This window comes from Gigantopelta aegis, chromosome 6 (genome assembly GCF_016097555.1).
Source record: "Gigantopelta aegis isolate Gae_Host chromosome 6, Gae_host_genome, whole genome shotgun sequence".
Taxonomy (NCBI): domain Eukaryota; kingdom Metazoa; phylum Mollusca; class Gastropoda; order Neomphalida; family Peltospiridae; genus Gigantopelta; species Gigantopelta aegis.
This window is the reverse complement of record NC_054704.1, coordinates 46,922,069-47,066,247: the sequence shown is the minus strand read 5'-3', so window position 1 is coordinate 47,066,247 and position 144,179 is coordinate 46,922,069. Positions and strand designations below refer to the sequence as shown.

General features: G+C 37.5%; 3 protein-coding genes and 1 non-coding gene across 4 annotated transcripts in view; all 4 read right to left on the bottom strand.

The window, feature by feature from the left end:
* Positions 1 to 25,811, bottom strand: part of LOC121375781 (tetraspanin-18-like) — a 129,629-nt gene extending 103,818 nt beyond the window's left edge. The window contains exon 1 of the mRNA XM_041503413.1: positions 25,349 to 25,811. Within this exon, the coding sequence (XP_041359347.1) occupies positions 25,349 to 25,408 (60 nt within the window). The 5' untranslated portion in view covers positions 25,409 to 25,811. The remainder of the gene's footprint in view (positions 1 to 25,348) is intronic.
* A 44,335-nt stretch (positions 25,812 to 70,146) lies between these two features.
* Positions 70,147 to 96,304, bottom strand: LOC121375241 (CD151 antigen-like). Its single transcript, XM_041502568.1, has 8 exons — positions 96,192 to 96,304; positions 90,759 to 90,833; positions 89,863 to 90,063; positions 82,487 to 82,561; positions 76,395 to 76,605; positions 73,509 to 73,654; positions 72,975 to 73,058; positions 70,147 to 72,204 (listed from the first exon to the last, which is right to left on the bottom strand). The coding sequence occupies exons 2-8, from the start codon at positions 90,810 to 90,812 to the stop codon at positions 72,139 to 72,141; spliced, it is 837 nt and encodes a 278-aa protein (XP_041358502.1). The 5' UTR covers positions 90,813 to 90,833; positions 96,192 to 96,304; the 3' UTR covers positions 70,147 to 72,138.
* On the bottom strand, positions 92,145 to 92,218 carry Trnar-ucu. The gene has a single exon. It is a non-coding gene; the product is annotated as a tRNA-Arg (tRNA).
* A 6,498-nt stretch (positions 96,305 to 102,802) lies between the features above and the next one.
* LOC121374970 (tudor domain-containing 6-like) lies at positions 102,803 to 142,230 on the bottom strand. Its single transcript, XM_041502136.1, has 13 exons — positions 142,205 to 142,230; positions 136,902 to 136,956; positions 134,350 to 134,651; positions 127,302 to 132,680; positions 124,811 to 126,059; positions 120,738 to 121,010; positions 117,836 to 118,838; positions 117,236 to 117,404; positions 116,494 to 116,712; positions 115,140 to 115,205; positions 112,468 to 112,581; positions 108,904 to 109,550; positions 102,803 to 108,194 (listed from the first exon to the last, which is right to left on the bottom strand). Exons 2-13 carry the CDS (start codon positions 136,916 to 136,918, stop codon positions 107,814 to 107,816), a joined length of 9,819 nt encoding a protein of 3,272 aa, XP_041358070.1. The 5' UTR covers positions 136,919 to 136,956; positions 142,205 to 142,230; the 3' UTR covers positions 102,803 to 107,813.
* Between the last annotated feature and the right edge of the window lie 1,949 nt (positions 142,231 to 144,179).

The window sequence follows — 144,179 nt, the reverse complement described above, 5'->3', positions numbered from 1 at the left end:
CTCTCTCGCTCTCTGTCTAATAATGTTTTTATCCGCGATGTTTATTTCTATCAAGAAGATGGATCTAATATTTAATTATGACCCGTACTTGAATTTTAAATTTGTAAAAGCAGCTACATAATTTTACAATTACAGACTAAAATGCTGCATCCATTAAAAGCAACAACACAAAAAAAAGCCCATTATTAATATTCCTTGTAACCATGACAATCAATGGGAATTGATATTGCAAAATGTGCTGATAAGACTAATATTCTCTTCCAATATTATATTTCTTGCCACCACAAAAGCAACTCCTTATGACATTTCAAACCAAGAGTCAATAATTTTACAATGTCAAGTGCAAAAAAAAAAAAAAAAAAAAAAAAAAAAAAAAAAAAAAAAAAAAATCAAACTGATGTGTGAGATCCCACAAGGCGAACTAGGACGCTTGAAATGAACTAGTTTCGATAGCACCATGCATGTGCACGTATACTAGTATATTATTTTATACATCATTGTAAATATAAATGTTTTCGCTAAAGTACAATATCGGGTATTACTTTATTGTCGAATTTTAACTTCCAATAGCCCACATGGTCTATTGGGGAGGGGGGATATGTAGAGGGTAAGCATGTGGTAATATTTGTATGAAGTGTTTATGTTTATAGCTCAACGATATCAACATTATAACCAGGTCGGAATATTTTATAGTTTAATAGCCTATGTGGAATGTTAAGCCTACATTGCTGAAAGTATGATTTCCAACAAAACCAAAGGTACATTCCTCCCCCCCCCCCCCCCCCCCGAATCCGCGCCTGGTTCTACTTGATGGGTATTTGTATAAAGCACTAATACCGGGTGTAGTAGCTAGTGGGAATTTCGCTACTAGCTCAGACATTTCGTAGAGTTCTTGCATTTCGCCCTGAAGGTATCTGGTTCGAATACAGTCAGTAGAAGATGAGTCATCTTTTATTTCAATGGGCTCTTCAGTTCAAGACGTAACTGACACTCACCGATGACCCCCCCAATTCAACTTCTAATTGACGTGCAAACATTGTCGTATAAGACGTATTGCAGAAATGGCCAATTCCGCCAAAAGAACAAAGAAGACACATTGACACAGTATAAACACAAGTCGTGTGGTCCTCTTGGCAATCAACGATGGACTAAGAAAGCTCGCTAAAGATAATAAAAACATTTTGACCTTGTTATCGCTAATCAATATCCGAATTCGACTTGAACGGTGCGCCCCCGTCGGAGGAAAACAAAAAGTTGAGAAGATTGCAGACGAGACGCATGCTCGCCAAAAGGAATTAAAAGTAAACATTGGGGGTAAAATGGTGGACCCGCGGCTAACGGAATCGATGACCAGTGTTGATTAAGAGCGACGTTCTCAGAAATCTATGCCCAAATGTAAACTGTGGTCCATTTCTCCAAGAGAAAAGACCAATCAGGAAAAACTGTGTATCCACGCATTTTATCAAAAGAGCTATAAAGTTAAGAGTCGCCCCAAAACTAAAAATTTTCACCAGACGAAACTCCTTGAAAATAGTCAAAATACGGACGTACCAAAAATAGCAATGATCAATCACGGTTGTCGCATTTTCAAGCTTACAGTCACTCGTTCATTTTTGTTCGATATTGCAGCATAGCTCTAGGTGACAATAGTAACTATTATGACACTCAAAATACTGTATTACGTAGTCGGGGAACGTTTCATGCTTTGTGATTTTTTACAAATCTCGTATGCCTCTGGTCATTGCCACATTTGTCATTGTGAAAAGAGAAGAAAAAAACCCTATTTATTTTATATAATTGACCAATTGCGCCAATTGATTGATTGATATTTAACTGTTATAACGTAAGCCATTAAAAAGCCGTTAGAAGTGCATTAATATGTTATTAGACTCTTTGGTAATTGAGAACTCTTTTGATCGATTGTAGATGCAGGTTGTTTTTATCAATATTTGGGTCACTGATTCCTGGCCCGTTTCTGTTTTGCGTTAGTCAAAATGTTACAGTGCCATAACGATGATCTAATGTTAGCGATTACTGGTTTAGTGCACCAGAGCTAGTTAACAATACAAATAAAAGTTATACCATGTTGTGGACCACGTGGATGGATATCATCTATTTTTCTACAAAATCCATTAAACATCTGATTACTGATCTCGTGCACCAGCGATAGATAACAATACAAATATAAGTTATACCACGTAGTGGACCAAGTGGATACCATCTATTAAAAAAAAAAAATCCATTTAACATATTTTACTTCATCTAGGATCCGAAATATGAAATCATAAGGAATAAGTTGTGTTTTATGATAAAAGTTTGTTTGTTTGTTTTGTTTAACGACACCACTAGATCACATTGATTTAGTCATCATCGGCTATTGGATGTGAAACATGATAATTTAGACATAGTCTTAGAGATGAAAACGCTACATTTTTCCATTAGTAGCAAGGTTTGCCCCGGGTTGGGCCCCTGGCCTCTCAGAGGTCGAACTCCGGGGCAGACATGCTCGAAACCTCTGTGCATGATCAAAAGTTACGCACGCAAGTAGTAAGGGATTTTTTATATGCACCATCCCACAGAAAGAATAGCACATACCACGGCCTTTGATATACCAGTCGTGGTGCACTTGCTAGAACGAGAAATCACCAATGGGCCCACCGACGGAGATCGATCCCAAACCGACCGCGCATCAAGCGAGCGCTTTACCACTGGGCTACGCCCCGCCCTTTTTTATGATAAAAAGTCCACCAGCTCGCCCAATCACATTCATTACCTCTGTTTCGGTGTTGCATGTTCACATTTTTGTCAACCATACAATATCTGTTCGATAAACCCATCTCATTAACCAAAAAAAGAGAATTCCGCCCCTTATGTACTTATAAACTTTACTTACAATTTATAATAAATATATGATATATGATAAATTTTTGACATTATAATTATACAGATCAGTAGTAGGATGACATTGTCATAGTCTGGTATTACTTTCAGCATCATTCACAACAATGATAAAACTAAAGAATTGCTATTCAGATTAAACAAAATAGCTGGCCAAATTTATCGAACTCTTTCTTTTCTGGACTCCACAATATATTTGATCGTGTAATCAATCAGGATAAAACAAAGTTAAAGATCGCGAAACAAATTATTTCGACATGAAACATTACCATGCCCGAGAGCCGATTCTGTAGCCATTGTTTCGAATCTGGAGGTCTGTCAGTGGCTGACGTAATCGCTGTAAAGTGTCAGGTTTTTAGATTATTTTCCGTAATTTTCGCCCGTCTGAGCCGAGGCATCGTTGTATTTAGTTCTATTTAATTGCAGACGTCGTGATCGTCACTGCAAACTGACAATCCTGAAATATGGCCTCTAAGACCAAGGAGTGGTTGACCTAAATAATGTCATCATTTATCAAAAGTAGACAGACAGCCACCAATTAAAAAAAAAAATGCAGTCGCAATACTTCAAAAACTGAGATTATTACAACATCATGAAGTTGCCGAAATGGTCCAAACGATAGAACCATTGATATTAATGTATTTCGACATATTATATTTATAAGCATAGTCAAAATATAACTTAGATGGATTAGACGAGATAGAACCGAGTTTTATATGTACCTGATAGAAATACGTTTTCCTACGTTTATAAAAGGACCAAGTATCTTTATTTCATATGGGTGATAATGTGTGTGATGACAAAAACAAAACCAATCTACCTTTTCCCCACTGAAGTCATTTTTGGAATACCCCCACCTACCTCTTCCCCACTGGTATCATTTCTAGAATATCCCCACCAGCCTCTTCCCCACTGGTATCATTTCTAGAATACCCCCACCAGCCTCTTCCCCACTGGTATCATTTCTAGAATACCCCCACCAGCCTCTTCCCCACTGGTATCATTTCTAGAATATCCCACCTGCCTCTTCCCCACTGGTATCATTTCTAGAATACCCCCACCAGCCTCTTCCCCACTGGTATCAATTCTAGAATACTCCCACCAGCCTCTTCCCCACTGGTATCATTTCTAGAATACCCCCACCAGCCTCTTCCCCACTGGTATCATTTCTAGAATACCCCACCTACCTCTTCCCCACTGGTATCATTTCTAGAATACCCCCACCATCCTCTTCCCCACTGGTATCATTTCTGGAATACCCCCACCATCCTTTTCCCCACTGGTATCATTTCTGGAATACCCCACCTACCTCTTCCCCACTGGTATCATTTCTGGAATACTCCACCTACCTCTTCCCCACTGGTATCATTTTTGGAATACCCCACCTACCTCTTCCCCACTGGTATCATTTTTGGAATACCCCCACCTACCTCTTCCCCACTGGTATCATTTCTAGAATATCCCCACCAGCCTCTTCCCCACTGGTATCATTTCTAGAATACCCCCACCAGCCTCTTCCCCACTGGTATCATTTCTAGAATACCCCCACCAGCCTCTTCCCCACTGGTATCATTTCTAGAATATCCCACCTGCCTCTTCCCCACTGGTATCATTTCTAGAATACCCCCACCAGCCTCTTCCCCACTGGTATCAATTCTAGAATACTACACCAGCCTCTTCCCCACTGGTACATTTCTAGAATACCCCACCAGCCTCTTCCCCACTGGTATCATTTCTAGAATACCCCACCTACCTCTTCCCCACTGGTATCATTTCTAGAATACCCCCACCATCCTCTTCCCCACTGGTATCATTTCTGGAATACCCCCACCATCCTTTTCCCCACTGGTATCATTTCTGGAATACCCCACCTACCTCTTCCCCACTGGTATCATTTCTGGAATACTCCACCTACCTCTTCCCCACTGGTATCATTTTTGGAATACCCCACCTACCTCTTCCCCACTGGTATCATTTCTGGAATACCCCATCTGCCTCTTCTTCACTGACGTCAGAAACACTCCAACTAGCTCTTCCACTGACGTCAGAAACACCTCCCCCCCCCCCCCCCCCCCCCCCCCCCCCCCCCCCACACTAGGCTCTCTCCCCCCACCCCCCCCCCCCCCCCCCCCCCCCCCCCCCCCCCCCCCACCCCCCCCCCCTCCCCGACATATTTCTGGAACACTCCACCTACCTCTTCCCCACTGGTATTATTTATGTAATACCCCCACCTGTCTCTTCACCACAGGTATCATTTCTGGAATACCTATCTACCTTTTCCCCTCTGACGTCATGTCCGGAACACCCCAAATACCCCTTCCCCGATGACATCATTTCTGGAATAATCATAACAATTAATCTGTTTTCATCATCATATTATTTAATTACATGAACCGTTTTCCCTCCATGAAAGACTTCAGCAAACAAACAGGAACACCAAGAAGCATCTTGAACAAGTGCTTCTCACTTATTAATGACATACCGTCTAAACAAACCCCACAGTGTAATCTAATTGAACGTTTATCTTTAGCAAAATAAAGTCGCGAAAAATGACCCTTCCAATGGAAGCGTTCACAATGGAAGATGGCCAAGCTGCGTAATGGAAGGAAAATACTTGAGAGCGATAGAAATACTCGAGCAATAGATTACTTGTTATTGGTTCAAAATCTTTCTCCAGTTTTCTCTTTGACAAGCAGGGCCGGGCAGGAGTCCGCTCGATGGTAAAAGGATCAGCTGAAGGCAAATATTTCCCCTTGCAAATGGAACGATTCAAATCGATGAATCCGCGAAACGAAATCTTCAAAAGAAAAGATGAGTTGACCCACGGGAGTCGATGTTAAGTTGATATTCGGTAGAACTTAATCCCGAAATAAAGTTCGTGAATATTCGAATTAAACCCAGAGCAAGATAGTTCCCCGAGTATCAATACGGATATATTGTATAATCAGATTCGTCGACGAATATTGACTCTGTCCATTGCGATAAAATGGCTTGTCAGAAGCCCGAGCGAATAATCCTTTAATGATTCCACAGCTGTTACAAGACTCTAATGTCTTCGACTTCTTTATTAAGCTTTCGGACCACAAAGGCGCCAGAGGACCAAAGGAACGAAAACAATATTGAACTGTAGAACATTCTGGGAAAATCTTATAAAAGTTGGAAACTCGATAGTGTTAAAAGTTCCTGAACTGGGTGCTGTCTTTTGTACTCTGTTAGGGGAACGTAAGTCAAGTTGTTCAAGTAATGTTCGCCTGTTATGTGGGTTCTGTTAAACAGTTATTTAGTATACTGATGTAATAGGGTGTGGACCCAACGAGGCATTGTATATAAAGAGGGTGAACTTTGTTTCCATGGTACATTTATATAAAACAAACAAGGTGTCACATTAAAAATATTTTGAAGTATGTTTTATTAGCCAGCGTCGTTTTCACAGTTTAGGTCAGTTTCATTTTTATTACCCATGTTATCGTTTCCATCGGTACTCTTAAGTTTCATAATAACTGTAAACTAATGCTAGGTTAGATTATCAACTGTCACGACGAAGTTGGCCAACTCGATGGTTGCGTTGTAATTTTCCTAAATCCCAACTTACGATGGGTGTGCTTAGATTAACAACTACTCGTAGGAGTTGTATGCGATGAGAATCATACTGTACGAGCGCTCAGACTAGCAACTGCAGTTGAGAGAGCGACGAGGTGGCCAACGTCGTCGTGACAGTTTGTAGTCAGAAACCTAGCTTAAGATAAAAGTATAGAAATACACAATCCGGTTAAAATAAGATCTTACTGCTAAGACATGAAATAATATCGCTGGGTGAGTGCAAGAATGTTGTATATACAAAATTCCCATTTTGAGAAAACTAGCATTGAAAAATAATATCGCTGGGTCAGTGCAAAAATGTAATATCTACAAAATGTTGATAAATAAGGTCTTAATTTTCACAATGTAATGGACCCTATATGTTCCAGAGCAAAAATGTTGTATGTTCATATAACAGGTCTGGTTGCTTAATTTGAAGTCAGCTAAACTGTTGTAAATGTATTGTAGTTGACTCGGAGCGAAAGTGTTGTAAGTGTTATATCAGTGTATGCTGCTTCAGATTTTGGAGGAAACTATCAAAAGAAGAATACAAAAAGTCATGGCTTCCGCGTTTATTTTATTATTTTTTAATGCTCGTTTTCTCAAAATGGGAATTTTGTATATACAACATTCTTGCACTCACCCAGCGATATAATGTCGCGTCCATCTGACTTTTTGTCTCCAACAGTTACTCCAAATATGCTATAGCTATTTTAGCGCTGTCAGTTTTATGCCAAATATCCATTCGACTCTACATTGTGCAGAGATGTGGTCTTGTCGCAGATAACGGTTTTATTGTTCAGATTTATGTCACTGGTGTTTTCATTGGTCGAATGAACGGTCATGTGCTTATACGATGACATTGGCTTTTATTAGATCTACTTAAGGATACCTAAAGATACCTACAGTACTAGTACTTCCATGGCTTTTAACTATACCTAACTTCTGGAATGATGTAGCAGAGTTTACTCATAGACTTGTTGGTGCAACTTGAACTATGACCTGGAAATCACTGATGTTATATACTTCGAGATCATAATTAAGTTCGAATTACATCGACAAAGCTGTTAGCAGTAAAACGACTTTTATATATTTAAAACTGATTTGGTGTAAAGTAATCTACACATCCTTCCATCATTTGTATCAAAAAGTGCTAAAACTGATTTGCTGTGATTTGATTTATACAGCTTTCTATCGGTTATATCAGAAATTGGTAGAGCCGCTACAGAAAGCCCGCCTGAGGTGCTTTATCATATGTTCGATTCTCTCCATCTTGTGTTATGTCTCGTTCCAGCCAGTATATAATTAAAAAACCATGATATAAGTCTGTTTAAACACATCAAAACATCTTCCTACTAACTGAAAAAAAGATAACCTATGTGGCAGCAGTCGGTTTCTTTTATAATACTCTTAGACGGAAAATCGTAATTACTGCATTTTCAACACGTAAGTCCTAATCTTCGTATCTCAAACGCTCTTCTTTACCCGTCACTTTCCCAATGTGGTTTCCACGTGTACATACCGAGCGTACTGGGGCAGCAAGGGTAAGGTACGAGCTGTATTAGCAGGTTAATAGCCAGCACGCCGCCAAACAGTTCACTGGTGTATTACACTGTGGTGGTGTAACCAGACAAGGCAGTGTCGAGCTAGGCACATGTACAGGTAGTGGATATATACAGTATTTATCTGGGTAGACTGCAGGGAAAGCATAGTTGTGCAAGTGAGTGCTGGTGGCGTAAAATTGTATTGGCAGATATGCAAAGAGGTTTTAATTACTCTTTACTAGTCCGTCTGCCCTAAGTTTTCCCCTATATTAGCTCTACAACCATTTCTGGTGCTCGTGGTTCTGCTGCTGCTGCTACTACTACTACTACTACTACTACTATTACTATTACTAGTGCCACTACTACCACCACCACAACTACTTAATATTACCACTACTACTACTACTACTATTACTATTACTACTGCCACTACTACTACCACTACTACTATTACTACTACCACCACCACCACTACTACTACTATTACCACCACCACTACTACTACTACTACCACCACCACTACTACCACTACTATTACTACCACTACTACTACTACTACTACTACCACCACCACTACTACCACTACCACCACTACCACTATTACTGATACTACTACTACCACTACTACTGCTACTACTATCCCCCACTTTTCTTTTCACAATTTCATTTTTTTTTTCTTTCAAAACTATTACTATTACGTTTCGTAAATATGTTGACCGACCCCCTTTTCAGAAACCCGTGCCTCTAACTCGCAGAAGAACCCGTGCGCCTTTAGTCCTTAGCATTTCATTCGCTTTCTCCCCACCCCTTTCCAAATTCATGGACTCGCCACTGCAAAATACTGTTAGAAGTATACAATCAATACATGTGTATATTATGCACGCTATACTGAATCAGGTGTTACAGTATGTTGCACCTAATAGTCCACCTATTAGAATGTGCAGTTCGGTCAGCGTGTGCGAAATGAAACGCCGCGAAGTGCCGCGACGTTCCAACTTGCACAGATGTTCTTGTCACAAAAGAATTCATTTCCGGTAATCGTTAGATTTACGAAATGCAGTAAAAGTGTTCAAGAAACTTTACAACCCATGTCACTTTCATTAAATCGATATCGGGTAAAATAGAGAGCTTATGGTTACGGCAGCTGTAGTTTAGTGATAAAACAGATGTCGTTTCCAGTATTTACATTTTATAGATTCCACGTAAATGAGTCCAGGTATTGACACATCTAACAAACAGCCGCCCAGGCTATTATGAAGCTATTTAGTTCAACATTATTTATGGTTATATGACCATCTTGCACTGAACTGTTTTACCTGAAACACGAACAGATTTGTCTTTTACAAACTGTTGTTAACAAAACAAAACCCTAAACTGTTTAGGTAAGCAGGTAAATAATGTAATAATTAAAGCAGGAAGAGACGTGTGGATAGGTGGTTGAATAGGTTTGATAGGAATGAAGAAACGTTCGTATTTATAATATAACATAATATATAATATATATTATATAATATTTATAATATAATTATAACGCTACATTATATGTAAATTGTATATTTAACAAATACACTATAAAACAATTAATTAAAAAATATTTAAATTGTTAATATTTGTTTAAGTATTTGAATGACAATAATTTTTTTTTACTCTGCGTTTATTGCATATGTTTTCATATACAGATACAACGGGTAAACATAATAGAAATGGAAACCGGTTTCTTATTTTATTTTCACGACTGTGCCTCCAGTACAAATACGTTAGACATCTAAAACACTATACCTGGTCATTAAATAATTATTCAATAATATTCTGTACAGAAATGACACGATGGTCGAAATGTCAAATCGATCATGAGTTTATGTGTACAAAAGACACGAAGTCATCCAGAGTTACCTTTCTTCTTTCTTGTACAAAAGAAGACATCTTATGATCTTATGGAGAGAAAAAAAAAAACATAAATATTACGTTGCTGATCTCGTTAACCAAACATGACCTGTTGTTTTAATCCATACTCTTTTATTAGCTAGATCAGTAGAACATTGTACATAATAACCCTAATTTCAACCCTAATTATAATAAAAGTTCTAAATTAGCGTTATTGACAGAGAACAAAAAATGCACAGCGAGCCTAAAATAATGATGTCAATAAAGAAGAAAAAAATGGATGAAAATACATGTCATCAGTTCTATCGCAATAATCGATACACGCTATTGATCGATGGTAGCAACGTTGACATCGACAAATAAAACACCGGCGTTTGGTAAATATAATTTTGCTGCATGCAAACAAAGTGACCTAAGACGGGGTGATTGCGGACGTGACCAACGTGTTTGAACGTTATTACAGCGTGTGTTTTGTGTTTCCATACTTCAGTTTTTATATATTGGACAGGTTAATACATACATTACAAGCTTATTCATTGACAGAGCGTTTGCATATGACTTCGATAAGCGAGTGTGGAGAACTGAAAGTAAAGTGTGACGCGTCATAGGTGCGAAACAGAACTGGATAATCCGTCCCAGATGTTTAAATATTAAACATAGTTTATAGAGACTGCAGCTTTATATTAAGGACGATTGCACGGAACATCATATTTATACAGGCTCGTAGAAATGTATCTGAATGGATAGGACCTGTTTAGCGGGTGAGGAAGAATGCTTTTTCGTGAACATTTTTAGCATTGGATAGCTACTTTGTAGCATATGGAGAACAAAAGAACAAAGCTTTGGATAACAATTTCAGCTGTTTTAGAGACTATGTATATAGTACTGGAACAAAAAAAGGTAAAACGTGTGGTTCTCAAGTGAGGGTAGGGTCAGAGGATTCCCCAACACACACCCCGATTCCAATGGACCTCTTGCATTAATGATGGCAACAACAACCATGATAAGTGTGATGATGATGATAAACTTAATATTGCATGATGCTAGCGACGGATGTCAATTAAGTCACTTTGTTGTTGATGACGATGATGATGATGATGATGACGATATTTTTGTTGTTGATGACGATGTTTATGATGATGATGATGATGACAATGTTATTGATGATGATGTTTATGACGATGATGATGATGACAATATTGTTGTTGATGACGACGTTTATGGTGATGATGACAATGTTATTGATGATGATGTTTATAACGGTGATGATGATGTTTAGGGTGTTGATGATAATGACAATGTTATTGATGATGATGTATATGACGGTGATGATGATGATGATGATGACAATATTGTTGTTGATGATGTTTATGGTGATGATGATGACAATGTTATTGATGATATTTATGACGGTGATGATGATGATGATGATGATGATTACGATGATGACCACGGTGGCGACAGTGTCTTGTGAAAACAAAGCCAAACACCCTCGATGGTATAAATACATCTAGAACCGCCTTAAAACAGGACAACTTGCTTGTCCCATTCGAAATAATGTTACTACATGGACCTTCCACTAACAGCATATCCAATCACCATTGTGGCGACAACCTGAACATGTGGTACTGATATACAAGCAATCAACATAGGTGTGTGGTTTTCAGTGCTTGTCTGCCGCAAAGGGCACGCTGTACACACCCGTTAAGATCATTACCACGTTTGTGTTGGAACTGCTTCCTCACAACCTTTACTACATGATGTGTATAAGGTGTATTGTTATGTGTTCGTTTTTCTCAGACAGGACAGCAGTTATTATTATTATAGGATCATTAAAGACAGATAAACAGATAGATACACACACACACACACACACACACACACACACACACAGAGAGAGAGAGAGAGAGAGAGAGAGAGAGGGGGGGGGGGGAGATGGAGCAGAGAAGAGAGACAGGGAGGCAAGCAGACAGACAGCAGAACAAATATGCGGACACATACGCAGAGAGACGAAAATATTTGGTAATTATGACATATAGTCTTAGAGATGAAACCCGCTACATTTTCCATTAGTAGCAATGGATCTTATATATACACTTTTTCACAGACAGGGCAGCACATACCACGGCATTTGATAAACCAGTCGTGGTACACTGATTTTGACGGGGGGAAATGCAATCAGAGAATATGATTCGACCATACAACGCAAACACCTGAGGCGAGCGCTCTACCGAATGAGCTAGATACAGCCTCAACAAACAAACAGAGACACACAGACCGAGCGAATATAGCGATGCAGAGAGAGACGCAAATATATTCAGAGACAGACGGAGCCACAGAGAAGAGGCAGACACACACACACACACACACACACACACACACACACAGAGAGAGAGAGAGAGAGAAAGAGATAGATACAGACAGACATATACAGACAAAAGACACACACACAGACATATAAAAACAGACACACACACACACAGAGAGAGAGAGAGAGAGAGAGAGAGAGAGAGAGAGAGAGAGAGAGAGAGAGAGAGAGAGAGAGAGAGAGAGACACACAGAGAGAGAGAGAGAGAGAGAGAGAGAGAGAGACACAGAGAGAGACACACAGAGACAGAGAGAGAAATGTAAAGAAATGGAAACAAGAGATGGCTTGTGTACTTGAAAAAAACAAAGACTGACATGCCTATTTCACATTCCATTGACAACCATAATAAGAATTGTAAAATTGTGATTAACTTATTTGACCCGGCATACAGCCGCTATTGTTCTCTTTTATCGCGTGATTTTTCTTTCTTCTTCTTCTGTTTTTGTAAATCAATTCTGTGTATACGCGCGAATGCGTCTATTGCGACACCACCTCTCACATTTAGCGGAGAGAAAGAAAATGCACACAATTGGAACCATGCACAAAATTTACATAAAACTAGCAGCTGAAATAAATAATTGATATTTCTATTATAACTGATCGATACAGCCTAGTATGATATTGATTGACACACCGTCTCGCTGACTCTCGCTTCCTCCCTGTTAAGACTTTTGGTAATTTTACTAATTGTATCGGCAGGAGTTGCGCGCCATGATAAAGTCACGTGACATGCAAAAACAAAGTAGCCCAGTTTGCGCTCTTTGGATGTCTTTTGTTGTTTGTAACAGAAAGCGAAACGCGATATTCAATAAATTATTCAAAGTATTAAACTCAAGGGCGCCGCTTTTTTTCTGATTGAAAAGGAAAAGAAAGGTAGAACTGTTTAACGACATTTCAGCTCGTTTTTAAAGCTATACTGCCGAGTATTTAAGACAGATCGTCAACTTCTGGGGTTTTTTTTTCTTGTGACGCATGTCTTTGATTTCCTAATAATAGTCAAATTCAAACGCAGTTTGAGTTAAATTTATGCCTCCTTCGTAAATAATTATGTACACCGTGCACAGAAAAGTTTTAAAATATTTTAATGTGTTTCCCCTAACCTGACCCTATCTAGAAAAAAAGGGCAGTCCTAAAATATCCCTTCGATGTATATGCATTATTAGAAACAAAATTTGATTTATAAAAAGGCCGAATTTACAAAGCTTGTTTATGTCTTACACACGTGTAACTACTCACATTTACAATGCTTAAACACCTGTTTATGTCTTACACGCGTGTAGCTACTCACATTTACAATTCTTAAACACCTGTTTATGTCTTACACGCGCGTAGCTACTCACATTTACAATGCTTAAACACCTGTTTATGTCTTACACGCGCGTAGCTACTCACATTTACAATGCTTAAACACCTGTTTATGTCTTACACGCGCGTAACTACTCACATTTACAATGCTTAAACACCTGTTTATGTCTTACACGCGCGTAGCTACTCACATTTACAATGCTTAAACACCTGTTTATGTCTTACACGCGTGTAACTACTCACATTTACAATGCTTAAACACCTGCGTTTAAGAAAAACAGGCTTCGTAAATTCTGCCTGATATGTTTATGAAAAGAGTACGTATACTGAGAGGAATTAAAAAAGGAACTTTTCGCATTGTAGACCACATTTCAGTAACTGTTAGCGTCATAAAGTCTGAATAAAGTACAAATATGTAATGTAATATTGAATGACAGTAATGTGATATTGAATGTCAGTAATGTGATACTGAATGCCAGTAACGTGAGCTTGAATCTCGGTATCGCTGTTAACTTCCTGACACTGTGGTAGGGTTTTGGTTGCAGTTGTCCGTTTTGTTTGGGGTTTTGTTTTTGTTTTTGTTTTTTTGTTAGTGCTGGGTGTGGTCCCTTATTTCTTTCGATCAGTATACATAACATAACATTTTAATTGGACCCGTAGGGGTGAACCTAGTTTTAATAATAATAATAATAATAATAATAATAATAATAATAATAACAACAATAATAACAATAATTAATAATAAAAAAATAAATAAAAAGTTTTTTGCTGTAAACTCGACCTACTCTATTTTTTAAAAAACCGGCCTCGGTGGCATCGTGGTAGGCCATCGGTCTACAGGCTGGTAGGTACTGGGTTCGGATCCCAGTCGAGACATGGGATTTTTAATCCAGATACCGACTCCAAACCCTGAATGAGTGCTCCGCAAGGCTCAATGGGTAGGTGTAAACCACTTGCACCAACCAGTGATCCATAACTGGTTCAACAAAGGCCATGGTTTGTGCTATCCTGCCTGTGGGAAACGCAAATAAAAGATCCCTTGCTGCCTGTCGTAAAAAGAGTAGCCTATGTGGCGACAGCGGGTTTCCTCTAAAAACAGTGTCAGAATGTTTGACGTCTAATAGCCGATGATAAGATAAAAAATCAATGTGCTCTAGTGGCGTCGTTAAATAAAACAAACTTTACACTTGCACCGACCAGTGATCCATAACTGGTTCAACAAAGGCCATGGTTTGTGCTATCCTGCCTGTGGGAAGCGCAAATAAAAGATCCCTTGCTGCTAATCGGAAAGAGTAGCCCATGTAGTGGCGACAGCGGGTTTCCTCTCAAAATCTGTGTGGTCCTTGTGTTGAGTGCGTCGTTAAATAAAACATTTTTTTCTTTCTTTCAATTAAAAAAAATTGGGCATATTCTCGCAAACATATTTTTTTAGTCTTTACAAATTTTAAAACAAGGGGACGGAACTTGTGAGCTACATATAGGCAGTTGATACCTTCCGAGAAAATTGGTGATAATATTCGCAAATCTACTTACAAACTTTGCATTTGGTTGATACCATTTTACTTGGTGCACACGTGTATGTTTTACAAATGTTAAATACGAACAGAACTACATTTTTTTAAAAACACTTCGCCCTCAGAATGAGTTGATCAATATTTCTGTAAAATACTATATTATATTTCCTTGCTTTCAATATTATTGTATGCCCACGCGTGTAATAAAAGCCGTAATATTTACACAACGATTACGAATATTCCATTAGCATATTCAATACAGTATATTAAAGTTTGTTTTGTTTAACGACACCACTATAGCACATTGATTTATTAATCATTGGCTATTGGATGTCAAACATTTGGTAAATTATAGTCTTAGAGAGGAAACCCGCTACATTTTTTCCATTAGTAGCATGGGATCTTTTATATGCATCAATCGTGGTGCACTGGCTGGAACGAAAAATAGTCCATTTGGCCACCGACGGGGATCGATCCTAGACCGACCACGCATTAAGCACTGGGTTACATCACGCCCCCAATACAGTATCTCTACACAAGACTGATTCCAAAAGATGTTATATAGTAGCGAGGTATGCAGCTATGACTTACTGTCAGATACTTTTCTACAGAGAAAAGGCGATCTTGACCGCGATATATGGTTCACACTCCGTCTGTAGGAGGACTGCCAGTTTATGTCGCGCCAGTTCAGGCGTTATAAACTTTATCAGTGACAGAACGTCTGCCGCTTCATAGACTACTTCAGTCCTTTTGATTACAGAGTTCGACAAATCCGCTAGCCCGACGCCCAGGACTAGTGCTTTTTAACACAGGGCTAGTGACGAATGAAAAAAACAGTAGCCCGATGGGCTAGTAGCTTAAAAAACAAAAAAACTACCGCTACCTCACGATGTTTTTCCTCCACTGACGTACGTTTGATAAATGTTATTCTGACATTGGTCATCGCATAATGTCAACAAATCAATAAATATATATTAATATTCAACCTGAACTAGATTTCTATAAAATGCAGTAACAAGACGTTTCTACATCGTCAATTACAACAATACAAACAATACCGACTTTTCTTTTCGTTTCATGGACAGGAAACAACCTTAATAAAACGTGTGTTTTGATTGGTTGTACAAGTCACGTGGTAGTAAAATCGCGCACATTAGCAGCAAGGGCTCTTTTAAAAGCGTTTATATGATAGGACATCGCATACAACCTGCTGAGGTCAGGTCAGGTCAGAGGGTTTTACTCGTACGTGCACATTCAGAGCAAGCTGTTGTAGCGCACGCCTGTCATGGGCGCAGGTGCCGGTCTTGGCACCTGCTAAATTTTGCTCTCCTTTTCCCTCTTGATATAGTGGGGCAAAAGGATTAAAACGGTTCTTAAACTCGAATGAATGAATGTATGAATATTTAACGACACCCCAGCACAGAAATACACATCGGCTATTGGGTGTCCAATAAAGGTAAGTTCTAAAAATCGATGTTAATTTTATATTTAATCGTATGTGAAAATATGATTTATGTATTAATCTTTTATAGTAAAAAAAAAAAAAAAAAGGTTTTCTAATGGTTTCTTGGTTTTTTAAAATTGTATTTTTTTATTTTTTTAAATATTTTTTGGCACTTTTCAGTCGCTATTTTTTATTATGGGACCAGTCACAAAGGGTAATAGAAAGTCATACACGTAAACGACAATAATTTTATATCTTCCGTTTCATCTGCATACTGTTCAAGAGCGCATTCAGGGTTCGACCTTAGCGGTAGTCTGGGGTGTTTTGGCTACCAATTTCTCACTCTGGCTACCAGATGTCTAAATCTGGTAGTCCGCCAGGTTACTAGATTTTTTGTGCACATCCAATTACTCTGCAATCAACAAGATGCTTAAACACCCAAAAAAGCAACTTAAAACAACTTTTAAATAAAAATAAATGATTTTGCTTTATTCTCTCCTTTTTTAAAAATTTATTAAAAATGATGGGCTACCAATTTTATCGAGGGCTACCAGATTTCATAACCTGGAATCCCGGTGGGTTACCACTTAAAAAAGTTAAAGTCAAGGTCTGACATTTTGATCCCATTGTGTTTGAAAGTCACACCTTTTTTGTACTCTATGCAGCATATGCATCAGATATGTTCTAAACATGCAAGCAAAGCAATATGCATGATAAATGTGTGACACACGTGTCTTGTAAATTGTGCACAGAAATTCACTTAAAACAGCACACGTGATATAAATGTGCGACAGACAAGTGTAATAAATTATATACAGAAATCCAAGCCCTATACAGAAATTCAAGCCCTCATATATCTCGCTGATATCTAAATAACATACAATGGCGGATTCAGGGAGGGGCAACTCCTCCACAAGCCCGTATGAACGATATCTAGAGTGTGTGGCACAATCCCTAGCAACCAGCCTCGGTGGTGTTGTGGTTAAGCCATCGGACATAAAGCTGGTACGTACAGGGTTCGCAGCCCGGTACCGGCTCCCACCCAGAGCGAATTTTAACGACTCAAAAGGTCAGTAGGTGTAAGACCACTACACCCTCTTTTTTCTCACTAACCACTAACAACTGACCCACTGCCCTGGACAGACAGCCCGGATAGCTTTGGTGTGTGCCCATGACAGCGTGCTTGAACCGTAACTGGATATAAACACGAAAATTAGTAAAGGAGAATCCCTAGTGGGGGTGGCACATTCTCGTGCGGGCATGCGTGCGTGTGTGTGTGTGTGTGTGTGTGTGTGTGTGTGTGTGACACAAGCCAGATGTTTTATCTTTTTTTTATATAGAGTAGGACCAGGTACGTAAATTTTCGTCCTCAAGTGGGGGATCATAGGCCCACGTCCACCCCGGGTTCCTACGGGCCTGCCCCAACCCATTTCTGTGGGTTGTCATAAATATGTACATAGTAAAAACAGTGTTGTAATTTTTACTATTTTAGCTGAAATAAAGCATTTGAAATGTACCAGAAGACGCTTAAACAGCATTACATTTTGGAAGCGGTCCCATTTCCAATGTTTTTGAATCCACCACTGACAAATGTGAAATAGAATACTTGATAAAATGTCCTACTCAAGTTAATGTACATGTATGCAAACTTGTCTAGCACATTCCCACCGCCAGTGTCTGCAATAGACGTCTAATGGTGTGTATACACAGTATGACGATTAGTAACGATCTATAGCAATTTGGTTGAGGGCTTATAATTACGATTGGTTGCAGCAATGAAGACATGTAACATTAACACTTTCGTCATATATTCCTTCTTCAAACACACATACACACAAATACACCTTCGCACGCTCGCGCACGCACACACACACACGCACACACGCACGCACACACATACATACATGCGCATATGCATAAGCATGTATGCACACAGACGCACACGCATGGATAAATTGTAATGTGGAACTGCCATGATTCTGTTCAGGTGCTTTTAACAACAAAGTTCGATATTTTTTTGTTTTAAATATCGTTATTATAAATCGTATTGCTCTATCGCCCCTTAAGGAAATTAACTGTCTAGAAAAGGTTTGCAGTTCGTTGATAGAGATACACGTTGAAGACGAATACTCCGTGGTAATGATGTCTTTCTTGGTTTATTTAAGGAGTATAACAGTGTGAAAACTACCAGAAATCAATGTTAATGACAGAAACGGTATACAGTATAGTCTCTTTCTTGAAGTATAAATAAGAAAAACAAACAAGTCCATATTGAACGAAGAAAAAAATCGCGCTACATTTCTTAATAAAAACCACCCAACTACATAGGCTGCACAAATTTTAATGTAGAAACCACATGATTATAGAGGTCGCACAGATTTCAGTGTAAAAACCACAAGATTATAGAGGTCGCACATATTTCAGTGTAAAAACCACTTGATTATAGAAGGAAGGAAGGAAATGTTTTATTTAACGATGCACTCAACACATTTTTAGTTACGGTTATATGGCGTCAGACTTGATTATAGAGGTCGCACATATTTCAGTGTAAAAACCACTTGATTATTATAGAGGTTGCACAGATTTCAGTGTAAAAACCACTTGATTATTATAGAGGTTGCACAGATTTCAGTGTAAAAACCACATGATTATTATAGAGGTTGCACAGATTTCAGTGTAAAAACCACATGATTATAGAGGTCGCATAGATTTTAATGTAAAAACCACATGATTATTATAGAGGTTGCACATATTTCAGTGTAAAAACCACTTGATTATTATAGAGGTTGCACAGATTTCAGTATAAAAACCACTTGATTATTATAGAGGTTGCACAGATTTCAGTGTAAAAACCACTTGATTATTATAGAGGTCGCATAGATTTTAATGTAAAAACCACATGATTATAGAGGTCGCATAGATTTCAGTGTAAAAACCACATGATTATAGAGGTCGTACAGATTTCAGTGTAAAAACTACTTCATTAAAGAGATGGCACAGATTTCAGTATAAAAACCACTTGATTATTATAGAGGTCGTACAGATTTCAGTGTAAAAACCACTTGATTATAGAGGTCGCACACATTTCAGTGTAAAAACCACTTGATTATTATAGAGGTCGCACAGATTTCAGTGTAAAAACCACATGATTATAGAGGTCGCAAAGTTTTCAGTGTAAAAACTACTTCATTATAGAGATGGCACAGATTCCAGCATAAAAACCACTTGATTATTATAGAGGTCGTACAGATTTCAGTGTAAAAACCACTTGATTATAGAGGTCGCACATTTCAGTGTAAAAACAACTTGATTGTAGAGGATGCACAGATTTTAGTGTAAAAACCACTTGATTATTATAGAGGCCGTACAGATTTCAGTGTAAAAACCACTTGACTATAGAGGTCGCACACATTTCAGTGTAAAAATCACTTGATTATAGAGGTCGCACACATTTCAGTGTAAAAACCACTTGATTATAGAGGTCGCATAGATTTCAGTTTAAAAACAACTTGATTATAGAGGTCGCATAGATTTCAGTTTAAAAACCACTTGATTATAGAGGTCGCATAGATTTCAGTGTAAAAACCACTTGATTATAGAGGTCGCATAGATTTCAGTGTAAAAACCACATGATTATAGAGGTCGCACAGTTTTCAGTGTAAAAACTACTTCATTATAGAGATGGCACAGATTTCAATATAAAAACCACTTCATTATTATAGAGGTCGTACATATTTCAGTGTAAAAACCACTTGATAATAGAGGTTGCACAGATTTCAGTGTAAAAACCACTTGATTATTATAGAGGTTGCACAGATTTCAGTGTAAAAACCACTTGATTATTATAGAGGTTGCACAGATTTCAGTGTAAAAACCACATGATTATAGAGGTCGCATAGATTTTAATGTAAAAACCACATGATTATTATAGAGGTTGCACAGATTTCAGTATAAAAACCACATGATTATAGAGGTCGCATAGAATTCAGTGTAAAAACCACATGATTATAGAGGTCGTACAGATTTCAGTGTAAAAACTACTTCATTAAAGAGATGGCACAGATTTCAGTATAAAAACCACTTGATTATTATAGAGGTCGTACAGATTTCAGTGTAAAAACCACTTGATTATTATAGAGGTCGCACACATTTCAGTGTAAAAACCACTTGATTATTATAGAGGTTGCACACATTTCAGTGTAAAAACCACTTGATTATTATAGAGGTCGCATAGATTTCAGTGTAAAAACCACATGATTATAGAGGTCGTACAGATTTCAGTGTAAAAACTACTTCATTAAAGAGATGGCACAGATTTCAGTATAAAAACCACTTGATTATTATAGAGGTCGTACAGATTTCAGTGTAAAAACCACTTGATTATTATAGAGGTTGCACACATTTCAGTGTAAAAACCACTTGATTATTATAGAGGTCGCATAGATTTCAGTGTAAAAACCACATGATTATTATAGAGGTTGCACAGATTTCAGTATAAAAACTACTTCATTATAGAGATGGCACAGATTTCAGTGTAAAAACCACTTCATTATTATACAGGTCGTACAGATTTCAGTGTAAAAACCACTTGATTATTATAGAGGTTGCACAGATTTCAGTGTAAAAACCACTTGATTATTATAGAGGTCGTACAGATTTCAGTGTAAAAACCACTTGATTATTATAGAGGTTGCACAGATTTCAGTGTAAAAACCACTTGATTATTATAGAGGTCGCATAGATTTCAGTGTAAAAACCACATGATTATAGAGGTCGTACAGATTTCAGTGTAAAAACTACTTCATTAAAGAGATGGCACAGATTTCAGTGTAAAAAACACTTGATTATAGAGGTCGCACACATTTCAGTGTAAAAACCACTTGATTATTATAGAGGTTGCACAGATTTCAGTGTAAAAACCACTTGATTATTATAGAGGTCGCATAGATTTCAGTGTAAAAACCATATGATTATTATAGAGGTTGCACAGATTTCAGTATAAAAACTACTTCATTATAGAGATGGCACAAATTTCAGTGTAAAAACCACTTGATTATTATAGAGGCCGTACAGATTTCAGTGTAAAAACAACTTGATTATATAGGTCGCACACATTTCAGTGTAAAAACAACTTGATTGTAGAGGATGCACAGATTTCAGTTTAAAAACAACTTGATTATAGAGGTCGCATAGATTTCAGTTTAAAAACCACTTGATTATAGAGGTCGCATAGATTTCAGTGTAAAAACCACTTGATTATAGAGGTCGCATAGATTTCAGTATAAAAACCACATTATTATAGAGGTCGCACAGTTTTCAGTGTAAAAACTTCTTCATTATAGAGATGGCACAGATTTCAATATAAAAAACACTTGATTATTATAGAGGTCGTACAGATTTCAATGTAAAAGCCACTTGATTATAGAGGTCGCACACATTTCAGTGTAAAAACCACTTGATTATAGAGGTTGCACAGATTTCAGTGTAAAAACCACTTGATTATTATAGAGGTTGCACAGATTTCAGTGTAAAAACCACTTGATTATTATAGAGGTCGCATAGATTTTAATGTAAAAACCACAAGATTATAGAGGTCGCACATATTTCAGTGTAAAAACCACTTTATTATAGAGGTCGTACAGATTTCATTGTAAAAACCATTTTATTATAGAGGTCGTACAGATTTCATTGTAAAAACCATTTTATTATAGAGGTCGTACAGATTTCATTGTAAAAACCACTTTATTATAGAGGTCGTACAGATTTCGGTGTAAAAAGCACTTGATTATAGATGGCGTACAGATTTCATTGTAAAAAAAACCACTTTGATTATGGAGGCCGCACAGATTTCGGTATACAAACCACTTGATTTTAAAGGCGACACGGATTTCAGTATTAAAACCACTTGCTTATAGAGGACACATATAGATTACATGGTAGAAACCACCTTATTGTAAACGGTTGCATTTATACAGATTTCAATTTAAAACCATCTGGTTATGGGGGACGCACGGGCAGATTTTAATATGAAAAACACTACCTTATGAAAAACCAGGCGCAGGTACAGGAATTTATGCTGGGCGGGGCTTTAGACTGTGGTGAGTGAAGTGTCCAGGGGGCTCCCCCGGAACCCCCACCCTTGCTCATGCGCCTAAAAATTCACAGATTTCTGTTTATTTTATTATTTTTAATGGTACTATTCTCCCAGAGTAATCAATTGTAAAAATGACTATTTGATAAAGCTTTAACACTATCGAGTCTGGACTGAAATTGCCATCTGTAAACAAGAAATAAGTAGCATATAAGATATGTCTTTAGTACCTTTCTATAAGTTTACTTTCCATTCTACATCACAAAACGTTTATATAAGTATTCATTGTATATTGTAATTACATTATAATGTTGCTAATATTTGGATTTTAACATTCATCTTAGATAAAATTTCGTTGTTTCTGTGTGTGTGTGTGTGTGTGTGTGAGTGAGTGTGTGTGTGTGTGTGTGTGTGTGTGTGTGTGTGTGTGTGTGCGCAAACGCGCGCAAACACGCGCGTGCGATATATATATATTTTTAAATAGTTGTGAATCATAATTTGGAAATAGGTTAATTACGCAATAAGTTATTATTATTATTATTATTATTATTATTATTATTATTATCAGCATAGTCTATAGGACTATACTGTTTATCTGTCTATACTATGTATACTGTTTATCTGTGTATTCTATTTATACTGTTTATTTTGGCTCCCACTGTCTCGGCTTATCCTTATCCATTAGCAGAATATACATTGTGATAAAATATGTTTGTTCTTCTTTATCAAGCCTAAGTTTTTGTGGGGTTTTTTTTTATCCTATTCTCTGGCCTACCTCGAACCTACAGCTTTAGCAAAGCAATGCAAAACAAAACTATTTTTTATAGTGAAGTCGTGGTCATTTAATCCTTGAGAAATTTACAGTTTTATCATCTGAATGCCAATAAAAAAAAACATTTCAGGAAAGGTAACGCGTATCTAATTCCATACACCGACAATGCCATGCGGACATCAACACTCTTCCTCCTTTATACATTTTAATGTATGTATGTAACTGATCTGTAGTATGGTCTTCATAAAACTGACGACAGGCGCCAAAAGGTATTGCCACCAAGCAGGCTATAAAAAAAGGCGAGTGCAGAATGAAGCAGGTCCCATTCGAAGAATGCGCTTTCTTTCTTAGGGTTCGTCAGACCCGTAGTGATCGGATGCCGGGAGGCAATCCGTTCGTCCACTTGACGACAACGAAAATGTAAAATTTGTTTTCCTACTCTCTATAAACAAAGTGTAAAAGCTGGCCTATTCTCCCCAACTAGAGATTCTAACCCCCCCCCCCCCACACACACACACACACACACACAAACACACACACACACTCCTCTGGTGATTGTTCTCTACCCCTTTCCCTAGAGATTCTGCCTTGACCCCCACCCTCATTCCCACCCCATCACTCACACTTAAAATATCGTTCCTCCGGACCTGTTCGTGCCCTGGACGATTTTGCAGCCACCCCGCTGTCTTGACATAACCGCCTGCCTTTCTCCAACAGGATCTTTTCCGGTACAACCTCGCGTGCAATGTGCATTTAATTATAACAACATCCATACTGGATATTTACACCCGATGATTGCACGTGCGCCCGCGCACACTCCGGCATTATACATCATGCGTTATAAATTCCACACATATCTGATTTCCTGGGTTCCCTCTTGGACCACTGTCGTAAGCAGATTCATTGTGTACAGGTATATTAATAAATCGTGAACATGTGGCTTTAACAGTTGGCCGTGTTACTCAGCTCCCAATCCGTTCACTATAGACGGACAAAGGGCTCTTTTGGAGATCTTAACAGCGAGGAATAAAATAACTTGTTTATATATTATGTACAGGTGTCATGGGAGGAATCCATTCCCGTTGTTTATTTGTGTGTGGATATTATTTACGTTGTTAGCGGCGGTGCCTCAGTGTTTCACAGTAATGTTCACACTCCATTTATCGCAGTCTATGCAACTGTATATGGCTTGGTAATAATACGGATAATGTTGTAATATATATAAATACATGTATAATGGATATTAAAAATAATGGAAGGAAAGATGACAGTGAAGGGGTGTAGGAAGGAAGGAACTGATGAAAGGAAGGAAGAAAGAAAATGAAGGGAAAGAAAACGAATTTTAATGTAATATATGAAAGAATAAATAAAACAATGGACAAGGGTAACAGAGTAAGGTAAAAACATAAAGGAAAGAAAACACGTAATAGATTAATGAAAATAAATGAATTAATTAATTAAAAACCAATTAATTAAAGAAGAAATAGATGAATTAATACATAAATATAGTAAATTAATTCATTCATAAAATAATTCACGTAAGTAACATCTCTTCATATTCTGATCTGTCTGAAAAACTGACGAAGGTGCCATACATCATTAGACTCTATCACAGTATTCAAATAGCAATGCTATGACAGAATAAAGTTACTTGGCTAGAACTAGTTTTAAATCATTAGATGGGAGGGTCACTAAAAGAGGGCACAATATTAGTCTTCTTCAGCTAGACAAAAAAGAGACACTTTTAAACTAAAACGGAACATTTTTCGTATTTTGTTATTGGTGTGCAATTGATCCTCTGCTAGGTACATCCATGAGTTGGTACATCCATCACAGTCACGCTGTGATTCTTCAATCCAAAACTGAAACAGATGATGAAATATGCATACACAAGTATAAACAGATCAATATACGAAACATCGTACATGATATACTGCCATACCGCTTACCTGACATTCCATCTCCTGTATCTCATCAATCGTGTCGGGTGGATCTTCCTTAGCACCCATGTCTAGTCATAGCGACATCACGCCAGTTGGTAGATGAACAAACTCCGGTTCCTTTCCAGATAACAACACACAAACACACGCATCGCCGGCGTTGACAAACAACACAACAGTTCGCAGGTAACTCCGAAAACGATCTATAACAGTTGAGGTAATTCCATGAAAAATGCCTGAGACTGTGCTTCAAAACATAAAAAAAAAATCAGGACACGTGTATCTATAGATATATAGCTTACTTCACAACAATGCCATCTCGGTATCTTTGGCAGTAATCCATGTAGCCGTTTCAGTAGAGAAAACTTGATAACCGGGGCAACTAGAAGGAAAGTAGTACCTATACAATAAAAAGTCTTACAACACACCGCTACGTGAATGGACTAGGAATTGACAAGCAGTCCCAGAGACAAGGTAAAGGGGCGATAACCGCAAACGAACTCCTGACAACGGATAAGCAGCCCATCTGGGAATTGTCGTGAATACAAATAATAAATCTGCTCGACACGGCGCCAGCGTGTTACAAATTCACCTTTACCGATTTCTGCATTACCGCCATTGATGACGATTACACCTGGGTATTCAGGTATTTTAATTATCGATCCGGGTGATCATTCGTTCGAAGTTGAGGGAAATGTGTCAAATTGCCAACACACGCACGTGGCTCATGTCTGTACCAAACTTGCAGGCAAAAAAAAGCACACTACAAAACCAAAACAGATCAACAAATCCAAGTGTGAATATAGGTTAAATAAAAGAACAAGGAGCCATACATATTTCAGGGTTTTTGTGGGGGGTTTCACAGGTTAACAAAATCCTAACCATAAAGTCTCAAATATGTTGTTTTTCCTTACAAGTTAAAACATTGACAACTCTTTTGTTTTACCTTACAGAAAAAAAGTGAACGAACAAGTAAAAAAAAACCTGTTGTACTTCCTTATAGGTGTAAGAAAAAACAACCTGTGAAATCACAAAGATTGTTTTTTCTAAGAGGTGAGAAAAGACTAATCACCCACAATTATGTTGCTTTACCTTACAGGTAAAAACAAGTCTCAGACATGTAACAAATCTGGGGGTTTTCTTATATATTTTCTAAAATAAAAAAAAACACACCACCTGCTGTTGTTCTTTACAGGTAAAAACGGAGACCAACTATAAAGTTACAAATCGGTGATATTTCCTCACAAGTTAAAAACAAAAACCCCAATAAGTCATAAGTCTGTACTTTTCTCTTACAGGTTAAAAAACAATAACCTTAGGTGAACAATCCACACAGGTAAAACTCTAAAACACCAGCAATCCAGCGATATCGTTGGTTTTTCTTGGAATCTCAACGTCATTGTTCTCACACGTAAGACAGACTGAGCTGTGATCTCTCGGTGTTGGCAGCTATCACAGAAAAAGTAATTATCGGCGATGAGGCCTCATCATTTGACCAAAAGCAAAAGCTGTGTTTACCAGATGGGCAGATATCAAACAGCAGAACTGAGAGCGAACACGGTTCCGACACAAGCGCTTTGCCCTGTCTCATTGATACAGTATTGGTACGGTTCCGTGTCTGTTTACAGAGGGCGGCGGCGGATTGCCGTGCAAGTCGAATTGGTAAGAGTCCAACATTTCGTCCCGGCCTCGCGAGAGCGTGCCACCATCGTCGTGCGTTAGGGTTGAGTGTAACACAGACCTGGCAATTAAGGTCTATTATCAGTCTGACGTCCCCGCTCTGTCCTGTCAGGAAAGGGTCAATGAAAACTGTTGTTTAACGTCATGGTCGGACGTTTATGGAGCAGTTCTGGAAATTATGACGTGCTGTAATGACATGAACGCCAAGAGATCTGGATGGAGGAGGTAAAGATGGTCAGTTGTCCCTCTGTCGATCAGATCAAAGCGAGGGTGACCTTAATTCTGTTGCAGATCAAAGTCGCGAAAAAATACTTTTTAAAAATAATGATATAAAACATAGTCAAATTGAATGTATTCAGTTTATTGTATACTATAACAATAAGCCTACAATAGGTTTTTGAAAAATCATCCAACCAGTGCACCACAACTAGTCAAAGGCCGTGGTGTGTGCTTTCCTGTCTGTGGGAAAGTGCATATAAAAGATCCCTTGCTGCATCAGGAAAAAATTTGCGGGTTTCCTCTGATGACTACGTGTCAGAACTACCAAATATTTGACATCCAATAGCCGATGATTAATTAATTAATGTGCTTTAGTGGTGTTGTTAAACAAAACAAACTGTTGTGAAAAATCAGGGAAACATTAAGCCACCAAAGTCAATATTGGTTACTTGAGTACTAGCATGTTCTTGCTTATCCTTCCCACTTTGGAAGTAATGCTGAGGACAAACTTTCCAGGATAAAGGGTTCAGAGACAAAATGTTTCATTAACTAGAACCAATAAAATAATATTTATTAATTTAATGGTCATCGTTGTAAACATTAAACGTCGTCATGGACACTGATGTTTCATCTTTATTTGCAACAGGGTGTGTTTGCGAACAGGCGGATGTACAGATGTTCAAAAAGACATATCGGCTATGTGCGTCTTATCCCATTCGGTGGTGAGAGCATATAAGTTCTAGTAGATCAAGTATAGGCCTAGATATATATTTTTAAAAACTAGTATCGCAGTTGCCTTCCATATCTTCACCCCTACCCCCACTTCCTTGTGATTAGGGAGTTGAACGGATGTAAGTGTAGGCAAACAAACATTATCTATATGTTTCTTGCACTATTTGATGGTGAATAAAATAAAACCAAATCCCTGATACCCAACTGACATTAAAACTAAATAATACAAGTTCTTTCCAAAATCTTCATCCCTTCATCCTCACATCCACCCACCCACCCCGTGTGGTAATTTTTTGGAGCAGCAAAAAATAAGAATCTCCAACCCATCAACTTGGATTCTCCAGTCATTCAATACAAACTCTCAAAATGAGAAAGAAAAAAATGGCTTTGGCGTGCATATTTGAAAGGCGACATTAATAGCTCTCTCGAAAAGCCCTCGACAAACACTCGAGAACTGCATTTCGCTTTGTGGTTCTCACAGGAGTGAAAACATCTGATAAACTTCTCATATATAACTGGGGATCTGCGGACTGGACAGCTGAGAAATTGTCCACGTTCTGGAAAATACCAGTAATCGGGACCGACCCTCGCCTCGCTTTATTGAAATTAGAAACACGGGAGTTTTGAGACTTTAAGATGTTCAGGTGGGAATTGTTTTATCCGCTGACATTCTGGAAGTAATAAAGTCATTCTAGTTTTGGTAAGAACTTGCAATCTGAATGGAGTTTTTGGACTACAATCGGATTTAGTCTCATTGGGAGTTTGTATTTCAAAACAATCTTTTTACATCAGATTATTCGTATTTGTCTTGATCACAAAGTTGTTTTGTTTAACGACACCACTAAAGCACATTGATTTATTAATCATCGGCTATTGGATATTAACCATGTGGTAATTTTGACATATAATCTTAGAGAGGAAACCCGCTACATTTTTCATTAGCAGCAATGGATTTTTTTATATGTACCATCCCTCAGGCAGGATAGTACATACCACGGCCTTTGATATACCAGTCGTGGTGCACTGGCTGGAACGAGAAATAGCCCCATGGGTCCACCAACGGAGATCTGTGTTGATCAAATAATTTTGGTTGATTTTCATTGGCTAGAAGGTGGCGGGTTACAGCTATGCGGTAGTGAACATATTAATCGGTTTTCCAATTCCATCAAATGCTTCACGACTAGTATATGATATATGCTATCTTATATGTCTGAGGTGCGATAGGTCAAAATATTAATCCCACATACTGACAGACTCTGTAATTTTTCTTCCGTTACAACCAATGCTCCACGACTGATATGTGAAATGCTGTGGTATATATTATCCTGTCTAAGGGAAAGCACTTATGCTAATTATGTATTCAGCATTTTTTTCTCTCAGTTTATAAATTAATACTAGTGTATTTAACCTTTTAGCGTCTGATTAAATACAGTATTAGTGTCGTGTAACGTTCTTTTTCCTTTCTATCATTAAAGAATTTAAAAAAAAACACCTGTGATGAAGATATTTATATGTAATCATTGTAATACATATAAAAGAAAAGCTATTACGAACGTGAAAGTTACTAAGGTACTCGAGTACGCAATTCCTTGCCATGAGTTAAGTCGATATATTTCAATTAACTAATATGAAATATGTTGAACACACACCTCGGTACATGTACATTGGTGTGTGTATTTCAAGTGTAATACACAGGCGCTATAAAGTGATTTATTTCCCTTGCAAATGTAATTTTTTTCCACCAGATACAGTGTACACGGCGTGTGATAGATGTCTGCGGTGCTAAAACGTCTTTAATGAAACGCACGCTAAACCCCAGGTGCAGTCAAGTAATGAGTTTATCGTTCTCGTTTAAGATGTAAACATCATTATACTGTCACGCAACCCCCCCCCCCCCCCCCCCCCCACACACACACATACACATACACCAAGGAACCACTGTACTTTTCCAAAAAGGGTTCAACGCATGCATGGTAAAGTACAGGAAAGGAATGTGTGTTTATCGATACGCCGCGTCACGGTAATTGCGACATGTTGTCTAGAGAATCGAAGAGGAAACTCGCTGTTGTTACAGTCTACAGTCGCGTGTACCGGGGATGCGGGGTTCGAAACCTTCCCCACCCCTTCTCAAGCGGATTTTATTCTTACATGTATTTGACTCGACCCCCCACCCCCCACCCCTAGCCCCCTCCCTAGAAAAACTGTTCGCCACAGCCTAGAACCCTCCTTGATAAATGTCTGTACACGTGTCTGGTTTACTCTTTTGATTTAGACGCAGACATTTTTAAATGTAAATTTGTATAGAACAGTAGCAACCACGGCTTTTGAAACATATGTTTTAAACCAGCTCGTTCATGTACCTACACATATAGATGCAAACACACGCGCGCCCTCCCCCCCCCCCCCCCCCCCCCCCCACACATACATACATACATATATACACAGTGGCGTAGGAAGATGCCAAAAAGTGGGAAGGGGGGCACACTTTTATATTTACACACTTTTACACTATTATAAAACAAATATAAAGCAAAATATCTAAAACGTGGAGGGGGGCACATGCCCCCCTTGACCCCTCCCCCGCTTCCTACACCAGTGATACATACAGTGAAATCAGTCAAAATCAAAAAGTCAAAAGAAAAATATCAAGCAAATGTCTACACAACTATGTAGAAAGAACAATACATATTTATAAATAAATGTCAAGAATGAAATCAATCCTTTGTTTTGTGTTTGTCATATCATAGTGTCTCGTCACATGAAATTAAACAGATAAACAATAAATAGTTCTGACACTAAATGGAACTGTGGGTGTTCGTAAAATGTGTATATATGTAAGAAGGCCCATTGTTCACTAGTCCAGGAATGGCAAACATTGTTTAGTTTGTAGACAGCTGCAACATCGGAATTATAAACTACGTAATATAGGCTAAATGTAATGCCAGTCTTGGTAACAGTATGTGGGGTTTTTTTTAACATTTAACGTCAGTAGCCTAGATTCTTGTTTTGTCCAGAATATAGGCTAATTTCAAACCAATGGGTTATTTACATACTACAGAGGTCAACCAACGTTTAATTATCAAAGAAATATTTCAAAAGGCATTTCAGAATGCTGTAGTATTTTTTTTTAGGAGGAACTATTTTCTAAACCGGACTATAGGGGAAATTGGGGACCGATGAGCCATCATGGACCCTGTTACATAAGTGTCTCCCATAAATATGTTGATGAGGATAACGTATTAAATTCTATATTGTAATCGAGAGCAATAATGCCTCTATAAGCATGAACAGTTTAGCTATCAACAGCTATGAAGGTTTGAGTGAAATGGCCTTAAAAATGGCTCATCTGTCCCCACTTTCCCCTATATATTAGAAAAAAAAGAAAGAAATGTTTTTTTAACGACGCACTCAGCACAGTTTATTTACGGTTATATGGCGTCAGACATATGGTTAAGGACCACACAGATATTGAAGGAGGAAACCCGCTGTCGCCACTTCATGGACTACTTTTTTCTATTGGCAGCAAGGGATCTTTTATATGCACCATCCCGTAGACAGGATAGCACATACCACGGCCTTTGATGTACAGGTCGTGGTGCACTGGCTAGAGCGAGCCCTATATATTAAGCTGCTACAACAAATAACCCAACGACAAATGGTGGTGTGTTGCCTTAGGTGTCTTTAATTAACCATATACATATACTACAGTGAAACCCTTATAAACTGGACACCCTTGAGACCAAGCAAAATGTCCGATTTTAAGAGGTATCTGGTTTAGAGAGGTTACTGAATTTTACTGATTTTTAAAAAAGGACCGTGAAAAATGTTCGGTTTCAGGGAATTCTGGTTTAGAGAGGGTCTGGTTTTGAGAGGTTTTCACTATAGTACTTGTACTTGCTTCTTTTTACTGTTTGGCTGTAGCAGTGTTTATTTCTCCAGTTAAAACCAAAATCACGGTTTGACTTAGGTAATGACTGTCTAGCGTGGCAGGCTGTTTGCTTTGGTTACGAACTGTTGAAACAAGTGTTTCTTGGTGCGTTAGGGGGAGATAAAACGACGGCTTGGAAATCGACAACGTCTTGTTCATTGCAGTTGTCAGTTCTGGCATTTTGTTGTTAGTGTCGGTTGTTTTAGACAAGTATGTTATCAGCACGTGTGCTATAAAGAACCAGCTAGCGTGCGGGGCTGATGTATGCATACCACCTGACAACAATATGGAGAGCCAGTTTTGTACTAGGAAGTCTCTGTCTGTTCCTGTTTATTTGAAAAAAATAATACTAAAAATAAAATAATTAAAAAATGCTAAGTTTCTCTTTGAGAGGCAAATAATGTGTTTGGTAACAATAATGCAGGGCATCGTTTAATAAGCAGCTATTAGGTTTTAATCAGGGCTGAGATCAGTCAGGTCGAGCAGAAAAAGAAAGAAAGAAAGACATATTTTATTTAACGACGCACTCAACACATTTTATTTACGGTTATATGGCGTGTCTGAGGACCACACAGATATTGAGAGAGGAAACCCGCTTTCCGATTAGCAGCAAGGGATCTTTTATATGCACCATCCCACAGACAGGACAGGACAGTACATACCACGGCCTTTGATATACCAGTCGTGGTGCACTGTCTGGTCGAGCAGAAAGTCAATCGCTAAACTGGATTAAAGTTTTATTATTGTTGGGTGGGTTTGTTATCATAGTTTATATATATATATTTTTTTTTTTTTTTTTTTTTTGCAAACATATTTTATTGTACAAAGAACAAAAGAATTGGGCACAAGTTTGACAACTTACGAGGCCCTCTTCTATATTCATACAATATACTTGGCGACCTATATTACATAAGCTACATGTATACATTCAGTGATAACCAGTGGAAGGAAATGTATTATATGCAAAAGAATGTGAAAGAAAGAAAGAAAGAAAGAAAGAAAGAAAGAAAAAATGATGCAAAAGATTACACAAATAGTACACCACGTGCAGTTAAACTCGCTATCACATTTGCAAATAATCTTTATGGTAATTTAAATAATACTTTATTAATCAAAACGATGAGGGTTTTTTTTAATATATATTTGAACATAAATAAATATTTCTTTATTATTAGCATCGCTTAATGTGTTTCGACCATATAACAGTAATTGTAAATCTATTGGTTGAAAAAGCTGTAAGGAATTACATAGAATCTGTCTCTGTTGTTCATATTTTTTACATTGAAAGAAAAAATTGACGTTGTAGCAGTTTAGTTCGTTAACAGAATTAACAGAGATACAGTGGATCAAGCCTATACCGACCACCCAGTATCCACAAAACATGGCATTTATGTGCAGATGATCTTTATCTAAAGGCATTTACCTGAAGTGTCCTCTATAGGAAGGTGGTCGTTTAGTGAGGTGTATTTTATTGCGGATTCGACTGTACTTGAAATATTTCTTCTATGAATGTGTAATTGGCAGAAAGATGAAATCAGCAACATGAAACTGATATGTTGTCAAAGAGCTCTAATCTCATCGAGGGACCACTTATCAAAGACCGAGGTCGTGTTCGTGAAATGTATTCCTGCAATTAACACCGAGTTATCAGCACTTCCTTAATGAAAGAAACGGCCAAAGACATACACAAACCGGCCATTTGACACGTGTTTACAGCCAATACATGTCCAAGCACACCCATCCCAGACTCCCATCGGTGGACCCATTCTCTGATTGTGTTTTTCCTGTTCCAACCAGTGCCCCACGACTGGTATATCAAAGGCCGTCTGGCTGGCCTGTTTGAAAGTGCATATAAAAACTGCTAATAAAAAAACCGTAGTGGGTTTCCTCTGAGGATTGTCAGAATTACTAAGTGTTTGACATCCAATAGCCGATGATTAAACAAAACAAACTTTAACTATAACCTATCCTGGACACACTCCCAGCTTCTCAAAACTGAACTACAACAAAACAAACTTTAACTATAACCTATCCTGGACACACTCCCAGCTTCTCAAAACTGAAATACAACAAAACAAACTTTAACTATAACCTATCCTGGACACACTCCCAGCTTCTCAAAACTGAAATACAATAAAACAAACTTTAACTATAACCTATCCTGGACACACTCCCAGCTTCTCAAAACTGAAATACAACAAAACAAACTTTAACTATAACCTATCCTGGACACACTCCCAGCTTCTCAAAACTGAAATACAACAAAACAAACTTTAACTATAACCTATCCTGGACACACTCCCAGCTTCTCGAAACTGAACTACAACAAAACCAACTTTAATTATAACCTATCCTGGACACACTCCCAGCTTCTCGAAACTGAAATACAACAAAACCAACTTTAACTATAACCTATCCTGGACACACTCCCAGTTTCTCGAAACTGAAATACAACAAAACCAACTTTAACTATAACCTATCCTGGACACACTCCCAGCTTCTCGAAACTGAAATACAACAAAACCAACTTTAACTATAACCTATCCTGGACACACTCCCAGCTTCTCAAACTGAAATACAACAAAACCAACTTTAACTATAACCTATCCTGGACACACTCCCAGCTTCTCAAAACTGAAATACAACAAAACCAACTTTAACTATAACCTATCCTGGACACACTCCCAGCTTCTCAAAACTGAAATACAACAAAACCAACTTTAACTATAACCTATCCTGGACACACTCCCAGCTTCTCAAAACTGAAATACAACAAAACCAACTTTAACTATAACCTATCCTGGACACACTCCCAGCTTCTCAAAACTGAAATACAACAAAACCAACTTTAACTATAACCTATCCTGGACACACTCCCAGCTTCTCGAAACTGAAATACAACAAAACAAACTTTAACTACAACCTATCCTGGACACACTCCCAGCTTCTCGAAACTGAAATACAACAAAACCAACTTTAACTATAACCTATCCTGGACACACTCCCAGCTTCTCGAAACTGAAATACAACAAAACCAACTTTAACTATAACCTATCCTGAACACACTCCCAGCTTCTCAAAACTGAAATACAACAAAACCAACTTTAACTATAACCTATCCTGGACATACTCCCAGCTTCTCAAAACTGAAATACAACAAAACCAACTTTAACTATAACCTAACCTGGACACACTCCTAGCTTCTCAAAACTGAAATACAACAAAACCAACTTTAACTATAACCTATCCTGGACACACTCCCAGCTTCTCAAAACTGAAATACAACAAAACCAACTTTAACTATAACCTATCCTGGACACACTCCCAGCTTCTCAAAACTGAAATACAACAAAACAAACTTTAACTATAACCTATCCTGGACACACTCCCAGCTTCTCAAAACTGAAATACAACAAAACCAACTTTAACTATAACCTATCCTGGACACACTCCCAGCTTCTCAAACTGAAATACAACAAAACCAACTTTAACTATAACCTATCCTGGACACACTCCCAGCTTCACAAAACTGAAATACAACAAAACAAACTTTAACTACAACCTATCCTGGACACACTCCCAGCTTCTCGAAACTGAAATACAACAAAACAAACTTTAACTATAACCTATCCTGGACACACTCCCAGCTTCTCAAAACTGAAATACAACGAAAACAAACTTTAACTACAACCTATCCTGGACACACTCCCAGCTTCTCAAAACTGAAATACAACGAAACAAACTTTAACTACAACCTATCCTGGACACACTCCCAGCTTCTCGAAACTGAAATACAACAAAAACAAACTTTAACTACAACCTATCCTGGACACACTCCCAGCTTCTTAAACTGAAATACAACAAAACCAACTTTAACTATAACCTATCCTGGACACACTCCCAGCTTCTCGAAACTGAAATACAACAAAACATACTTTAACTATAACCTATCCTGGACACACTCCCAGCTTCTCAAAACTGAAATACAACAAAACCAACTTTAACTATAACCTATCCTGGACACACTCCCAGCTTCTCAAAACTGAAATACAACGAAACCAACTTTAACTATAACCTATCCTGGACACACTCCCAGCTTCTCAAAACTGAAATACAACGAAACCAACTTTAACTATAACCTATCCTGGACACACTCCCAGCTTCTCAAAACTGAAATACAACAAAACAAACTTTAACTATAACCTATCCTGGACACACTCCCAGCTTCTCAAAACTGAAATACAACAAAACCAACTTTAACTACAACCTATCCTGGACACACTCCCAGCTTCTCGAAACTGAAATACAACAAAACCAACTTTAACTACAACCTATCCTGGACACACTCCCAGCTTCTCGAAACTGAAATACAACAAAACCAACTTTAACTATAACCTATCCTGGACACACTCCCAGCTTCTCAAAACTGAAATACAACAAAAACAAAGTTTAACTACAACCTATCCTGGACACACTCCCAGCTTCTCAAAACTGAAATACAACGAAACAAACTTTAACTATAACCTATCCTGGACACACTCCCAGCTTCTCAAAACTGAAATACAACAAAACCAACTTTAACTATAACCTATCCTGGACACACTCCCAGCTTCTCGAAACTGAAATACAACAAAACAAACTTTAACTATAACCTATCCTGGACACACTCCCAGCTTCTCAAAACTGAAATACAACGAAAACAAACTTTAACTACAACCTATCCTGGACACACTCCCAGCTTCTCAAAACTGAAATACAACGAAACAAACTTTAACTACAACCTATCCTGGACACACTCCCAGCTTCTCGAAACTGAAATACAACAAAAACAAACTTTAACTACAACCTATCCTGGACACACTCCCAGCTTCTTAAACTGAAATACAACAAAACCAACTTTAACTATAACCTATCCTGGACACACTCCCAGCTTCTCGAAACTGAAATACAACAAAACATACTTTAACTATAACCTATCCTGGACACACTCCCAGCTTCTCAAAACTGAAATACAACAAAACCAACTTTAACTATAACCTATCCTGGACACACTCCCAGCTTCTCAAAACTGAAATACAACGAAACCAACTTTAACTATAACCTATCCTGGACACACTCCCAGCTTCTCAAAACTGAAATACAACGAAACCAACTTTAACTATAACCTATCCTGGACACACTCCCAGCTTCTCAAAACTGAACTACAACAAAACAAACTTTAACTATAACCTATCCTGGACACACTCCCAGCTTCTCAAAACTGAAATACAACAAAACAAACTTTAACTACAACCTATCCTGGACACACTCCCAGCTTCTCGAAACTGAAATACAACAAAACCAACTTTAACTACAACCTATCCTGGACACACTCCCAGCTTCTCGAAACTGAAATACAACAAAACCAACTTTAACTATAACCTATCCTGGACACACTCCCAGCTTCTCAAAACTGAAATACAACAAAAACAAACTTTAACTACAACCTATCCTGGACACACTCCCAGCTTCTCAAAACTGAAATACAACGAAACAAACTTTAACTATAACCTATCCTGGACACACTCCCAGCTTCTCAAAACTGAAATACAACAAAACAAACTTTAACTACAACCTATCCTGGACACACTCCCAGCTTCTCGAAACTGAAATACAACAAAAACAAACTTTAACTACAACCTATCCTGGACACACTCCCAGCTTCTCAAACTGAAATACAACAAAACCAACTTTAACTATAACCTATCCTGAACACACTCCCAGCTTCTCAAAACTGAAATACAACAAAACCAACTTTAACTATAACCTATCCTGGACACACTCCCAGCTTCTCGAAACTGAAATACAACAAAACATACTTTAACTATAACCTATCCTGGACACACTCCCAGCTTCTCAAAACTGAAATACAACAAAACCAACTTTAACTATAACCTATCCTGGACACACTCCCAGCTTCTCAAAACTGAAATACAACAAAACCAACTTTAACTATAACCTATCCTGGACACACTCCCAGCTTCTCAAAACTGAAATACAACAAAACCAACTTTAACTATAACCTATCCTGGACACACTCCCAGCTTCTCAAAACTGAAATACAACAAAACCAACTTTAACTATAACCTATCCTGGACACACTCCCAGCTTCTCAAAACTGAAATACAACAAAACCAACTTTAACTATAACCTATCCTGGACACACTCCCAGCTTCTCGAAACTGAAATACAACAAAACAAACTTTAACTATAACCTATCCTGGACACACTCCCAGCTTCTCGAAACTGAAATACAACAAAACCAACTTTAACTATAACCTATCCTGGACACACTCCCAGCTTCTCGAAACTGAAATACAACAAAACCAACTTTAACTATAACCTATCCTGGACACACTCCCAGCTTCTCAAAACTGAAATACAACAAAACCAACTTTAACTATAACCTATCCTGGACATACTCCCAGCTTCTCAAAACTGAAATACAACAAAACCAACTTTAACTATAACCTATCCTGGACACACTCCTAGCTTCTCAAAACTGAAATACAACAAAACCAACTTTAACTATAACCTATCCTGGACACACTCCCAGCTTCTCAAAACTGAAATACAACAAAACCAACTTTAACTATAACCTATCCTGGACACACTCCCAGCTTCTCAAAACTGAAATACAACAAAACAAACTTTAACTATAACCTATCCTGGACACACTCCCAGCTTCTCAAAACTGAAATACAACAAAACCAACTTTAACTATAACCTATCCTTGACACACTCCCAGCTTCTCAAACTGAAATACAACAAAACCAACTTTAACTATAACCTATCCTGGACACACTCCCAGCTTCACAAAACTGAAATACAACAAAACAAACTTTAACTACAACCTATCCTGGACACACTCCCAGCTTCTCGAAACTGAAATACAACAAAACAAACTTTAACTATAACCTATCCTGGACACACTCCCAGCTTCTCAAAACTGAAATACAACGAAAACAAACTTTAACTACAACCTATCCTGGACACACTCCCAGCTTCTCAAAACTGAAATACAACGAAACAAACTTTAACTACAACCTATCCTGGACACACTCCCAGCTTCTCGAAACTGAAATACAACAAAAACAAACTTTAACTACAACCTATCCTGGACACACTCCCAGCTTCTCAAACTGAAATACAACAAAACCAACTTTAACTATAACCTATCCTGGACACACTCCCAGGTTCTCAAAACTGAAATACAACAAAACCAACTTTAACTATAACCTATCCTGGACACACTCCCAGCTTCTCAAAACTGAAATACAACGAAACCAACTTTAACTATAACCTATCCTGGACACACTCCCAGCTTCTCAAAACTGAAATACAACAAAACAAACTTTAACTATAACCTATCCTGGACACACTCCCAGCTTCTCAAAACTGAAATACAACAAAACCAACTTTAACTACAACCTATCCTGGACACACTCCCAGCTTCTCGAAACTGAAATACAACAAAACCAACTTTAACTACAACCTATCCTGGACACACTCCCAGCTTCTCGAAACTGAAATACAACAAAACCAACTTTAACTATAACCTATCCTGGACACACTCCCAGCTTCTCAAAACTGAAATACAACAAAAACAAACTTTAACTACAACCTATCCTGGACACACTCCCAGCTTCTCAAAACTGAAATACAACGAAACAAACTTTAACTATAACCTATCCTGGACACACTCCCAGCTTCTCAAAACTGAAATACAACAAAACAAACTTTAACTACAACCTATCCTGGACACACTCCCAGCTTCTCGAAACTGAAATACAACAAAAACAAACTTTAACTACAACCTATCCTGGACACACTCCCAGCTTCTCAAACTGAAATACAACAAAACCAACTTTAACTATAACCTATACTGGACACACTCCCAGCTTCTCAAAACTGAAATACAACAAAACCAACTTTAACTATAACCTATCCTGAACACACTCCCAGCTTCTCAAAACTGAAATACAACAAAACCAACTTTAACTATAACCTATCCTGGACACACTCCCAGCTTCTCAAAACTGAAATACAACAAAACCAACTTTAACTATAACCTATCCTTGACACACTCCCAGCTTCTCAAACTGAAATACAACAAAACCAACTTTAACTATAACCTATCCTGGACACACTCCCAGCTTCACAAAACTGAAATACAACAAAACAAACTTTAACTACAACCTATCCTGGACACACTCCCAGCTTCTCGAAACTGAAATACAACAAAACAAACTTTAACTATAACCTATCCTGGACACACTCCCAGCTTCTCAAAACTGAAATACAACGAAAACAAACTTTAACTACAACCTATCCTGGACACACTCCCAGCTTCTCAAAACTGAAATACAACGAAACAAACTTTAACTACAACCTATCCTGGACACACTCCCAGCTTCTCGAAACTGAAATACAACAAAAACAAACTTTAACTACAACCTATCCTGGACACACTCCCAGCTTCTCAAACTGAAATACAACAAAACCAACTTTAACTATAACCTATCCTGGACACACTCCCAGGTTCTCAAAACTGAAATACAACAAAACCAACTTTAACTATAACCTATCCTGGACACACTCCCAGCTTCTCAAAACTGAAATACAACGAAACCAACTTTAACTATAACCTATCCTGGACACACTCCCAGCTTCTCAAAACTGAAATACAACAAAACAAACTTTAACTATAACCTATCCTGGACACACTCCCAGCTTCTCAAAACTGAAATACAACAAAACCAACTTTAACTACAACCTATCCTGGACACACTCCCAGCTTCTCGAAACTGAAATACAACAAAACCAACTTTAACTACAACCTATCCTGGACACACTCCCAGCTTCTCGAAACTGAAATACAACAAAACCAACTTTAACTATAACCTATCCTGGACACACTCCCAGCTTCTCAAAACTGAAATACAACAAAAACAAACTTTAACTACAACCTATCCTGGACACACTCCCAGCTTCTCAAAACTGAAATACAACGAAACAAACTTTAACTATAACCTATCCTGGACACACTCCCAGCTTCTCAAAACTGAAATACAACAAAACAAACTTTAACTACAACCTATCCTGGACACACTCCCAGCTTCTCGAAACTGAAATACAACAAAAACAAACTTTAACTACAACCTATCCTGGACACACTCCCAGCTTCTCAAACTGAAATACAACAAAACCAACTTTAACTATAACCTATACTGGACACACTCCCAGCTTCTCAAAACTGAAATACAACAAAACCAACTTTAACTATAACCTATCCTGAACACACTCCCAGCTTCTCAAAACTGAAATACAACAAAACCAACTTTAACTATAACCTATCCTGGACACACTCCCAGCTTCTCAAAACTGAAATACAACAAAACAAACTTTAACTATAACCTATCCTGGACACACTCCCAGCTTCTCGAAACTGAAATACAACAAAAACAAACTTTAACTATAACCTATCCTGGACACACTCCCAGCTTCTCAAAACTGAAATACAACAAAACAAACTTTAACTATAACCTATCCTGGACACACTCCCAGCTTCTCAAAACTGAAATACAACAAAACCAACTTTAACTATAACCTATCCTTGACACACTCCCAGCTTCTCAAACTGAAATACAACAAAACCAACTTTAACTATAACCTATCCTGGACACACTCCCAGCTTCTCAAAACTGAAATACAACAAAACAAACTTTAACTATAACCTATCCTGGACACACTCCCAGCTTCTCAAAACTGAAATACAACAAAAGAAACTTTAACTATAACCTATCCTGGACACACTCCCAGCTTCTCAAAACTGGAATACAACAAAACAAACTTTAACTACAACCTATCCTGGACACACTCCCAGCTTCTCAAAACTGAAATACAACAAAACAAAAACGTTTGTTTTCTTTAACGACATCACTAGAGCACATTGATTTATTAATCATCGGCTATTAGATGTCAAACATTTGGTACGAGTTGAAACCCACTACATTTTTCCATTAGTAACAATGGATCTTTTATATGCACCATCCCATAGACATGACAGCACATACCAGTCGTGGTGCACTGCCTGGAACGAGAAATAGCCTAATTGGCTCACCAACGGGGGATCGATCCCAGACGGACAGGTCATTAGGTGAGCGCTTTCCCACTTGGCTACGTCTCGCCCCTTACAACGAACCACGCGCACGCACGCACGCGTACACACACACACACACACACACACACACACACACACACACACACACACACACTGGCGTACTTTAGATGAACTTTGTACCAGTATATAAAGGGGCTCTATCAATGTGGGATAATAACCGTTACCCGCCAAAAGTATTTATAGATATTTTCAACTACATATCCATAAAAAAAAAAAAAAAATAAAAAAAAAAATTAAAATTAAAATCAATTTCATTTACTAGTAGAAAGAAACTCTTCAATTGTAAAATCTATAGAGGATGATTGACAGCTTAAATATGTGACTTCACAGTTTCAAGCATATATTTTTGGACAGAATGTTCATCTGTCTACCATTTGCGGTTAATTTTTTTTTTTTAAACCTGAGGATAAATTATAAGTACCTATGGGGGGGGGGGGGAGACTAAAACCCAGCCAGAAAACGTGCCATAAATATTTATGAGTACTTTCAATTTTAACCAATGGTATTTGTGGTGAGAGAAAAAAACGACTGTTTACGACCAGTAGCAGCGCATTGCAATTTTCATATTTTTGAGTTAATTACACAAAAAGTATTTTCGAGATTGATTAATTTGTAGGTAGTTGTCTTAAACAAATGTAAAAACAGCGAAATATGGCGCTTGTGGATATGATAATGGACCTTTCAGGAAATAAAGGAGTAAAAGCTATATTAATAGGGTTTTTTATTGAGTGTGTATCCAGACACACACAGCATTGAGTGAATCTTGCGGGAATACGAGAGGCTTGTGGCGCTGTCGCATTGTTGCTTAATTACAAGGTTTTATGTGAATATGCGATATTTGTCAAAGCTACGGTGACCTTAATCCTGTTGCAGTGCCCGTGGGTGGATATATTGGCTGATCCAATCTTTAGATTAAAATTGCTACTACAGGGCTGTATCGCCATTGGCGACCGATGGGAAGCAAATTGATGATCATATACCGTGTAAAGCTACACGGACAATGGTTCTAATAATATTCTGATAATGTAAAAATTTATTTCAATTATAAAAGGAAAAAAGTTCAATAGCTAAGTCAGATTCACATCAATATTTGATTATTTGTCACACTAAGTATTTAAATCAGTAAAAACTCAGGGTAGTCCCTTTAAATAGTATGTTTGTGTGTTGTTAAAGAAACACCCTTTCTTCTTCTTCTTCTTCTTTTTAAACTTCTAGATTCACCATGAGCGTACGAGACGGGGCAGGGATGACGGGGGCAACTACCCCCCCCCCCCACCACCACCACCACCCCCACCCCAGCCCACTCCAGTGCTGGAGAAAAACCTTAAATTCGGGCAAAAACGATACAGAACCTTTTCATCATTTTTTTTTCCATCCCACAATATTAGACGTAATCCATGTCAAAAAAATTTGTAGTGATTCATTTGCAAACTAATATAGCTGTTTGGTAATAATGCTAATAGGAATAAATAATGTTATCCATATTCGGGCATTTTCGTTTTATTCAGGCAAAAATCAGCCTTCCCCTCACCCCCACCCATCCAACCCCCCCCCCCCCTCCATCCACCCCCCTACAGACTTTGGAGCCCGCACGTCTATGAGATTATTCCCTGACCAAGGCAGATCTCTAATGCTTTGAAAATCGTTTCTATACATGTAGCAACTCTACCCTCTAGTTTTTAACGAACCGCACTCTTGCACAATTAATTGTTCACATCGGTAATATCATTTTCATGGTTATAAATCTGTGCGCGTGGCTCGATCGAGGCCCGGATCGCGTGGTATTTCCCGAGTCCATTTAAACCTCCCCAAGGAAGCAGTCTTGAAATGGCATTAAGAACGAATCAATTGACATTTTCGACAATCAAGGAAACAGGAATTTCTGGCAGATTTTGAAACTGACCAGTTCTGATAAAGGTACAGCATTGTTCTATATATAAGTGCTGGGAGAAGACCAAACGTTTATATCAAATCATTGGCTGATTAAGTTAACCTATCCCTGCCTGATAGCACGTTTTTATATAGCCAGCTGTCAGTGCCACACGAACAATTAATTTCCACTTTTTATTTATTTATTTTTTGTTATAATTTTTCTCTTTTTTAATTTAAACTTGTGGAGTATCGCAGACGTGTTTGATAACTGGTGGAATGAAAAAATTAACATGTTTGCACAACGTAATTGGAATCTGAGTTTTCTCCGACGTTAGGTCTCCAGCACTACAAGTTTTCTCCGACGTTAGTTCTCCAGCACTGCAAGTTTAACCACAGCCAAGACAATGTTATTGCGTGTAAACGAACTTGTTGGTGTGTGTGTGTGTGGGGGGGGGGGGGGGGGGGGGGGTTCTCCCTAATTTATCGCTACGTAACCATAATTTAGTTACATACACGCGGGGTGTGTTGGCTATATAGTAACTGAACAATTAAATGTATGCATTTTCAGGCAATAGTTTTGGGGCCATTTAGTCAACCTACTGCCGTGCGAACGTTTCTTTAAAACTTTATTTATTTATTTAATTTTATTTATTTTTATTTTTATTTTTTTTTATTATTATTATTATTATTTTATTTTCATTTAATTTTATTTAATTTTATTTATTCATTAGTTCATTAATTCATTCAACTGTTCATTTGTTAGACTGTTTATTAATAACAGTTGCATTTGTATTTTATCACGTCATAGTTACAGGTCCCATATCCCACTATTTGTACATTAATTTGTGATTTAATTTCTAATAAATTTGTGATGATTAAACAATCACACGTACGCTTTTTGCATAAATGACTCAGGAATATCGAAATTGTGATGTCCTTGTAACGCGTTCAATACGAATAGATTCCTATCTTGTTAAAGTTAAAGTTTGTTAGGATTTTTTTTTTGTTTAATGGCACCACTGATTTATTTATCATCGGCTATTGGATGTCAAACATTTGGTAATGGTTTTAGTAGTAGTCTTAGAGAAATTTCTCTACATTTTTTTTTTTTTGTTAGCAGCAAGGGGTCTTTAAAATGATTTTTTACACAGGCAGAACAGCACATACCACGGCCTTTTCGTCATAGCAAATCCATAAAACCTGGCAAGCTGTTGGCAGAGACAAATCATGAAAACATGTCAGCAACATATGTCTGGCATAACATTAAGGAGTGTTCACCAATACTGAACGCGCACAATTCCGTCGGTCGTCCTCTGAAACTAGCCATCCTTTCATACGTGATCTGTGATATGTGTACGTGTCCGTATCCGTGTCCGTGTCCGTGAATTGAACTTCCATAAATATGTGTTAAAATATGTGAAGACACTCTTTTACTCCCTCGATTGTGTAAAATATGAAGAAGAAAAAATTTCCCGCTGTCGTTGATGTCATCAAGGTCATGCGAAGCTTCAAAATAACGCATCCGTGTCGGTGGCAAATCGCCCACATAGCGTTTCCTCGCGGACACGGACACGGAGCGGATCAATGGATGCTTATCTTCCATATGTAGTGATTTCTCACGGACACGGACGCGGACACGGAGCGGATCAATGGATGCTTTGCAACGTCTTTCCTATGTAGCGATTTCTCACGGACACGGACAAGGACACGGAGTGGATCAGTGGATGCTTGTCTTCCCTATGTAGCGATTTCTCACGGACACGGCTACGGACACGGACAAGGACATGGAGCGGATCAATGGACGCTTGTCTTTCCTATGTAGCGATTTCTCACGGACACGGACAAGGACACGGAGAGGATCAATGGATGCTTGTCTTCCTATGTAGCGATTTCTCACGGACACGGACGGGACAAGGATCACGGATCAGGTATGAATAGATGGCCAGCTTAAAGCTTTTCTAGTACTTGTTTTCTTCTAAATTAAATTATTTGGCTATAACTTTATGGGCGTAAAGTAGAAGGTATAATGTGTACACTTCAAAACAAAAGTTAATCAATAATTTGGGCAGGAAAACGGCCATTATGCAACCTTGAGATAGCGCCTTTAAATCAATTAATTGTAGTCGAACCTATCATTAAATTCTTACTGTTAATTCTGTATTTCTCACAGCAAGGAAGAAAAACTCTATTAACGTGCCCATATCCACTGAAGGTTTAAGCACGTCCATCCTGGGCACGAGTTCTGATTTGCCCCAGATCTCCTGTCCAGGACATTTGTCATATCAGGTCAGGTCAGGTGATAGGGCTGTTGTAGTGCACGCCTGTCCTGGGCGCAGGTGCCAGCCTTGGCCGGCTCCTCCGTCTAGGACAGGGATTTGTCATATGTACAGTGTGTACTTGTGTACTGTAACGACAGAGGAATAACAAACCCTGAATCTGAATGCACTGTTCTGTCACGCCGTGACTTGTAACAGTTGTTCATTGTATTGAAAATAAGCCGTGCCAAACACTTGTCGGATTGTGACGGCTTTTAGGTAGTAGACGCAGTAATCTACTCACATTTGTCCAATATGGGCGGTTCTGTCAATAACCGGTGACAGGAATAATCACTGAATGCTCACTTTCTCCAGCGGCGGATCCAGAAGGCTCAAAGGTGGGCTGAATCTGATAGACTCTCTAATTTGACCAGTTTCAATGATCTACGTGTGCTTGAATTTGTATCTGCCAGTGGGGTTTTTTTTTTTCTGGCAGATGTCTGACTTGGTGCTCAGGGCAGGTCAGATCAGATCAGGTTGGTCAGGACAGGTCAGGTCAGGTCATAAGGTTTAACGTGCACATTCAGAGCAAGCTGTTGTAGCGCACGCCTATAATGGGCACATGTGTCGACCCATGCCGGCTCCTCCGTCCAATACAGGAGCCCAGGGCAGACGTGCCAGAACCTTAAGTGGATAGGGGCATGTGATAAAGTACTTTACTACGAGAAATTATGTCTAAAAGATGAATAATTTCAGAAGGTTTGTTGTTTTTACTGGCACGTCCAGAATATATTGAACCATATATGTGACTTTCAAAATATCACTTCTGGGGAAAGCTTGCTGTATTCGAATCTTCCTCTCTTGAAAATTTCACGTCTTCAGAATTATATCACCATCCTTATCCTTCGAACATACATTTTATTAATAATGATGTAATTTTTTTCATGTTTATAGTCAAGTTCAAGCACATTGTTATGGGAACACAACTCATTTGTCTGAATAGAACAGATCTTAATGAGATAGTGTGCGAGGGAAATCGCATATGTTGATGGTCTTCAACTTTCGCAATATAAGATGCCTGAATCGATTCTTACTGAACTGTATGAATAAGGAGTTGGGTACAGGGATACTAACCCAGTACCAATCATTTTTAAACCTGAAGGCTTAGGCAGTGCCCAACTGAGACCGATCAGAATTTAGTGATGTTTTACTTGTTTTATTTCTTATTAATGAGTTGTGGGCGTTCCTTTAAGACAATTGTCGAACCTTTGGCCATAACAAGCGGGAATGAGTGGCACGAAAAATATACGAAAGTGTCCGTATACTTAAGGATAGCATGTGTTTCTTCAGCCTGAAGATGACCGTACATTACTCTGCCCTGACTTCAATCTTTTTTCTTTTGGTTTTACTTTACCGTTATATAAATAGAATCTATTTCATGTTTTTTTTGTCAAATGTGATTTATATCTCATCGAGTGCAGTTTGCAATCATATCTCACGAGTTGCGACGAGTGTGATATGACTGCAAACTTCACTCGATGAGATATAAATCATATTTGACAAAAACCATGACATTTTCTATTTATTATATAACGTTTGGCAATTTACCTTTATTTTTAAAATGCCAGCAGCAAAATAGTTCCGTCTTTCTTACAGTGAAGATATCACTTTCTACGATAACACATTTTAGAGTGAAATAGTGAAATTGTCACTCTAAAATGTGTTATCGTCACTGAGTGACTAATAGCACTTTTATTTCACTGATATTTTAAAATATTTCACTAAATGTTATATAATAAAGTGCGGTACGCACTACTGTTTTGTTAGAAACCTCAAAATCTCTTGGAGTTCTATTCTCAGTTGGGTTTTTTTTTTAGAGATTACCCAAACAGTTTCTTGATAGCTTCCATGTTGGAGTAGCGCTTAAGAATGCGTATCAGTATAACTGTTATATTTCTAGATGAAGGCGACCATACGGTGCTGATTTGGTCACTTAATGCAGGGTGAAAATTGTGCACAGTGAACGTCTGAGAACATAAAGCGTTGAAGACCAGACGGCTGTTCAAGATCACTCCAATTAATCCACTTGATTAAACTTCCGGTCATGCGTACAATGCAACTATTGGCACTCAAAAGCCAATAAGAAGACTAACGGTAGATTCATATCTGTCGTGCACGCCACACACGCGCCAAGTCAAAGTCCGTGTACATTCGGTGGAAATAACGGAATAACACTGGGCTATTTCTCGTTCCAGCCAGTGCACCACGAATGGTATATCAAAGGCCGTGGTATGTGCTATCCTGGCTGTGGGATGTGCATACAAAAAATCCTTTACTACTTATGGGAAATTGTCAGAATTACCAGCTGATGATTAATTAATTAATGTGCTCTAGTGGTGTCGAACAAGACCAAGAAGAAGAAGAAAAACAAGAAGAAGAAGAAGAAGAATGAAGAAGAAGAAACGAATCCAAAAAAACTAAACAATAACAACATTAGTTCCGGATCCGTTATTGACTTTTACCAACGCGCCACAGCATATATCCGGACAACAGATCCTAGAATATCTGTAACATAATCTGTGAGCGACTGGTGCAAACATACAGAAGATGGAGATAAAATTGATACAAAGTACCAGCGCCACACAGATGATGAGCGTGTAGTCGGAGGAGACAAATTGTCATAGACATATTAATTTGAGGTGCACTTGGCTTCTTAATGATGTATTAAAGTACTAATTTAGCGACAAATTAATTTCCTTTTTACTTTTAAACATTAATGTTATAATGTAAAACTAAGAGATATTATCTTGTTTTAAATTAAAAGAAAAACGATTATAAATTGATTCGTTAGTAACACTGAACAGTGAAAAGTTAAATGAATAGCTGAAATTTAGCCTTTATTAATTGCGTTTTATTCCCAAATTATGTGTTCTAAATTTAGTTAAAATTCAATAACACGAGTGTATATACGGAAATAAGTCCAGATAGCTGAGGTTTATGCCCAGGACAGCGTGCTTGAATCTTAATTGGATATAAGCACGAAAATAAGTTAAAATGAATGAATGAAATAAAACCATACAGACGCACAACGGAGGCCATCTAATATATTTGCTTCTGGCGTCAAATGGTGCTGGGTGTGTGGAGTTGTTTGTTTGTTGTTTTGTTGTTGCTTTTGTTTTTGTTGTTGTTGTTGTTGTTGTTGTTATAGTTTGTGTTGTATTGGTGTTGAGTTTTTGTATTTATTTGTTTCTTTATTATTATTTTGGGTTTTTTAGTGTTGTTGCGTTTTATGTTTGCGGGGGGTTCTTTCTTTCATTCTTTTTTGTCTGTGCAAAAATATTAGATTAACCCATGGTTGACTTAAGCATGCTTTGATGAGGTCAGGTCATAGGTTTTAACAGCACATAGCTGTTGTAGCACACGCCATGCTTTGATGAGGTCAGGTCATAGGAGTCAACGTGCACGTAGCTGTTGTAGCACACGCCATGCTTTGATGAGGTCAGGTCATAGGTTTCAACGTGCACGTAGCTGTTGTAGCACACGCCATGCTTTGATGAGGTCGGGTCATAGGTTTCAACGTGCACGTAGCTGTTGTAGCACACGCCATGCTTTGATGAGGTCAGGTCATAGGTTTTAACGAGCACATAGTTGTTGTAGCACACGCCATGCTTTGATAGCTGTTATAGCACACGCCATGCTTTGATGAGGTCACGTCATAGGGTTTAACGAGCACATAGCTGTTGTAGCACACGCCGTGTTTTGACGAGGTCAGGTCATAGATTTTAACGAGCACATAGTTGTTGTAGCACACGCCATGTTTTGATAGCTGTTATAGCACACGCCATGCTTTGATGAGGTCAGGTTATAGGTTTCAACGTGCACATAGCTGTTGTAGCACACGCCATGCATTGATGAGGTCGGGTCATAGGTTTCAACGTGCACATAGCTGTTGTAGCACACGCCATGCATTGATGAGGTCGGGTCATAGGTTTCAACGTGCACATAGCTGTTGTAGCACACGCCATGCTTTGAAGAGGTCGGGTCATAGGTTTCAACGAGCACATAGCTGTTGTAGCACACGCCATGCATTGATGAGGTCGGGTCGTAGGTATGAACGAGCACATAGCTGTTGTAGCACACGCCATGCTTTGAAGAGGTCGGGTCATAGGTTTCAACGAGCACATAGCTGTTGTAGCACACGCCATGCTTTGAAGAGGTCGGGTCATAGGTTTCAACGAGCACATAGCTGTTGTAGCACACGCCATGCTTTGATGAGTTCGGGTCGTAGGTATGAACGAGCACATAGCTGTTGTAGCACACGCCATGCTTTGATGAGGTCAGGTCGTAGGTTTTAACGAGCACATAGCTGTTGTAGCACACGCTATGCTTTGATGAGGTCAGGTCGTAGGTTTTAACGAGCACATAGCTGTTGTAGCACACGCCATGCTTTGATGAGGTCGGGTCGTAGGTATTAACGAGCACATAGCTGTTGTAGCACACGCCATGCTTTGATGAGGTCGGGTCGTAGGTTTCAATGTGCACATAGCTGTTGTAGGCCTAGGTCTAGGTCTTTACACAAAGATAACGAAGATGCAATGGCAACAGTCTTCACCACGGGTATGCAAACATGGAATGCATTATGAAGACTTGCATGTCGGTGTCTGTCTGCGCAGCTAAACACAACCAGCGTTTGTCTGTTTTCTTTATGTTCATTAACTCGGACGCTTATGTGAGGTACCACTTGATTAAGAACCCTTATCACTAAGATCATCCAATTCAAAGGTACTGGAACAGGTGCCAAACCATTCTGCCGCCATTTAACCGCGTGCGCCCTCTAGCGACGGAGGAACTGCACTTTCTGGAGAGGATTTTTGCTATAATAAAGTGCCTGCTGAAAGCTGGCTGGTTATAAATACCTGTTAGTGTAATTTGTGATGAAAACTGCTGCAAGCTGTGCACCTCGTGCGGAAATGTGCAGCAGGTGAAGAATTATTTTAAACTCAGATTAAATAAACTGATAGAGAAGAGGAACTGTTACCTGAAAGGTTACACCTGAAGGTGAAACAACGGGAGTTGGGTGGACGTTTTAAACGACTCATTGGTATGCTGCTGTTGTTAGCTGTTTCTGTTCAGACGTAAGATTGGGCAGGTCGGGAACAGTAGAAGCCACTGCCCGCATGTGCCAGATAAAAGTGGGTGCATTCTGGGCCGATAATATAATATTATGTCACATAAAATATTTATTCTACTGTGACATGGGCCCCGTTTTACGAAGCGATCTTAGAACTAATATCATCTTAAGTACATTAGGTAGTTACATGCATAAAGAGATATTAGTGCTAAGATCGCTTCGTAAGACAAGACCCAGGTAAACAATCTAGCACTGAGCTGTATGACGTTCCTATGCCAGTGCTCAACGACTTGTTTATTAAAATATATCTGTGGTAAAGCGCATAAAAAAGATCCCCTGCATCTGAGTTGGGTATATTATCGAGGGGTAGTGTTTATCTGTGGATCACTTTAAGTGTTTTCCTAGTATTTGGAAAACAAAACAACAAAGTATGTGATGACAATATTCTGATTACATTAAAGGGACAGATCCTAGTTTTTAAACACTAAGACATATTTTTCACCTAGACCCTAGTTTCAACCCGTAAAAATGGACATTAAGTTTGGTTAATTTACAAACGTGTAACAAATTTAGATACAACAGAGTGAAACGAGAGTCTGTGACGTTGAAACACCCTTAAACATAGACTAAAATGCAACTCCATAACCGTTACTTCTCAGATGCACGTGCGTTTTTAAAAATATGAAAACAATGCATTTTGTGGTATTAGAAACACCAGGATGACCAGAAACACTTCGGTTGTACGGAAATGGATAATCTAAATTATAAAATATATGTAATGTTTGATTTCAGTGATCACAAACGGATCTAATAGTGAGAAATATGTCTTGGTGTTTAAACACTAGGGTATGTCCCTTTAAAGTTATAAGACACAGTCCCCCTCCACAACCCTTCGTTCCTACGGGCTGAAATATCGCATGCTTGTTATCCACTGGGGAAAGAACGATTATAGCTATTGGAGCCCCCTTTCCCCCTCTTCCTAACCGCATCTCTTTTTCCACCTCCTTTTACATAGTATGCCTGTCGGCAATTGCAGACACTGACAGTGTATATGGCACCCAATCCCACATACACCCCACCATTCAATGTGGGTGCCCCCATTATAAAATCATAGCTACACCAATGGGAGTAGATACAAATGCAAGTAGACCTGTGTTAACGCTCTTGTAGAATGTTAATGAGGAATTTGTCAATACACAGCGTGTAATCAGCGGTGGCTTGTGTGACGCATAAACATGCCCAAAAGGCAGAAAACCGATTTTGTGCCAATAATGAAATTAATTGGCACGTCTTTTTCTAAATATGGAAATATCGTGATTTCGTTACGTTCGAATATGAATATAATAAGAAATTTATGGAAACTTGATAAACAAGTTTACAATATAATGATGTACATTATTTTCGTGTTTATATCCAGTTAGGATCCAAGTCCGACAACTTGGCACGCAACTCATCTGTGTGGATTGTCTGGTCACAAAGTTCTCAGGCGATATTTGTCGAGGGGTGGGATTTAGCGTAGTCGGTAGAGCTCAAGTGAGAGGTGCTTAGGGCGTAGGATCGAAATACATCGGCTGACCCGTTGGATTTTACCAGTTCCACGGCTGGGATATATCTAACGTCGTGGAATGTGCAGTCCTGTATGTTGGAAGGTGCATATACAAAAAATCCCTTGCTGCTAATGGGGAAACGTATTGGGTTTCTTCTAAGACTATATCCGAACTATCAAATAGCCGATGATTAATAAAATTTAAAAAGAAATCGTTTTGTTTAACGATACCAGAAGAACACAGTGATTTATTAATCATCTGCTATTGGATGTTAAACATTTGGTAATTTTGACATATAGTTTAGCAGCAAGGTATATTTTATATGCAACATCCCACAGACAGGATAGCACATACTACTACCTTTGATATACAAGTCATGGTGAACTGGCCCACTGATGGTTCTAACAGACCAAATCAATTCCTATTGCCGATAATGTCAACGTTTACTAATAAAATTGATATAAACTGCGAATCAAGACACCCAGGAAGTACAGCAATAAAAAGTGTGGCACCTCACATCTAATCTACCTGCAAAAAAAATGGAGGGTCACATACCATTTAAGAGATTTAATTAATGTTTTTATTAGCAACCATCATTTGTGCTGAAAATTGCAGTTTCATTATTTGGGGGTACCCCGTATTAGTTTCAACCCCTGGTATATACTACATAACAACTGTAAAACAAAGAAAAGTGTATTTATTTATTGTCAATGGTTAATAGTATTTGCACAAAAAATCAATGTCACATATTACTACCAATCGCATCCACAGCTGTTTTTACTCCGTAACTATTTGCACCTCGAACTTTGACACGGAATTCGCTTCTTTGGTACCATTCAACCTGATGGGGATCAATCCTAGACCGACTGCGCATCAGGCGATCGCTTTACCATTGGGCTACGTCCAGACCCTCTCTATGATTAATCAATAAATAAATGTGCTTTTGTGGTGTTGTTAAAGCAAGAAAAACCCCAAAAAACTTTTAACTTTGTTTTCAATGCTTTAACATCCCAGCAATGGGAATTGGTTTGATTTAATGGAGCCTGTATAATTATAATGGCAGGATCTAGAACACTTCCGTTTTCATTTGTGGCTATTCTCCCAGTAGACGTGTCAAACTGTCCGGATGGCCATGTTCAAACGGTAAATCATATCCCTAAACTATCACCCCGGGACAAATTGCGGTAATAGATTCTACCGGCCACTATCACATCAGAGGATTCGGGCGACGAGATAAATCTCAACTAGCGACAAGGAGACAGAATAAATTGATCATTTTTAATATAAAGAAATCCAGCACAAATAGCCAAAGACGTCTGGTGACCCAAATACAGAGGAAATGGACAGTTGACGACAGTCATGTGCGTGTACCTTGTAAAAAGTCATTATTATATAACAAGCATTTTTATGTTGATATTTATTGAGGTTAGGATATTGTCAATACGTTATTTTGACTCTGCCTTGTTAATGGTTTCGTCGTTCAGATTTGATGTCTGATCTAGATTTTGTAAAGAACTCCGTTTGAGAAGCAAACAATGTCGTATAATACACTTTCTCACAGATAGGATAATAGTATATCATACCCTATGATATACAAGTTGTGGAGCTCTGGTTTGAATGGGGGGGGGGTGAGTAAGAGTGGGTAATAAATGAAAAAAAAGTTTAACGACACCACTGGAGCACATTGACTTATTAATCATCGACTATTGGATGTCAAACATTTGGTAATTTTGATATATAGTCTTAGAGAGGAAACCCGCTACATTTTTTCCATTAGTAGCAAGGGATCTTTTATATGCACCATCCCACAGACAGGATAGCACATACCACGGCTTTTGATATACCAGTCGTGGTGCACTGGCTGGAACGAGAAATAGCTCAATGGGCCCACCGCCGAGGATCGATCCCAAACCGACCGCGCATCAAGCGATCGCTTTACCACTGGGCTACGTTCCGCCCGGATAATATATGAAGAACAATCAGGTCTGCTAAGACGAAATGGTTCTATGAATATATCGCGTCTTTGTCGAGACGTTCCTTCTATTTTGAATTGGGTACAGTGTCTTGGCTACGTTAACGGTGTTGTCAGTCAGACTGAAAGATGTTGTGCCACCTAATTAAATCCAATTCAAACAAATATAAAACATATTGGCGAACAAAAAAGATATAAAAGGAATTAAAACTTTTTTCTTCTTCTTTTTTTTTGTATGTTAACTGAATTGATTTTACATTCAAATGAATATTGAATTTATCATAGATGATACGAATTAAAAGAATTTAATTGTCATGAGATTTATTTTCAAAACATGCTTAAAATGTTTTAAATGCTTCAGATAACCGTACTAACATGTTTTTGTAATGTATTGGACATGTGTCAAACAAAAAGAAAGTTTAACCCTTCAACCACTAGGGTTTTTTAATGGACTATAAATTCCGTTGATATTGTCTGGTTCACAGGGTTTAGAAAATGTGACATAAAAGTTTGCTTTTGTTCAACGACACAATTAGAGCGTATTGATTAATTAATCACTGGCTATTGGATGTCAAACATTTGGTAGTTCTGGCGTGTAGTCATCAGAGGAAACCCGCTACATTTTTCCTAATGCAGCAAGGGATCTTTTATACTTTTCAACAGGCTGGAAAACACACACCACTGTCTTTGACCAGTTGTGGTGCACTGGTTTGAACGAGAAAAAAACCAATCAGTTGAATGGATCCAAACATGTGACATAAGTTACTTCAATAATATTCCTTATACATCTCTAAAACAAACAAATATTATCTGTAAAACAATGTGTTTAATTTACAAGTTATTGAAGTACTAGAAAATGTAGCTTCCTTTAGATAAATTATATCAGGCATGTCACTTTTTTCAACTTTCAGCAGGACCGCACCCTGATCAAACTCCTGGGGGAGGGGGGGGGGGGGAAGCGGGCACTACATTTTATAAACAAATGAAAGGCTATACAAATTAAACCCTGAGATGTGTATGCTATTTTCTGGAGTAAAAAAGAAAATAAAAAAGTGAGATTCTCAAGGGGGGGCCCCATGCCTTGCCCCCCCCCCCTCCCCTCCCCCCGGAGGGTACGGCCCTGTCATTATTTTGATTTACTGTGGTAATTATAAAATGGCTTTTTGAAAATATGTATGAAACTAATTTTATGAAAATCCATAATTTTTAAAATGCATTTTATTATGATTAACATACAATGTATATTATTATCAATTTCAGAGCGATAGGAAGCGGGATTTAGCTCAGTCGGTTGAATGCTGGCCTGAGGTGCTTGCGTCGCAGGATCAAATCACCTCAATGGATCCATTCAACTGATTGATTTTTTTTCTCGATCCAACCAGTGCACCACAATTGGTCAAAGACCGTGGTATGTGCTTTCCTGTCTGTGGAAAAGTGCATATAAAAGATCTCTTGCTACTAATGAAAACATATAGCGGGTTTCCTCTCTAACATTCTATGTCAGAGTTACCAAATGTTTAACATCCAATAGCCGATGATTAATTAATCAATGACATGTGCTCTAGTGGTGTCGTTAAACAAAACAACCTTGAAACTTTCAGAGAGATAGTGTTTTGGTGTGTCGCCCCCGAAGTCACACATCTTCAACAATAAGTACTGCGCTGTAACTTGCAAAAAAAAAAAAATAAAAAAAAAAAAATGTTTCAGATAGTTGCAAAAATGCTCGGAGACACTGTATCTACATTCACAGGGAGATAATATTAATAAAACCGCGAGTGGGTTGTTTTTCCTTGCATTATTTCTACATTTGCGTCTGGTAATTCCTCGGTTACTTCTCTCCGCCATCTAACAGTCCAATTTCATTTGCTTTGCAGATGGTGCTGTGATAATGATAATAATAGACTTGACGTATGTAGGGTTAATTAACGGCCAGGTTCACGGCTGCCACTGCGACAAACTGTGCAGCATCGTTAGCATAGCTCAGAACAGAGGAACCTAGCAACTACGAATACTACTGGCGTAGTCAGGATTTCATATTGGGGGCGGGCACCTGCATGGGAGGGGGGCGGGCAACCAGACCGTCCATAAGTCTCCATGAGTCATGTAATGGGCATGACAGGAAAATATAAAAGGTGGTGGAAGAAAAAAAACGAAGAGAAGTGATTGGAGGGAGCATGAACCCCATGCCTCCCCATCCCACCCCGCCGGTTATTCTAGTAATAAAAACAGATTTTGTTTTAGCTTTGATCAACTCAAACAATTTTAGAAACAATAATTGAGGAGCATAACAACCACCACAGACACAAAACACACCAAACCTAAATAAATAATGAAATAATGAAATAAATAATGAAATAAATAATGAAATAATGAAGTAGCGAAATAACGAAATGCGTAATGAATGAATGAAAAACGGGTAACGGACCTCATTGGGTAACGGATCGGACTGTCAGAACCGATAGACTGGTTATGTTAAAACCGTTTTTCATTCCTGACTGAGCGTTGCTGTTTGGTAAAAACAGTTTAACTTTCTTCATTTCTGAATCGGAATTGATCGAAACAGGCTATTTCTGGCTTTGTGTTACCAAAAGTCATGTTACAAAAAAAAAAAGATTGTGTTTTTATTGAGGCGTTTTCTGGTTATTACTGGAATCAATGGCACAATGAGTTTGATTTCCGGTTTAAGGTTGATTTAACGCTGGTTTTCCATCCCAACACTGGCTTCAACCCAGCGAGAGCACTCCGTTGGATTTAGTGGTAACATAGAAATGTATCTAGTTGACGATCCTTTGTTACTATGTCTTAATTCTTTTTCACAGCCCCCCCCCCCCCACTCCATCCCAAAACCGGAGGGGACTATAGGTTTGTCTGTCCGTCCGTCTGTCTGTCCCACATATAGTTTTCCTGATAGTGGGTTTTTTTCAATGTCTTGAGATATTGTGTATAACTTTTACATGTACTGTTACAGATCAAGTTTAACTTGTATGGCGATTTTATCCATGTTTCCAGACTTTTTTTGTGGGTATATTGACATAACATTTTATGTATAGCTGTATCATGTACTGTTACAGATCAAGTTTAACCCATTTTTTTTACAGTTATGGCCCTTGAATTTAGGAGATACAAAAATGTGTCTCTCAGAATGCTTGTTTAAGTTAGGTACAGCCCTAGTTGTACAAACTATTGAACAGGAGGTATACATTTATGTCTCAAGGCACAACTCCAAATCCAGGCCATGTTGAATCTCGTCATCTGGCATCGACTTTTCATAGGTATGAGATGCAGGATTGTACATTACCAGTGAACCGAACAAGGAATGCGTCGAGTTAATCAACAAAAGGATTGCAATTATTATTATTATTATCTTGCTGGCTTTTGTCTGACCTTTGTCAAACGAGCGAGCAATAATGGCAGGAGCGGATGCAGAATTTTCTAGGGAGCGGGTGCAGCGTTTAAAAAGGGGCACATCCAGTATTCATGGAGGAGATGCAATGTTAAAAAACGGCAGTATTCAATAGAACATGTATTATTTGTATGGAAATCTTCAATCTAATTAAAATTAGCTCCACTATTACATGGGAATCTAACAGCAGCCCGTTGGAGCTCATGTCCAGTTGACCTTTCATTCGACCAATCTAAACCTTACTTGCAAAATCATGCCAGTGATTTGAAAAGAATTTGAAAATATTCGGGATTATGCCGAGGGTATACGAAACGATTCGGGTGAATTACGAAGTATGCCGGATACTAATTTCAATATAAAAGTTTATATAAAATTCGTTTCAAGACGAACAAAAAAACCGTGATGGTATAGCCATAAAATCTGTTTATATTAGTATACAAGCAAGAGTTTATTACTGCACTTTTCCCCCTGTTTTCTCAATGTTGAAATAGACCAACAAGTTCGCTATTGCATAAATAGTCTCGCCTGATATTTTTAGAATTTGTATGCTCCCAAATAACGCTATAAAAGGCGAAGTGTAATTGGTCGATGTTTAAATTGTTATTTATAGATGAAATGTCACCTGGACATGGGGGTCCACGCAATGCTGTTAGCTAATTTTAATCAGATTGGGTAATCTTCAACTGAACTACACAGCCGGGCAAGATATTACATGCTTCCCACTAAAAAACAATAAATACACAACTGGTACTGTATGCATCTGATAAAGTCTGTGGCATATGCTGTCTAGTCTGTTAGAAAATGCTTATAAAAAATTCTGTATTGTTAATCAATAAAATAATGTCTGTATCAGTAGAATTATAGTTTAGTTATTGAGTAAAAACAAGTACTCGACGACTGGTATATCAAATTATGTGGCATGTGCTGTCCTGTCTGATGGAAAATGCTTATAGAAAATTCCTTATTGTTAATCGGTAAGCGCGGTCGATGTGGCGGAACCGAGTTTCTTCTCTCATTCCTGTAAAGGTTATGGTATGAAATATCAAAAGAGGTGGGTGTGATGATATACATCACAGACAAATGGAAGACGACAGCACTGGGCATCCCGTTTTGGACCCGCTACCGAATAATCCAGGAGAAAATGGTTAGTTCATATATAACTTTAATAGCTTGTATTTGCCAGAAAACCTTGTAGATACTTGAACATAATTAAATCACGGCTATCTGTAATTAAATTATTCTTGATTATAATCACCCCTTGTAGCGGGAAGTTTTTACCAGTTTTTTCTGGGATATTGCCAAGATATGCTCATTACTTCATGACATGGACAAAACAAAACATTTCGTCAGCGGCACATCTAGCCATAGGTATACTGAAAGAAAGAAATAAGCGAACACTTGGTATTGTCGACCAAATTGCAGTCAGTAATGTGAGATTGAATGTCAGTACCGTGAGAGTGGAAGACAGTAATGTGATACTGAATGACAGTAATGTGAGATTGAATGTCAATAATATGAAATTGAATGACATCACTGTGAGATTGAATGTCAGTAATGTGATATTGAATGTCAGTAATGTGAGATTGAATGTCTGTAATGTGAGATTGAATAATAGTACTGTAAGATTGAATGTCAGTAATGTGAGACTGAATGACAGTAATATGAGACTGAATGTCAGTAATGTGACTGAATGTCAGTAATATGAGATTGAATGACAGTAATGTGAGATTGAATGACAGTAATATGAGATTGAATGACAGTAATGTGAGATTGAATAATAGTACTGTAAGATTGAATGTCAGTAATGTGAGACTGAATGACAGTAATATGAGATTGTCAGTAATGTGAGACTGAATGTCAGTAATGTGAGATTGAATGACAGTAATATAAGATTGAATGACAGTAATGCGAGATTGAATGTCAATAACAGTGTTAACTTCTTGACACTGTGGATGAGGGATTTGGGTGTTAGTGTTGTGATCCTATATTTGTAAATATAGTAAGGCCAAATACAAAATATGTTTTACCACCATTCTTGGTTAGCTTAAATTTGTCATTGGTGTGTTCAAAAGTGAGAAGTCGAGCATCCAACCGCTCCCAACAATGTGCTTGATTCTCAGTTGCATTCCCCGTCGCTGGGCCGATTGGACTATTTCCCGTTCCAGCTAGTGCACCACGACTTGTATATCAAAGGACGTGGTATGTGCTATCCTGCCTGTGGGATAGTGCATATAAAAGATCCCTTGCTACTAATGGGAAAATGTAGCTGGTTTCCTCTCTTCGACATGGTCAAAATTACCAAATGTTTGACATCAAATAGCCGATGATTAATAAATCAATGTGTTCTAGTGGTGTCGTTAAACAAAACAAACTTCTTAATTAGATTAACTTGAAACATAATGAATCCGTATCTTACCATGCGATGCATAGTGTAAAAGGTAATGTGATATTCTCGATTTCAAACGTATCTAAACATATTACATCATTCAGCGGAAATCCGAGTAATGACGTTACAACATATAATACCCTGCCGGCTGCCATTTACATAATAAAAACACATGTTCCTGAAACATATCCATTATTGATGCACACAGGCGAGAAATGTACAAACACATGTACAATGAAATCGACAAGACTGCCTCGTGTAATGTACATCAAAGTGGCATCTGACATTTAATAACATAATGATCACCCGTGTACAATCACAGCTAGCTTTGGCCGAGATTGCAGAAAGAGTAGGGAATCACTTACGACTCGTCCGACATGCCACAACCCCAGATGGCGCCTCCTGGAATTGGCAGCTTATCAATATTATATTATCGTGCACGTGCGAGCATAACTTTACTGGTCATTTTAGACGGAGAATGTGATTCGACGAATTTTATAGCGTTTATGCAGTTCAGCAGTAGAGTTCCAGTCTGCATCTTGATACCTTTTTTTTTTCTTCTTTTTTTTTCAGTCACTGAATCTAATTTTCGAAATATGTACCTTTTTCTGTTCAGTAAAAACACTGGTAACCGTTACAAACCCCAGAACGACCAGATACATATTGGATTTGCCAAAATTTACAATTTCAGCAATTGTAATGCCGAAAATAGTTTACACTCTTAATAACTATAACGTGCTTACGTCATAAAGAAACCGTCGAACTGGCAGATTTCATGTGTAATCCATCATCTAAAATGAATGAATTTTAATTATTTTATTATTAAACAAATTTCTGCATGTTTAGTGACAGTTTGCTTTGTTTAAAAACACCAGTAGTGCACACTTAGTTATTTATTATTGGCTATTGAATGTCAAACATTTGATAATTCTGACATATATACTCTTCAAAAAAAGTAGGGGAACCTGAAATATTAATATCAACTATTAGACCACAGACATCTTAGTAAAGAACGTTCAGTTCTGTTTATTAACACACCAAAGTACATTCCATAGTTTGCACATGCATCGCGCAGTTGCCCCGTACACGTGCGTGGGGTGTCATTCTCAATTTTGACAATTTCCAGGAAGGTCCATTAATCACTGTGGAACATTATTTCTGTCAATCCTTTTCATTCTGTTGATCATACAGTTGTTATTGTTTTGTTTTTAATAATTTTTATATTTTGAATTTGCGATTTACTGGTAAAAAAATCTTTGGTGGTCATATAACCTACTGTAATACTGAACTACCGGTTGTAATGTTTGCCCAATTAATTCACTATTATCAAATAACCATTCCCCACGGCTAATATACCTTACAATTTTGGCAATTGTAAATTCTTATTAGAGTTCCTCTACTTTTTTGGAAAAATATATAATGTAAAGGCGACGCCACATGATACGAAGGAAGGAAAGAAATATTTTATTGAACTACGCACTCAACACATTTTATTTATGGTTATATGGCGTCGGACATATGGTTAAGGACCACACAGATATTGAGGGAGGAAACCCGCTGTCGCCACTTCATGGGCTACTCTTTTCGATTAGCAGCCTGGGATCTTTTATATGCACCATCCCATAGACAGGACAGCATATACCACGGCCTTTGATATACCAGTCGTGGTGCACTGGCTGGAACGAGAAATAGGAGAAAGAAAGAAACAAAGAATGCAAAATACACACACACACACCCAGAAAACCCCTATGTGTAAATAGTTTGTTTTGTTTAGAGCACATTGATTAATTCATAATCGGCTATTGCCACTTACAGGGATCGATCCCAAAGCGACTGCACATCAAGCGAGCGCTTTACCACTGGGCTACGTCTCGCCCCCCCCCCCCCCCCCCCCCCCCCCCACACACCCACCCCACACGATACGAGTGCCTCGTACGATAAAGACACGAGAATAGCCGATTGTGAGAAAACAAACATTAAGGCTATTCTCATACAAGGCACTCGTATGTTTTGAATGCAAGTTCGTTTTCATTTTGCGTGCACTTTCACATAGACAGGGCAATATACTAGTATACCACGACGTTTACAGTCGTTGGTAGCCCCCAACCACAGTTCTACATCCCACCCACTCGTTAAATAAGTAATCGATGAATTATGCATTAGTTTGTCTTAACAATAAAAAAATTAATTTTGTTGTTTAACGACACCACTAGAGCACATAGATTTATTAATCATCGGCTATTGGATATCAAACATACGGTCATTTTGACACAATCATAGAGAGGAAATCCGCTACATTTCTTTCCATTAGTAGCAAGGGATATTTTATATGCACCATCCCACAGACAGGATAGCACATACCACGGCCTTTGATATACCAGTCGTGGTGCACTGACTGGAACGAGAAATAGCCCAATGGGCCCACCGATGGGGATTGATCCCAGACCGACCGCGCATTAAGCGAACGCTTTACCACTGGGCTACGTCCCGCCCCTGTCTTAACAATAAATGCAATGATGTGTCTATTTGTCGCACAGTGTCTTTATTTATTTTTAGATCTCATTCTCTAGATCGATTTCATTATATATTTTTCTATTAAATTTACCACCAATATAATTTCATTCCAAGAAACAAATTGCTGACAAACACATTTTACTCGTTCAAGAACCTAACGTATTACCCTCAAGTGGTGAACCATCCCATGAAGATATCTAAAATTGCTATTTAAAGGTGAAAGCGAATTTTGTGTGTGGAATAAATGGAAATAAAATGTATTCGTCTACAAAAAGAGCCAAAGTTTTCACCTTATACCACGGAGCTGTATTATAGCCAACGATTTGATTTAGTTAATTTATGGCAAATTGGCAGTCGTGAGGTGGAAGAGCGTTTGGCCATCTAACACTGTCTGCACGAGGTATTAAACTATTGACGTTTCCAGAAGCAGGCTTTTGACGTCTTGATTCGTTCATTTTACGGAGAATCTTCAAATGATGAATGATTTGAAGTACTTTTTTTTTTTTTTTTTTAAAGAAATGAACATGGCCATTTTAACATGCGCATATCTAATGAAGATTTACACATTCTTGTCGTGGGTCCAGACTTTGATATAAACCAGAAATGCAAACGAAATGGAGATGATTAAAGAAACATTTGTAACATTTATAATAATATTATAGTTTAATGTCGACAACATGGATGGACAATAATGAATAGCAAATGTAAATCAGATATGAAATTGTCGATAAATGTAATTAAACTTTTAGTTATATATTAACCAAATAATAATAATAATCAACGCCTCATATCACCCACCCTCACTTTGTCACACATGGAGACTTTGTATAGATTTTTAAATGATGCTTCTAATAAAGATGAAAAGAGTGGGAAGAAATCCATTGTTGTTTTGATTCTTTTGGCTCAAGAATGAACATCACATAATTGTCTGAAGATATAAGGAACATTTTGAAAATGGTTAAGGACATTAGTTTCGCTGGCAAAGACAATTCTGATTAATTAAACTTAAATTATCTTTTCAGCAGTATGTACATGACATGACATAAAATTTTAATTTACAATTTTATAAAAAAAACTTTAGCTGAAACGTGCAATTTTCTTTAACAAAATAAAACAGATGGTTGTGTTTTTATCTATAACATATTGTTTTAATATTGCCACTTTTGAAATCAAAATTTGTATATACTGGTCATAATATGTATATATGTTTGTTTTGGGGTTGTTGTTTTTCGCATCCTTTTGTTTTTCTTTAATCTTTAAACTTGATAAATTATACGTTAAACTAATTATAGACTACATGCTATTATATTTAAACTATTAGTATGACAGCGCAATTTAGCATGTTAAAAAAAAAAATTTTTTTTATTAGATTAGCGTAAATGATTTATACAAACATAGTTTTGAATATTCGCCCCTTCGTCGGGGGGTTATTCTACTGACCTGAATTGTACGCGCCATGAGCTACTAGATGATTAGAATCGATATTAAAAATCCAATCACACAAGTCCTTTTAAATTTAAACGTATTTTATCATTGAAAACTGTAAACTGATCTCTGATTGGACGAAAAGTCCGGCGCCCATTTAGTGCTTGTGAAAAGATTCTCTATTAACCAATCGAATGGTTCAATAATCCATCAAGTCTAAGTGAAACACAGTGAGTAGTTTGTTGACTTTCCGACAGTTAATTTCGTTTCCAGTTCTGTCCTCAGGAAGTGACGTCCTCGAAATGGCCAGACTTTAATAAAATAAAAATTAACCGTATTTTGGTGAGAGCTTTGTCCGAATACGGACGGCTTTAACCATTAATTCCAAGTGATGACCGTAACAAGATCATAATGAAGTTGTTTCAAACAATGAACTGCAAAAATGTACCAAGACAAAAGGACATCCTGACAACTTCAGAACATTTGTTTAAATGTATTTCCAATGCCACAGCTACCCTTAAATGAAGAGACTTAGCTAGCCGCAATATTAATCTGATATTGAATGGAGGGGAGGGACCTGGCGACACTGAATCTGCTACTAGTGTAAAAGCGTGTTGAATTTTATTGGGAACCTAGTCAACATCATATCATTTTCTTTGCAACTCATTTAAAATTATGAATTTAAATACCGAACAGAAGGCTAAAATACGAAACAGAAACAGAAATGCAACTTGCATATCCAAACAGTGAAATCAGTTCTGACTATATTTCAATGGAACTAGATTTCCAACATGCATGACTGTAATAGTGGTTTGACCCCTTATAGATTAGTGGTAGACTCTACACTACAAGGATGTGTGCTGGGTCCGAATGGCAGCACTCGCCTGAGGTGCGATGTAGTGTAGGATCCCTCCCCCCCTCCCTCCCTCTCTCTCTCTCTCTCTCTCTCTCTCTCTCTCTCTCTCTCTCTCTCTCTCTCTCTCTCTCACACACACACACAACACACACTCTCTTCGTCTCTCTCCTCCCTTTCTCCCTTTCTTTCTGTCTCTCTAGATCCTTCTCTCTCCTTCCACCTTTCTCTCTCCTCTCCCTCTCCCTCTCACTAGATCACTCTCCCTCTCTCTCCTCCCTCCTTCTCTTTCTGTCTCTCCAAATCCTGTCCCTCCCTTTTCTCTCTCTCAATCTCTGTCCCCTCCCTCCCTTTCTATCTCTCTAGATCTCCCCTCCCTCCCCCATCTTTCTCTCTTCCCTTCCTCCCTTTCTTTATGTTTCTCTTTCTCCCTCTCCCTACCTCCCTTCCTCCCGCTCTCTCTCTCTCTCTCTCTCTCTCTCTCTCTCTCTCTCTCTCTCTCTCTCTGTCTTTTACCCTCCCTCCCTCTCTTTCTGCCGTTTCAGATCGCTCTCTCTCTCTCTCTCTCTCTCTGCCTCCCCCTCTCTTTCTCTCTCTAACCAATTATTAGTTTGTCTATGGTAAAGTACATAAAAAAATACCACTGCTGCCAAGAATACATATGTATCGAAATTGCCATACGCTAGATACCTAACGGACCCAGTTTAAAATGTGCTAGTGTCTTTAGTGACACATTCCTTTTCTCTTCCTCTACACCACAGTGATTTTTCCTTTCACATGTGACAGATAATATACATCAATCGGTCAAGATCCTTCTACCGTTTGAACCAAACCCAGATCCGCACTTTATGTCAGTGCCTTGTCAAGTTTGATATCTGGGACCGAATTAGTAGGTCCGCAATGCAATAACAGTAACTACATCTACAGGCCCTCGACCTTTCTCCTGAAAACAATGTATGAAACCATTCACATTGCCTTATTGGTCAGGGCTCGACATCTGTTAATGTCTCCCATCAGTTGAATCTATCTCACAGCCGTCCCGAGAACACACATAACGCAAAATTAAATGTCATTTCCAGCGCTCCGGAAATGTCCCTTTTCATAACTAGTTTTCGAGTGCCACCAGCACAAGATGAAACTACGGTATAGTTCCGTTATTCCCGCGATGATGGCGTATCGACTCGGGAGACGCCTTCCAGTGAAATGTGGGACCAACTCTATTCGTGTATAATGAAATGAAATTGATGTGTGGTTAACGGCACTCCGTTGTACATTTTACAAACCTCATGTTGATTAGACTTCGTGTATGTGTGTGTGTGTGTGTGTGTGTGTGTGTGTGTGTGTGTGCGCGCGCGCGCGCGTGCGTGAGTGTGTGAAAAAATGCTTCAAATAACTAAAGCTCACGTCTGTTAAGCAACTCCTTTCTGTAGAGGTCATCTTATTGTTTCTTAATAATTGAATTTCTACGTAATACATGCTTGGTTGTATATGCAAATTTGATTAAACTGTTAAATTTCGACAAATAAATATTAATATTTAACTAAGAAATAAAAGACAACGAAAGTGACGAGTTATCTGGACTCCGTTCGTGTTAAGATCCGATATTTAATTTTGTGGCTGCTACCACCTATAATGGCAACCTCTTCTTTCGTGTCTTGCCCATCACGCACGACAGCTGTTTGAATGGCAAACATTTATACCAAAAAGACAGCTGCCGTGTGTGAGTGTGGTCATTTTTGATGCACTATCCCTTGTCAATGATCATTTAAGAACTCTTTTAGCGAAGTCGTGCTCGAGTCAAAAGTCGACAAAAGATCAATGAGCTCTCCTCCTAGAAAGGGAAATAAAGCCACACTCTTTAGCGAGGAAGGAAAATTAAGTCATCAGAAATCAATGACGGAGCGGTTTTCAGTTTGCATTTTTCTGAGAATCTGTAATAAGATTATTGAATTTCTCCTGGATGATCAAATGTTAAGAGAGATATTATTGTGTGAACGTCTTTTTTAAATGGAAGTCGCCGTTTTAGGAGGAAAAAACCACATCAACGTAAATAGAATTGGATAATTCTGTTATAAGCTTAAAAGGAAGCCTAAATCCTATTTTATTTCCGATTTAAACTACATGAAACAGAAAATTAACTATAAAGGAGAATGTTAGTGTTTTTTAACGATTAGAGACCGCTCGAGTGTCACGTGATTATTTTAGTTTACATCTTAGGGTGTTTGAGAACAATGTACACACGACAAATCTTAAATTTTAACATTTGAAAAAAAGAAAAGTTCAATTCTTTGAAATTAATCAGTCTTGCGTACAACCTTAAGACTTTTGTCAACCAAATAATTACATTATTTCTAGAGAGAGAAAAAAAACCCTTCAAACTAAATTCAAAGACTTAATGGATAATTAGTATGATTTTGTTTTGCCCTTTTCGAGATTTTTTTTTTTTTTTTTTTTCACGTGTTCCAGACTTCAATTCTTTATTCAAACTTTGAGCAGTAACTGCTCATCAGTTGTAATTACAAATAACAAATTGCATCATCAAAGGAATAGCAATATTTTCTCGAGGCTGTCTTGCTGTAATCAGATGTTTGCTATAATGTGCTTTGTCAACTGGCTTGTTTTGTTCTTCTATTTAATTTGTAGTTTTTCTTGTTGGTTTTTAGTTGTTTTGTCTTGCCGGTGTTCGTATGTTTGTTGCTGTATTTTTATATTTATTTATTTATTTATTTATTTATTTGCGAGTGGGGGTGCTGATTAGAATTAAGATTTTTATGAAAATAACTCATAACTCTGACCAAATTGATTTACCTATTCTTCATTTTCTATGTACAACGATGTTAGAAAACATGTTTTTCACGTGACATGACATATTCATGACCAAAGGAGTTAGACCTAGCACTATGGTTCATTGCTTAACTTGGGTGTGATGCAGACATCGCCATGAAATAAAAACAGTGGTTTGATTAATTGCTCCACTAACTAATATTATGGGGAGTTGAAAGAAGTTGAAAGATAGCAGGAGTTGCCAGATCGGGAAGAAATGAGATAGAATGGAATTTAAAGGAGTAAAAGAAGGGGTAAGTGGGATAAAAAAAAAAAAAATTTAAAATAAAAAATAAAGATTATGGGGAGTCAGTTAAGATATTGCCATATTGAGCATTGATATTTAATCCTCTCGAAGTACCAAATGTTTTTATTAATTCACATGCTAATGTGAGCTAAATATTACTCTCCTTTGAACTATTCTCAGGGGAGTGATGGGGAGCGAGTGACAGCTCCCCTTAAACGGCAAGGTCTGACAATGGGTCGTCAGTTTGATGCTTTCTCTACATACCGTTTTTTCCAGTTCCAACCAGTACTAGTATATCAAAGGTCGTGCGTGGTCCGTGTCTTCCTGTCAGTGGGAAAATGCATATAAACGACCCCTTGCTGCTAATCAAAAAGAATAGCGTTTGTGGCGGGGGCAGATTTCTCCTCACTATCTTAATTAGTTGTTGCACCTACAATAGCCATAGTTTAAAATGTGCTGTTTGGAGCGTTAAACGTTTCTTTTCCTACTCAAGCTGCCTTCAGCACAGAACTGAGACTGGCCCCGAGTTCATAAAATATTTTGTGTCTAGACTCGAGATTTAACAGTCTCATACTTTAATGCAATGGAAACGCTATAGATACTGTATACAAACTGTATGCGTGTGTCGTTATTAGATATTTGGAGGGCGGGGCGTAGCCCAGTGGTAAAAAGCTCGCTTGATGCGCCGTCGGTCTGGGATCGATCCCCGTCGGTGGGCCTATTGGGCTATTTCTCGCTCTAGCCAGTGCATCACGACTGGTATATCAAAGGACGTGGTATGTGCTATCCTGTCTGTGGGATGGTGTATATAAAAGATCTTTTGCTACTAATGGAAAAAAATGTAGCGGGTTTCATTTCTATGACTGTCAAAATAACCATATGTTTGACATCCAATAGCCGATGATTAATAAATCAATGTGATCTAATGGTGTCGTTAAACAAAACAAACTTCTTATTAGATATTTGAGTTTAGACTCTAAAGTTTTATAACCATGGGCCCTGAACTGCCAGTCAAAGACATACGTTAATACGAGTTAAGAAACTCATCACCACATATGCAATTTGTTTTTTATTAGCAGCAAGCGGTCTTTTATATTTACTTTACTGGATGGAACGCGACTTACAGTGGCCAGATGAATTTAGAACCAGAATTATGAAAAGTTGAAAGATCTATAAATTATGATCTTCGTTTCTTTCCCCTAGATTACAACCTTCCGTGTCTAACTATATAAATAATGTTTCGCAAACCTGAAATATGTAATTCAAATAGTATAAGCAGAATACCCAGGCGCCGTGTTCATAAACGTTCTTAAATCAGCGTACATAGGCGTCTGTATTTACATAAGTAGGCCTATTATACATTGTTTTAAACAATATTCATCCCGTCTTTTACACGGCGGTTGGGATTGGTCGACAGGCATAAGCCTATACTGGGACCTTTCCCTGTTATACATGGACAGAAGGTTAAATATTATGAATATTTTAATATAATCATTTAGTTGAGGTATTACAATTATCTTTGTTTTAACTGGCATTTTGTATTCACGTAATCATAAACTCACCATTTATTTAGTTAAGTATAAGAAAAACAAATAAGATTATTTAATAAAGGATTTATTAATGAAACATATATAATGTAAAGGTTAAAAGGTTAAGTTCAGTAAATTGCTGAAGTGGTCATCTGTATTAAAAATTACAGGGTTTTAATAGGCTACTTTATAATGCTACATATTGTACATAAATCAGCCAGTCAAATTCTGTCTGTCTTCTCTCTCGCACACACACACACACACAAACACAAACAGAAAGACACACACACACACACGCACACACACACACACACACACACACACATCAACGCTGCACTCTCAACGGCAACATTTGCAAGATTATTATTGAAGCTGCGTGTACAGTACAAAATCCATCAAAAGAGTTTATAAATTATTTTCTTTAGCGAGCTAGACGAGTGAGTATTTTAAAGAAATGACTTTTGTGTAGCACAAAACAGGTGTGATAATTTATTTTTTTATCAGAACGCAAGTGTTCATTAAAACATTGCAAACAGTTTTTCTCAATTAAACCTCGAAACGCCTCCGACTCGTTATATTGGGCTTGCCTTGTCAATTCCATTACCAGTGTCGTAACTAGGTGGGGTGTGGGAGGTAGGGGTGAAGCAATTGTCCCCCACAGGAAAAGAAAAAGTGTTCTTTATGATTCTATAGGTATTGTCGTCTATGGGATTTGATTTGGTGGTATACCCCCTAAAGAAGTGTCCTATTTCTCTAGCTGGAGAAGGCACTTCCTTATAATACTTATAATACCCGATTCTTGATTTACTGCCCCCACCCCCAGGTTTTTAGACTAGGTACAGCCTTGATTACATCACACAAAAATCCAGTATGGTCACGTCACAGCTGTGAGTATATAACGTCACATCGCATGTGATATGTGTTATATACAGAAAACTATATACTTAGTCACGTGGATAATAAAATTCTGCTCCTCGTCGTAAACGTAATTGACGTGGTATAACCGAAATTAAAGTGAACAAGAACACACATCTCCTGACACGTTCGTGTAGTTTTAGAAGTCTGTAATTAACGTTAATTACGCCTTCCTCTGGCATTTTAATTTGAAACACTCGTTTTACACGATTCAACATTTGTACATTCTCAGTATATACAATTAAAGACGTTTTCTGTCTTACAAAGTGTGTCGATATATTAATAATGTCTTTTAAGGTTCCTACATGTACAGCTTATATTTCTTTTAAATTATATTAAATAAAATTGTGTTCGGCTAAACAATTAAAAAACACAATATCATATTGTATTTAAAATAGGTTGAGTTAATTTTAATAAGTTTTGTTAGACAAAATTCTATAATAAAATCTCAGATTCGACGAACACACTATTACGTGAACACTAAATAAAAGCCGGGGCGAATCTGGAAGTGAATCAAAAGGGTGTTCCCAAACTAAGAATTAACTCACATAGCATACATGATTATCGCTTTAAGTTTAAACGCAGACTTGCAGTGATATTTAAGCACAGCAAGAGTCCTTGAATCGTTTGGATGGAAAGTACATTATAATGTTTTACAATTACATTATTCTCTTAGTTCTCTCAAATACACTGTTGATAAAAAAAAAATATTGCATATAAATGTTAAACAAAATAAGACAAATAACTATTTAGATTATCTGAATTCTAGCTGTCTAAAGAACCACCCTCCCACCAACCTGTTTCAAATGTGTTCTCGTAAATCCAAACATTTATCACTATAATTATTATGCAAACTAGGGCCCCGTTCCACGAAGCGACCGTAGCGCTAAGACCACCTTAAGTTCATAAGGTAGTTATGCACTTACGGTGATCTTAGGGCTATGATCACTTCGTGGACCAGAACCTTGGACTACAATACACTCGATTATGATTACGATTATTATGAAAACAGGAAGATTTAGATTTCTTTTCAGACTTGTGTAAGATTTTGGTTCTCTGACTTGCGTGTAACTTGTTTATGCATTTCATGTGTTTAGCTGCATCTATTAAGAAGACACACATTCTCTAAACGCTGTATCTGCCACGTTAAACCGTGTATCCTGATGCATTAAGCTGTCTGCATAAACAGAAGGCGAATATGAGTCCCAAGACCTGAAAAAGACAATATGTTCATAAATATAGAGGCTGAAATATTAATGTTAATATCAACTATTAGACCGAACATACGTTTGACCACAGACATTCTAGTATAGAACATTCAGGTCTGTTTATGAACACACCGAAACACATTCCATAGTTTGCACATGCATCACGCAGTTGCCCCGTACACGTGCGTGGGGTGTCATTATCGATTTTGACCATTTCCAGGAAGGTCCATTAATCACTGTGGAACATTATTTCTGTTGATCATACAGTTGTTATTGTTTTGTTTTAAGTAATTTATATGGCTTGAATTTGCGATTTACTGATAAAAATAACACGTCAACTTTCAAATTTCATTTCTGACTACAATCGTCCTTCAAGATCTTTGGTGGTCATAAATCCTACTGTAATACTGAACTACCGGTTGTAATGTTTGCCCAATTAATTCACTATTATCATATAACCATTCCACACAGCTAATATACCTTACAATTTTGGCAATTTTAAATTCTTATTAGAATTCCCCTACTTTTGTTTGAAGAGTATATAACACTTTAACAGTCGGTCACTGGAAAGTGACATTTAACTGTCGTACCAGTAACATGTAACATGTGATACATGTAAATATTTTTGCACACGGTTATTCGTGCATTTATGAAAACTACAGAAAAGCGTATTCATCTAGGATTTGTCACACGTTTCAATCAGTAAACAAAAACCTTGATAATAATATAATAGTATAAATTTTATAGCGGTAATCTAAATAACGAAATAATTACCATGACAATAATGGTAGCAACGCCAATATAGCCAATGATCATGGCATATTTGTCCAGATGATCGACTGTTTTGTCATAGCAACCCTGAAATAGACCAAACGGGAATAATATACACCAAACAACCACGAAGTAAACCACACACATACATATATATATATATATATAAGCATGAAATAGTCGAAACAGGAATGAAAAAAAAGACATGTCATAGATTAAATAAAAATGAAATTGATCAAACAGATATGACATTGACCAAACAGAAATGAAACTGACCACAAGGTAAGGAAGTTAATATATATATACTCAATAGATGTATTAATGCCCGGGCCGACTAGGTCCAGGCCTAGGGTGCAGGATTTTCGGGGCCGGCAAAATCTTGCCCCAAAAACATCAGTGTTTTGGGGTGGCTTTTTTCTACTTGGTATTACGATTAAAATTTTAGAGTTTTGGAGACGTTGGGGTGGGGGTGGGGGGTCAAACATTTTAGTGGCGTAGAGGCGCCAAATCCTCAAATACGTCTCTGTATATACTTACATCAGTGTAGAGATTGTCATTGGCTGACATAGACGAATTTATTGGTGGTCCTAATACTGGGGCTCCATCGATAGCCGCCAGTCCGGTACAGACAGCAATGTCACGGTTTGGTTTACAGCAGCTTTCTGGTACGTATGACTTGTTGGCTGCCAAAGGGAAACGTATGCACAGTTAAATACCAAAAGAACACACAACATGATCAATATTTTAAATTAAGCTACAAAAGTTTCATTTGCAAGTCTAAGGTCTCCAAACGTTTTAGTATGTTTTATGTTTAACGACACCGCTAGAGCACATTGATTGGTTAATAATTGACTATTGGGTATCAAACATTTGGTAATTTCGACATATAGTCTTAGAGAAGAAACTCACTACATTTTTCTAACAGTGTCATGTCATGTCATAGGGTTTTACGTGCACATTCAGAACAAGCTGTTGTAGCGCACGCCTGTCGTGGGCACAAGAGCCGGCCTTGGCCGGCTCCTCCGTCCACGATAGGAAATTTCTAACAGTAGCAAGGGATCTTTTATATACACCATCCCACAGACATGACAGCACATACCACGGTCGTAGTGCACTGGATGGAGCGAGAAATAGCCCAATGGGTCCACCAACGGGGGTCGATCCCAGACCGACCGCACATCAAGTGAGCGCTTTACCACTGGTCTATGTCCCGCCTCAAAAGATCTCCAAAATGTCTTGAGAAAAGGAAGGCCATCCACCTCGTCAACTCGAACACAGTGTGCGGAATTACTGGAACCATCGTTAAGCTCAAAACAATCATTCGTCCATTCTCCCGTGTTCCATGACCTTTTAAAGTCAAAGTACTGATTGACGATTATGCAAGGTAAATGAGACAAGGGAAAGTATCGCAGGATACCGGCGTGTGCAGGGGTTGTGGCTATTCTGCCTTCGGCCCCCCAATGGGATTCTAATGTACATGTATAACTTTAAGTCCTGCCTACCGAAAGTACCTTATCAAAAACGAGTTGCCGTGTTTCGCCAACAAGATTGTTAATATAATAGTGACATCTTCAGAATTAGAAAACCAAACGGAATAATACGTGCGAATTAACATGACTGACTATCATGGCATATAAATCATACGCCCGAGCTGAATTATAAATGGAGGGCAGGAAGGTTGTTTGTTGTTTGGCTTTTGTTTGGGGGTTGTTGTTTAGGGGTTTTTTTGGGGGGGTTTTGGGGGGGTTCCCGTTTCGTTTGTGGGTTTGGGTTGTTGTTTTTTCGTTTCGTTTTTTGGGGGGTTTTTATTGGTTTTTTGTTTGTTTGTTTGTTGTGTTTCGTTGGTTGGTAATTTATTAAAGAAGACAGCAATCGTGTTTGCATTTTGCATGATGTTAAACAACTGTGGGGATGCAAGAAAACAATTTACAAAATCAGGGGCACATTTGGTGCTTTAAGATAAGCACTAATATAGATACAACATTGTATAAGCGGATGAAAGAGTCGGTGATTAAAAACCCTAATGTCGTGATCACACTGCCGAGCTTCCTGACGATCGACGCTGCACGACTGTCGTTCCCGCAACCAATCACAACAAATTACGGTCAACAGCAGATCCAAATCCCTGGCACCATTCAAAGATTATCCAATTGGAGCCCATTACGGATATAGCCCGTCCATAATCGGCTCGCTATATGATGTTACCCATGTGATTTGGATCATTCGATGAATCCCTAATCATAGACTGGTCAAACGTGCTGGTCTGGCACACAATGTCATTGCATCTCGGACCATACTTATTCTTCTGTCGTCTGTGTATTATTAAATTTCTATCAGTTGTCGGGTAATTCGTAGAGATCTACTATTCTGCATGCGTCTTTTACTGGCAAGCAACAAAACCCTGCAACTGACACTGATGTAAATTTAGTAATCGTGATGTAGGTCAGTGGTAAAATACGCACACACGTGTAGTAAATGTGGTTAATTATAAAATAGTGAAGTGTTTCAGGTTGCATTGATAGGAGGCATTAATTCTATAAAGGGCGGGGCGTAGCCCAGTGGTAAAACATTCGCTTCATGTGCGGTCGGTCTGGGATCGATCCCCGTCGGTGGGCCCAATTGGGCTATTTCTCACTTCAGCCAGTACACCACGACTGGTACATCTCTAAGGCTATATGTCAAATTACCAAATGTTTGACATCTAACAGCTGATGATTAATAAATCAATGTGCTCTAGTGGTGTCGTTAAACAAAACACACTTTAATTCTATAAATCTCAGATCACATTCAAGCTATACATATATCCATTAACACATTATTTGATATTGATATTAATTCAAATGTGTGCGAGTGGAGTGACTGGAGTGACTGGAGTGAGTGTGGAGTGAGTGAGTCGGTGAGTGGGTGAGTGGGTGTGTGGGTTGGTGGGCGGGTGAGTAAGTGAGTGGGTCAGGGTGGGTGGGTGGGTGAGTCAGTGAGTCAGTGGGTGAAGTGATATGAAGTGAGTGAGAGAGTGTGAACAGAACAGATCAGAACGTCAATAGGCTCAGGCTGTTACACAACGGCATATAAGGAACATGATACATAAGCTGTAGTGACAAGATTGGGTTTACAGGAGACAATAATATAATACAAGTGTGAATGTGTGTGTGTGTGTAGATAATTATATGTACCGTAATTAAATAATGTGTATAATTAATTGTATTGCAAGAACATGATTTCAAAAGCCCACAACCTTCACAAGGTAACAATGATCAAAGGACAATAAGCTTACAGTTCTAACCAAACATAATGCAGAAAAACAAACAAAAAATATAGGAGTAAAAAACAAGTCAAAGAAAAAAGAATTTCTAGTAGTATAAATAAAAGGATCAAAAGAATAGTAAAAAGACCTACTGGCATATTTAAAAGTCTGTTATTTACCAGCAGTAGACTCAGAGAACCATGTGGAATTCAGTTTGTACACCGCCCATGACCTCGTGGAGTTGACGTCCCCTGTGACGCCGCAGCATTTCAGCTTGACCTGTGCGTCATCCCAGGCCTTGGTCACCCTCACGTTCAGCGAGGATTCCAAGTCAACGCCATACTTGTAAATCAGAGTTGTCTCCGCCTCTTTCTTCAGTTGGACCTTTATCTGTTTGCAAAACATTATGTTGACTATCATGTGTGCACTATGTATGTGGTTGGGTATAATACTGCAGACCTTGGCCTTAACCTTTTTAAGTGGTAGCCAAACGGGCTTCCAGGTTATGAAATCTGGTAGCCCTCAGTAAAATTGGTAGCCCATTATTTTTAATAAAAAAATTTAAAAAGAGAGAAAAAAGCAAAATCATTTATTTTTATTTAAAAGTTATTTTAGGTTGCTTTTTTGTGTTTAAGCATCTTGTTGATTGCAGATTAACTGGATGTGCAAAAAAACATCTAGTAGCCGAGCGGACTACCAGGTTTAGACATCTGGTAGCCAGAGTGAGAAATGGTAGTTAAAACACCCCGGGTTACCGCTAAGGTCAAGCCCTGGTATATAATAGAGAAGAGCGGTATAACCGGTATACCACAATATAAATTTTGAACAATACATATCGCGATATTTTTCTAGGGTACCGGTATATTTCGCTTATATATTTCGTACGTGTGTTAGTGAAAACGTATTATATTTTCAAACAAAAACTACCAGTTTAAGAAGTAACAACAGCTTCACTTGTTCAGAACGAATCTTGATTGACAGGTGTATCATTGTATTAAATTATAAATAATGTACATGAACTTAGAGCACTTTATAAATTCTCATAATTGAGAACTTGTCTTTAAAATATATCAGGTTTCTGTACGAAACTTTTGGAAATACCCATCGCCAGTATATATACTCTTCAAAAAAAGTAGGGGAACTCTAATAAGAATTTACAATTGCCAAAGTTGTAAGGTATATTAGCTGTGGGGAATGGCTATATGATAATAGTGAATTAATTGGGCAAACATTACAACCGGTAGTTCAGTATTACAGCAGGTTTTATGACCACCAAAGGTCTTGAAGAACGATTGGGGTCAGAAGTGAAATTTAAAAGTTGACGGGTTTTTTACAAATTCAAACAATAAAAATGACTAAAAACAAAACATTAACAACTGTATGATCAACAGAATGAAAAAGATTGACAAAAATAATGTTCCACAGTGATTAATGGACCTTCCTGGAAATTGTCAAAATTTAGAATGACACCTCACGCACGTGTACAAGGCAACTGCCTGATGCATGTGCTAACTATGGAATGTGTTTCGGTGTGTTGATAAACAGACCTGAACGTTCTTTACTAGGATGTCTGTGGTCAATAAGTATGTTTTAATATTTCAGTTTCTACTACTTTTTTTGAAGAGTATAGTTGGCTGTAATATATGTAGTAAAACATACTGAAGTATGATAATGCTTTCGCAATTTCGTGAAAATATGGTTTTGAAACATCACCCGTTGACATAAAATCGTATTAGAAAAAAAAAACATGAAATAGCCTCTATATATCAATTCTACAATGCAAATGTAATAAAAATATTAATATCATAATTATTTATTTATATTTGCAATCATTAAAATCACACACATTTTTAAAGCAGCAATTATTAACATTTCAAAACGTTTAACACTGATTAACATGTGAAGCTAATGTTAGTAGTATTTTTTATGTTTACACTTAAAAACACATTTAATACTGATATGTAACCTTAGAGCCATCTTATATACTGCATACAATGTATATAACATTGTTGCAACAATCATTCTTAATAAAGAAGATTCCAAATGTTATGATTGAATTCGATTGATTCAGTTTATCAGTAACACGAAGATTAATATCGTGAACAACCGTCAATAAATAACTCAAAATTTAAGTTAACAAATGACTATTTGCGAATTTGTTTGCGATAAACATCTAACAGTTCCCATTAATAGTTGATTTTGTGCTGTGGCATTTTTGAGTACAATTTTATATTTCGGAACAGAGGTTTATTACACAGTTTTCTGTCAAAGAAGATTATAAATTTTATAAATGGATGATAAAACAAATCACAAAAATGCTCAACGAATTCCACCATTAAAGTGCCACATCTATAGTTTCCATCAACTGATTTAACTAAATTCCCGTTTGATGTAATCCAGTGTACTGCCTTGACCATTGACCGATTTGTATTGGTGCCGTTAAGACACATTCATTCGTTTATTTAGTCGTGCACACTAGCATCCCGACGGCAGTAGTAAATAAAATTACAATTGGCATCGATATACACACCAACTTTTGGTTACATAATTCTGTGTCAGAAAAAATATAGATCTGCATCCATCACGGTAGCAACTAGAAGTCAGACGACATCACCATCAGCATCTATCTCAATTATAACGTGTTCTAAAACACTAGCGCTTCCTCTCAAGTGAGTATAAGAGATTTTCCGATAAACCCAATAAGAAGCCGTCTGCTTTGGGTCTCTGCTGAATGAATGGAGGCGCTACCTCCAGAGGCCATCGGTCTAAAACCTATAACTTCCGGCTGATCCGATTATGCGCATTCCTGCATAAAAGCCGATTTTAGGCTGATTTGAATTGAACTGAATTTGGTAAAGACAGATGGACCCGTTCCCAGATGAGACAAAAATGCTAAATAGTTAAAACATGTCCAGGGAAATTTTCTCAAGCCGAACGGAAGAGATGAGTCCGTATTTTAGTGTTTTCCTTTACGACATCTTCGCGGTGAAACGTATTCAAAACGACTGGTTCGCGTCGTCAGCTTCAAATGAAATCGCTAATGGAGAAATCGTGCAATTGAAAGGGAATGGGGGTGGGGGAAAAAAGAGAAATAATGTTGATTGAAATAACACGTACATTCTAAATGAGTTGCTTTAAAGAGAGATGCACTCAATATGTAAGGAATTAAATTACACTAATGGGAAATTTTATTTCGGTGATACGATTAGCGGCTTTTTCACATTATTACCTCATTAGTTTCAAGAGTTAACATGCCGCGGTCGTAACAGCCGCATTAAATGCATGGTAAATGGCGAAGTTAAACTGAACCTAAAAAAAAAAAACAAGTGTCCGTTTTCGTGGATGATGAGACATGCTTCATGAGACGCTTGTTTTATAATTCCTTTACTAGCATGTTGTTTCATGTTGATGTTGTAAGTATAAACACTCGGTTTTCCAAATGTAATGGTGGTTTTAAATGTAAAAGAGACGCTAGTTTTCGACTCACAAGTTTTTTTTGTGGCGAGCTTTGTCAATGTCATGAATAATAACTGGTCTCGATAGTTCAAACCGAGAGTGAATGCACAGCTCTGGCGCCGATTCACGGGACTGTTCTGGTAGTGAGCACTACATTCTCTCCCCCTGCCGAATTTTGGTATGTGCTGGAAAATTAGATATTTTGCATGCCTTTATGCCCTTATTTGTTTTTATTTGGATCTAGCTCAGTCGGTAGAGCGCTCGCGTATGATGTTTTGGACGTTGGATCAAAATCTTGGTGGACCCATTTTATTTCTTCGTCTTAACCAGTGTTCACAACTGGTATGTCAAAAGGTTGTGGTATATGCTGTCCTGTCTGTGGAAAAATGTATAAAAGACCCTTGCTGCTAATGAAAACAATGTAGCGGGTTTCCTCTGAAGACTATGAGTCAGAATTATCAAATCTTTGACATTCAAAATATCCGATGTTTAATGAATGTTCAAAACACTTTTAAAGCATACCGATGCAGCGATGGCTTAACCATTACGTCCCTGGCGTTGAGTGTGGGTACAAGACAGTAGCGATTCATGTTAGCGTTGTAAACCACAGCAATTAAGTTCTAAGAACAAATCCTATCAGTAATCCTAAAACATGTTCAATAGATCAGGGGCCTTATTCACAAAGGTCTCTTAGGCTCTGCTAGACAACAAAGCATCCTCTTTGTAAGTCGTTTAGCATTGCACTGCGAGATCGCAAAGTTGCGAGAGTTTAGTGAATTAGGCCCCTGAACGACAAAACCGGTGAGGGCCGTATCTCTGCGCAATGCAGAGTCGAATGGGCATTTGGCAAAATAGTGGTTGATTCTATGGATCTCGATTTAGTGTCTCGTCTATAGGACGACAGCCACTCCCTACGAGATTATTTACTGAATATTTCATCCCTCTTGCACCGCCAAAAAGAGGCGTGCCACAACTAGACTAGTGTACAAAATCAAAACTAGCACCGGACAGAGCTCATTGCAAAAAGCGCATTCGTGATGACATGCACTCATGAATCACTGTCATAACAGTTATGATATCAGGTGTTCGCAAAAGATAAGCATATCCTTCCCCGCCGTTGGCACCCGTCATGAATACTGCCACCACAGCTGTCGTCCGTAAAAAATTGTTAATTCATTTATAATTAAAAGAGTATTTCGCGTTATGTCTGGTCACGTGGTCACAGCGACAGTGGTAGCAGCCCGTGAGGGACCGCTTCGTTGTGACTGATTGGAAATGTAGAAGCTGATTAATTGGCTTTTGTCACCAGTGACAGGAAGATTCACGGCATCAGTATTATTTTATCAGGTTGTTTTAAGCTGAAGGGTGTGTTAAAAGACAACATTTTTACATTACGTAATCAGGATTCGGAATTAACGGTTCTCCTCGGTTTGAGAGCAATAATAATAGTAATTATCAGTGGTTCATAAGTGACACACGCCAACATCTCGGTGGCGTCGTGGTTAAGCCATCGGACATAAGGCTGGTAGGTACAGGGTTCGCAGCTCGGTACCGGCTCCCTCCCAGAGTGAGTTTTAACGAATAAATGGGTAGATGTAAGACCACTACACCCTCTTCTCTCTCACTAACCACTAACAATTAATAACTAACCAACTGTCCTGGATATACAGCCCAAATAACTGAGGTGTGTGTACCCAGGACAGCGTGCTTGAACCTTAATTGGATATAAGCACGAAAATAAGTTGAAATGAAAATGAAATGGACGCTAACACCAGGTTACGTGCGTTGCCAGTGACAGATGCAAAATAGCGTGATGCAGATATATAGCCGTTTCCAGCCTCCATAAACATTTTGATTTGACGTAAGAAGAAACGTAAAATTGTTTTTAAAATTATAATAACCCTCCAAAATAACTCACTATTTTATGTGTGCAATTTAGAAAACAATCGGCTCAGAAATAAATAACTTGCAGTAAATACCATAGCAGAGCCGTATCTAGCGGGGGAGGGGGAGGGGGCAAGAGGGGCAGTTGCCCCCCACCCCACCCCACCCCCCACCCCACCCGCAAAAATCCGGAAAGCATTATAGAAACTTAAAGAAAATAAGAAAATTATCTTCTTAAACGTTTAAGGCGTTTTAGACTATTAACTACTCAGTTGTTCCCCAAACCAAATATCCTAGCTATGGCCCTGCGTAGTAAGAAAACGGCTTTCCCTGTGGGAAGGACTATAGTATAGGTGCAAAATCCATTTGTCCGTTAGACATATGCGTGCATGTATCCGTAATCTATATAGCATAGAGTGATCGGATACGTAGACTCATACGCTGACACGGAGACGCATAGATGGAATATACTCTTCCTATTTTCATAGAAAGTGATTTTTACGGATTATGCATTATTACGTATACGGATTAAGAAATTTGCGCCTTATGTTACGATCATACTACCGACTGTCACGGCGGAGTTGGCCAACTCGCCGGTCTCACGACTTCTACGACTGTCCAGTTGCTAGTCTGAGCACTCTTACAGCTTGATTTTCGTCGTCTACAACCCCTATGAACGATTAGTTAGTAATCAGCGCACTCATCGTAAGTTGGGAGGGGGTTACAACGAAACTGTCGAGTATACCAACTCCGTCGTGACAATTGATAGTCTGAAACTAGCATTAGTTTGTTAAAGCATGCAACATTTTCTAACTTTAATGATGGAGAGTCATGTTGGTAATTAATAATGGACAGAAAATGTTTTTCCTTTCACCCATGTTAAAACTTTAACCGCCACGTAGTGACTGGATTGTATAAAATGGACACTCACCTGCCCACGAAAAACAAATCCCAAAATGCACACAGCAATAAAGCAAATAAGTGTCAGCAACATGAGAACGCCATACTGCAAAAGAATAATTAATTAATTTAAATACACATTTTTCACAATACAAAAGGTGGTCAAAAGTGTTTAAAATGCAATTGGTCATTGGTTCTTGGAACCAAACTGTTGACCTCTGTTTTGCACACTGCTCTCATAATGTATCTAGATTAAATTAGAATAAACAATGGAGCAGTCCACCCCACCCAGATACCCCATCCACCCCTATTCATATTTATTCGTTTAATTTTTCTCGAGAATATTTTTTACTCGTGTCATTTTCCCCTTTCCACATCATTCTTCCTAATGCTTTGGCTATTATAACCGGTAATCTAGGCCATATGAATAATTATCTACTATTATTCTCCATTTAACATTCAGAATCGGGGCTCTATTCCATTGTTTTGGGTGCAAATCATCCCTCACTGCTCAAAGCTAACTTTCTTTTTTTAAATATATTTTCCGTATGAGCATGATCCAAACCCCTTAAAATGTTCGCTACAGTCTAGACACCCCATAAGTATTTTTCACATGTTTCATACATGAAAATAAATGGATGGTTGGTTGATTGATCGATTGATCGGTTGATCGATCGATCGATTGATTGATTGATTGATTGATTGGCTGAATAGCTTGCAGTGACCATTGTTGTATTTCTGAGAGTGTGTACGTGGGATGGGTTTTTTTTTTTTACAGGCTTCCAATATATAACTGTTTATGCACGCCTGTAGTGAGCACAACTTCGGAGAGTTCTGCGGCAGACCGGGAATCGTTTGTTTCTTAGTTTGTTTTTATTCTATTTTTAATCCTTTTTTCTGTTACCCTTTCTCGCTCTCTCTTTCTGTTTTTCTTTCATTCTTTCTGCCTCTTTATTTCCGTGTCTGTATTTTTGTTCTCTGTCTTGGGATCATTTTTCAGGACTGCATGCTTGCAACTTGATTGGCTATGGGGGCAAGCTATTTGTTTTATTGCTCCACACCGCCATAACGGGATGCAACTGACGGTCTTTTTATTGATGCGCAAACAATGGGTGGCGGTAGACAGGTACTCCGCTAATGAAAATTTACAACATATTGACACAACTAGCAAATCCTGTGACAATAAATGTTGCATTACCCCGACCCCACAACGCGGTTAATGTACCGGTGGAAAAGCCTTTCGGACCAATTAACACGGTGTACAAGAATTAAATCGGCTTATGAGATTATGCCAAAACGAGGAGCGAAATACAGGAATCTCTCAGTGTATCTTTCACATCAATTTGTGGGCTTTTCAGAGGTTCAATGGACAATCACGATTTTGTAATCATCGAAAATTGATTTTGCGTGTTCTCGGCAAATTCCGTCTATTCGGCTTTAGACGCCGTCTGACAATCGACAGCGCCGCTGGATTTCGTTAATAAAGAAGAGCTTCGCAAGACGCCTGCGCGTGCCCGCTTTGGCGCTGCTACAAGAGGGATCCAATGGGAATTCGTCACTTCGCCATTGCTCTAGACGTTTGGTGAAAAACATTATTTACGACATCTGTAGTGATATTGTGCCTCTGCTTCAAGAGATATTGAGCAATAATTACGTTCTACAGAATAAATGAGCACATCGATTTGGAATCGTGAAGATTGCTATAGAGGATTTGCGAACTGAAACAAATTGTTGTGTTTTAAGCTTTAAGACAAACAAAAACAAAACAGAAAAAAAAAATGTATTAAATATCATTGTTATTTTTATATATCTTTTCTTGTAAATATGTATCAAATATCATTGTTATTTTTATATAACTTTTCTTGTAAATATGTATCAAATATTATTATTATTTTTATATAACTGTTCTTGTAAATACTGTCATCAGTTAATTTTAATAAAGTAATGGACGTTTATAACACATAGTCTTGGTTAATTTTCGAATTCAACGGATGACGTTTCATCATTAGCGTAGGCCAGGGTGCAACACAGTGATCAAATTATCGCCTAATTACTGTCTAATGTGTCATAAGATTGATTGTCTCGGGTCCTTGCCCTTGATTGTCCTTGGTGGAACATTTGGAGGTTTTTTGTTTTTGGGTTGTTGTTTTTTGGGGGGGTTTTTTGGGGGGATGTTTCGTCTCACATCAACGTGTTAAGTGCTTCTTTTGTCTATGAAGTAAGTGCATATGAAAGATCCTTTACCGTGGCACTTTTTGGTTTCCTCTTACATTATCTAGTCTAAGTATTGAATTAGGACATAGAAACCAAATAACTAAAGTTTGAAATATGCTGAGATGTCTTTAAGATGCCGAGAACACCCCCCACCTGACCCACCCTATCCCAACATTTTAATGTCTATAGCTGTGGTAACATAGCTAGTACTTTTAAAAATAAAGGAATCAAGTTTATGACTGCAATACGTTTATCCTTTCTGATTTTGTCTATGGTTGGGGTAACGCAAGTAGTACTTTAAAAAAAAAAAAAAAAGGAATCCGGTTCAGGATTGCAATGTATTTATCCTTTCTGACTTTACCGGCCTCGGTGGCGTCGTGGTTAGGCCATCGGTCTACAGGCTGGTAGGTACTGGGTTCGGATCCCAGTCGAGGCATGGGATTTTTAATCCAGATATCGACTCCAAACCCTGAGTGAGTGCTCCGCAAGGTTCAATGGGTAGGTGTAAACCACTTGCACTGACCAGTTATCCATAACTGGTTCAACAAAGGCCATGGTTTGTGCTATCCTGCCTGTGGGAAGCGCAAATAAAAGATCCCTTGCTGCTAATCGGAAAGAGTAGACCATGTAGTGGCGACAGCGGGTTTCCTCTCAAAATCTGTGTGGTTCTTAACCATATGTCTGTAGCCATATAACCGTAAATAAAATGTGTTGAGTGCGTCGTTAAATACAACATTTCTTTCTTTCCTTTCTGACTTTGTGTTTCAAAGGTTGCACGTTAAATAAATACCTAAAGCTGCACATGTATACAGAATGGAACATAAAATATTGACGCTGCATTAGGCCACCTACAGCCCATAGATCGTGCACCTGCGAACAGACAGTCTGCAGGTGATGATGCTATATTCTAGGAATCTATCTTGATTATTTAAACAGCGGTGTTGTGGATCTTGAAGGCAGAACCGCCTCTACCTGGGGTGAAAAAACGTTGCAGGAACACTAGAATAATAATTCCGTTGATGATGGCCAACATATACAATAAGTCGTGTTGTCGTCAGACTTGTAAATTCGTCGGAAGATGAAAATACCTCATTTACTTCACACTTTAATCTGTATATAAGAGCTGTTGAGACCCACTAAGGGTAAACTGACTTGGTGGGAATGAGTATGTAGTTGTAGTTTGTGGAATGGCGTTTATTCCTTTGAAAGAGCGAATAACTGCAGGAATGTATTTATTTAACATATTTCATTTTTCAACAGTGCACGGCTGAAACACAGTTAAACCACGCTAAACTGAACGCGTCTTGCATACAATTAATTGCAATGACTTTAGGTTAGTTTATGGTTGTCTTTTTCTTGTTATTCGTAAATTTCATTATAATAATCAGATATGATTGTCTTTTCATGTCATTCGTGGATTTCATTATAATCATTATGATCAGGGCCCCGTTCCACAAAACGATCTTAGGCCTAAGATTACCGTAAGCGCATGGCTACCCTATGCACTTAAAGTCGATCTTAGGGCTAAGATCGCTTCGTGGAACGGGTCCCAGGGCCAGACCTATTCTAAAATAAGGGGTGTAGTTTAGAAAGGAACCAATGTCCAATGACAGAAGATCTTCTCCAATTAGGGCGGGATCTAACTCGGTCGATACAGCGCTCGCCTCGTGTGCTTTGCTCGTAGGATCGAAGCTTCTCGGTTGACCCATTCTCTGAATGTTTTTTTTTTTTGTTCTTGTTGTTTTTTTATAACCCAACCAGCACCCAAAGACTGACTTATTAAAGGTCGTGGTAAAAGCTATCCTTTTTGTGGATAAGTGCATATAAACGATTCCTTGCTGCTAATGGAAAAATGTTAGAATTATCAAATGTTTGACATCCAATAGCCGAACAATGTGCCCCACTGCTGCCATTGTAAGATGTTTTCAACTAATAAAATCTGTTAACGACTAAAATTACATACCAAAAACATATTCTTGCTTAAAATATCCGTGTCTGTGTATTCAGTGTGTATATGATCGTACTAATGTTTGTAAATAGCCAAAACTAAATTTGGATATCCAATAATTTCGAACATATATTTATTAGGAAATAAAATAAATTTTAACCTAGAACAAACGCTAAGACGATCAGAAACACATTTAATGTACAGCTAGTAGCATCTTATACCGACAATTATATTTAACAAGTAATTACAGCCATAAAAACGTCTTGTCAGTCAGCGGCATCTTAATACTTGCAGCAAACTCAGAACAGTCCCTTTAAAATGACTTTTCTGGGTTTGTCGGCATTAAAATTGTCTATTGATATAGTATAATAGTATCTACTTACATGTAATGCATCTGGGTAATAAAACCTATTAAAAGTTATGAAATACAAAGCACATCGATAAATACGCATGGGAGTCATTTCTGAATCGAATCGTTTCCAATTTTGTTTTGTGGTTAAAAGAAAAACAAACTTGTAGCGTATGGAATTATTACTTTTAGGGGCAGAAATCGATGCTGAGCCACTAGAAGCATCTGGATGATGAGAAATAAATTCAATATACAGATATATGTTATTAAATATAACATATTATACACGTATGTATGCTTGTATGGATGGATGGATGGATGGATGTATGGATGGATGCATGTATGCATGCATGTATGTATATATGTATGTATGTATGGATGGATGTATATATGTACCATTTATTGATTGTATATATATATATATATATATATATATATATATATATATATATATATATATATATATACACACACACGTGTGTGTGTGTGTGTGTGTGTGTGTGTATTACACACACATATATAGAGAGAGAGACAGAGAGAGTGTGTGTGTGCGTGTGTGTGTGTGCGTGTGTCTGTGTGTGAGAGTGTGTGACTGTGTGTGCGTGTGCGTGTGTTATATATGCATAATCTTCATCTGCTTCGCTCTTCTTTTTTTTTCGCCACCCACAATGCCATTTCCTTTTTAGCAACGAAATTATATAAATTTAACATTTATCTTCGTTCGCGAATAATGGAAAAGGACGGCTTGCTGAACGGAATGCAACATTGCGCCGATAGCACGCTACAAGCGCCGAGTTCTCCCATTGTCAAATTGTCCATGGAGACCAAACTTCATCGTACGGAATTAGCGAGCTCCCACACAGCCCAAAGAACAAAACGTTACAGCAATCAACTCTATAGGAAGTGTGCGTGTTCATACCTTTAAACGTTCATTTTAATCGACTTTTAAAACATCAAAGATGAACGCTCTTTTGTGTCAATATTTTTACTGTTTTAAGAGAACAGGTCATGTGGTTCTGGCGCCAAGTTTATAGCCTCAGTTACGTATCTGTCACAACGTGAACAAAACAAAGAAAAAAAGTTTGTTTTCATCTAGGTTAAAATATAAATTTATTACTTGCCTTTATAACTTAATAACATATAACAGTTGCTTTAAATATTGCGTGTAATTATCTATTTTCCTGTTGTTTATAGAGTTCTGGGGCGTCGTTAAACATAAATGTTTTCTTCTTTTTTCTGTGAACATATCGCTACAAATAAGTGTCTGGATTATTCGAAAGCCATTTGATCACTTTAGATGTTAAATACAGCATGCATAATTTGATGTGATAAATCGATCACCGGCTTTTCTTTACAGTAAACCGACTCTGAACTCTTTTTCTTCTCTGTTTTTTTTACCACACTGATATCCATCCGGGACTTAGAAAGTGGACGAGTAATATTTTTGCCCCACAAGGGACGGTCTTAATGCGATAATGATATTACATATCATCATGCACGGAATATTGCCATTCCCATGGCCGGCCAATTGTTTTGATTCTACCAATCCTTGCAAATGAGCCAGAAATTTTAATGCACCGGCACAACTAAGGCTGTTTGCCTTGAGAATTATTCCCTTGCAGGGAAATGGGATTTCTCAAATTGCGTTAGCGATTGCGCGAAAGAGAGATCATATTTGCGCGAAAACTCTTCGTGCATTAACGGGATATGGAGAAGGCTCGTGGATCATGCGGATGAACACAGTTTGCCCTCAGCATTGTCATGGGGAGTTAATATCAGGCGACTAGACAGTTACGTCCGTTACATCTTACAACACCGTGTAACTTTGATGTTTGTTTTTGTTGTTTGTTTTGTTTAACGACACCACTAGAGCACATTGATTTATTAACCATCAGCTATTGGATGTCAGACATTTGGTAGTGTTGATATATAGTCTTAAGAGAGGAAACCTGCTACATTTTCTCATCAGTAGTTAGAGATCTTTTATATGCACATCCCACAGACAAAAAAGCACATACAATCGATTTTGATACACCAGTCGTAGTGCACTGGCTGGAACGAGAACTAGCTCAATGGGCCCACAGGCGGGGATCGATCCTAGACCGACCGCGCATCAAGCGTTCTCTTTACCACTGAGCTATGTCCCGCCCCTCCTACATATAGAGACAAATAATATAGGCAGAGCTGACCTACACCGTGAATTAATGGGAATAGCGGATTAACAACACAATTTAAAGTCCCAGTCACATATACACGATTTTTGCCCCGAATGGCTACGAATAGCCCCGATCCTATCCTGCCACGGTTGTTCCCGAATTGTAGCCAAAATCGGCATGAATCGGCTTCACTCACGACCTCTCTACGATTACTCACGACCTCTCTACGACTATTTACGACTGCTGTAAGTTAATACTGAGATTGCACTACGTTCTTGAAGCCGATTCATTACGAATTGCTACGACGTAGTACGCCTCTCCACTACGGTACCTTGACGAATACAGTACGACTCTTCACGATTTATCCGGAATGCGCCACGAATTACTACGACTGTACTAATACTCCTCCTCACGACTACCTCCCGGTTTACTCCGACGTCCGCAAGACTCGCATAAAAATGCCTGCCGATTAGCCAAGATTTCATTCTACTTTCCCAAATCCCACGATTACACCCGAATATCACGACTGTGTCTACGGTGCACCTACGGATATGCACGATGCACTCACGACTGCTTTAAAAATGCGTCATGAATTTAAAAAATCAAAGAACAAGCCGGACAGTTTTGAACATGAACGCATATCCAATAATAACCCCGATTTTTCAAGTCGTCTCCATTGGGGGCAAAAATCGTGTATATGTGACTGGGGCTTAAGGCAGACTATCTATGGAAATACTCACGAAGCCGAGGATGCACTTGTTCTCTATGAAGGCGCCACAGCAGCCGAGGAATGCGATGATGATGACGACGACGCCGCCCACGATCAGCGTGTAGACGCCGGCCACATACAGTTCGTCCCCCAACAACACCGACATCTCCTGGGCCCCGAACTCCGTGAGCAGAGTGTACACCCCAACGCCGATCACAGCACCGCCGACTAGCTGAAAAAAGAAACGAATGTGCAACAAAACCTTGTTATTGTTGTTTTTGTGTTTGTGTTTTCACTGTTTTCAATGTGCTAGATATGGAACACTGGCTGAGGAAATAAAACAGTTATCGGGGGGCAGATCAAGAAAAAAAAAATTATGATGTGTCAGTGTAATATATTATGGGACATGAGTATTACAAAACAGGAAAATATGTTCCTTTTAAAAACATCACAGCAAATGTGCCCGCATATTTGAGACATTCATTTATTTTAACCCTGTAGTGCCCAATTACTCAAAATAAATACTAAATATTATCATATTCATTCAACTTACAGGTGTTAGTGTACACTGAAGACATTGCTGATTTTTTAATTTCCATAAATTTAAGGAAAATGCAGACAAATGGCTAGGGCTTCTAGAATACGGTCGGGCTAGTAAACAGATAATCTGGCCAAGCCCGATCGGCTAGTAAAAACATTATCTTTTTGAAATGGCTAATTCTACACGGTGTCCTTTCAAGCAGGTTTGACTGTATTTCCTAACAGTTGTATTTTCCTAACATTTCAACTCTAGGCCTAATGTGTTGTATTTAAATCTGTTATATTTCTTTCTGTTTACCTGAGTATATCACGTTAACATAATACATAGACACAATGATTGAGATTAGGGGTTTGGTGTGTTCTGTTATAAAATATACATATACTTACAAATAAAAGTACATTGAAGATTATTAACATGTACTTCATGCAACTGGATTCCATCTTGATCTTCTGTTTTTTAAACTGAAAAAAAATTAAAGCAAAAAATATAAATAATATTAAAATAAATAATTTTTTAAAAAAACACGTCAGGGTTTATATTTTTTTAATGAATATTTGTCTAATGACAACCAGCAAATAACATAAATGACGTACTAGAGGCAGCTTAATTATGTTTCGTTCATGTCTTCTGCATTCTTTTATGCGATGTTTGTTGTGTTAAAATCTTAATTCTTGGTAGGGGTATAGACTTTTAAGTAAGATATATTTTGTTGGACATGGAATTACTACCCTACAGGAAAATAAGATTAATGCATCATCATAGGCGTACGGACTTCAGTTTTTGTTGGGGGGCAGGCTGGTTTTTGCCCAAATTAAACGAAAATGCCAGAATCTGCATAACAACATTTATTCATATTAACATTACTACCAAACAGCTATACAGGGTTGCAAACGAATCACTACGCATTAATATGTGGATTATAACTAATTTTGAGGGTAGAATGATGGAAATACATGGTAAAAATGTCTCAAGTTAGCACATTTTCTTCGAATATCTCTGTCATTTTCCCTCGAATTTGAGGTTTATTCCAGTAATAGGGGGCAGTTGCCCCCCCACCCCCCCCCCCACCCCCTCCGTCCTGAACGCTTATGTGCATCATGTGTATAGTTGATTTCTATAGATGGTTGAAAAGTCATCAACGTTTTGATATTCCCATCTACCAATCATGGTTTTTGTTGTGTGTGTTGTTGGGGGGGGGGGGGGGGGGGGGGGGTTCTTGCTTTTTTTGGGGGGTGGGTGGGGTGTTGTTGTTTGGGGTATGGTTTTTGTTGTTGTTTGTTGTGGGGGGGTTAGTGGGGGGGGTGTTTTTTGTTGTTGTTGTTGTTGTTGTTGCTGCTTCTGCTGCTTTTGTTTTTTGGGTTATGGTTTTGGGGTTTTGGGGGGGTTTTTTGGTTTCTTTGTTGTTTTTGTTTGGTGGTTTGTTTTGTTTGTTTGTTTTTGTTGGGAGTTTTTAAAACCATATAAAGGTGATTTTGATAAAGTAATATAACTTTGCAAAAATATTTTATAACAAAATATGGAAGACTGGCACTTAGCCGAGTGTGGATGTACAACATAACCATAAATTAATATACATTTTGTTAATGTTCAGTATGTGTGCGTGCGTTCATTTTAAGTTCATTTCAAATGCAGATTTAGTTATTTCTCCATATTCTATAAAATAACATCATAACTGTTATAGTACTTTATATTCATCCTTAATTTGTTTTATCAGTTATGTTGTTTCCTAGTTTTTTATATAGAATATCTATTACAAAGGAAGCAAAAATTGTAGGCCAGTATGGGATTTGAACCCACAACCTGTGCTTTAGAGGAGCATCGCTCTATCCAGTTGAGCTAACCGGCCGTTAAATAACACAATCATTTTACTTACAAATACAAATTACGTTTCCAACGAAATCTTTAGCAGTGTTGTGCAATAATCTAACAACAGAAATGGTATGGATCGCTTTTATTTTTTAACACTGAGAAAAACAAAATGTTTTGCTAAACCTTCGAGTTTAGTCTATTTTTTTATATATATATATATATATTTATTCCACAAACATAAAATTTTATTCGTATTTAATAATAAAAAGCTACAAATTTGTGTTTGTTAAAAAATATATATTTATATTATTAATAAAGCCGACGTAAAAGTATTAAAGGTCAATAATCCATGTTATACAGAAATAATTTAAGGTTGATAGAGTTTCCTCCCTGTATATGATACAGTAGTAGGTTTTATTTACTAGTAATAAAAAAATAGATAAATAAATAATAATAATAATAATAATAATAAATAATAACCTAGTAATAATGGCCTCGGTGGCGCAGTGGTTAAGCCATCGGACTACAGGCTGGTAGGTATAGGGTTCGCAGCCTGGTACCCGCTGAAACCCAGAGCGAGTTTTTAAGGGCTCAATGGGTAAGTGTAAGACCCACTACACCTTCTTCTCTTTCTCACTAACCAACTAACAAGTAACCCACTGTCCTGGACAGACAACCCAGATAGCTGTGTGTGTGTGTGTGTGTGTGTGTGTGTGTGTGTGTGTGTGTGTGTGTGTGTGTGTGTGTGTGTGTGTGTGTGTGTGTGTGTGTCCAGGACAGCGTGCATGATCCTTAATTGGATATAAGCACGAAAATAAGTTAAAATGAAATACTAATAATTAATTTATTTTCAATTTCATTCGCGTAATACTACGTTTGTTATAAAATAGAAATTTATAACTGATGCCACTATATTAATCTGTATTAATCTCAGCCTAGGGTTATTCACAACTATTAACGTTTTATGTCGTGTAGTATTTTATGAACTTCACATACCACATCTCATCAAAAGATTGTACATGTCTATCAAAGGTGTTGCAAACCGTTTTGCATGCCCAATGTGTCTGCGGCCGTAATGTATATGTGTGGGTGGTAAACTCCGGTTTGGGCTATTATATTACAAATATTAGGACGACAACGCACACCTTGTTAATACAGACACTAATATTCTAAACAGGAAAATATATTTTATATACTAGTATGTAATTTTAGTCATGAAAACGTATGTTAGTTGTTAACATGTTACAATGGGAGCAAATTCGGAATAGTCCCTTTAATTTGCATAAAACATAAAGCTTTTAAAAAAAAAAAGGGTAAGAGATAAAATGGGTATATGGAACTTGAACAGGGCGGCTATGAGGGGAGTGAGGAGGTCGTCGAAAACATCTAACCTCGACCTCAAGTGACACTAATAGATGGCACCAATGCAGTACCATACTTCTTATAACCATTAATACAACTGCTATACAATGACGGGGCCAACTTCTCAAATAGACAGAATTTCCATCTCGGCTTACCTGCTAAAAGTTCGCAACATGGCCAGTAAACGTGTAAGAAAGTAATACTTTAAAAGGTATAAAATTATTGGCCTTTTCCATTTCGAAAAAAAATGGCTTTGGTGTAGGGAATTCATCTTTAAAAAAAAAAAGAAAAAAAAAAAAGAATTCAAAACAATTACAACAATCATTACAATTACTTGCTCATTGTATGTTAGCTTTTACACTTATCCGTTACAATATTAAAAAATGGTCATGACAAAACTAAAATATAATATTATATACTTTGTCATGAAAAAAGTTATGGAATACTTGTATCTAAAGTATTGTGTAATTAGTTTGAATTATCAAAACGAATACGTCCATTGATATCATGTATATATATATAGGCCTATTGGCCACACAAAACGCAACTAGAGTTTGAAATGTGTCTAGTCATACGAGGTTGCTAAAATGTTAAATGTTGTGGTAAAGCGCTTGCTTAATACGCGGTCAGTTTGGGATCGATCCCCGTCGGTGGGTCTATTTGGGCTATTTCTCGTTCCAGTCAGTGCAGCACGACTGGTATGTCAAAGGCTGTGATATGTACTACCCTGTCTGTGGGATGGTGCATATAAAAGATGCTTTGCGTTTCCTCTCTAAGACTATATGTCAAAATAACCAAATGTTTGACATCCAGTAGCTGATGATTAGTAAATCAATGTGCTCTAGTGGTGTCATTAAACAAAACAAACAAACAGTACTACTATATATCACTCTATAATTAACGTAGCCAAGTGCTAAAGCGCTCGCTTGATACGCGGTCAGTCTGGGATTGATTCCCGTCGGTGGACCCATTGGGCTATCTCTCGTTCCAGCCAGTCTACCACGACTGATATATCAAAGACTGTGGTATGTGCTGTCCTGTCTGTGGGATGGTGCATATAAAAGATCCCTTGCAATTAATAAAAGCAAAATATAGCGGGTTTCCTCTCTAAGACTACAGGTCAAAATTACCAAATGTTTGACATCCAAAAGCCAATGAATAATAAATCAATGTTCTCTAGTAGTGTCGTTAAACAAAACAAACTTTAACTAACTTTTAACTATAATTAAGAGGGTTTTAGAACAATATGGGCAGAAGCTATTTCTCAGAATCTGGATAAATTGATAATATATAGTTTGTCAAACACTAGCTATTGTGATGCAAGGTGAGACGTCAATAAATGGTATGTCTGTCTGTTAGAGTCGCTTGATGAGCGATGTACAGCCGGATCATATCCCGTCAGTGGCTACACTAGGTTATTTTCTTTCGAATTTTTAAGAAGAACGTATTATGAACTACCTGGTATGTGAGAAAGTCGATATAAGAGACCCCTTGCTGTGATCAGAATTGTGAAAAACTATTTCGTTATTCTTTCACTTCAAGTGATTATGGTGATGAAATAAAGCAAACATATACGGATACATTATATGCTACATATATTAATCATGGGCCCGTAGTGCTGTAAAGGTATTCTGTAATCAGTTTTAAATATCCAAAAGGAATACGCCCACTAACATAAAACGGCCATTAGTACGTACTACAATTGAATCGATGTTGATATCTAGGTCATGTGTTGTTACCAAACAACTAGAATGCGAATCGAAGTGTGAAGCGAGTTTCTTCAGCATTACGAATTTACTACTCAGCGGTAGTCTGCATTGCTGCAAGTGTCTTCACACGCAACAGTTTTAAAGTTTGTTTTTGTTTAACGACACTACTAGAGCACATTGATGTATTAATAATCGGCTATTGGGTGTCATACATTTGGTAATTTTGACATATAGTCTTAAAGAGGAAACCCGCTACTTTTTGTTCAATTAGTAGCAAGAGATCTTTTATTTTAAATGTTTAAATGTTATATTTAACGACACACTCAACACATTTTATTTACGGTTATATGTCGTCGGACATATGGTTAAGGATCACACAGATATTGAGGGGGAAAACCCGCTGTCGCCACTTTATGGGCTACCCTTTTCGATTAGCAGTAAAGGATATTTTATATCCATCATGCCACAGACAGGATTGCACATACCACAGCCTTTGATTTACCAGTCTAATCGTGGTACACTGGTTGGAACAAGAAATAGCCCAATGACAACAGTTTTAACCCGTTACCTTCACTGGATTAGATACAGTCATATAAAATATACCTACTTACACTAGCGATTTAAAGGGGGGTGGGGTGGGTCCCATCCTCTCATGTTCTTTTCTTCTTTTTTTTTATTTATAAAATCATTTCGTCCGTTTGTTTACAACTGGGATGGGGTAAAGATGAGGTCAAACTCCCATGCAGCTTTCACGGACCTGTGTAGTAAACAAAAATTGAATCCACGTGCAGAAGTGTTAAGTAACAAAACTACAGGCTTTGTGTTGGTATAAGATGACAATGTCATGTCTAAGACGAACGGGTGAACGGCGTATTTCTAAACTTCAACTATGGAAACACATTCTGTAGGTAATTACAAAAACTAACAAGAAGTTCATACCTGAATGTGTCCAGGTGCGACGCTTTTTCTATCTGTATTTCCTGGATTCTGGATGAAGGTCAAGGCTGAGCAACAAGCCAGCCAATCACAAACATGACATACCCGCTTTTCCAGTATTCTCTTCACGGTTCATTTGATTTGCGGTGTTTGTGGTTCAATACGTGATTCGAATATAGACACGTCAGAAAAACAGACATAAGCGGGTCTCTGGAATACAAATAGAATATGACGCATCCAGCATTCTTCTTAAGGAAGAAGGAAATATTTTATTTAACGATGTTTTTCTGACGTGTGTCTATATATATATATATATATATATATATTATGTATGTATGTATGTATGTATGTATGTATGTATGTATGTATGTATGTATGTATGTATGTATGTATGTATGTATGTATGTATGTATGTATGTGTATGTGTATGTGTATGTATGTGTGTATGTATATGTATGTGTGTGTGTGTATATGTATGTATGTATGTATGTATGTATGTGTGTGTGTGTGTGTGTGTGTGTGTGTGTGTGTGTGTGTGTGTGTGTGTGTGTATATATATATATATATTTATGTATATGGATCATGATACAAGTATTAAATACGAACAAAACACGTGAACGCTAACAGTCGGATCTATTTAAGATTTAAATAGTACCTGTTGAAAACGACCACCTCTAGCAAGCAGTCCAATATGTCGCATTATTATTCTCATTTGATACTCCGTTATCTGGCTGCTTAACACAAGTTCGTCTCTGTACGTTAAAGGGACAGACCCTAGGTTTTAAACACTAAGGCATATTTTTCACTATTAGAGCCATTTATGATCACTGAAATCAAACATTACTCTTTTGTATTGCTTAGATTATCCATTTCCGTATAACTGAAGTGTTTCTGGTCATCCTGGTGTTTCTAACACCACAAAATGCATTTTTGATATTCTTTAAAAATGCACGTGTCTGATAAGTAACGGTTATGGAGTCGCGTTTTAGTCTATTTTTAAGGGTATTTCAAAGTCACAGACTCTTTGTTTCACTCTATTGTATCCAAAGTGGTTACAGGTTTATAAATTAAACAAACTCTGTGTCCATTTTCACGGGTTGAAACTTGGGTCTAGGTGAAAAATATGCTTTAGTGTTTAAAAACTAGGGTATGCCCCTTTAATGTTGCAACCCAACTTCTCCTTCACAGGCGTAGCCATGCGCCCCAGCCAAACTCCCATCACAATGACACTTCTTTTTTTCTTTCCCCATCATTATTTCTTTTCTTCCTTTTTCATATTCTTTTGTATATAACATATTTCCTTCCTCTGGTTATCTTTGGCAGTTTAAATTAATTTTAAATATATAATTATGTAATATAGTTGTCATGTATATTGTATGTACACGCACGGTGCATGTATATAGAAAGAAAGGAATGTTTTATTTAACAACGCACTCAACACATTTTATTTACGGTTATATGGTGTTGGACATATGGTTAAGGACCACACAGATATTGAGAGAGGAAACCCGCTGTCGCCATTTCATGGGCTACTCTTTTCGATCAGCAGCAAGGGATCTTTTATATGCATCATCCCATAAACAGGATAGTACATACCACGGCCTTTGTTACACCAGTTGTGGAGTACTGGCTGGAACGAGAAATAGACCAATGTACCCACCGACGGGAATCGATTCTAGATCGATTGCGCATAAGGCGAACGCTGTACCACTCAAAAAATACATGTAAACTGCCCGAGGAAAATCACAAGTTAATGATAATGCAATATTCATGAATTATAAACTTATTTATAAACATCACATCGTATAATTTTATTCAACCACATGAATGTGACCAGGGTGCAAGCTCAGGGTTATTTAATGCGATTAACATTCAAGTTTCTAAGATAACCTTTAACCCTGGAACCCCTTAATGGATGCCTTCAAATGGGTGTTTAGCAAGTGGTAGTAGTCCTCTACCCAGTACCCCTCAAAGTGTGACCCCAGAGCAAGGTCAAGGTAACCAAGACATTTAATGGCTTTCATATTCAGTATAAATGTTCATCAGATTAGGTCGCTTAACATGAGTATGATAAAAGTTTAAATTGTTTTAACGACACCACTAGAATCTGGAATCTTTTAAATGCACTTTCCCACGGCTTTTGATATACCAGTCATGGTGCACTGGCTAGAACGAAAAATAGCCCAATGGGCCTACCGACAAGGATCGATCCTAGACCGACCACGCATTAAGTAGGTGCTTTATGAACGGGCCATGTCCCACCCTCACCACGACTATTAATGCAGGGACGTACCTAGTTGGGAGAGGATTTTAAAATACCCTTTAAGTTTAACTAAAAGTTCCATTTCTGTCTAGCTGGTAAACACCCCAAAATTGCTGTACTCAGATTATTTATTTATTGTCTATTTCGGCTAAAATGTGACACTTTGTAATATATATTATAAATAGTAGGATGTATGAAGGAACTGTATCAAAACAATTTTATGTATTAATCTCCACAGGGAGTGGGGTAGGGGATTCACTAATATTTTCACCATCTCATACATGTGCATTTAACAATGAATGAATTAAAAATAAAGGTATATAATTATGTTAGTGTACATGTAAGATGATTGATGCTTGCCATCATGGCTTTGCCTGCTAGTTTATTACAAACACTTATAAAAATGTGAACAACTTTTTATTTGCTCAAAACTGCAAAATGACATTTTAACAATGAACGAAACGAACCAAAAGCTGAAGATTTAACCATGTATAAACAACTACTTCCTTTAATCAGTTAAGAAAAAAAAGATCCTAAAACAAAACTGGTATGGATTTGGTTTTACACAAAATCTGTTTTTATTAGCAACTTTTGACAATAAAATTACCAGTCTTTTACCAAAATATCGGTGAGGGAGGATACCAAAGATAGACAATATGAAAGATAAATTTAACTACTGCTTGAAACTTTGAGTTAAGTAGTGTAACAGTATTACACATTGAATTAAATTTTTAATAAGTAATGTAACAGTTTACAAATTACACCTTGAAAAATTATACAACCAACCTTTTGATCATAAATATTCACTATAGAATCTGACCCAATATTTTAAATCTCTTCAGCATTTTCTATACTGATGGAAAGAAATTAGCATGGTAATGTCTGTATTTCATACTACAATGTAAGTTGTAAAGTGGGATTAAACATCAGTAGTGTCAAATTAACTGTCAGAAAGAAAGAAAGAAATGTTTTATTTAACGACGCACTCAACACATTTTATTTACGGTTATATGGCGTCAGACATATGGCTAAGGACCACACAAATTTTGAGAGGAAACCTGCTGTCGCCACTACATGGGCTACTCTTTCCGATTAGCAGCAAGGGATCTTTTATTTGCGCTTCCCACTGGCAGGATAGCACAAACCATGGCCTTTGTTGAACCAGTTATGGATCACTGGTCAGGTGCAAGTGGTTTACACCTACCCATTGAGCCTTGCGGAGCACTCACTCAGGGTTTGGAGTCAGTATCTGGATTAAAAATCCCATGCCTCGACTGGGATCCGAACCCAGTACCTACCAGCCTGTAGACCGATGGCCTAACCACGATGCCACCGAGGCCGAAGTTAACTGTCAGTAACAGTCAGCTTCTGACACTATGAATTTTGTTAAGACGGTAACAATATCTGTTGTCGGTCCCACACAGTGATATTACCCACAGCTTTAAATACATGTATATTATGAGTGGATGTCTAGCACATTATTACAGACAATATACTATACCACAATAACAGTTCTCTGAGCTGTCTATCAAAAGTGGATAATAGTGTTTCCCCCCCAAGAATTTTTCATTAATTGGTAGCAATGGTTGCATGTCTTGATACCTTTTACAATTCTGATGAATTTATGGAGGGTTTTGGTTGGAGTCAATATTTACTGTCATTACTTATGTCATTCTCTTATTTCTTTCCATCAGTATATTAACTGTATAAACATCTGCTGGATTGGCAATGAAAGAACATTTTAATACAATTTCAAAGCAAAACTGATGGCAGATACTGCTGCAGTACTTTCTTAATTCACTTGAAACATTCACACAGCTGCTGCAAGCAATACTGGCATCTTTTTTTATTTTAAATAGTCACAAACTATTTTGGCCATCTGATAAAATACAAAATATTCATGGACAGATTTTCAAAAAGTTGTTTCTTAATTTTGTGATTTTCACAACTACATATACTCTTCACTTTTTATCAGTTATTTTTTAAAGTCGGTTCCTTTAAGTGGTGTACATTATTGTTGCATTTAGAATTTTGTTATGCAACTCTTGATGGTCCAACATTGTTGCAAATGACTGTTGTAACTATATTCCCATGTATTTCCATGTCAGGATGCTGCAAATACGTTATAAGCCACATTATCAATGATATACACTCCACTGCTTTGATTTTCATGTAAACACTACTTTATATAGTCCAACAGTGTAGTAAATGGTAGCTGTAAATGGTATTTCCATGAATCCAGCAATTTGGTAATATTTGTTAAGAACAGTCCAATAGTAGTGATCTTTGTTATTCAATAGCATGGCAATGCTGGTTGTTATTAACATTCCAAGGAATCCAGTATTCACTTGTAAACTTCATATATTCCAGAAGAAATGGACTTACAAGTAGCTGTATGTATTTTCAATGTTCCCAAATGAATCCATCTTCAACAATTTCTCCACATAAACAAAACATCATGTTTAGTTTTCACATGGTACAGTAGAAAATCCAGCTATTCGTAAGTAGTCAACTTCAATTTCTCCCAAAGTTATTAAGCTTTTCTTCTTTTTTTACTCCCACTTTTCTTTTGTTATGTTGCATCTCTTTCCTTTCATTTCAGTTTCTTTTTGTGTGGTCAAGGTCAATCTAATTAAAATTAGCTCCACTATTACATGTGGATCTAAACACCAGCCAGTTGGAGCTCATGTCCACCAATCAAAACCTTACTTGCAGAATCCTGCCAGTTATTTAAAACTAACAACACTGCGTAGTCCCCAATGTCCAGGTAACATTTCGTCTGTAAATAATAATTTAAATATTGACCAATCACACTTCGCCTTTTATAACGTTATTTGGGAGCATACAAATTCTAAAAATATCGGGCGAGTCTATTTTAGTGGCCGCAGTACAGCGAACCATACCAATACGTACGGGGTGGGTTATCAGTCTTCAATTTTACATTAAAAATTATTTATTTATTTATAAAAAAAAAAAAAAAAAAATCAGTCTTCAGTTTTACATTACAAATTATTTATTTTATAAAATAAAACATGTTTTAAGGCATTCGTAATTCACAAGAAACATGTCGTATACCCTCAGGATAATTCGGAATGTTTTCAAATTATTTTTAAATCACTGGCAGGATTCTGCAAGTAAGGTTTTGATTGGTGGACATGAGCTCAAAGTGGCTGGTGTTAGATCCACAGGTAATAGTGGAGATAATTTTAATTAGATTGGGTCAAGGTTTACACTGTAGTTTCAGTTGAAATATTTTTCCCCATTATATTTTTAATTGTTACTGACTTTCAGAATGACAAATTCATTTATCTCCCATTTCTGTGCTTGAGGTATAACCACCATCATGTAACTAAAAAAAAAAATTTCATTCAAATACACACTTACTGTTTAATACCATTCAAACACATTTAACTCTTATATACGACAAACATTCAAAAACACATTCACTATTTAATCGCCATTCATACACATTTACTTATGATATAGAATTATCATTCAAATATACATTTACTATTCCATCATCATTCACACACTTAACTATATAAAACCACCATTCAACTATATTCCTTATGTAACTAAATATAAATACCATTCATAAACCTTTAACTATACAGAACCATTCAAATGCACATTCACCATTTAACCAGATATGACCACAATTCATAGAGACATAACAATACAGAATTACCATTCAAATACACATTCACTATTTAACCAGATATGACCACAATTCATACAGACATAACATTCACAGAATTTCACCATGCTTATATCCAATTAAGGTTCACACGCTGTCCTGGGCACACACCTCAGCTATCTGGGCTGTCTGTCCAGGACAGTAGGTTAATTGTTAGTTGGTTAGTAGTTAGTGAGAGAGAAGAGGGTGTAGTGGCCTTACACCTACCCATTGAGCCCTTAAGAACTCGCTCTGGGTTGGAGCCGGTACCGGGCTGCGAACCTGTACCTACCAGCCTGTTGTCCGATGGCTTAACCACACACTCACTATTTAACGAGCTCAGTCAAATACACATTCATTATTTAACTACCAGGCAAACACAGAGTCAACATTTCACTAGATGTAACCATTTCAGTCAGACATTCATCATTTACTTGCAACATACAACCCCATTCAGTCCAAAACAAACCTTTCAATTGATACTGTCACCAATTTAGCATCATTCAGAATGTCATTAATAAAACAATATCTATTTAATGTACATAAGCTCTAATACTATTTTCACAACCACACATTTTCAGCACAAATACACAGAATACCATACAAAAAAAATCTCCATCAGATATGTTTAAATAAATGAATTAAGACCACTACAGATGAAAGATAAAATTTCAATAGTATTAAATGCATTTTTATCACAGATTCTGATGAATATTGCACATTATGACTAGTACATTGAAAACGGTCGCAGTCTTAGTTAAGTCTTAAAACTCCAAAACCGTTTTCGCAATCAAGTGCACAAAGCACAGCTCCAACCTCCATTAGTTCTATCCGGCAGATCATTCACAAATTCAGTTCCGAAGTCTTTATATATCTTGAACACCAAATTTTTTGTCCTTCGGCCTTGTGAAATCCCACAGATGTAATCTCTTCATTGGTTGATATTCACAAATTCTGTTCCACAATCAAGCCACCACAATTTGAAATCAAGAGGTAGTAATATGACATCAGTAAGTCATAGAGGTAAGAATGAGTTGGTCAGTTCATTAAAACTTTCTGGCACAATGTACAAATCTTTATCTCCCAAAATTCCTACTTGGAAATAAAAGTTCTAAGAATTGGGGAAGAGGGGCATTTCTTTTTATATTTGAAGGTTGCTGGGTTTTTCTTGTGGTGGGGTTTTTGTTTTGGGGCGGGATTATTAATATTATTTAGTTTTTTTTCTTTCTTCTTTTTTTGTTTTTCTTTTGGTTGGGTTTTTTGGTGGGTGTGTGGGGTTGGGGGGGGGGGGGGGGTTTCTAATCACTTCATACTTCTTGATCAATGACTGGAATCAAATTTTCAAATCTTTGAAACAAAGGATTAAGAGAAGCAAAGAAGAACCTAAATCCAGAAATCATTACCTGTAAGGTAGATGACATTTGGTTAGACGTCATACATGCACAAGCTGGATTTCATGAAATTACTCTTTCCACATTGAAAAATTATTGCATTGTATATACAGTTCACCGTGAGTCCAAAACAAATAACAAATCTGCTGCAACTTCACAATGGAATCTCTGGCCCACAATTTCAGGAAATACAATAAACTGCTACCACACAACACTGATTTCTCTCAATCCCTGATATTATAATCTTTCTCATAGTATTATGTCCTGTCACAACGTATTGCATACATGGGTTGACATCTGCATATGATAATTGTTTTAATGTCTCGCTGTACAAATACTCAAAGGAACTCGAAGAGTGCATAGTAATTGTGGTGTTAATCCTCAACACGTTTAACACTTATAAACTACATATACACGTGTGGTTTCTGTCACATTCCCTCGATAATTGTGGTGCTCTAGTTTGCAGTTTAAAACAACGTGGAACAGCAACATGAAACTACATCAACTAATGCTAATGTCAGACTGTCAACTGTCATGACAAAGTTGGCCAACTGGACTGTTGTGTTATAATTTTCCCCAACTCCCGACTTAGAGGGGTGCATTCAGATTAACTAATGGGTTATACGACAAAAACAAAGTTGTAAGAGAGCACAGAAAAGAAACTGGATAGTCGTAAAAGTCGCGAGAGCAGAAAGTTGGCAAACTTTGTACTGGCAATTGGTAGTCTAAGACTAGCATAAGACCAAAACTTAAAATTGCTTAGAGACCAACAATGAGGGATAAAACTGTCATTTGCAAAATTGCTAAATATATCAAACAGATCACACAAGAGTAGTATTTTCGTGATCAGAGTTTTGTTGTACTGAGCTTGGCTTCTTAATATTAACTGTTTTCCCCCAGCTTAAACCCTCAGTGAAAAATATAAAATAATTTGAGTGAAAGGTATAAACGACTGAATAAACATACATGAAGTCTCTGTTGTAATGATAACAAATGAAATTGAACAATGTATATTCAAGGAACCATTTCTGTGCAAGTATTGCACTAGATATATGTTAACAATGAAAGAAAAATCAAATCGCTTAAAAAATAATAATGTCTGGTCATTCACAAACAGTACAAGATGATTTGCAAAATTATGCTGTCAAATTCCAACCCTTTACAAACTTTGCAGTTGGTCCGAGACCTTTTTTTTGTGTGCACAGGAAAACATTTCTGCAATTTTGTACGACAGACATATAACAAAGGTTATTTCTAGTAGTGTCGATCAACATCTTTTCCTAGCAATGAAAAGATCAGTCATATTTTCATGCTTTTCAGTGTAGGCCCACTTTCCATGTATGTGCGATCACATCAATACAGTACAAATACCCAGCATCTTGTTAATGTACAGGTTTTCTTCTTGTACAAATATATTCAACATTTAGAGCACCTTTACTCTGTAAAAAAAAAGTTTTTTTTAATTTGTTGAATTACTTATTTGTCAAGTTGCAATTTCACGTTAAAATACAGTTTTGAAAATATTTTAAGCAATTAACATCAACAACTATAGTGAAATTGTTACATATCTATGTTGTAGCAGAATTAGAACTATATTTTTGCACAGATAGTTAAATGAAACTGTGTGTGAAATGTTTCTGATTAAACAAAACTTAGTTTACCTATGTTTTATTAGTTAGAATTGCCTTATTTATACCTCAAAACGGTGATTGATTATGTTATTGTTTGGTGTCACAACTACATGTTGCCCAGCACCTAATCATGTAGACATTTCAATCTAAATCGGACTGAATTTGTTCTATTAATTTCTTTTTGAAAATGATTCTGAAGAGAGGAAAACAATGCCCAACAGGGCACAAACGTTTTCTGCCAAATTTCAGACACCCAGAATCAATGTCGGTTTCTGTGCAGTATTACATCACATATTGCATTCAGCATACAATGTGATTTCTTGTACAAATAATGAACTACTTCATGTATTATAAAATACATTTGCTTGAACACTGGCAAAACATACAATGATAACATCAAGTTATGGTGTTAATTTGATGAAAATGCACGAAGGGAAGGGCACATATCCACATGTACATGGAAAGTGGGCTGTATATGTACTGTTTTTAAGATGGATTTTTGAAAAAAGAATTATATATGCATATTTTGATGACTCAATATTTTAGGCACCTTAAATCTGCAAACTGTTTTCTAACGCAAAATACAAACACCAGTTTTAATAAATAGGAGTGTTTTCGCATAAATTGTCAGCTGCCTTGGTTTAATCTTGTCACAATTTTGATACACTGAACAAATGGATTGGAGTATTAACAGTGATAAAGGTTGATAATTATACAAGTAATAAAATACTTGTGACTGCAGCAAAACAAAACAAACAAAAAAATTCATAACTTCTCCTCTGAACAATATATTTCTCCACAATAACTTCAAAGGTTTGGGTTTTATAAAATTATTAAAGTGTTTGAGAATTGTTACAGTGAGTACCGATAACAATCATTTGGCCTGAAAATATGACTGTAATTTTCTGCTCCATTCTTCCAAAATAAGAAAATCTAACTGGTAAAAGCAAGAATACCTTTTGTCTTATACATATGACATAATTAAATGAATTTACTACTATTAGCAGTATAACAAATTAGCCTTTTCAGCACCAAGTTATTTTTTTATCAATATTTATTATTAGATCACTTTTTAACAACAATGTATGGATTAATATATGGGTGAATACACACAATGAACACAAAATTAGCTTATAAAATAAAAGCAATGATCAGGAAATCTAAAAAATTAAAGCACATAATACAGTGGACATAATACAAATGAAATGAATTGACCATTAATACAGATGAGTCTAATGACCATTAGAATTTCTTCCAAGGTGGGAAAAAAAAAATCAGTACTGCATTCAACAGATTTTTTCTTTGAAAAAGGGAGAATAGAACATCTTAATAACATTGGTTTTAAATAGGATTTTTAAAATTAATGTATCCACTGTATATTGAAGACAAAAAAAGTTTTAAAATTCAAAGATCTTTTTCTCCATTTAAGAGCACAAAATAGGATGTCATCCACTGAATATTAGATCTATACCAGTTTAATATTAGATCTATCAAACAAAACACGTATCTGAAAAATATTCAAAATCTACAAGGTGACAAGACTAACATTAAAATGCTACAATACTAGGCTACAAAAAGTAACATCAAACCAATGCCCAACGTAATCATACAAAAATAGCTATAGTAGGTTAAAGGTAACAGTAAAAGATAATATTATGAACAAGACATCAATAAGAAAATATATATTTCTGCAAAATTTCAAGACATCTGTAAGCTCAGCACTATAAACTACACCTATATTTTGGCAATGGCATGTAGATTTCAGATACAAACTTACTTTCATACTAACTAGTCTACATACGATTTTATGTTTTCATACTTTTAAAAAAAAGGAAAACATTTTAAGTACTTCTGTCAAAGATAATATGGTAATACTTTCTCAACAATTCACTAAAATTCTGTTTCCATTCAAAATCTGTCACACTGTATGGTGCTTGACGTATAGCCACCAAACGGAAGAGATTCACTGAACAGTGGCAACTTGATTTACCTGAAACCACTGGCATAGTGAAAGACAATTATACAAAAGTCTAGTAAAAATAAAAATAAACTAGGATCAAGCTTCCTTTTGCTTACTGATTGCAAATGAAAATTAAAGAGTCTATTTCAATTGAATATTTGTTTTTATTATCAACCAATAAAGTTTAAACTCTGGTCTTATAAATCTGAAAGAAATATAACCAATAGATTTCTCAAAATACAAATGACTAGTCCAAAGCAAATCAGTGAATTTTGGTAAAAAGAGAACAAATAAAATATATTTTATTTCTGATTATTTCTTTTTATTTATCAAAGGTATGTAGTAGGTATTTCTTTCACTTCCATATATACCAAACAATGTGTTTTACCCCCCCCCCCCCCCCAACCCCCAAAAAATATATATACACAGGACACCATAATATACATACAACGAAAAACATATATAGGCAATACACTGGTTAAAAGATTAAAATGGTAACTAACTGGCAAGTGTGCAGAATTCAGAACCTCTCCCAAGACAATCTAAATATGTACACACAAAACAGTGCTTTCAACAGAATAGCATATGAAAACAGTGCTTTAAACAGCACAGCACATGAAAACAGTGCATTCGACAGCACAGCACATGAAAACAGTTACAAGTATGTATAACAATAATTCTGAAAAAAAGTTTGGAATCTTCACTCAAGTGCTGACGTCGCCATCTTTGCAGCTCTTTTTGTCTGGAGATGACAGATCCTCTCTGGCTTCACAGAAATCCTCCGACGCTGGGCTGGAACTGCAAGGTTCGTTGGTGTCGGATTTAATCGCATCAGATTTGGAATGATCTTTGTCCTCAGAATTCAAGTCGGTATCGTCACTGGTGTTTAACATCGTGTCGCTGGCTCCCTCTACCAGGTCGGAGACTAGCCGAGCGCAAGCTGTCCGAGAATCGGACATGGTTACGCCCACCCCACCAGCAGCAGAATTCACGATATCTAGCTCAGACTCTTTCACAGATGCCTGTTTGGGTTCACTTGGCATGCCATCACGGTCTTCAGTGCTTTCAACAAATTCTGTACAACTCTGTGGGGGGAAAAAACACAAAAACACAAAAACAATTAGACAAAATTACACTGAGAATTGTTTTTTAATCGGACATAATTAAACTATGAACTGTATACTGCAAAAATTCCCAACAACCATACTAAAAGTGGAGGGGGGGGGGGGGAGAGAGAGAGAGAGAGAGAGAGAGAGAGAGAGAGAGAGAGAGAGAGAGAGAGAGAGAGAGAGAGAGAGAGAGAGAGAGAGAGAGAGAGATCACAAAAATACACCCACCCAACCAGCACAAACCTCCACAATGTGTACATTGTTTTAACTGTACATCCTCAACCTAGTGCTGTGGGTCCACTGCACACCACTATTAGTTTGACATCATAAAAAAGGTCAGTCCATGATGTCATTGCACCACAGATATGAAAAGGTTAATGAGATCCCTCATGATATCAAACAAATAAAACATTAGGTGAAGTTTAACACCTTGTCCGGTAAATAATATTATTGTTAGTATACATTTATTTGTAATATTATTAACAGAAAATAAAATAATAGCTGAAGCTTTTGTTAAGAAATTCAACCGTTGAAGTTTCATTTCTAGTACATTTCACCCAATGTTTTGCTAGAAATAACCATATCGAAGGCATTTATTTATGTATTTATTTTGTGATCATCTTACGATCAACAGGTCTTCTGCATCAAACTTTGATAATTCCAACCCACATCATTAAAAACTAACCTTTACATCATTGTCCTCGTCCTCGGAGGTCTCTTTACCATTCTCTTTTAGCACTTCATCTCGTTCCGGTTCATCAAACGGGCCATCTTGTATGTAGCCATCACTTCCAGCTTCTGCCGCGCGCTCGTCAGGTTTCTCTTTTTGCTGCTCAGTCTCCAGACTGTCCTCTGCATCATCGCTCCCATCAGTGTCATCGGACACCTCGCCAGAAACACGGTCGGATCTGCCCACTGCATCACCTTCTCCATCTCTGTGCAATGTCTCGCGCCCGTCGCAATCATCTGCATCGCGTGATTCATCATCAGTTTTTGTCTTGGGTTCCGAACCATCCTGAATCTCCTTGGAGGACTGATCACCATCACCAGCACTCTCTTCAATGTCTCCATCACGATCATCATCATCAACCGACTCCAATTTCTTGTCGCTGTCCATATTGTTTGGGTCTATGTTACCATCAGAGTCTTCAAGATCTCTAGTGTTGGCATCTTGTTGTTGGTCTTCTGGCAACACAGTCTGTTTACCATCAGTTCCCGTGTCTGCATTATCATCATCATCATCATCATCATCTTTCTTAGGGTCTCCAGGTAACGGGGTACTCGGTAATGGTGTTACAATTTCAGGCAAAACTAAAAGTGATGTGTCACCAACTACAAGAAAATTACATTTTGCATAATATTGATTATTCAACTGTTTTGACTTGATAACTATGTTATTTGATTAGAAAATAGGTTTGTTTTTAAAATTACCTCAAACTGAACAGCCATGATTCCACAAATGACATTCCTAGCAAGTGAAATAATATGGTCTCTCTTTACAATCAGATATATGCAGGAATGACATGGATTAATATAATTTTGATACATTTTAGCTGAGACAGAATGCTCGGTTTTTTATTTAACTAAAGTTGGTTTGTTTTGTTAAGTGACACCACTAGAACACATTGATTAATTCATCATTGGCTATTGGATGTCAAACATTTGGTAATTTTGACACGTAGTCATCAGAGGAAACCCGCTACGTTTTTATTAATGCAACAAGGGATCTTTTTTATGCACTTTCCCACAGAGAGGAAAGCACATACCATGGCTGTTTGACCAGTTGTGGTGCACTGGTTGGAAGGAGAAAAACTCCAATCAGGTGAATGGATACACCAAGATGGTTCGATCCTGCAGCGCAAGCACCTCAAGCGAGCATTCAACCAACTGAGCTAAATCCCACCCTTTTATTTAACTACTTGTTGTACTTATATCTAAGTTGTTCAAGAATATTTCTAAGGCTGCAACATGGAATAAACTTCCAATAAGTTTGTACTCACACACACACAACCATAAACGTGCCGACTTACTTCATGTGATTTCACATGAGTAGCAATATTCCGAGTACAGTGTGTCCAAGTAGTACTTCCATTTTAAAACTTCAGATTTCTTTTTTCTCAACTAGTTTTATTTATGATAGTGATTATAGGAGTTCAGGAAGTTCTCTTGTTAACTTCACTATCTTGTGAAATATATTTTCTCATACCTAATTCTAGCGTATATATACAGTCAAACTTCGATAACTCCACCTTCAATCTCTTGAAAACTTCGATCTGTCAATCTGAAGCAACAGTCCCGGCTGAGTTGCTATACAAACTAGTAATAACGGCATTGGAAAACTCAAACTTCGAAAACTCGACAAACTCGATCTATCAATCTAATTCGTTGGTCCGGCCATAAAGAATCAGTTGAGTAGGCACCTCTAAAACTCAACGCATGTGGATTGATGAAACTGTCGTTGCCGATAGTATTTGACAGACGAATGTATTGTCAATCAAGTGAAGCACGCCTGTCTTTGGTGGTCTTGGTTGTTGAGGATTACGGTCACAATTACAGAATAATAGATCACCAACTGAACGAAACAAACTGATCCTGTGTTTGGGTGTCGGTGTTCGTCCATGGTGAAGGGCCTCGCTACGTAATGCATAATTACAGACAGTCTGGTTAACTCCCAAGAGCATTTGTAATAATTATTAGTGCTGTTTCTTTTTGCTCTCAAAGGCGTGAATCGTGTAAAACTAGCTTTTCTATTAATGTATCAGTTAATGTTTATCAATTACCAGTCATTTAGTTATGTTAAAAATTGATACATCACAGATCGAGCAATCTGGGGAAGGACCCGGTAACATGGAGATAACCAGATCGGTTTTAATACGATCATCCAAGCAATCTCGAGTAGGACCCAAAAATGGGGGTGGGTGGCCAGATTGGAGAAAGAAACTAGAAGTGTGAAGCGTAAATAATTTTGTGTAAAACAAATGTACTTAGTGTTATTCAGCATTGAGTGTTTTATTTATTAGTTACGTTCCGCCATGTTTTGACATCTGTAAAATATGTCAACGTTCATTGTATCATTTACTTTCTGTTATTTATATATGCAGTTAAATGCCTTCTTTTTTCTTATTTTTTTTCTGTCAAATACATTTAGCCTATATACCCAAGCATATATTTCAAATTCATCTGGGTTATTTTTGGGTTTTTTTTTACTTACTTAATTTTACAAAATACGCAAAATGAATGTACCACAGGCGTCGAAGATGCCAACAGCTAGGGTGGGTGGGATGGGATGGGATCAGGTGGCGTGGGGTGTGGTGACAGTGATAGATTAATTTCAACTGGGGATGTATAGTTTTCAGAGTTCAGAGGTAGGCAGGGAAGTACACGCTTCTTACAATATTAAGCGAAATCAACCAGCTGCAATGCAGTTTCAAATTTGAACTCTTACATATTAATTTCGAAAACTCGAACTCCCCGAAAGTCAAACTATTTCCTCGTCCCCTTTAAGATCGAGTTATTACAGTTTGACTGTATATATATATATATATATATATATATATATATATTATAATATATATATGTATATATGATACGTATTTATATATGTATATATGTATACATATATATATATGTATATGTATATATATTTAACATATAATATCTTACATTTTCAGTGCAATCAAAGTATGTGATATTTTTAAGATCACATACTTTAAGAATTTGATAACTTTGCAAATTAGATGTAAATTAATCGAGGTCACGGCACTAGGTTTATTGACATTTAAGCAAACGTACTCGTGTGACACTCCATAATTGACGTATGCATTCATAAGTCATCGAATAAAAACATTTCAATGGCAATTTGACACTGAAAGCTGTCCAGCGTTTAAAAAACAAAAAATATGTTAAGCCTTAGTTTGTTTTGATGTAAAATGACGTCATTCGAGTTTGACGTCATTTCCATTCAAAAATACACCGCACCACATATTCTTACGTCATTTGAATATCTAGTAATGGCGGACTGGAATTAAAAGTTGTGTGTACAGTTTACAAAAACATGTGTATTAAGCTTGAGATTATATGATAAAGAGATTATTACCCTCGTGTATTTCGGTATCATCAATATCATATATTAGGACTGAAAATAATGTATTATGCTCACCTACAATTTTTATTCCTAATATATGATATTGACAATACCGAAAAACACTCTGGTAATAACCTCTCTGTATATATAGATATATTCTCGTACCTAATTCTAGCGTATTGTCCTTTGTTGTGTCCTCTGTATCATTCAGCAGGATGGAGGAAAAGGAATGACCAGTAGTGTTAAATGTGTGACACATTTCGTCCGCAGTTTCATCCTCTGTAATAGAAACCAAGATAAAGTTTGTTTTATTTAACGACACTACTACAGCACACTGATTAATCAATCACTGGCTAGTGGATGTTAAAGAGAAAACATGCCTCGTTTTTTCCATTAGTATCTAGGGATCTTTTACATGCACTTCCCCATAGAAGCGACAGCACATACCACGACATAAGCCAGTTATGGGTGTGTGCTGGTTGGAATGGGAAAAACCAAATCAGAGAATGAGCTTACCGAGATGGTTTGATCCTATTAAGTATACATCTCAAGTTTAAAAAGTTTAGTTTTGATTTGTTTAACGACACTACTAGAGCACATTGATTTATTGATCATCAGCTATTATACAAGCACCCTATCCATTGAGCTAGATCCCACCCTGCCTAATAACTATTAACAAGGTTAGGCTGTTTAACAATACTGAGCCGACTGTTTAGTAGGAGCATCAAGTAAAGAATCTGTATTGTAATGGCAATACAGTCAAATCCACTTAATTGGATGTCGGATTATTGTATATTTCGGATATTTGAATATGTTTGTCCTGCACGGAACCATTTGCCATTATGACAATACAAAATCCAACGGTTAATTGGATGTGTTTTTTAACGTGTTTTCGGATATTTGAATATAAAATTATCCTTGCCGAATGGCAATTGCACGTAAAACATAGGAAAGTTTGTGTTACTTGATGTGTTTTTGTAAAATTTATGATCGTACGTAATACCATACTATCGTACATGCAGAAATGAATACTTTTAATTTTATTTTATTTCATTGTTAAAAAAAAAGAAAAAGACTTACAACAAACTTGTTTTCTTGTTTCTTAAATTATTTCGGATGACTCGTTATTAATCAATACATTTCCTAATTACATCGTAATTAATCCATGAACTCTGAGATTCATCTCAAATGTGACCCAATGGCCGAGACAATGCAGGACAATCAAGGATCAAAGTCGGTCATTCCCACCTTGTTGGCAGCCACGTGCGTTTCGTAAGCAGGCATCCCTTAATCTCATGTCGGCCACTTTTGAAGCAGTGTATGTTTAATCCATAAATAAACACTTGTCAGATATTTTTCTCTATGAATTGTCGGTGACAGTAACAAACAAAAGCCGTTTCCTACTAGTGTTATTTTTAGCGGGATCTTTTGATCACGTGATTTTTCCTCTGCAGCTCACAATGTGAGGCCCCATTTGGGGTGACCGATTATGGTGTTTACTGTTTAAATTGTTAAATGCCGACAAAAGGTAAGTTGTAGGAGATTTTCTTAGCAAGTTGGATTAATCATCTTTTGGCTATAAATATTGACAAGAACTTTTTTTTTTACACAATGTCAACATGGCAAATAAACGGAAACGAAACGATTTATCTTTGGCTCAGAAATACGACGAGATATGTGCCCAGTATCTCGCCAATGCTAACCCAGAATGAAAAAGACAGAGAACGGGAAAAGCAGCCAATGTGGAGAAGGCCTTATCAGAATGGTTTTCCGTCGCCAGACAAAAAGACATTCCAATATCGGGCCCAATATTAGCGTTTGTGTTTGTGTTTTTCCTTCTGTTACATTGAATAACGGCCTTTTACTTATTTGACTTTGGCCAGTCTAGTTTACCTGTCAAATCGGTTACAAATGCACACAGATAATAGTCAGATAGACGTCCTGGTAAAATACAGAACATGGAAATGACTACTTATTCAAGATTATATTGGGTGGTGGGGGTGGGGTCTTGTTGCACTTGATTTACAAATGTACAAAGAAGTTAATAACGGCCGTTTAATTATCAAGAAGTTAATAACGGCCTTTTAATTATTTGACTGTGGCCAGTCTAATTGAGCTTCCGGTGGTTTTATCTGGGTCATTAGATGTTTAGTCACTTCTACTTCTAGGCGTACAAACGGCATTAACTGTTGCCTCTTGTATTTATCAAGTTTATAGACAAACTTGATAATGACAACAGAGTCACAATATGGAACTTGGAATCGGTATTTTATTAACACAAAATACTTACCGATTTTTGACGAAAATTCCACATGTCATGAGGCCCAAATTGGGAGAATCGTAATTAGGGTTTGCATAAATCAACAAGAGGTCTTAATTGGGTATATCATATGTCGAAACTGTACCTTCGGTTTATTGAATATGCCACTTATTTGAATATATTTTTGTTGCACGAGGCACATCCAAATAAGCGGATTTGACTGTATATACTTGTTCTATTGAATGAGAGAGAAAACAAAACTGCCACCACAAGATTAATCGCATGATCAATTAGCAGCGAAAGCTCTCACATGGCCATTAGAAAGAATAGCACATTTCGCTTTTAATATTCCAATCATAAGAGTACTGGATGGAATGGAAATCATGCATGCTAAATTAATTAGAAGTAACAAATGTTTCAAAGTGTACATAAATAAATAATGATTTTTCTAATAGTGATTGTATAAAAATGTTTGTTTTTTTAAATCATATGCTGGCAATAACCCAACTTCAAGCAGACTAGAGGCATTTGTGTAAATGTTGGTAGATGTCATTTAATGTAAATTTAACATACAAACCTGTATAGCATAAATCACCTCCATAGCTGTTATTTCTGTTGTACGAAACTTCATGGAAGGAAATCTCTGAAAATAATCAATTTTATTAACATAAAGGTTCAGATATTATATTTTAAGACTATATAACTTGCTGTTAACTTTTCTTAGAATCTTCATATAATTATCATCCGTTACCAAGTTCATAATGTAAATTGAATGTAGTTAACATTTTACCAAGTTCATCAAGAAAATCTAATGTAATCATCATCGGTTACTAAGTTCATCAAGCAAATCTAATGTAATCATCATCAGTTATTAAGTTCATTAGTCAAAATCTAATATAATTATCATGTTACCAAGTTCATCAGGAAGGAAGGAAGGAAATGTTTTATTTAACGATGCACTCAACACATTTTATTTACAGTGATACAGGGTCTGATCCAAGCAAAATGTAATGTCACTATTATATTACCTAGTTCATCAAATAATTATCATCTGTTACCAAGTTCATCAAGTAAATCTAATGTAATTACCGTATACATGTTACCAAGTTCATCAAGTAAATCTAATGTATACATGTTACCAAGTTCATCAAGTAAATCTAATGTAATTACCGTATACATGTTACCAAGTTCATCAAGTAAATCTAATGTAATTATCGTATACATGTTACCAAGTTCATCAAGTAAATCTAATGTAATTATCGTATACATGTTTCCAAGTTCATCAAGTAAATCTAATGTAATTATCGTATACATGTTTCCAAGTTCATCAAGTAAATCTAATGTAATTATCGTATACATGTTACCAAGTTCATCAAGTAAATCTAATGTACTTATTGTATACATGTTACCAAGTTCATCAAGTAAATCTAATGTAATTACTGTATACATGTTACCAAGTTCATCAAGTAAATCTAATGTATACATGTTACCAAGTTCATCAAGTAAATCTAATGTAATTACCGTATACATGTTACCAAGTTCATCAAGTAAATCTAATGTATACATGTTACCAAGTTCATCAAGTAAATCTAATGTAATTACCGTATACATGTTACCAAGTTCATCAAGTAAATCTAATGTAATTATCGTATACATGTTACCAAGTTCATCAAGTAAATCTAATGTAATTATCGTATACATGTTACCAAGTTCATCAAGTAAATCTAATGTAATTACCGTATACATGTTACCAAGTTCATCAAGTAAATCTAATGTAATTATCGTATACATGTTACCAAGTTCATCGAGTAAATCTAATGTAATTATCGTATACATGTTACCAAGTTCATCAAGTAAATCTAATGTAAGTATCGTATACATGTTACCAAGTTCATCAAGTAAATCTAATGTAATTATCGTATACATGTTACCAAGTTCATCAAGTATTTCAGAGTTTCCCTGCGTCTGCTCGAGCTGGAGCTCAATTTCTATCAAGGATCCAAGCAGCGGCTCAGCGAATCCTAGATCAACGAGCTGTCGATTGATGCTGATCCCGCCGAGGTCTTCCCCGTCAGACATCCTCAGACTGTACACGTGATCATCAGACACAGCCGTCACAATCACTTCCAGTTGGTGATTACCAACAAAATCTGATATAATAATTATAAATAAAGCAAGTTCATAGTTATCAGGGCTAGCTGACCCTCAACAATACTTGGATAGTCTGTTGTATGTGTACAGAGGTCGTTCACCGAGGAATGTACAGGAATGTTTGGTTAACACTATCTCAAAATCTAAAAAAAAAAAATTGGTGGGGTTGGGGTTTTTTTGGGAGATGGGGTTGCACATTAACAAAAAAATTCTTTTAGCAATTTTAGCAGGTACAAAAAAATTTAAGTAACTGGTGCCCACTTTTAATCAAGTACTTTCTTCCAATATCTATCATTAACAGAATAAAATTAAATAATGTTTTTGTCTTTGTACTACAACAGAAGTTATTTCAGCAACTTCATCAGAAAAATAACTCTCACAAGTCATAACGTCGGGTGAACTCCAAAAGTATCTGGTAAAACAGAGAGATCAGAATACCTCTGAAAAATAACTCTCACAAGTCATAACATCAGGTGAACTCCAAAACCTCAGCTATTATCTGGTAAAAGGAGATAAGAATACCTCTGAAAAACTGAACTGCTTCTTCAGACCATCTTATCTTATCTGCTGGAGCAATGTGTGCAAGTGTACACGACAATGCCTGAATTGGAATCTCAAGCAAATCGTTCGGCAGTTTTCGGATATCACTGTTGTCAACGTCTTCCGTCTTAGCATAGTCTACAAGCAGGACCTGTAAGAATAATGGACAATTGAGCATTATTTTTACACACTTGAAAAATGTTCATTGAAGTCCATAGATTTCATCTCTTTTTAAAAAACAATTTAAAATTGTCCTTGAAAATAAAATTACAAATATCGTTATCTTGCACAAATTCAAAGACAAAAAAAAAAGACTGCTGAAAGGTGCAAAACAAGACCATGTATGAAATTAATGTTTTATAAAAATTTACAAAATGTAGTGAAAAAGCCAGACCTTGAAGAAATACTGTATAAGCAGCCACTATAAAAACAAGTTAATATACAAAAGTGTACTAATATTATGTTACAAACATTTTTAGTTAACAGGTAAAGCTGATGGCTTGATATTATATATTTAAAATTTACAGATCAATATTTTCTGTAAGCTTTGACAATGATGACTAATCATTCAAACATCCTCACCTCTGATGACAAAGAATCCTTTTCTTCAATCTTCTTCCCCCGATACCAGCGATCCTCAACCTTCACAAGACATGGTTTTCCCACATCTGTCGTCCCTTCAAAATCTTCTTCATTCTCATCAATGCTGGACAGAATTTCCTTGACCTTTTTAAACTGACTGGCCTGCTCCAACAAGTGAATAGTGAAACTGTCTGGGGTACCGCCCTCCAAGACGTCCACATTGTATTCTTTCTCAATGTGTATCCTTAGCAGTGGATACTGATCATCAGAGACATCCACCACCGTGGTCGATTCGAGCAGAGGCTGACCAAAAATTGTGTCCTCATTTATCGATTCAATGCCTAGAGAGATGGAATCATCGACGGCCAGACCAAACAGTCTAGAGGCACTCTCATCACCACCCTGACTGCTGGCTACAGACACCCTGGGCGACTCGTCAGCTATGGCAAGGCTCTCCTCCACCAATTTCTGTCCAATGGACACACCAAACTCGTCCACCAATTCAACAGCAACGACACTGGTTTTTTGTCCTATCACTTTGGCAACAAGGTATTTTTCAGATGTCAATTCCTGAAACTTTTTTGTTGCATCTTCTGTCCACGAATCATCCACAGGCTTAAAACAAGCCAGAAAACACTGGAAAACATTGACTACAGGGATGACAAACTTTGGCGACATTTTCCACAAGTCTGCAATGGGTACGACTGTTTCCTGCCCGTAATCCACGAAGGAAACTCTCACCATGTCTTTGTCAACACTGAGAATTTTTGCCCTACAGAACTGATGTTCCTCTTTGTTTTGTGCCACGACGGCCATTGAAGGTGCGACATCATCAGGGTCGAGTTTAGAGGAGTCTTGTGCGTACTCTGCTTGAAGATCATCCTGCAGATCTTTAAATGTCTGGGCTGATGATGTCAGCTGGCAGAAGAAAGTGCCCGGATCACTGACTCGAGTCACAAACACGCTGTATGCAGTGCCAGCTTTCATTTCTACCGGGACATACCTGCATGACAAAGTACATTTTAGAAAGCTTTGATTTTGGTAATTTAATATAATTTTAGTAATATGCACTGTAGGCACCTGTAATGTTACTCATGCTGTGGTGTCGTTAAACATTAATTCATTCATTTATCCTGTATATCTGAACAAATGTTTTACATACTATGATTTGTTGTTCTTTGACATCTGGAATCACACCCAAGAAATCTTTTTTTTTTTTTAAAGTCAAAACAAAATATTTCACAATCAAGAAACAGGAAACAAGTTCCAAATATTAAGAGAAGACTAGATCTTAAAGGTAGGGTCAACTCAAACAAGAGCCTTGTGTTGGAAAGATGCATACCCGGACCACCAACACATACTGACACTTTAGCAAATGAAAAACGCGTAATTTTAGAGTTAATAAAAAACCATGATTATGGTTTTTGTGACGTCCAGTGGGATAGCTTGGGGCAGTGTAAACAAAAGTAGTAATTTTTGACAAGGCCCTTCTCTTTGATCAACATGACTTGTAAAACAGCATAAATGACGTAATAATATAATAAACTATTTAACTAAATATATTTCAAGTTGCATTAATGGAACAAAATGGGGTTATAGTATTTTTCTCTGTTAAATAATTCAAAGGAAAAATGTACACTATAAGGCCCGTTGATTGCTACATTGGAGCAAAAACGACAACCCACGATACCCAAGTGATAATTTTCTTTTCTTTGGGACTACGTAATTGGTCAGTTCTGTGGTTTTAGATGGAAAAGTCTACTTAATCAATAGTTTTATAGAACTATTTACAGTAATAAACCATGCCCATTACCATTTTAGGGGCGACAGGTAATATTCCACAATACCGGTATGTATTTTTGTGTCTAGACAGTGTTAATTAATTGGCTCGTCTGGTCACCAGTCAAATACATACCTGCCAATCAAGAATCACAGGTAGAAGCAACTAACAGCACAGACCAATTAACTAAGAAAACACTCCGTGTATCATTTTAGTACATAGGTTAATGCATGGACAAAACATTGTTAATTATTTCGACTTGTTGTGTAGCCACTTTGACAATGGTATTTTATTTTGTATTGAAAAATAATATATATAGTGCTGGATATACTTATTGCCGGCTTACTGGGATATGTATTATTACTGAACATTGCAATGTATGACTATTTATCATCCCGCAAAAACCAGGTAGATTGTGTTTCTCTAGTTCTAAGGCTCATTCCTGACGTTACGCGTTAAGTATTACGTAACCACCAGCTCGCCCGAGGGCATACTCACTGAGATGGTACAAAATGGCTGTGCTCATTATATATAATAGCCGTCACATTTAACCATTTTATTAATTAACTATACGATTATACTTGTTGATATTAAGCAATAATGTGCATTATATATCATTGAATATGCATACCTGGCCAAATGCCTTAATTGTCCCTTCCTTTAACTAAGTGAAAGCAGCCAAAACTGAATGAAAACTATCTTCTACAGCGACTTTACAGAAAATATTTGCTTTTCTGTTACTTTGTATTGTCATTATTGTAAGAAGTATTCAATACAGTTTATAGTAAATATTAGTTTTATCAAAAGAAATCAAATAGCAAACATTGATTTTAACTTGAAACAATGTTTACCCCATCTTAAATTGAGACTCAATGGAATACTGTCTTCTAATATAATTGTTTCTGAAGATTATATTGTCCAAATGAAAGCCGACAAAATGCCATCAGAAAATTACTCAAAATGAATATAAATTTCCACTATTCTGTTCCCACACAAAAATTTCACAAAGGTTTTCAATAATTAATTTTAAAAATTCTTCAATAATTTTTTTTTATAAATACACTCTCAACAGTGACAAAAGAAAAAAAAATTGACATTTTTCTGTTGATAAACTTGTTATACCTTAATTTAATGTGGCCTACTTCCTCAGCACAATCTTCAAACTTGTCGTCCAAGTCAGACAGAGATTCATCCTTCTCGTCGAGAACCAGCTTGACTGGTGTTTCGTTTGTGTCGGAAAACACACGCTTCACCTTCTTGTTGATGACGGGGGTTGAAAACTCCATTCCGTGACCCGTCTCCATCATCTTCTGGGTGACTGCTGTCCCCATGTGGATCAGATTGACAATGCAAACTCCACGGTCTTCAAATCCAATCACATCCATCAACATGGTCCTGCAGTGAAAACATCATGCATGTTTATAGTGTTACATATGTTGCAGGTCTTTGCCGTGAGCAAAATTAATGCCAGGCTTTCTGCTAAAAAAAAACTACTTGAAGGTATATAATAAAAATAAAACAGTTAACTTGAAGGAGGTTATGGGTTTGACATGTTTTGAAACTGACCATTACATTTCACTTGCTTCAAATGACAAATTTTAAACAGCAGGAGCCAATTTCACTAACCATTGTAAGCGTAGTTTTGCACATAAACGTAAATCTACAACTGAAGAGCATTTCACAAGGAAGTGTAAACGTAAGTTAGTAGTAAAGTTAGACGTAAATCAACTAGTGGCGTACGTAAATTGCTACGTCCACTTCGATAATTCATAAAATGTAACACTTTTTCTTTCTGTAAAGTGTTCAACAAATTAACTCCCTTTATTAATCCAGTGACACCCAGTTTCGTTATCTGTGTCATTTGATCCACTCTGGGTTGGATTTAGCTCAGTCGGTTGAGTGCTCTCTTGAGGTGCTTGTATTGCAGGATCAAAGCACCACAGTGGATCCATTCAACTGACTGGGGTTTTTTTTACTGGGTTCAACTAGTGTACCACAACTGGTCAAAGGCCATGGTATGTGCTTTCCTGTCTGTGGGAAAGTGCATATAAAAGATCCCTTGCTGCATTAGGAAAAAAATGTAGTGGGTTTCCTCTGACGACTACGTGTCAAAATTACAAAATAAATAAATAAGTGTGTTCTAGTGTTGTCGCTGAACAAAACAAAACTTTGTTTGATCCACAGGCCGATAGCATTCAATCAAGATGAGTCTGCATATTTGCTGATACATACAAATTTATCCAGCAACAAACCAGACATTATTTTCCCCCAGTACCTATTTCCTGTACCAGCTCCCATTAAACGCAAGGCCGTACCGTGGTTTGGACATGGAAGTGGGGGGAGGAGAGGCAAACATTAACCTAGCTGACCCTTTTCTCTAGGTTTTACATGGACATCTATTTTATATGAATAACCTAATTTTGCACACACACGCACATGCACACGCACACGAGCTTTTTTAATCAATTATTTCACTTTGGTAGTTTGGCTTAAAATATTAAAACAAAATGTTATTTTTTTACATTTAAAGCAGCCATATATATAAAGCTGCTGTGTCATACATTTTTTAATTATTATTATACATTAAACTGTCCTGAAAACGCGTCTCTTTGGATCTTCATTAGGAATATATGTGGATCCCTTTCGGACATTGGCTCATTAGCCTTGGACAAACGCTCCTCTCCCCTTTACAAATGTCTAGATTCGCCCCTGCTATCAAACATATTACTTTTTACATTATATTTGACAATGTACAATGTAGTACTTTCATATTTTTCAAATTCAACGTAATATTTTCTCTCCATTTAGAAATAAAATATACATGTGTATATATATATATCATAATATATATCCATACACAAATGACTGTCTGTTCAACTGACAATGATTTTGATAGGGGTGAAAGTTGTCTAGAAAAAAACACCCAAACGCTCACAGAACTGTTTTAAATTTGAATGAATTTCAAACGTCATCTTGCATATTGCCTACAACAATAATAAACTTGTTCATGATGTGGGAAGATTTTAGTTGCAGATCTAAGGGGTGGACATGACATTTTTCATTCAGACACTTTTTGCAGCATATCTACTATTTTGTTGGAAAACATGAATTGAAATCAACATAATTTTGGGTTGTTGTTTTTTAAACTGCACATCGACTTGCCCAAATATAGGGAATTGGTCCATATATATAATGTTTTTAACTACAATGGTTGTTTCCAAACTTTATCAAGTTTATGTGTTATTTCTTTTATAAGTTAAAGGATTGTTTTGTTTAATGACACTACTAGAGCACATTGATTCAGGGCATAAAATTAGAATTTTTCAGACAACCAATATGTCATTCATGTGGTTTTAAACAAACGATTTTCTTCAGTAGATACAAATGAAAAATGAAAAGGTCAATGGCCAACGATAATCAAACGAGAATCTATGATGAGCGATTTTCATAGCTTTTCCCCATCAAATTACATATTATAAATACCAAAATATACTATTTGTGTGCTAGGACTAGCTTGAAAGCTGCCAGGTGAAAATAAAAATGACATTTGTCTGTCCTAACCCGACCGACCCATGAACATCGATCCGTGTCAAAACCTGTTTTGACCTCTATTGGGGAAGATTGGTTTTTTAAATAATAGCGGTGAGAAAGATTTTCATGACACCCGTCTATTATATTTTAAAAACATACTTTGTTTTCATCAGTGTCATTAAATTGCATCGGTATATAATATAATATAAAAAATTACCCATAAAAATTCTCTTATGTGCTACATACACCGAATATCGTGATATCAGAAGTTTGAGAATTTCAGCAAACTTTCCTAAATTGTAAATGTCAGTGGTGTGCTAACGTAGGTAGTGTTTTATAATGAAACTTGACGATGGTCATGAAGAAAATAGCTGGACACATTGAACGATGGAGGAAAAGCTGGTTAGAACAGTACCATTAAGCACATATTACCTACATCTTGGTCAAGGATTTCTAACAAACAGAGTTTTTCAAAATATTGATATTGGCCAACACACATTTGTTTGGATTTTCTGACAAGCAATTACAGCTCTTGCACGAACGATCTGCCATTTATGTTGATATTGGTTTTGCATAACCAACAGACGAACGACAAAATCGTTCGTGCCAAATTTTATGCCCTGTTGATTTATTAATAATCGGCTTTAGATGTCAAATTTCTGCTAAACAGAGTGAAATGGAGTAAACGTACACATACGACAGGTGTAAGTTTTATACATAAACCTTAAGTTTACAATGTTTACTGAAATAGTCTCATGAGTTGCAAACATGTTGACAATAAAACTGCCGTGGAAATTATTTTTCTGCAGCATTTTTTTTTGCCGTGGTAATTTTCTTAATTGCAGGGGTTGTTGCATTTCGTATTTGCATTCAGTTGATTCTTTTGAGTGCACTACAGAAGATTCACGGAAGATAGATGAAACCTGTAGTCCCCTTCAGTTGAAAGAAAGAAATGTTTTATTTAACGACGCACTCAACACATTTTATTTACGGTTATATGGCATCAGACATATGGTTAAGGACCACACAGATTTTGAGAGGAAACCCGCTGTCGCCACTACATGGTCTACTCTTTCCGATTAGCAGCAAGGGATCTTTTATTTGAGCTTCCCACAGGCAGGATAGCACAAACCATGGCCTTTGTTGAACCAGTTATGGATCACTGGTCGGTGCAAGAGGTTTACACCTACCCATTGAACCTTGCGGAGCATTCACTCAGGGTTTGGAGTCGGTATCTGGATTAAAAATCCCATGCCTCGACTGGGATCCGAACCCAGTACCTACCAGCCTGTAGACCAATGGCCTAACCATGATGCCACCGAGGCCGGTCCCCTCCAGTTGAATAATAAGAGACCTAGTCAAACACAAGCCTGTTAATAATATAAAAGCTAGATATCTGAACTACAAAAATATTTTTTTCTTTCAAATGTACTTTTACTTTATTCACCGCCCAAAATGTTTACTTTATTCACCACCCCAAGTTTTTTTTAGATCAACATGTAATTAACATTTCTTACAAAAATGCATTTAAATTGTCTGACAAGTATGCATTTAATATTTCAGATCAGGACATATTTGATGGGGTTTTTCAGGTCAAGTTAAATGTTAACCATTATTATTAGCATTAGTTTTAAATCATCTTTGGATTATCAGGTAAATCTCACTTGTATGCAATCAGTTCGTGAAAGAACTCCACAGCCTCATCACTCCAAGCATCTTCAGATGACTTGATACCTGCCAGGGAACACACAACGGCCTGCTGTGGCAGACCTTCAAACTGTTCTGGAAGAACCTTCAATGCAGAACACTCAACACCATCCGAATTGCCCTGGTCAACGTAATACAGGATGCACTTGTCATCATTAACCTCGATTATCTTTGCCCGGTGCCAAGACTCATCGTCTCCGCCATACACCACACAGAGTGATCCGACTGCTGGATTCTCCAGAGCCATCTCGTCTTCAGCTAGGTTATTGAAAAAATCAAACATGGCGTTCAGCATCTCGTTCAGACTCTGCTTCTGCTCATCCAGCTGGATGTGGAACCTGCTGGGCGACTCCACACTGGAGACAAAGACAGAGAGCCTTTGGCCTTCAGCAACACTCACAGAGTTACAGACGTTAGAGTCGGTTTTCTCTAAACCTTCTGACGAAACAGTAGCAGGTGTTACGTCATCATCAGCCAATCTACATTCCTCATCTTTGCTGACCACATTATCTGAACCATCATCAGTGGCAACCGAGGTAGTAGAATCATCTTCTACTGTGGTCTCCTTTATCGTTTCTTTAGCTGACTCTGCTTCAAAGACATCTTCTGCCAAGTCCTCTGTTATCACTGCAGAGCAGAGTCCACTTTCAACGAGAGTAGCAGAAACATTTTTATCCCCATCCAGGACATCTACGACGATCATATCACGTTCATCTTCGACTATCTTACGTCTGCCAACCACAGACACGACCTTGTCAATCGTCATTTCTAATAGGGCATCAGATGCTTCATCCAGTTTGGCATCCGAAACGTCGACGCCACTCAACTTGCATTGCACAGCCTGAGCTGGGAGGGTGGCGTATTCTTCTTTCAGCTGATGGACATTAGCTTTACTGATGATATCGGCATTGCCGTAATCCACGAAGTGAACACCACATTTCTTCTCGTCCACCGACGTGATAATACCGCGATACCACTGCTCGTCTTCAGTGTACCTGGCCACACAGGCACTCCCCAACTTCATCCAATCCACACTGACGCCGGGCTCGTCAGCTGTGTAATGTTCGTTGATGGCCGCAGCGAGGGAAGTCAGGTCGTCGTCCGATGACACAGGCTGGACGTAGAAGGTGAAGATGGACTCCACGTGACTGATGTGGACGGCAGTTTTCTTGCCAAATTCCAAGTCTATCAAATTATATGGGCTTGCTGAAAAGACAACGAAGTTTCATGCAGTAACATTTAAAGGGGATAATTTCTCGTTTATATCCTATTTTTGTGACATATTTACTGGGTTAGACAACAGAATTTACCTCTTTACTTTTATTTTTGTGAGATACTTAGGACAAAAAACACTGGGATAGAAATCAGTTGTCCTATTCTACTAGCCAACCAGAAGGGCGAATTAGCCATTCTAGTTTTCTAAGTATTTACCTTCACGGTTTCATAAAAAAATAAAATGAGCCTACTACAAACATCAGAACCAGTAACAATGGATTTGCCAAAAAATTTTAATTTAAGCAAAAAGTTGTAACTTATATGCATTTTGTAGAAAAGCTGTAACAGCCGAAAATATTTTACAAGGTCAAATAACAAAGGTTAATGGCTTTAATCTTACTGTGCATGAAACTTTGAGAATGATTGTTTCACGCGCAAATCTAATTTTGCATAACCTACTTTTTCAGGGCTAGCTCTGGCACTCGCCAAATTCGCCAACTGCGAATTTTAGGAACAATTGACAAATTTTATTTTTATTTGGCGAACAAATTTCAAGCAATAATTTTTACATGGTTTTGCATGTTTAATGATAATTTGGCGAAATGTTTTGCTCATTCAGAACTAACCCTGTTTTTTTGTTCGCACAAAATTAAGAGCACCATTTACGTTGAGATAATAGGTTAGGTAAAAAGAAAATGGTAAAGTAAAGTAAAGTTTGTCTTATTTAACAATGCCACCAGAGCACATTGATTTTTTATCTTATCGGCTATTGGACGTCAAATATATGGTGTCATTTTTAGAGGAAACCCGCTGTTGCCACATAGGCTACTTTTTTACGGCAGGCAGCAAGGGATCTTTTATTTGTGCTTCCCACACGCAGGATAGCACAAACCATGGCCTTTGTTGAACCAGTTATGGACCACTGGTCGGTGCAAGTGGTTTACACCTACCCATTGAGCCTTGCGGAGCACTCACTCAGGGTTTGGAGTCGGTATCTGGATTAAAATTCCCATGCCTCAAATGGGATCCGAACACAGTACCCACCAGCCTGTAGACCGATGGCCTAACCACAACCCCACCGAGGCACGTAGAAAATGGGTTATCTGAATGTATTTTTATAGGTCTCTAAGGTGGGAATTGATCCCATGACCCATCACATATGAGCCAATCTTTCTACCACCACTTAAGTACTTCGGACACGTTACACATACAAAAAATACATGTAAATCTTACCTTTACTTTTTTCGGCTACTGGAGCAGGAAGGTGTCCGGCAACACTGCTCCCATCATCAAGATGAAGCTCGACGGTGAAGACATCGCCAGCCGATATCACCTTCACGGTTAGCGGCTGATCCTTCACCACTTTGTCTAGAGCATCGACACACTCTGGTGTCCAGGACCTGTAGCTATGAAGTTCACAATGGTAGGCCAACGCTGGTATCTGCAAGTGCTGATCTGACAGACCCACAATCCTGGCTTTTGACACAACGTCAGTGTTGCCATAGTCGACGAACCTCACTGTAACCTGATCCCCACTCACCGACGTAATGGTGGCCCGGTACCAGGCATCGTCTTCTGTGAATTTAGCACAGCAAGTAGAATCTAGAACAACTGGATTGACGGCCTGTCCACCACTCGCGTAATCACTCTGTAACTGTTCTGTGATGTTATTTAGCGTTTCCTCCTCGTTAGACAGCTGTATGTAAACAGACCCGTCAGTATCTACAAAGGATGCATAGCCAGTGACTCCGTCTGGAAGAGTCTGAGGTGGGAGCTTGACGGCCGATGCTCCACCTGATGATTCTTGAGCTCCTCCATCAAGAGTCGGTTCAGTTTCCTCCGGTTCACCGAGAACCTCCAGTGCAATGTTTCTAGTCAGTTCAACCTTGTATGGCGACGTCTTTGTAAGAAACTGTACATTCATGGTTTTATTTTTTGTCATTTCAACAAACTTCTCTTTCTGTTCCTCTGTCCAAGCTCGGAAGTTATTCAAAATGCATTCATAAGAAAGTGCAGGGAATGTCAGAAACCTTCGATGCAGAGAAAAGATGCAACTTTTATTCAGACTGCAAGATTTTCCCAAATCAACAAGCTGAACTTCAACTTCATCTTTCTTCACATCTTTTACTAAAGCCCTCTGCCAAGCATCTTCTTCCGATTTGGCACAATAAGCATGGCCAACCTCAATCTTGGGCGAATCTGTCTGCTCTACACCGGTAAAGTCCATCTCAAGTTCAGCCTTCAATTGACGAATCAGTTCCATATCTTTCGTCAGATGGACATAGAAAACACCACTACTCAGTATGTTGACCACTTTACACTGAACCAACTCTTTAGGAGTCTCTTGAATGGGGAAGTCTGTTGGACAAAGGATACTAGCAATGTCATTGCCTTCCAAATCCTTCATTTTGACATTAAAAGGGGCCTGGTGTGAACAAAATTCAGCCAATATTTCCTTGTCAGCTGTAATGAATGCCAAAATGTCCACGAGTTCTGGGGTCAGGTTATCGACGCCCACCATTTTACAAGGTAAAGCTTTGGGTTCTTGGAACAGCAGTTCCCTGTTCAGAGGTTTCATGTTACTCATGGTCAAGGTGTCTTTGTTGCCAAAGTCTACAAACCTAACAGTCACTTTGTCATCAGACACTTCAATCACCTCGGCCCTGTACCAGGTTTTATCTTCTGTGAACATGGCTCCGCAAGCATAACCAACAGCTGCATGAGCTATTCCATCGGGAAGTTTCTTTATTTTCTCACTTGTAGCCATAACACTTTCAATGTACTTGCTCTGCTGAAGGTAGATTATACCTTCTTCCACATGGGAGATGAATGCTTCGACCTGTCCCCTCGGAGCCACTGAAACTTTGAACTTCTGTTCTTCAAGTGGAATTACTTCAACTTCTTTCTTGGGTGGAGATGTCGGGGTCTTCGCTGAAGAACCAAATGGACGTCCACCAAATGATGGCTTCTGTGTTGTTTCACCAGCAGATGACTGTGCAGGCCTTCCAAAGCTTGGTTTTTGTTCATCAGAAGATGGCTGTGCTGGTGGTCTCCCAAAGCTTGGTTTTTGCTCAGTAGAGGTTTTTCCAAAACCTGATTTAGGAGCAGCAAGAGATGATTGTTCTTGTCCTCCAAACTTTGGTTTTGCACCAAATGATGGTCTTGGTGGCGATTTCATCTCAAACGATGATGGTTCTGCTGGTGCATCCTCAAACACAAACTGACTTCTCAAGTCTTTTCCGCTGTATGTAACTCTCACCGTGTACGGCTCAGACGATCCCAAGAACTTGACATCAAGCTCTTTGTTATCAGTGTAATCCGTAAACTTTTCCTGAACTCCATAGGGCCAAGAGGTAAGGTTTTCAAGCTTGCATCCAAATGCAAAAGGTGGCTGTTCACAAAACTGTGGCTCCAATATTTTCAGATGTTTCAGTGATGATATGTCAGTGTTTCCAAAGTCCACAAATCTGACAGTAGCACACCCTCCTGATACCTGTTCCACGACAGCTCTGTACCATGCATCATCATCTGAGAACTGAGCACAACAAACTGTTCCTTTTTGGACCAAGCTGGAAGGAGACCCTGAACTGCTGTAATACTGAAGGAGTTCTGCTGATAAATTTGCAATAGAATCATCATCCGATGCCTTTTGAATATAGAATGTTCCATTCGCATCTACGTGACTGATATACGCAGCTATAGAGCCAGGCGGTATTTGCTGTTTTCTCAATGCACATGGTTTCATTGTGGCCAATGAAGAAGCTGGACCTGAAGCAGCTGCAGCTATGGAAGCTGTTTGACCTATAGCAACATTTCTTGTTCTGGCAAAACCCTTTTCTTTCAATTTGTCACTTACGTCAATATCTCCTGCAAACAATTTGACAGCTTGAGAAGTCTTGAATTTGCACATCAACACCTTGTCCACGGTCAATTCTTCCATGAAGGCAACAGCATCATCTGTCCATGTACCGCCCATGGGCTCAACATCGTCCATAAAACACTGAATGGCAAGAGGAGGGACAGCAAGATGACTACTTGAAAGTGGTTTCACACTGTTCCTCCTGACATTCTCCGCATTTCCATAATCAACAAACTGCACTTTAATCATGTCTCCTGCAACAGACACAACCTTGCCTCTATACCAAGCACCATCGTCTGCATATAGTGCACAGCAAGGCTGGCCTACCCTGGGATTTGGCAGAGTGGGTTCTGTATTAGAGGCATACTGATTGCTAAGTTTGTTCATGATGCTATTCAACAGGTCATCGACATCTGCATGGACAAAGAACAGTCCAGGATTTTCTATGAAGCTCACATACACTTGCTTTGTCTTACCAACTGGCACCTGTACTGGAGGGTAGTCCACGGTCATAGCGGAACCTGATGGAGTCGACGCTCTGGAAATAATGACAGATGGAAATTCACTTTTCAACATGCCAATCACAGACTGCCCAGCATCAAGCACATCCACTATCAAGACACCGCCGTCAATGCTCAAAACTTTAATGACCAACTCTTTTTCAAGCACAAACTCTTGAAATTTCTCATTGATGGTTTCCAATGTAGTTCCTGCTTTCATGTTCACAGCAAGTTTACAGTGAACAGCTTGCATGGGTGTATCCAGGAACTGTTTTTCTATTTCACACACCAAAGAAGGAGAAATAATTTCAGTGTTTCCATAGTCAACAAAATGGACGCTGATGCCACTCTTGTGAATCTCTTTGATTACAGCCCTGTACCAAGCATTGTCTGCACTGTATTTCGCAACACATGGCATTTCAACTCGAGGACCCATTAATGCAACTCCACGTCCTGATGAATAATGAGCTTCTAAGCTTTCCATCAATTCGTCCAGTTGTCCAGTGAACTTTGATAGCTGGGCCCAGAAGCTATCTGGTGAATCTGTCTGTGAAATATACCCTTTTTCCAAGTGCTTGGCTGGAATGCTCACTGAATTCGGATATCCCGATTTCCTAACAGCACTAGGTTCGTCAGTGGTGTTCTTTCTCACCACGGCTGAAGACACGAGAAAAGACGCAACATCCTTTCCATCTGTATTCAGTTCGACAACGTACGAAGTACTGCCCACTGAAACAAATTTGCAAACAGCCCCATCTTTTGTGACATCCTCAAGTAAACTTTTAGCATCTGGATGCCAGTTTGAGTTCTGCTTCAGAGGAGCAACACCTTTCAAGCTACATTCAATGGCATACACAGGCTCATGCAAAATCTCTTCGGTCGGCACTTTCAGAAATGCAGAAGACACACTGTCGGAGTTTCCAAAGTCCACAAAAAATACATCATGCTTCCCACCAGAGGACCGTGTCACATAGGCTCTGTACCATGCTTCATCTTCGGTAAACTTGGCCACCACCGGCATCCCTTGGTGAACAGATGTCACTGGTGAGCCCTTAGAGCTGTAATAGCCTTCAATTTTCTCCACCAACTCATCCAGTTGAGCCTGCTTTTCGGATAACTGGATCCAAAATCTTGCAGGACTTTCAACAGAAGAGAGATAAACCTCGCAAGAGCTGGGCACTTTTACGTCTCGCTTTGGAAAACCGACACTGCCTGCCTTTACCATTACAGCAAGTTTCTGCTGGGCAAGACTTTCACCAATGTCATGTCCACTCAAAGTATCTGTCAGTGTAATCTGCATCAATCCTCCTTTGGTTCTTCCTTCAACAGTCGCCAACACAGATTTGTCCAGGGTAAGAGTTTCGAATTCATCTGATGCTTCCTCACTCCACGCTGCTGAAACTGGTTTCACATTCGACAGACAACATTTCACAGCAAATGGAGATTCCATCCTCAAATGTGGAAGCATCTTCTTCAGCGAACCTTTTGGAACTGTAGCAGTGTTTCCATAGTCAATAAAATAAACGTCACAGTCGCCAGCCCTGACTGCAGTGATTTCCCCTCTGTACCACAACTCATCATCAGGAAACTTGGCCACACAGAACATTCCCACCGTTGGATGATCTACAACTAATTCCTTAGGAGACAATGTTTTATACTGTATGTTCAAATTATCTGTCAGAGTTGTTACTCTTTTACTATCCTTATCAAGGTGACACCAAAACTCTGATGGACTCAACACATAGGTAGCTCTGACTCCAGTCTGACCATTTGGCAATGCTACTTTGTTTTTCAGTTTGTCGTCATCAGCAGCATCGGCTTCAATGTTATGGTTACAATTTTTGTCCATGACCCTCACATGAAGTTCGGCATCACCTTGGCCAATCATGATTTTCCTATGACTGCTCTTACTTTTAGAATCATCCAAACAGACGGTGCTAGTTTTCAGTCCAAAGTCCTTGTTAAGATTTACTCCTTTAGAATTTGTAAGCTCCAGCATAAATACTCCCTCTCTGTTAGAAGAGTTGACGAAGCCTGTGAACGTCTGGTCAAGAGCGACATCCTCGAACTGGGCAATATGTTCTGGAGACCAGTATCCCTGATGAGTGGACACACCCGCCAGACAACATTTGAGACCCAGAATCGGCTGCTGTAGAAACTTCTCCTGAATGGCCTTTATTCGGTCAGAGGTGACACTCTCAGAGTTTCCATAATCCACAAACTTCACTTCAATCAAACCACTGGCAAGCAAGCCTGAAAAATACATACAAATATACTTATTTTTATTTTTTTCCAACCCAATTATTTCTCCGGATTTTATAAAGGGGATGGCTTTTTTTAATTATTATTTTTACAAGAAGTAATGTTAAAGCAATGTTATCATTCAAGCCACACAGAGTTAATATTAAACATATAAATAACCCATCTTCTTTATATTTATAGACCAATAAATTTTATTATTAATCATTATGTTGTCACATTTTTTGTAGGTTTTTGCATTTCACTACTTTATTTGTATTCTGATCTTGCTAACAAAACAAAAGCTGAAAAAGAATTTCCTCTGAAAGTTAGTGAGGGGTGTGTAGCTCATCGGTAGTTCTTGCATGACATGCAATCAAGTGTTTCTGCCAGCAAGAAAGTTTTGGGTATGGCGCTATGGAATTGAATGCAACCACAGTCAACGGGGGTGTGGGGGGCCTCCCCCAGAAACAAATGGGTTAAGTTTAGGGTTAGGGTTACGAAAATCATACATTAATGATAAGAGTAATTAATTTTGTTAAAAGGTTAACTTTTTTTTTTTAAATTGAAACAAAATCTGGGTATGGCGCCATACCCATTTTACCCTCTGACAGAAAGAAACCCTGGCAACGGGTTTTAGAATCCTTTTTTTGCCCATCCTAACCAATGCCCTACTGCTCGGATATCAAAAGTTGTGGTATGTACTGTCTTTTGTTAAGTTTCAGTAGTATATAATGAGGTGGCAGGTTTCCAATCTTTCTTGACAAAGTTTCAAAATAACCATGTTACAGGTATACCAAAGAGCTGTAATTTAAACTGTGCTGAAGTATCATCAAACAAATATTTCTGTCCTTTTCCTTGACATTTGAAATCCTGATGACCAACACAAACAGTTGTTCTTATAAAGGAGATATTATTATTATCATCATCAAGACAAACAATCCACTGAAACTGACCACTGTAAATATAAGAAATGCCAGACCTCGTCATTTAAGGAAAGCTATCACATGCACTCCCCATCACTCCCCCAAGTTTAAGGAGTAATTTTTAGCTCCCCTTAGCTAATTATACTGATCTATCAATATAGCGAAGATTTATCCCGGATTTTTTGCCATGTCTGATAGGATTGGGACATTTAGTGTGATTAAATCATACTTTGGATATTTATTCAGGCCACTGAATGATGCAGTACACCAGTTAATGTATTAGAACAGACATAACTAAATAAATATATATATATTGGGAATGTTCTGCATAGAAATTGGTAATTTTTAGTGCCACGTTTCTTTTTGAACACAGAACACCCGGATAAAGGAAATGAAATGTTTTATTTAACGACACACTCAACACATTTTATTTACGGTTATATGGCATCCAACATATGGTTAAGGACCACAATGTTGAGAAAGGAAACCTGCTGTGGCCATTTCATGGGCTACTCTTTTCAATTAGCAGCAAGGGATCCTTTGTATGTATCATCTCACAGACAGAATAATACATACCATGGCCTTTGATATACGAACACCTGGATAAATCCCTGTATAGTAATATCTTAAAAGGCTCCCCATAATCTAAGTTAGGGGAGCAATTAATCACTCCCCTCCTTTTTTTTTTCACATCGAGATTTGACATGCAGCACTACAAAACACTGGCCTACGACTAAGTGCAAGAAAATACCAGGCACCTGTAATCTCGGCTCGATACCATCCTCCATCTTCAACAAACTGTGCAATGCATGCCACACCAAGGACAAACTGCGGCAGTTGTTCATCGTCCGCGCCTAGCGACGTGTAGTACTGTTCTATGTCGTCCATCATGGCGTTGAGCAGCGGCATGTTTTTAGTCAGGTGGCAGTAGAAGTGCTCTGGGTCTGTGATGTGGCACACAACCATCTTCTCCTCTGTACCATCCGGCAGACTGGTCTGTGAAAAACGAGACACACTGTTCTGCCTCATCGTTGACCCTCTACCAGAGAATTCTGGTTTTCTGTTTTTAAAAAAGAAAAGGCAAAAAGATACAAGAAAAAAAGAAAATAGCAATGAGGCATCAATATATATTGAGAATAGTCATTGGGGCAGGGCTCGAACTTAACGACGACACAGACGGAAATTGACATCGTCGAGATATAAATTCCTGTGGGTTGGAAGCATCACCGACTGCACTTTGTGCCGCTGGATAAAAATTACTGGCTACGGCAAAATTAATATATATGGTGTACATTATTTGCCAGTATTTCACATTTGTACAACTGAAATATGTCTACATGCAACAAAATAACCTTTCAGTCATATTTATTTGCAGCTAAAGTAACTTTTAAAAAACATTGCCATAGGCAGGCTCAAAATTGCCGTCAGTGTGTTGTTTCACCCATGGTAAAAAAAAATTTAATCATGTGTGACAAATTCTGAAGTTCGAGCCCTGTTGGGGTCATCACAAGTAACATGCTAGTAAAGTCCAAAATGCAACTTCGTTCATTGCAACATACCAGAAACTGTAATTAAAATTTGTAGTGTTTTATTAAATAAAACATTTCTTTCTTTCTTTATAAGAGCAAAAAGCGGTCATTTTTAGACCTAGCAGGTGATGTTGAAAATTTACCTTATAAAAGCAGCCAAAAATTGTGTGTACTTTTTCGAGAGACCTGTATGTACCGTTATCTGTTCTGTTATTTAGCTTATTATGATTCTATTATATTTTAATCCCATAATGCTTTAAAATACATCTCTGTTAATTTTTTCACTATCCCCTTGTCGTGTTATTTCCAGCAGGCCATATTTCTTTTGACTTGTTATTTTATTTGGAGCCCTGCACATACACTCTCACTCACTCTCTCTCTATTTCACTATCGCTCCAGTCAGTGCACCACAACTGGTACATCAAAGGCTGTGGTATGTGCTATCCTGTCTATGGGATGGTGCATATAAAAGATCCCTTGCTGCTAATCAAAAAAGAGTAGCCCATGAAGTGGTGAAAGCGGGTTTCCTCCCTCAATATCTATGTGGTCCTTAACCATATATAAGATGCCATATAACTGTAAATAAAGTGTGTTGAGTGCGTCGTTAAATCAAAACATTTCCTTCCTTCCTATTTCACTAAAACAAACATATAATAGGAACAGTACTATGAATGCAGGGCTTCTAGATTATGGTAGCCCTTCGTCCATGGCTAGTGATATTCGATGTTGGGCTAGTAAATAACTACTATTGCTATGTCTGACGGCAAGTGAATTTCGTGTCAAGTCTATTTTGTAAATATAAATATCTTGACCTCACCCCAACCCCCAATGTGTTTATAAGCTCTATCTCCCTCTTTAGGTGACATGTCTGATTATTACTATTATTTAGTAAAATTGTTTCAACTTAAAAGTAAAGTAGGGCTAGAGAATATTTAATCGTGGCTAGTAAATTTTTTAAATCACCGATACCATGGCTAGTGGATTAAAAAACAATTCTAGAAGCGCTGATGAATGAAAAAGAAAGGGTCTGTCAAGAGATTTTATAGTAAAAATAACTCAATCAATTGTTGTAATCTACAGGTTACCTGGATACATTTTTGTAACATCTATAAAGGTTACCACACTTTATGCTTAAATTTCAATGCTGGAAAAAAAATAATAACAGGGTTTCAGTGATTAGACTGTCAAGAAATACTGTTTGGAATTTGGTAAATTCTGTTCCAAACAGTGTATCCATATATTCATGTCTTTCTTCTCTATTTTCAATTTAAAAAGTTATAAAACAAAATAAAGGAACATTAAGTTAATTTGTTTTACTTTAAATCTGGCAGTGAATATAACATACCGAAATTACTCAATATATTGGCACAAACAGGAAGTACTGTAATTTAGCTGAGTGTAATGTGTAACATTTACCTTGAGAATTATAATACATTGATTGATATACCAGTAATACTGCACATCTCTAACTCCTGGGCTTTAGATCTCACTAATTTCGGCACGATGGGGACTTTTGACTTTTCTTGAGCGCAGGAATGTCGGTTTAGTTCAGTACTGTCATTAACAGTAGAGTTGTCAGTATTCAGAAATGCATTTCAAGTTATTTTAATGTAATGAAACTTAACATTTCAGTGGTTTTGAGATGAAGTAGTTTGAGGTCAGCATGTTTGTACTTAATATGGGCATGATTATTTTGGGCATATGTATTTTGGGCACAATGTTTATCACCTCAACTTTGATGCAATCTAAATCCCTGAACTCTGAAATGCAAACAAACGTACCTATTTTCTGCATACATGGTTAAAGGAATCAACGCTTCATTCTATGAATGGGAGTCTGTAAATACAAAATACATGTAAGTAATTAATTCAATAAGAAATAGGGATGGGACAACTCATTTCAGTTTTGCTATTCAATTTTCAATACTGTTAAATATCGTACTTTATTTTCACATGGAATGTATTTTCGTGTCTGAATAAAATTCGTGCAAATAAATTCCATGCGAAATTAAAGTTTGACAAAAATTGGAATTAAAACAAGAAAAAAGTAATCTTGTTCAATCAGACCCAAGACCTCGTTAGTTTCCATTGCACGGGACTAGTAGTAACAATGCAACACTTAAAACTTTAAATTATTTATATTTATCAGGGGTGGGGAAAAATAAAATTGTCAATCGGTCCCACTCGATGTCATCAATACCTGGGGGGGGGGGGGGGGGGTGGGGGGGGGGGGGGGGGGGGGTAAGAAAGGAATAAAAAAAAAAACATTTAAAAGACGACTATTTGCCAAACAGTTTTTAAAAAAATCAAGTGGCGTTTGTAGTTTTATCTTGAATCATGAACTTTATCTTGAATCATGAACGCGAAACGATAAACATGAAACTTTTTTCTTCCTTTTTTATGATTTATCACAGTGAAAAAAATCCCACACAAATTGTATATATTTTACATAATGGAATAAATAATATAAAAAAGGAATAAAAGTTATTAATTTTAATTCCCATATATGTATAAAAAGTACGAGTATTCAGTACTGTGTCCTGAAAATTAATAAAAGATGCACTGTTGAAGCGTCCGACAGCCTGAGCTAGCACGTTTAGACAAAGAGCTTAACGTCATCACTGATTGGATAAAATTTGACCTCTACTGGCTCTAGAGATAACCAGTATTCTGCTCAATCCCACTTCTTAACAAAAAAAATCGAAACCTTTTGTTAATTTAAAAATCCTTTATAATTATTGGATACACTACATTGAGCAGTCAACAATAAATACATTTATAGATTATTTCAGTATAGTTTGTTATTTCAAGCAGTTTAAACATAAACCTATTGCTTCGGACTAGGACACTCGATCCGACAGAGCTTCGTACACAGGTGTTGACAGGTGTTGATTGTAACCAGTTGCAAACTCTGGGTCCTTATTTTTAATTGGAGTGTAATACCCTGATGGCTCTCTCACCAAGAATGATGTTTTTGTTTAGGCCTATGTCTGTGTAATCTCTTGACTGCCTCAGTGACTTCGACAAATGTCTAGCCTAGTGGCAGTGGATTGAAACTACTGTAGGTCCGACTTCAGTGACTGGCCATATATACTTTGGCAGACTTTAAAATCACAAATGTCTGAAACACCAGCCATATTGACCACCATTTATTTATTATTTTAAATCATGCATGAGATACCGATGCCTGGGCAGGCCGGTACATTTGACGGATAAGAATTTGTTCCAATAATAGAAATGGACGGGTGCTTCGGACCAACAAAAATTACAAAAGTGGGACAGGCAAACAGACGTTTTTAAAAAATAATTTCGGTCTCAGAGATCGAGAATCGGTCCCAGACTGGGAAAAAAGGGCATTGTTATTATCTTGTAATATATATATGTATTACAAGATAATAACAATGTTTGGTATGGTTTTCTTTCATAAGTGCTGGTGATGAAAGCAACACACGTTTAAAAAATGGACGTAAATATCACAGTATGTTAAAATGTGGAAGTGAAAAAAATGTGGGGTGGGTTTGTACAATGACACTATACTTGTAGTACATATTGGGTCTTCACATTAAAGGGACAGGGTAGCCTAAGCATCTTGTGTAAGCTTACGGTATTTTATAAACAATAAACGTCAAAATTATTGACATCAGTACCGGTACTTCAGGGGTTTTTTTATTGGGGGAAGGAATGGGGATTCTCAAATGCCCACAAACTTACTCATTTTTATTAAATCGCAAAAATAAAGTATGTTACAGTACTTGGTCCATGGTTTGCTTTAGTAACAATACTTTCCACAAGTAAGCCACTATCATACATGTATTTTTTTTAAAAACTATTTTAAGATCATCAAAATTTATTTTTGATGGTCATTTGCAAAATTATTGTAAATAAATGTATCATAATTTAAGGGAAAACTAAAGGACGAACAATATCTTGAGTAGAAAACAAAAATACAATTTTTGTCCCTTTACCATGTCTTGATAGCATGATGGGTTTGAGAGAGCCCATTCAACATGCCTCATACAGCAGAATCAAGAAAAGAAGGAAGAAGAATATGTTTTATTTAACGAGGCACTCAACACATTTTATTTACGGTTATATGGTGTCAGACATATGGTTAAGGACCACAGATATTGAGAAGAAACCCGCTGTTGGCACTTCATGGGTTACTCTTTTTGATTAGCAGCAAGGGATCTTTTATATGCACCATCCCATAGACAGGATAACACATACCACAGCCTTTGATGTACCAATACAGGGTCTTATTTTGTTGTTTATTGCATGATAAAATGGTTCATCCAGTTTATAAAAATAAAGAACATAACTGCTTGTATAATTTATGCAGTGCAACTAGACGCTGTGCAGGGTCAATTTCATTCAATAAAGCGCAAGGTGGAAACTGGAACACCTTTCGAGGATCTAACTTGTCACATGTTTTTCTTTGCTTCTCATTATTTTCAAGATATTCCTACTTTTCACGGTATCCTTTAAATGTTATGCTATGTACACCCATTTTGTGTTTCTCTGTGGTAGAATTCATGGAACATCTTGTTTTCAAAACATTTATTAGCAAAATTTCAAGTTAATTGAAACCTGATTAGCGACTGTTTAATGTTTCAATATTGTGTACATAGTACTCTCTGAAACCTGTGTAGCAATACTGAACAAAATGTTCCCTGGAACTGAATGTAAGCTAAAATTAATACGCTAAAAAATATTCATATTACAAGAAAGGCTATAAATATATTATTATTTTTAAATAATGACATATGACATTTACAATACAAGTATGGAGTAAATATGTCCTTATATATATGTATGTATGTATGTATGTATGTATGTATGTATGTATGTATGTATGTATGTATGTATGTATGTATATATATATATATAACCCAGCTAGGAAGTGTGATTTCTATTTTCATGTGAAAAAGCCAGCCAGTACTAGTTTTAAAAAATTAACTGAAAAATCTAGAGGACCAGTTGAGAACCATAGGACTTAAATACACGAAAGTCTATATCCACAATTCTTTGTGGTCATTTGGAAAAAAATGGAGGTCAAATCAGTGTTAATTTTAGCACTTGCTAAATTCACCAACTAAGAATTTTAAAAACAATTGTCAAATTTCATTTTAAGTCGGCAAAATAATTTCATATAATAATTCATATTTTGTTGGATAATAACTTTTTTTTTGGCAATTTTAAAAATCTGATACTGGTAGTGCACAGGGCACATTAGGTCTCAATACACAGTTGACTTCCGGGTGAGAGTTCACTGATCACGGTCCACTATAGTTCTTAATTGTAAAGTTTGTTTTATTTAACGAGGCCTCTAGAGCACATTGATTTTTATCTTATCATCAGCTATTGGACGTCAAACATATTGTCATTCTGAAATATTTTTTTTAAAGGAAACCAGCTGTCACCACATAGGCTACTCTTTCCAATAAGCAGCATGGGGTCTTTTATATGCACTTTCCCAGACAGGACAGCACATACCACAGCCTTTGATGAACCAGTTGTGGACCACTGGTACGAACGGAAAAGTTCCTATCATGTTATGGTTCACATATTCACTTCCAAGAAATGGTAAAGAATTAAAACAATATGTGTGTTTAATGGTAAGCCTTCTGGCTGTATTTTGCCCATGTTATTTTGTAATATTGTGAATTGACCTTTTGGGACATGGGTGTATAGCACGAGACACAGCCGGAGTGAATCGGTTAATGAACCACCTGTTCGGACCGATACTACACCCAGATGCGGTCATATAGCAAAAAACTGAGACGAAAATGTTCCCAATTTTGGAGTGAAAATAAATGCTTATATAATATATATGTTAGCAATGGTGTATGTTGTTAGTGCCAACGAGAACCCGTTCTATTGGCAATAGTCATTTGAAGTTGGGCAATTTGACATGAGTTTCAATGGCAGATGACATCTGCGTAGTAAGACCTTATGTCAATACTTTTCTTAACATGCACAGTGAGTTGCTTTCCTCTATGTAGCATATTTAAAATGGTGGTGGGGGGGGGGGACTTTTGACAGTTGTCATTGGAATATTTATTATGTTAATAATGACACAAGTACTTCAATTGGGATTTAGGGAGTACTGTAGGTTATACATTTTTGGTTTGTGTGTCCATTTGTTGCACTATTTCTGTTGAGAAACGTTTGAAACATGGTGCCACAAGTTTTGAATACCAGTTATATATAGGGTATGCAACAATATTCGGACGTAGAAAAACCACACATTTTACATCCCTCTGGACTATAATACCAGTAGATATTTGGCAAACTTTCTTAACTTACAAGTTACAAGTTACCCTAACCATGCTAATGATCAAGGCTAAAACTCATCATGGATACAGGCTAGAAAAAAATATTAGATAGGATTTTTCTGTGTACTTTTATTTTTAACAACTTGATACTTTGTATTTTAACTGAAACGAGGCATAACTTTTAACACATTTTCAGTGCCAATTTTGCTTGGGTTTCCCTGTCAATTAAACGGAGAGTAACGTCCCCTGAATGCAGCATTTTCATTTTATGGAGTTTGGGACAAAAAAATTTCATTCTTTTTTTAACCGTTCTTTTAAAGATTTACGAAATACAGCAATTTTTTTATTATTATTATTTTTTAATTTTTTTTTAAATAGATATCATTCTCGTTATAAGCAAACGGTTTTAGAGTCCACTTCTAAAATTAAAAAAAATCCGTTAATGATAGTTACAATTTTTGTCGTTAGACAGGAATGTCAAATAATGATGATCATATTGATCAAGACTTTATTATAACCATATTCTTTCTCAAACACTTACAACTCAACAATGCACTTAAAAGTTCAATAATTAATCGCCCATCTGACAATATTACCATGAATACCACGTGGTTCGTTCCCGCGTTGTCAGATGAGATGCAGATGGGCGATACCATTTACGTGAATGTTTTTTCTTTATGTTAAATATGAATGTATTTTTATTCAAATCTACAATGTACTTTACTTACAAAATAAAAGAACTAATTTACCAATAAAGTGTGGCATACAAAATATAGTAGCATATTTGTAATATTAGGTTGTTTCTTTTACCTGAATAAACAAATCAAATCCTGTCTCGGGAAGGGCAGATAATCAACATTATTTGGATTTGTTTCCCCTTGGTCAAAAGTAGAGATATTGAGTTCTATTGGACCCATTGTTTGTTTTGTTGTTGTGTTTTTGTGTGTTGTGGGTTTTTTTGTTGTTTTTTTAATTTGGGGGGGGGGGGGGGGGGGGGGTCACTACACATTTATAAATAAAGATAAAAATCTCCCCCCCCCAATAAGTTTATTAAAAAACACTAATTTTTTCTGAAAATTAATTTTCTGGAGGTACTTTGCACTGATTTCAATCTCCAGTATTAATGCATATAACATTAACTGTATAGGCCTACTAATTAAATTAGTCTAAATTTACGTTATTTATAATAAATACATTTTATTTATTGAAAATGGATAATAGCATTTGCATAAATAATACTACCAATCACAGCCACAGCGGCATATCGACTTTGGCACAAAATCTGCTGCTTTGGTACAATGACACCGTAGCACATTAAATTTGAAAATAGCGGATATTTTGGTGTATAAAAGTCCCACTTGAGTACGAAAATGTAAGGTGTGGTGGTTTTTTTGTTTGGGAGGGGGGGGGTGTCACTACACATTTATAAATAAAGATAAAAATCCCCCCCCCCCCTCCATAAGTTTATTAAAAAAAACACTAATTTTTTCTGAAAATTAATTTTCTGGAGGTACTTTGCATTGATTTCAATCTCCAGTATTAATGCATATAGCATTAACTGTATAGGCCTACTAATTAAATCAGTCTAAATTTACGTTATTTATAATAAATACATTTTATTTATTGAAAATGGATAATAGCATTTGCATAAATAATACTACATCCCCCCCCCCCCCCCCAAAAAAAAAAAAACACACAAAAAAACCCCACCAAACAACAACAACAAAAAAACCCACACCTTATTGGATATCGACTTTGGCACAAAATCTGCTGCTTTGGTAGGCCTACAATAACACATTAAATTTGTAAATAGCGGATATTTTGGTGTATACAAGCCCCACTTGAGGACGAAAATGTAAGGCTACATTTTGTTTTATTTTGGTCCAGATACTATAAAATGTGTTAATATACCGAATAAAGGCTGTAACGTAACAGTAATTCAAAACGGCTACTTCTCCACCTTCTTTTCGGTAGGGAGAGGCTGCAGACAGGACGTTCCAATAGCACCATACGTATTCATCTTATGTGCTCACGTATATTGGCCAGTTTAATAAGAAATGAAAGAACAATTCGAGGAACTGTAATTATACATTGAGAAAATAAATTATAATATATAATGCAATAGGCCTATACAGACACTGCACCACGACTGGTATATCAAAGGCTGTGGTATGTTTTATCCTGTCTGTGGGATGGTGCATATAAAAGATCCCTTGCTGCTAATCAAAAAGAGTAGCCCAAGAAGTGGCGAAAGTGGGTTTCTCTCTTAATATAGATGTGTGGTCCTTAACCATAGGCCCTATGTCTGACGCCATATAAAAGCTATTAAAATGCGTAGAGTGCATCGTTAAATAAAACATTTCTTTCTTTCTATTATAACACTATCTAGATGGGTCAGAAGCTTCACTATGGAATACTTAAATCTAATATAGCAATTTTTTTTAATGTTCTGGACTGAAACAAAATATTTTTAACAAAGACTGCCATATGGATAGGATCTTGTCCATAATCAAACGCATATCCAGGAGTGGGTGTTCACTCCACCCTCCAAACTTCACAGTACTATGAAAATCCTGAGGGTGTAAAACCAGTATTTATTGTGTTGAGGAGGAGGAAATTGGACTAAATATATAATGTCAGGGCCGTAGCTAGGATTTTTTGTTGGGGGGGGGGGGGGGGGGGGAGAACGGAGTAGTTAATAGTCTAAAACTTCTTAAATGGTTAAGAAGAGATTTTTCTTTAGTTTCTATAATTTGTTCCGGAAACTTCCCCCCCCCCCCCTCCC

What these genes read in the sequence shown, in the direction of transcription:
- LOC121375241 (XM_041502568.1), bottom strand. Translation starts at nt 90,812, where the DNA reads ATGGAATCCAGTTGCATGAAGTACATGTTAATAATCTTCAATGTACTT. An exon ending in GATTTGTTTTTCGTGGGCAG is followed by an intron (nt 76,606 to 82,486) that starts GTGAGTGTCCAT and finishes TTTTGCAAACAG; the next exon opens with ATAAAGGTCCAACTGAAGAA. An exon ending in TTGCTACCATTATTGTCATG is followed by an intron (nt 72,205 to 72,974) that starts GTAATTATTTCG and finishes TGTCTTTTTCAG; the next exon opens with GTCTTGGGACTCATATTCGC.
- LOC121374970 (XM_041502136.1), bottom strand. An exon ending in GTATCGAGCCGAGATTACAG is followed by an intron (nt 132,681 to 134,349) that starts GTGCCTGGTATT and finishes TGTATTTTTCAG; the next exon opens with GCTTGCTTGCCAGTGGTTTG. An exon ending in AGCAGTTCAGTTTTTCAGAG is followed by an intron (nt 116,713 to 117,235) that starts GTATTCTTATCT and finishes TTATTATATCAG; the next exon opens with ATTTTGTTGGTAATCACCAA.